Source organism: Leptodactylus fuscus, chromosome 6 (assembly GCF_031893055.1).
Source record: "Leptodactylus fuscus isolate aLepFus1 chromosome 6, aLepFus1.hap2, whole genome shotgun sequence".
NCBI classification, from domain to species: domain Eukaryota; kingdom Metazoa; phylum Chordata; class Amphibia; order Anura; family Leptodactylidae; genus Leptodactylus; species Leptodactylus fuscus.
This window is the reverse complement of record NC_134270.1, coordinates 165,108,175-165,249,136: the sequence shown is the minus strand read 5'-3', so window position 1 is coordinate 165,249,136 and position 140,962 is coordinate 165,108,175. Positions and strand designations below refer to the sequence as shown.

The window sequence follows — 140,962 nt, the reverse complement described above, 5'->3', positions numbered from 1 at the left end:
CATGATCCTGAGGAAGCCAAAGAGAGGTCAAGGAAGGTGAGTATAAGTATTTACTATGTTTCTGCCCCTCCACTCCGGCCTCCGATTATTAAACTCCGGAGTCTGAAGAAACCTCATAACATAATAAAGCTGGGTTTTTTTTTTTAACCGGATTTTGAGGCAGAGGCTGCGTCAGAATCCGGTTCAAAAAATGGCTAGCCGCGACTGGATGCCGGTGCAGTGCCTACAGTGCACTGACATCCAGTCGTGGCATTCTGCTCCGGATTAGGTCTAAATTAATGGGACTACTTGGGAGGGTGTGGAATCCGCCTCAAGAAAGGGCACGTTGCTTTTTACGCGAGCAGAAACAAACCAATCGCGGAAAAAGGAACCCATTGAATTCAATGGGAGGCGTTTTTTGGAGCCGGATTCTGACGCGGATTCCACATCCAAATCCGGAACAGTGTATGAAACTCACAAGTATTCACTAGTATTCACTCTCTCTGAAGCCTTTGCGTTATCTAATGAATATCTCCATGGTGGGACTATTAATGGATTATCTTATGTTATCTTATCTTATCTTATCTTAAAAGAATCCCACAAGGTTCACCCATCTCAAGCAGTGACCCTTTGCCTTCCATCAGTTCTTCTTGGTACTTGCAGGCAGTTTTTGGCAGAACTCAGCAGGGAGGTTGTTCCTGCCGCCATCTTGGAGAACTAATCACAGATCTTCTGTGGATGTAGGCTTGTTCCAAACCATTGGTCTCTTCATGTCATCCCAAACAGACTGGATGATGTTGAGATCAGGGCTATACCTCTTGGGGTCCATTTACATGGAGGAATTTCGCGCCGATTATGGCGCGGAATCCTCATCAGAATCAGCGCTGAAAAAAAGATTCTTATTGACTTTAATGGGTTCCGTTTTCCTGACGGAACCCATTGTAGTCAATGGGAGTCTTTTTTTTCAGTGCTGATTCTGACGCGGATTCAGCACCAGAATCAGCTCCAAATTCCACCGTGTGAATGGACCCTTACTTTACAACATATTTTCCACACGTCTAAAACTTTTGCACGGCACTGTTTATAACAAGGTTGCATATCTGCACCTTGCGGACAGACATTCACTATGCAGACAGACAAAGCTTCTATTGTAGCAGTTACATATCACCTACGAGAGATTATCTGGTTGTTTTCTGCATGAAGCTTTTCACCAGCGCTTAGGGCATTGTCTACACACAGACGGCAGCGCTGACACAATCCAAGGCTGATAACAATTACCTGGTGATTAGAGTTTCCTCAGATTTTCATAAGAAGGCTTTTCTTTGTCTTATAGGTGGAGACTTCTTTTGAACTCCTATGTAAACAGCGGCATACAGAGAGGACGGGGAGGGGGAGGGGCAAAGGAAATATAAAAATACAGGACTTTAAGGAGCTTCTTGACACCAGCACAGTCCTCCAACCACGAGGTCAATCATCCCATGTCATACTTATAGTACATGATTTCCGCATTTAGTCAAATGATGGAAACTTCCTATGAGCAAGTAGTATTCGATCGAGTACCACTCGCTATTCGAATGTAAAAGTTTGATGCAGAACCAGCATTGATTGGCCGAATGCTATACAGTCGACCAATCAACGCTGGTTCTTCTCCTACCTTTAGAAGTCTTCTCCGTGCAGCGTCCCCGCGGTGTCTTCTGGCTCTGAATTCACTCTGCCAGGCATCGGGCCTGGGCAGAGCCGACTGCGCATGTTCGCTTGCAGTGTGGGCATGCGCAGTCGGCTCTGCCCAGGCCCGATGCCTGGCAGAGTGAATTCAGACCCGGAAGATGCCGCGGGGACGCTGCACGGAGAAGACTTCTCGGAGGATCCAGCCCGACCCTCACTCGTGGACTTGGTAAGTATAATTTGATCGAACATTGCCTACCACTGAAACGAGCATTTTCCCCCCATGACTATAATAGGGTTTGATATTCGATTCGAGTAGTCGAATATTGAGGGGCTACTCGAAACGAATATCGAACCTCAAATATTTTACTGTTCACTCATCTCTATTCTACACCGCTATACTGGCTCTCTGAAGCCAGGAAGTAGCTGTATGTTAATGTTATTCACCTCAAAATAAAAGATCCAATAGATCTGAATCTATTTGGGAAATCCGGCGAAGCGGCCAAATCGAATTTTTGCAAACTTTGCTCATCTCTACTCACCAACTATTTTAAAGAGGACACGACTATCCTGAAATGGGTCACCTCTCCTCTAGGGCCCCTTCGTAGGAGATCTGTCAAGAGTTTGTTAACTATTTTTCATTTGCTATGTACACTCATTGACAATACAAAAAAAAAAAACTGCACCCATTTGGAAATGTTGGATTGCTGAAAAACTTGTCTTGCAGTCAGGGGTTCCCCTAACCTCTTTGCTGTCTGAGGTTTACACACTACTATCTTCACACGCTATTATCTTGACGCGCTGATATCGTCGCACAATATACACTTGACACAAAGTTATTAAATGGTTTTTAAGAATTTTTCTTATTGTATTACTTCAGTGTCAGATCAACACCACGGCATTACTGAAAATAACTTCACACAGCTTCTGCTTGGTGGATGGATGAGCCCACGTGGCCCCCATTCTCTTTAAAGGGATCCTACCATTAAAACTCTATTTTTTCTGCCTACCACGTAGGAATAGCCTTAAAAAAGACTATTCTTCTCCTACCTTTAGATGTCTTCTCCGCGCGCCATTTGGTATAAATTCCCGGTTTTTGTCTGTATGCAAATGAGTTCTCTTGCAGCACTGGGGGCGGGTCCCAGCGCTCAAACAGCACTGGGGGCGTCCCCAATGCTGCAAGACAACTCTCCAGTGATGCCTCCATTTTCTTCTGGAACGGGTCTTCTTCTCGTCTTCTTCATGCGGTGGCTTCAAACTTCTTGGGCAAAACCGACTGCGCATGCCTACCGGCCACAAGAAAATGGCCGCTTACAATACCACCCACGATAGCAACCCCTTATCTGGCCCCCACACAGCATAACGCCCCATTTACACACACTATAATGTTCCACAGTGGCCCCTGCACACAGTATTGTCCCCCATAGTGGCCCCTGCACACAGTATTATGACCCATAGTGGCCCCTGCACTCAGTATTATCCCCCACAGTGACCCCTGCACTCAGTATTATCCCCCATAGTGGCCCCTGCACATAGTATTATGTCCCATAGTGGCCCCTGCACATAGTATTATGTCCCATAGTGGCCCCTGCACACAATATTATGCCCCACAGTGACCCCTGCACACAGTATTATCCCCCATATTGGCCCCTGCACACAGTATTATGACCCATAGTGGCCCCTGCACTCAGTATTATCCCCCACAGTGACCCCTGCACTCAGTATTATCCCCCATAGTGGCCCCTGCACACAGTATTATCTCCCATAGTGGCCCCTGCACACAGTATTATGACCCATAGAGGCCCCTGCACACAGTATTATAGCCCACAGTGGCCCCTGAGTACAGTATTTTGCCACACAGCAGCCCATGCACACTCTATTATGCCCCACAGTGAACCCTGCACACTCTATTATACCTTATAGTGGCCCACCCATGAATTTTTCAGAGTATAATGGTCGGAGATCCAGGGAGGTGACAAACATAAAAAACACTGTTACTTACCTATCCTGGTCTCTGGCTCACTCCCTGCAGCTTTCAGATCTCTTCAATTTCAGCACAGACATCACGTGGGCCAGGCTGGTGTTGCAGCTCATAATGATCCTAGTCTGCCATGCTTGATATCTGGAGCGTCACTAAAGAGGTGTGAAGTCTGCTGGGAATAACACCGGATTGCAGGAGTGGTGAGTAAGATTGTTTTTTATGTTTACCTCTGGGTCTCCGATCATTATTCTCTGGGGTCTCCAATTATAGTAGTATTTTATTCTCTGCTCTGGCTAATAGACAAGGGTCCTGCACATGAGACTACCTTTATTGGAGGAGTTACCATTATGCAGGTGCAAATAACCTTCATATTCACCTGAGCCCTGGACAAATATCTTCTGATGTTAGATAAAAGTAAGTGTCCTGTATATTGTGTAACTGGAGGCTGTGCGGCCGGGCTTCATTCCTGCCCCGGGGCACTGACATAGCCGGGCTGTTGATGTATGACACTTCTCTAGTCCTGAGCCGCCCACTTTTCTTCACACTTGATCCTTCTACAAACATCTCAATCAGCCCTGCGGTCATATATTTAGCACGCCAATTTTTTTACACGCACATCTTGTTTTTATTTCGGAACAATTTCACAGGTATAAAGTTACCGATCCCCAAACATGAAGCAGCCAGCAGTCATTGTATCAGCGGCGGCAGGAGCGGAACACAATGTCCTGAGATGGTACGGGGGACAGGTCAAAATATTTTGGTGCCCGGGGTAGTATAGACAAACCTTCATACACACTTTATTATCTGTCATTCTGATCCATCAGATGATCAGATAAATGGAAAAAATGCGTTCCTACGAGACAGATACAATCAGAGGGCTTCCCATTTGTACCCATCAAAAATGACAACCTCCATTCTTTCAGGTGCCTGGTTTTTTGGTGGATAGGGGAATTCCTAGATTGATACATTGTAACAAAGCCTTAGCTGTCAGAAGGATTCAGTCTGTATATTATCTAGAAGGTTCCCTCTTAGTATTTTGCCATTCTAGACAGTTTTCCCCAATCTGCAAGGTAGACCGGTGGGGTATGACTTCGGGGACCCCTGACAATCAGGATAATGGGGGCCCAATGCCCCCGCACCCTCCCTGTGAATGAAGCCTTGCTTCTGTACATGCGTGACTGCTGTTCCATTCAGTTCCATGGAGATTTGTGAGATTGGAGTCAAAACCCATTTAAGGCTGAGGCTCCATATTCCGGAAATGTAGCTTTCCATAACATTGGGCCTCAGCCTAATAGGTTCCCAACTTTGGCAATATCTTTTGTTATAAGTGTCTACTAGAGATGAGCGAACAGTAAAATGTTCGAGGTTCGATATTCGTTTCGAGTAGCCCCTCAATATTCGACTACTCGAATCGAATATCGAACCCTATTATAGTCTATGGGGGGAAAATGCTCGTTTCAGGGGTAGGCAACATTTGATCAAATCATACTTCCCAAGTCCATGAGTGAGGGTCAGGCTGGATCCTCCGAGAAGTCTTCTCCTGGCAGCGTCCCTGCGGCGTCTTCCGGCTCTGAATTCACTCTGCTAGGCATCGGGCCTAGGCAGAGCCAACTGCGCATGCCCGCACTACAAGCAAGCATGCGCAGTCGGCTCTGCCCAGGCCCGATGCCTGGCAGATTGAATTCAGAGCCAGAAGACGCCGTGGGGGAAGCTGCACGGAGAAGACTTCTAAAGGTAGGAGAAGAACCAGTGTTGATTGGCCGACTGTATAGCATTCGGCCAATCAATGCTGGTTCTGCATCGAACTTTTACATTCGAATAGCGAGTGGTACTCGATCGAGTATGAGTATTTCGAATACCGTAGTATTCTATCCAATACCTACTTGATCGAGTACTACTCGCTCATCTCTAGTGTCTACCCACAAAAGATTTCCCCACACCTGGAACCTCCATCGATCATTTCTAATCATTAAGGCCAACTAGCAGCAAGTGTTCAATTTCCCTGCAGTGACACCACAGGTGGAAAAAGGTATTACACAATTCTCATTGAAATCAACAGGCCCTCAGGGGGGAAGAAGATGCCTTTAGTGTCGTCTGTGGTTAGTAAATGGGGGTCATGACTGAGAGACTCCATCCAATCCATTAACCAGAGTTTCGTAACAAGGTTATGTAGCAGGAAAATTCCTTCGAGGAACTGTACACCCTGCGAAGGAAGAAGCCTTAGACTTAATAGTGACAAGATAGAACATAATATCAGGTATTAACAGCCGTCTTATACTTAATCCTCATTCACTAAGTGTTCATTATCCTGAGCTGTCAGTCATGGAGGGTTAGTGACCCTGGTAAATAAGTAATGCTTAGAATACAATGGAGAGTAAATGTAGGATTTGGGGGGAATTTGGAAGGATTCTACACTAAAAACCATAGTTGGCTACTTACTAGTTGTGATCCTTTGTTACCTGCAGATGAACCCAGCCCTGCAGATAGATAGGTTAGGTTACCGAGATATTGGTGTTTTTGTCAGCAATGATGGCATGGCCACATACCTCTTTGGAGCAATGACATTGCCATCGTTGCTCCAAAGAGTTCATTGGTAGGTGCAGTGATATCCTGGGTTCTGGGGATAGAACGACTTTAAGGTGTTGTAAACAAGACATTACAGGTAGTCCTCGACTTACGACATTGATCCGTTCTTACGCGGCATTGTAAACCGAATTTCGACGTAAGTCGGAAACATACCATACGACCCTGCGTAGGAACGGATCAACGTGATTTAGTGTGCAGCGGCACGGAACCGAAGAAGACTGTACCATATACAGTAGAGTACAGTACAGTCTTCCTCGGTTCCGAGCCGCTGCACACTAAATCACATACTGTACAGTGAGAGCTGGCAGCTTGCGTTTATGCGGGAACTTACTTTTTCTCATAGGAAAGCATTGGCCAGCGTTGATTGGCCAGTGTACAGCATTCAGCCAATCAATGCTGGCCAGGAGGCGGGGTCTAATATCGGACCACAATGGAGACTGCTGTGGTCCGATCTTAGACTCCGCCTCCTCACAGACGAGCCTTCGGCAGAACCAGCGTTGATTGGCCGAATGTTGTACACTGGTCAACACTGGTTAATTCATTCCTATGAGAAAAAGTAAGCTCCCTCATAACAGCAAGCTGCCTGCTCTCTTCCGACTAGCATGGATGAGCCTGCTGCAGAACCAGCGTTGATTTGCCGCAGGCTCATCCTTGCTAGTCGGGAGTGCTGGCAGCATTCTGTTACGAGGGAGCTTTACTTTTTAGCTCATCTCTAGTCGTAACCACGAAACGTCGTAACCCAAGGACTACCTGTATATTACTTGCCCCTACTGAGAATAGATGGTCACCCTGTCAATTTTGGTAAAAACCATCAAAGCCAAATACTTACCTGTTCGTCATTGCAGAGTTGGTGGAGGAGTCAGTGACAGTCGTATTACCTAGAGAGGGGGCAAGGGCGGTTTATTACCATCCGTGCCATCCCAATTACAGTATACGTTGTGTATGCAGTGATTTGGTACCGTGTTAGCCAGTGGTTATAAAATATAAAAAACAAAAAAACTTTGCAAGTCTTCAGTAGGTGATACCTTTTTTAATGGCTAACTCATAATGATGACAGAATATAACGTTTCAAAGCTTCCTCTGAGCTTCTTCAGATATAACTAAAAACACTCTGTAGAGGCTGCATATTTATGACTGGACTCAGGGGTAGGATTACAGGAGGGAGGGGGGGAGAGGCTTATTACTATATACTTATAACAACAAACAATCAATTGCCAGATCCCAGTTTATCTTAATGACTGTCTTAATGATTTGTATAAAAAGACATAAACCCACGTGAGATGTTAATTCCATTGTCCAGCGTCTGGAATAGGGTCATGGCCTTGTACTCATAAATCAGTCGCTGTTTCCTTGATTTAAAGTTCCCTTTTAAGATCAAGATTTTCATGTCATTGATGATGTTGTGGTCTTCCTGGCAGAAGTGTTTTGGCACGGGAAGATCAGTTCTCTGTTGTTTGATTGTATGTCGATGTGAATTAATTCTCATTCTGAGTTTCTGTCCAGTCTCTCCAACATACAGATTTTCAGTGGAACATTTGGTGCAAATGATCAAATACACCACATTAGGTGTGTTACAGGTGAACACACCTGGGATTTTATATTCCCTGTTAGAGTTTGGGATCTCTATCCTGTCAGTGGTCAGTATGTGCGGGCAGGTCTTGCACCTCTTCTGTCCACATGGAAATGTTCCTTTGTTAGTTGGAGGTGATAGTGAGCTGCTAATAATCATATTCCTGAGGTTTGGTGGCTGTCTGTAGCACAGGAGAGGGGAGTCTGGAAATATGGATGTTAGACGGTGGTCTTTTTGCAGTAGTGGATGTAATTTGCGTGTAATTCCTCTCAGCGTGTATATATGTGTATACATTCTTGAGGCAGGGTTACCATCCAAGAACAGTTGATAACCAAATCACCAGAGCCACCAGGATACCGAGATCGGAGTTATTAAAATACAATACCAAACAGGAGAACAATCGGGTGCCCCTGGTCGTCACATATAACCCCCACCTGGAGACGCTGAGAGGAATCACACGCAAATTACATCCACTACTGCAAAAACACAACCGTCTAACATCCATATTTTCAGACCCCCCTCTCCTGTGCTACAGACAGCCACCAAACCTCAGGAATATGATTATTAGCAGCTCACTATCACCTCCAACTAACAAAGGAACATTCCCATGTGGACAGAAGAGGTGCAAGACCTGCCCGCACATACTGACCACTGACAGGATAGAGATCCCAAACTCTAACAGGGAATATAAAATCCCAGGTGTGTTCACCTGTAACACACCTAATGTGGTGTATTTGATCATTTGCACCAAATGTTCCACTGAAAATCTGTATGTTGGAGAGACCGGTCAGAAACTCAGAATGAGAATTAATTCACATCGCCATACAATCAAACAACAGAGAACTGATCTTCCCGTGCCAAAACACTTCTGACGTCAAACGTCATCATTCTGTCATCATTATGAGTTAGCCATTAAAAAAGGTATCACCTACTGAAGACTTGCAAAGTTTTTTTGTTTTTTATATGCAGTGATTGGGATTCACTGAGTTCTGTGTATACGACTATGGAAGCCACCAGGATGGGGCTTCCTTCTGGCCCAGTGGTCATGTTATTCACTCGGTGGCAAGAATTGTATAAGCTTCTGGGCCCTTGAGGATCCATATCAGCTCTGCACTGTAGACTAGGAAGCTAATGTAGCAGCTCCAGTCACTAGGGAAGTAAGCAAAACAAAAAAATAAAAACGTAATATTAAAATATCCTCCAAGGTCTATTGTCCTTGTGTTGGATACAATGTATTTAAAAATAAAATAAAATATAAAGAATGACACTAACACACCCACATCACAGTTTCTAGTCCACTCCCGGTGACTCAAAGCTATGCGTCATCTGCAACAAAATTTCCAAAACGGAAATGGAAAAATATTAGAAAAAATAAATTAAAAAAATTAGCAAAATGAGTAAAAAGTTCACAAAAATAAATCCGAAAAAAGACAAAAATATTTTAATAATATGAAAAATGTATTGTTTTTATCCTTCAAAACCACAACCAAAAAAAAAAGGTGTAAGGTCATGAACCCGGGAAAATGGCTACAGGGATATTTGGATTGTATTACTATATGATCAGTGGGGTCCGGCCCAAGCACCAAGGGGCAGAAGTCCTTTTGTTTTCTCCCTACACGGCTATACCGTAGGCTCCGTTCTAATGACTGTGTTATGGCCCTGAGCTGTAAGTCATGCACTCTGTAATAAATTACTTAAATGTACAATAAAATATGTTTTATGGGGTGAGTAATAGAACAAAAGCTGCAGGTAAGTGACTCACTGGTAAGCTATGACAGCAGATATGAGGCCTGAGGGTGGAAGCCCTTGTTTTTCTGGTCCAACCAGTAAGGCCATTAGACCTTTGCAGCCAGTAGATATGAGATTGAGAGTGCCAAGTGTGTCTACAGGCAGGACCTGTCACACTGATAATGACCTGACGGGTCAGAAATGGCTGCAAGGTACATTGTTTAAGTAACGTGAGAGAATCGAAGAAGACCTGCAAGGATAGCAGAAGACCAGAAGGTCAACTCTATTGATGATAAAATAACCTGATATGTCAAAAACTGGGCGGGGGAATGTAATGTCTTTATACTTGCTTCTTTAAGGGTGCCATCACAGTGTTTCCATGTACGGTGCCCACGCAGAGTGCCCTATACTACAGTACCAGAATCCCTTCTAATGGCAGTGCCACAGGAATGACCTATATTGAAAATACCATGGAGTGTCTTCCATTAACTGTAACACCGGACTACCCATCTATAGAATATCACCAGAATGTCCTCTATTAACAGAACCACCAAGGTGCCCTCTATGTATAGTACCACCAGAGTGTCCTCTGTAAACAATACCACCAGAGTCATCTCTATTAATAGTGTCACCAGAATGCCGTCTATAAACAGTGCCACCAAAGTGCCCACTATGAACATTAACATCAGAGTGCCCAATGTAAACAGTAACACAAGAGTGCCCTCTATAAACAGTGCTCCCACTAACAGTACCACCAAAATGACCTATGCTAACAGCACCACCTAAGTTTCTCTTAATTACCACCAAAATGACCTCTAAAAACAGTACCCTCAGAGTGACCTCTGCACTGTGTTCCAAATTAGCATCAACCTGAAAGGTCGATGCAAATAGTAGTCAGTACAACGTTCAGATCTTCAACCATTAGACTTGAATTTTTTTCCAGAATGTCAGAATCACCTGCTAGAGTTGCTTTTCTGATGTGACCTGCCTCCCACCCTCTTAGATCTTTTGTATGAGGACACACCAAGAGTTCCCAATAGGGTTGAGGTCAGGGGAGGATGGTGGCCACACCAGGAGTTTTTCTCCTTTTATGCCCAATGTTCAATGACTCAGAGGTATTCCTCGCTACATGAGATGGATCATTGTCTTACATAAAGATGATTTGGCTACGGAAGGCACGGATTTAAATTTGTGTACCATGGAAGGAAGTGGTCAGTCAGGAAGTTTATTTTCACACCTTCAGGGACCATCTCTCTCCCCATGATTCAAAACATGACTCCACCACCTTTCTGATGACAGTGCCATGAGGAGACATGGTGACCATTCACCAACCATGCACTGCTCCATCTATCTGCACCATCCAGGGTTGCTCGCACTCATCAGTACACAAGACTGTTTCACAATTAGTCTTCATGTATTTCTGAGGTCATTGCTGAAATGAAAGGAGAGTATTTGTCTCAGTCAATTTGTTGAAGTTCAAATCCACTCTCAGTTATTCACAGTGTGTACAATTTCATTCATGGTGTGTATTGCTGTATACTGTGAGTGCACCATTGATCTGTTACCACAAAGACAGAGAATACTCTACAAATTTTATGCAGTGTCTCTAAAAATGACCCAATGTTAGGATGGGTTCCCGCACAGCGCCACCTGCGGGGCCAATCCAACCCTCGCCCTCGACGTCGGATGGTGAGACGACTAGAGGCTAAGTCCTGTTTTGGCCACAATGAGAATGTCCAGTGTGGTCATGGGCGCCGCCCTGCTGGGCGGGGACTTCCCTTTAAAGAGGACCTTTCACCATATCTGGGCACAGGCAGTGTTCTATACTGCCAGAAAGCTGACAGTGCGCTGAATTCAGCGCACTGTCGGCTTTCCCGATCCGTGCCCGGTGTAAAGCGCTATCGGTCCCGGTACCGTAGCGCTTTACAGTCAGAAGGGCGTTTCTGACCATTAGCCAGGAACGTCCTTCTGCCTCGCGGCGCCAATCGCGCTGTGCTGTGGAGCCGGGAGGAACGCCCCCTCCCGCTCCTGATAATGCTAGTCTATGGACAAGCTGTGTGAGCAGAGGGAGGGGGCGTTCCTCCCCGCTCCACAGCACAGCGCGATTGGCGCCGCGAGGCAGAAGGACGTCTCTGGCTAATGGTCAGAAACGCCCTTCTGACCATAGAAGAGCTACGGTACCGGGCCGTAAGCTCTTCACACCGGGCACAGATCGGGAAAGCCGACAGTGCGCTGAATTTAGCGCACTGTCAGCTTTCTGGCAGTATATAGAACTGCCTGTGCCCGGACATGGTGAAAGGTCCTCTTTAAATAGCTTGAGTTTCCGCCGCCCAGCGCTCACACTTAAACTCAAACTGGGGAATGACACTGCAGGGATAGGTTCCAGCAATGCTTGGTGGACAGGTTAGGCCTCTGTGTGGGGATACCTCTGTCTCTAACTCTGGGAACATTTAGGTAGAACCTATAAATCCTGAACTTGCCGCTCCACACTAGGGCTTGGGAGCAGCAGATGCTGTCCCAGCTCGTGGCACTGCAGCAGGTGTGGTTTCACTAGTTAGTCCACTGCTTGTCTCCCGCCACTGCTACTCCTAGTGTTTAAGGAGTCCTGTTTGGTTTCCTGACCAGGGGTAACGTTAACCCCTGGCAGCCTGGGCTGCAGCCTAAGCTCTGGTGCAGTCCCCCAGTAAAGATTACTGGTACACGGCTATTGCAGCTATCCACATTAAGAGCTGTACACACCCAATCACCCAGTGAAGTTAACTGGAGTGAATCCTGCTTGGCGGCTAGTTCACATTAAAGCCGCACCCACACCATTTACCCAGTGAAGTTAACTGGGGTGAATCCTTTTTTGCAGCTAGTTCACATTAAAGCCGTACACACACCATTCACCCAGTGAGATTAACTGGAGTGAATTCCCCTTGCAGCCCTGTTCACATTAGGAGCGGTACCGTCTCTTTTCTCCAGTGAAATTAAGTGGTGTATGTGTGTTGCCCTTGTACACACTAACGCAGTACTGCAGCTTGCTCAGACACACAGCGCCCTAGAGGCTTGTGGACCTCATTGCAGTGGCCTGCAGTCTAGCGGTTCCGTGGTTAAAATACTATTTTTTGTATATTTGTACACAGAACCGTAACACCCATATACAAGATTGTTTATACTTATTGCCGAAACTGCTTTGTGCTCTGTGCTGTACTCATGGACATTCTCCTTGTAACAGCACACCACATGGTAAGGACTGGTATTGTAAATAAGACAAGATCTTTGAGGAGGGTTGTATTTGTTCCATTTGTGTCAGGCAGTTTTCATAAAGCGCTTCTTTTTCTTTTAATTTTGGACAAAATTGATTTCAGCCACCACTAGGGGGAGCTCCCTGCAGACAGATTAATACAATGGCTGTAGATTCAGTAACTAGGGTTGAGCCGATCTTGAGATTTCAGGATCGATTTTAAAATCCGATTTCCAATCATCTTCCAGCCGATCCTGATCGTGAAATTTTCTCGATTGCCGATTGGAATCCGATCTTTTCCGATCCCAATCGCTCAATCCTATCAGTAACCGAAGTATGACTTAATCTGATTTCTGCTCTGACTCTGACTCCTTATAAATGACTGTCAGCCATCATCAGACAGACTCTTACTTATCACAGTGCCATATACTGTATAGTGGCTGTGCTTGGTATTGCAGCTCATCCCCATTCATTTCAATAGGACTGAGCTGCAGCACAACCATGTGACCAATAAACATGTTGTCACCGGTCTCTAAACTCTATAAAGATTTTTTTTTATAAATTTAGTCAGCTCATAATATTCGTTGTAAACCCGTAGTTATGACAATATCTGGATATAATGACAATACACAGATACTGTACATGTTTTCTTTGTAAGGAGCAACTACTAATCCTGCAGTAACAGCTGGTCTACAGGTCACTAGACCATGTGGATATCTTTCTGCCACATGCTCAGGGATCTGATTTTTCTTGGTAAATGTAAATAGTCTTATTCTTGTGTTATAACAGCTGACAGGTTCTCAATGCTAGGTGTGGTGCCGGAAAGCCATACAATATGATAAATGTCAACTGCTCATACAGAATGTATTTCTATCACTAGGTGTCCATACAGAGTATTATCATGGATGAAAGTGCTTTGTCTTCTGTGCTGTATTCATAGACATGTTCCTTGTAACAGCACTCCATGTGTAAAGGAGGGGTATTGCAAGTAAAACGTTATTTTTGGTTTTAACATAAAACAGGTTTTCTATATTCTATATTGCATCAAACATCAATACAAACCCGACATCCACTTTACAGCGGATGCTGGGGAGGGTTAGACGCTGGCACAGGTGCTGGGGCCTGCGGCATAGCTGTCCTGTCCTGCAGGAAGCCAGCAGCGGCAGGAGCGATGCTACTATTCCACTCCTCCGCCCCCACCCTCGCTCCTCAAGTCCACATTCGGACTATAAGATGCACCCTTATTTTCCCCCAAAATTTTTTGGGAAAAAGTGCGTCTTATAGTCCAAAAAATATTTGTTGCTAAGAGTAGTAACTTTGTGCTTCAGATTGGATTCACATCTGTGCTGCAGTCTCCATTGCAGAAACCGCCAAAAATTGGCTGCCTAGAGGTCTTCGGAGTTTCAGTTTGTAAATATACCTGGACCCCATTATAGTCAATGCCCATATGTCCCCGCTGTTGTAGTGGTCCAACTCTCTATCGTTGGATCCCCTGACAGACCAGGACGACGCAGAGTCCGGCTCTAATGTGAAACATATTTACATGGTCACTAACTTTTCCATAAATTTTACATAAATCAATAGTTCAGGTGAACTAAGGCTGCTGCATCTAATATTAAGTTTTATATCCCACCCAAGGACATTATTCGCAGGTCAGTAGTACTTTTCTATAATATCCTATATGATGTTGCCGCAGAGTGAATGTGAGAGACAGTTACGGAGCAGAATCTTCTGTTTTCTCCATGTTTTGTCTATGCGAGTCTAAAATCCACCCACCAGCTTAGGGAAAACTTAGTGATAGAGGCTGCAGATGGGAAAACTGCTAAAAATGCAAGATACAAGTGATATAATTACCATACATAGTGCTATGCACTCTCTTTCTATCATATATACATACATAGCAGCTTATTCTGTAATTTTTGGTCTCAAAGTTTAGGTATAGCTATAAGTGAACTGGTTCATAATGAGACAAGTTTGTTACAAATTCTCCTAAAATCTCATGTTTGGCCGTCTGAGATTTTTGAGGTTCACAATTGACTAATTATTATATATAGTATCAGGGTATATATAGTATCAGGGGTGAACCTACCCCTTTCGCCGCCCGAGGCAAACTACAGAAAGCGCAAAGGGGGCGGGGCTTAACACCGCCCTTGGAGGGGGCGGGGCTTAGCGCCGTTCGCAGGCAGAGAGCAGGCACGGAGAGGACCTGCTCTCTGCCTGAGCGTGAGGGGAGGCTGCTGGAGCAGCGCTGCTCCAGTGGCCTCCCCAATCCACTGCTCGCTGCTAAGCCAGTCCAGGACAGCTTGTCCTGGACTGGCTTAGGTAAGAAAAAATGCCGCCCTCCCTGGGGCCCTGGCATAGCGTCACCTGAAGCGCTCGCTTCAGGTCGCCTCATGGGAGGTGCGGCACTGTATAGTATAATACGGAGAGGTTCTGAGAACTAAGAAAACATCATACTCACCTTACCTCTCTGGACTCTCTCGTAAGGACTGGTGCTTCTTGGTAGGTGTCTACAGTCCTCCTCCGGCCTCCTACATGATGTCAGGTGGGTATGATGATGTCATAATACTTAGAAACAACAGACACCAGAATAGACCCCAGAGTATAGTAATAGCACATTGCGAATATTTGCGAAACAAATCCTTCGAGGTTCGCCAATCTCTAGTTCGATGGTGTAGTCTAAAAAACATCTGTTTCGGCATGGACCGTGGTACCAAAGCCATGGACAAGTGTGACTCTGTTTCCTGTAATGTTTTATGCATGTACAGGCAACTTTTATAAAGGGCTGAACTTTTGATAATTTGTACAAATTTTGCACACCAACTTGCAACGAAAAGTATTAAAATGAGGATTTAATACAATACGAGGCTCCACCTAATAAAATACAAAAATGTTACACCTGGAATATGATTAGTACTGGATGGGGTGCCCTCTACTGGTCCTAGTATTTACTGCAGAAATCTTTGGCTGAACTATTATTTTATTGCGTCTCTTTCCATTGCAAAAGGATTTCCCACCATCTATCAGGCAATATATAGGGTCTAGTCCAGGCAGGTACCCCCATGAAATATTTTTTATCAAAAGACAAAAAAATGGCAAGTTTGCACAATGTGAATGCACTCTGAAAGCTTTACTATTATATTTTTTCCACCAAACTACCTCCACCCAGCACATATTAAAATGTCATCTTTTATCATCACCATGCTCCCCTACTAACCCCTATAAAGTATCATGCTCCTTAGTGGCCCAACACATGGTACATTGTTCCCCAGGGTCCCCCAGATACATAATAACAATGTTCCCACTGGCCCCCAGACACTTCATAATGCTCCTCAGCTTATCTCTCAGCTTTCAAAGACCAGAAAGAGGGACAAAATGTGTAGCATGCTATGCACGCAGTGGCACATTTAGCTCCACCCACTTATATGTTAACTCCGCCCATTTTCATCCATTTTTATTTGTGCCCCCACAGAGTATAATGCTCCTACAGTCACCCTAACATGATATGCAAATTGAGGGGGGAAATTAAACAGTGAGAGTAGTTAGAGAGGGACAATAAATTAATGGCAGCTGGAGCGGGACATTAAGCTGGTGGCAAATAGAGGCAGACATTTTGCCCCCAGTTTAATGTCCTTTTCCAGTTGCCCCCAGTGTAATGTGTCCGTACAGTGACTCCATTGTTTAATGTCTTCCCCTAGCTGTCTCCAGTTTAACGTCCCTTTTGGTCTCCCCAAATTTAATGTCCCCTCCTTCATCTGCCCCCATTTTAGTGCCCCTCTTCATCTGCCACCAGTTTCATGTCCTCCTTGATCTGCCACAAGTTTAATGTCCCCCTTCATCTGCCCTAAGTTTAATGAACCCCCTCTATCTACCCACAGTTTAATGAACCCCCCTCCATTTGCCCCTAGTTTTATCTACCCCTTCATTTGTAACCAGATTAATGTTACCCCCTCATCTGCCCCCAGTTCCATATCCCGCCATCATCTTCCACCAATTTCATATCCCCCTACATCTTCCACCAGCTTCATGTCCCCCTTCATCTGCTCTAGTTTAATGTCCCCCTTTCATCTGCCACCAGTTTAATGTCCCCTGTTCATCTGCCCCTAGTTTCACATTCCCTTTCAATTTGCTCCAAAAGTTTAACATAAAAAAATCACTGATACTAGCCTCTCCTCGCTCCCCTGCAGTCCAAGTGACGGAGTGTGTTGGGAGTAGATGTGATGTGAGTGATGTCATCACATTGCGCCTACAGCTTCAGGACTGGAGTACATGGAGAACACAATGATGAAGCAGGAGCTCCTGCTTCATTCGCTATTGTATTCAACTCACCTGCATCTGGACACAGATGAGTTGAATCCGGAACATATCTTCTGCCAACCGGGAGCATGGGACATGACCTGGAATCTTGGGCTGTCCCACAGAATCCAGGACGGTTGGGAAGTGGTCCCAGGTATCTAATAATTCCCCCCAGTGTTCCACAGGTACCTTAGAATTCTGATCAGTAGTAATAATATTCCCCAGTGGCCAGCTACGCCATATACATAAGAAACAGTAGCTCTTTCCCATCCGAATTTTCCTTCTTCAGGTTAAGCCACTGAACATAAGACTAAACATAATTCACAATCCTCTCTTTATGAGCCCCATAGAAGTCATTGGGGCTATTGTATAAAAACTCTCGTGATCTTTGGAACGTGAAGAAGGGAACATTATGTACAGCTTGTGACAATAGAACATAATATGTATATATAAACATGTCACAGGCTGGCCCCCAGAGCACACATTGGACATGTACAGGGTCGGAAGCCATTGTGTAAGCTTAATGCTATAGCATATGGCACAATACGGTATGAGTCACCGAATGTCTCACTGAATGAATTGTTCCAAGTAATATGGCAAAAAATGTAAAAAATAAATAAATAAAAAATAATTTACAAGCTGACAGAAACTACTTTAAGACACCCTACCCCGGCTACATAAGTGAATAACACTGAACCAATAAGAAGTAATAAAACACAAAACAAATAGTAAAGTGATAGGTCAGATTAATGGCAGCACACGAAGAAATGCCCCAGGCATGTTAAAAGGAAAATCGCACACCCACAATGTACACACAGAAAATCAATACAGAACTTCTGAGGAAGGACCTCACGTGGAATACCATAGTAGAAGAATAATCCACTTCCAAGACTCCAAGTAAGGGATCAAAGTTAGTGTAAGACTACTGGATAAGTGGTCAAATCACAGCCCTAAAGTGCTGCGATCCTTATGTGTCACGTAAAAATATTATATAGGAATAAGAAGATGCAGATGTAGTACTGTGCAGTATAGTGGCGGTAGAGTCTGGAGTTACTTGGCTGCAGTATATAAGCCTAATGCACCGCACAGGAAACACTCAAAAACAGCAAAGTCAACAACTGGTCAAGTGGTCTGTAATACCGCTTTCTTGGCAGCACTCCAGTGAGGAGGAAGTCTCCCTCTCCTCCCACATATATTCTCCCAGAGTTATCTTGGCAGTTTCTGGTACTTGGCGTATAGTCTCTTTGCAGAACATCTTAGCTTTATCCAACAATAGCGACTACGAATAGCCTCGCACAGATTCAGGAACGAGGTCAATAGATGCAGGGACAATAGGGTTAACTCAGAACTCTCAGAATTACTCAGGAAGTTAGTTAGGGATTAGACATGAGCGAGTAGTACTCGATCGAGTAGGTATTTGATCGAAAACTACGGTATTCGAAATACTCGATCGAGTACCACTCGCTGTTCGAATGCAGAACCAGCATTGGTTGGCCGAATGCTATACAGTTGGCCAATCAACGCTGGTTCTTCTCCTACCTTTAGAAGTCTTCTCCGTGCAGTTTCCCCGCAGCGTCTTCCGGGTCTTCATTCACTCTGCCAGGCATCGGGCCTGGGCAGAGCCGACTGCGCATGTTTGCTTGTAGTGCGGGCATGCGCAGTCGACTCTGCCCAGGCCCGATGCCTGGCAGAGTGAATGAAAAGCTGGAAGACGCCGCAGGGACACTGCAAGGAGAAGACTGCTCGGAGGATCCAGCCCGACCCTCACTCGTGGACTTGGTAAGTATAATTTGATTGAACGTTGCCTACCCCTGAAATGAGCATTTTCCCCCCATACAGCAGTGCCGCACCTCCCATGAGGCGACCTGAAGCGAGCGCTTCACTCGGCACTATGCCAGGGCCTCAGGGAGGGCGGCATTTTTTGCTAACCTAAGCTGTCCTGGACTGGCTTATCACCGAGCGGTGGTTTGGGGAGGCCACTGGAGCAGCGCTGCTCCAGCAGCCTCCCCTCACGCTCAGGCAGAGAGCAGGCAGTCTCCGGGCCTACTCTCTGCCGGCGAACTGGGCTAAGCCCCGCCCCTTCACTCGGCCACGCCCCGATCCGCCCAGCCACGCCCCGATCCGCCCGGCCACGCCCCGATCCGCCCGGTCACACCCCCGATCCGCCCCCTCCTTCCGGCGCGGGGGGGGTGGCTTTCTGCAGTTAGCCTCGGGCGGCGAAAGGAGCAGGCTCACCCCTGCCATAGAGTATAATAGGATTCGATATTCGATTCGAGTAGTCGAATATTGAGGGGCTACTCGAAACGAATATCGAACCTCGAACATTTTACTGTTTGCTCATCTCTATTAGGGATGAGTGAACCAGTTGTTTCCTCTCCCCTCCCCTCTCCCCTTGTCACCTCTCCTCCTCTCCCCTCTCCTCACCTCTCTTCTGCCTTCAATGACTTAGGAAGAAAAATTTTTAGGTCCTATTTTTAATTTTTACAGAGATCCTGCAGGGAAACACCTCTAATACACCAGTTATATTTCATTGTTGTAAGAAGGAACTTTTATTAGAACTTGTAAATTTCTTGCCACTACAAACATGTTATGAGAGGGAAGCAAGACACCGTTTCATCATCTCTCAGAAGAGAAAAGAATTCATAAAAAAAGGGTTATATATGTAATTTTATCTGTACTTATTTATGAAAATATATAGTGTTTGTTACACCGGATAAAATACATTCATTTTTCACAAATGTGCGTCCTGTCCACCACCCTCTTGCAAATTGTATCTTCTGGGCATTGGTGTTCTTTGCACACAACACCGCCCACTACTTGACATGTGCAGATCTTCAAGCAATTGTACGTAAGAAAATCTTCATTTAACTGGGAAAACAATAAAAAGTCAAATTATTATAAATTTTAGCCCCATTTTTGCTGCGTTAAACTACATGACAATTACTTACGACTACACAATGACTACGTGTTTTATGATCCACATTGGTCACAACAACCAAGATCATTTTGATGGTTGAACTTAGGTACCATAGAGTACCAATGTACCTCGACATGAAAGTGAATGTATCCATTCCTGATTTGGTGACAATTTTTGGAGCAGATTTAAACCAAAAGTTAAAAATCAACCGTGAAAATTTGCAGAAAATTTCCAAACATTTTCTAGAAATACTAGAAAACCCTTCAATGGCTGCAATACACAACACAACTAGGGTTGAGTGATCGTGTTTGGAAAGGATCGGATTCCGATTGGTGATCGAGAAGATTTCGCGATCGGAATTCTGAACATGTTCTTTTTAGGTGGGATTGAGATCGGTACTATTTCCCACAATGCTTTGGTTAGACTTCACACTGAGTATACGCTCTGCTCATTCTGAGTGGAGTGTATACTCAGTGTGAAGGCTCCGCTGCGGTTCCATAGGAATGAATGGAAGCAGCCCCTTAACCCCCTGCGTGCCGGCTGCCTCCATTCATTCTAATGGGAGACTAAACTAACATCTCTAGTAGCTACTTACCTCCAGAGATGGCTGCTTTGGTCCTGGTGTTCTTCTTCACCTCGCTGCCGCTCTACGCTGCTCTTCTCGCCTCGATGCCGCCGCCTCCCAGGTTAGTGTTTAAAGAGTTAGGAAGGTGGGGCTTGTGGTTTAGGAGAGTGTGGGCGGGTACAGGGCGAGGAGACGTGACGTCTCCCCTCCCAGTACCCGCCCACACTCTCCTAACCCGCCCACACTCTCCTAATCTGGGAGGCAGGGGGCAGCAAGGCAAGAAGAGCAGCGTGGAGCAGCAGCGAAGCAAAGATGAAGGCACCGGAGCAGCCATCTCTGCAGGTAAGTGGACACCAGGGGGGATTAAAAAAAATCCTCTGGCTACTTAGTGATTCACTACACAGTGTGGATTCTAACAATTCTTAGATTCCATGCTGTATAGTGAATAGGATTGCTTTTAAAATCTGATCTCCGATTAACAAAAGAATCCCATTGACTTGCATTGGGATCGGAATTGGGATCGAGATCGGGTTTGAATGAAAAATGATCAGAAATTGGATTTTAAAATTGATTCTGAAAAGTCAAGCTCGGCTCAACTCTAAACACAACCATTGGTTGGTACACATAGACAGTGATGGAGAATATCAAAATCCTATTTTTTTAAAAAAGCTGGTCATCTCGTGCTACAAATCTCTGGGATATATTGATCCAAGGGGAAAGATAACGAAGGACACATCTGTATTTCAGTCTGAGGTTTCGCTAGCTCCTACTTACTGTATAGTATTTTCCTTCGACAACACATCCACATTTGCCAAATGGTACACACTTGTTTATGTCAAGATAATAACCGCCATCACATTGGCATCCTTCTGAATGTGTGCGGGAACAAGTCTTAGGTGCATCAATTCTGCTGCAGGTTGTGCTACAGGCATCTACATAGGCTTCATAGTGACTGTGATCCGGGCAGTCTAAGCCTGAGAACAAAGAATTCCAGAGAGAAACACAGAATTTTTATATTTGACACAATGGGAAGAATTTATTAAGACCATCACATTGTGCACTGGTGACAAATGCAACAAAATGATTAAAACGCCCTGGCTTCTTAAAAATTCTGGATTTTAGTGTTGGATGTCTTCATTTCTACAGTTGACCACATCTGAGAGCAAACCTTGTGCTGATCCACACACCGTTTGCCTGAAGATTTCAGTTATGATTCTCGACAAATTTTTTTGGGCGAGTTACAGTAAATCTGTCAGGCCGAGGTGTTGCTGCCCTGGCCTGCCTTGACCCCCACCCAGCTCTGCCCATAAAGTGCCATATTTTTTTATACAAATGTTCATGAGCCAAAAAACGTACTAATTTTTAACTAGAAAACTGAAAAATTAATTCCCCCCAAAGGACGACTTTTAATGACCAAAAATGACCAAGAATCACATGATCTAAACCAGCTTTAACCCATCTACAGCTGTCATGGAAGGTTTATAGCTTGTAGTCTGGGATATTCTCACTCATTTAAAGGGATCTTATCATTGAGAAAGAATTTTTTGTCCCTATCATGTCGGAATAGCCTTAAGAAAGGCTATTTGTCTCCTACCTTTAGATGTCTTCTCTGCGCCGCCGTTCCGTAGAAATACCAGTTTTCGCTGGTATGCAAATTAGTTCTCTCGCAGCACTGGGAACGGGCCCCAGTGCTCAAACAGCACTGGGGGCATCCCAAATGCTACCACAGAACTCTCCAGTGCTGCCTCCATCTTCTTCAGGAACGTGCTCTTCCTGTGTCTTCTTCTGGCACAGGCGGTGAAACTTGTATGCCTTGGGCAGAGACTACTGCGCATGCCCACGGCCACAAGAAAAATAGCCGCTTACACAGTAAGTAAGCAGCCATTTTCTTGTGGCCTGTGGGCATGCAAAGATGGCTCTGCCCGAGGCCTACAAGTATTACCGCCTGCGCCGGAAGAAGACACAGGAAGAGGATGTTCCTGAAGAAGATGGAGGCGGTGCTGGAGAGTTCTCCAACAGTATTGGGGACGCCCCCAGTGTTGCAAGAAAACTCATTTGCATACTGGCGAAAACCAGTATTTCTACAGAACTGCAGGCAGCATGGAGAAGACAACGAAACGTAGAAGATGAATAGCCTTTCTTGAGGCTATTCCGATGTGTTAGGAACAAAAAACTCATTCTCAATGATAGGATCCCTTTAAAGTGGGTGAAAGATCCAGTCATGTCGTCATTATCAGTAATTCATCCAAAAAGAATTCCAAAAGTTTCCGATTCGCACAAATCAAAAACTTTTGGAAAATTTGGAACAAATTTTGATTCATGACAAACCAATTTCCTCATCTCTACTTATTTGACGTTGGGCTGATATTTTGTTAGGGCATGGAGAGCAACACGTAGGCTTGGCAATAAGTTAGGGAGAGGGGTAGAGCATGTTCCTAGATGTTAGGTACCAATTTTTTTCTTGGCTAGGGTATATATTGTATATATAGTTACTAGTGCTGCTACTACTCTGGTAAATGAAAAGCTTAGCATCATTTTTCAATAAGTCATGACTTTCTCTATATATAGGCCTTCAAACTCACGACATAAGTGTTCACTCCTCCATTCGATTTTGGCAATACCGGAATTTTGGCACATTGTCATATAATTCTGTAGACTGTTGCACAGCACCTTTAAGTCTCCTTTGGCTCGGCACAGGTCTGAAACACATTTATCAAAGTATCCAGTTGGGTCCACATGGTTGTGACAAGCACTGAAAGGGCCTTCTTCAGTAGTCAACAAGCCACAGAAATTCGTTCCTTCATACAAGTCTCTTTCATCACATTTCGGAATAACATCGCCCACATTCGCGCAGGTCATTTCTGTCCAAGCCTCACTGATTGAAGTTTCATCAATGCCCAGAGCTACATTAGGATGTGGGTTATCATCTGTATTGTCACCATTGTAATTTCCACATAATCCACACACTTGCCCATAGAAGCTACTGGGAACCTTTACAATAGTCTGAGTGGCCAGGTCATAAATGACTTCTAGTCCAAACTTGGTGGTCAACAAGAGGTTTACACCGTGCTGCCAAATCCAGATCCCACTCTCTTGCAGATTCAGTGGAAGGTTGAAGGAAACATTATTCACCTACAAGGTATATGTTTAAGAAATAGAAAATTTACATCTTGGTTCTATGATACTTGACAGCCTAAATCCTCAACAAAAACTACAGTTACCCATCTAACAAAATGCCTAACTCTATACACATTGCCATTGTTTTTGTGGGGTTCCTTGGGTCTACCAGAAGAGTTGATTATGAGGACCTCTCGATCTACTGGTTATAGAACATGCCTCCATCCATTTTCTATTGTATCACAATCTTGGTCATGGTTTTTGTACTGTACACTGAGGAAATTTCATCAAAAATATCTAATAGGTTATTGGTTATAGATCCTAGTGAGAAATGAATGGCTTCAAAATGGGGTAGTCATCTGCTGAAATTTTTGGGCCTGTAGTTTCATGAAATCCACTGTATTCTTTTGGGTCAATCACATCCTGCATTGTTACTCTACCTATCTGTATTAAATCCCAGAGCTGAACATTTTTGCACTCCGACACAATATTCTTCATCTACATCTCATGTCAACCTATTCTTCTTGTGATATGACTATAGACAACAGCTCTTCTCCAGAAGGAAGAAAACTATCTCTACGTTGCATCCTATAGCTTGAATTATGATTGGAGTTACCACCCAAAACAGAGGCACCCATCTCAAGACAACACTATATTCTTCTTAGTTTACCTGAATTGTCCCATTGTTGCCTTCCGTCATGACTATCTGAATGCCATTTAGGAAAACAAAAACTTTCTTTAGAATATCTGTTGAGAAAACAACTGAGAAGTTGTCTGGCAGACTTCCATTCTGTAAACAGAGTTTCGTGAGAACATAGGAGCAGTTTCCGTGAAATTGATACTTGCCACCATCAAAGGTATAATAGTCAGAGCCTCCGAACACTGAACACAAGGCTACTTCCATCGAATGACACTTTTTGGTTCCATCTCTTATCTCACAGACCTCATGAGGACCACAGGCAGATGGAAAACACATAACCAAACCGCCATATTGGCATAGACATTTCTTATCACAGTTTGGTGTGGGGTAGAATATTTCATTGTCTTCGTAATATATCCCATCATAGAGACAACCACAATCAGATGCATGGACACAATGGTCACCTTCAAGAAAGTAGCCATCTCCACAAACACAGTTTTCTCTGCAGTAGTCAATACTTATGGATGGATTATTGAAGTGACTGCAGGTCTTCTGGGGTTCGTAGGAGCACAGTGTGTAGATGCTGTTTTCTGGGCACCAGGCCACTGAAATAGGAGTAATAGATATGGCGTTAACAATACAATTTGCCATGTTCTGCTCAACACATTTAATAAGAAACACATAATTCATAGTAAAAGAGAACAGTTTACATTTGATAAATATGGTCCAGTAACTTACGACAGAAGTTATTTCTCCGCCATTCATAGACAATTGCATTAGCTTCATGGCAAGCGGCAGCATATGCTTCAATGACCTTACAGAAGACATCCTGCCGGCCAAAATGATAACAGTAGTCATGGATGCACATCTGAAAGAAGGGCTCAGGATTCACTAGACTATGGCAGTTTCGGAAAGGTCCATTTCTTTTCAGAATAGTCCCACAATCCTTCAGGAGTATCCTTTGGATTTTGTCCGTGAGTTGCAATAGTGCACATGGTGCAGGAACCAGTTCTCTGCACCCTTGAACGTTGTCCATTGTCCTCCAGCTGTTTCCAAATTCCTTGATGTCATTGGTGACTTCTCCATTTTTCAACATTAGCTCGTCTTGCATGTTGCTATTGAAATTTCCACAAAGACCACAAACAGCGCCAGCGTAAGAGTTTGGAAGGGTAACTGTAACTCGACTGTCCCAATCAAATGTCACTTCCATGCCAAATTCTGTCAAGATGACCCCATGGCTCCATTTGGAAAATACCCAAATCTTCTTCAAGTTAATGGGGAGGCTATGTAATACACCATTTACCTTAAGAATAAAAAATGTATGCTTAGAATTTTTGGAGAAAAATCCAATGTGGTTCCTGTTGTTACTCTTATAAAAATAGCCTTTGGAATGTAATAGGAACTAAAGACGGTCACTGAGGTGTCAATGTTGGCAGTTTAGATGGAGGATGAAGAAAGAAGCTATCATGGAGACTAGAAATGAGAGGGGGAGCCAAGCTAGGTTTCAGGAATGTGAGGGATCCATGTTGGGTACCAAGAAATATAGGTGAAGCTATGGTGTGGGAGAAGAGTGAGAGATGGAGCCAAGTTAGGTACCATGCTGTGGACCATTCTGTAGACCATGAAACGTATCAAAACCTACAACAAAAAAAATCTGTGTTTCCGCAACATGGGGCCTAAGCCTTGAAGAGAATTTCTACCTATTGATCTTTCCATTGTCTGGATCAAGATGGGCCAGACATTGATCCAGACTATGGAAAGATCAATAGGTAGAAATTCTCTTCAAGGCTTAGGCCCCATGTTATGGAAACACAGATTTTTTTTGTTGTAGGTTTTGATATGTTTTTTTAAATAAAGACCCTAAGTATTTCTCATGACTTTTGTAGCCATTCCTGGGTTTGGCTCAAAAAAATTTCAATAGGTAGAAATTCTCTTCAAGGCTTAGGCCCCATGTTACGGAAACACAGATTTTTTTTGTTGTAGGTTTTGATATGTTTTTTTAAATAAAGACCCTAAGTATTTCTCATGACTTTTGTAGCCATTCCTGGGTTTGGCTCAAAAAAATGCAGGAAAATTTTCACAAAAAAACAAGCGTTTCTGCAACGTGGGGTCTCAACTTTAAGATGTTGTCTGGAAAGTCCTCCGTTGCAAGACAGACTTTTTGTATCCCCTTTAGGATACAAAAGATCAGATCCAGATCGGCAATCGAGCAAATTTCACGATCGCGATCGGGATTGGCTGGAAAATGATCAGAAATCGGATTTTAAAATCGATCCTGAAATCTCAAGATCGGCTCAACCCCAATTCTCCTTCTACCGTGACCCAGATGAAGATTCCTTAAATTACTTATAGCTTATACTGTATTAAATAAAATAAAAAAAATTAGCTTCCTAAACTAGACAACCCCTTCCAGAAGAATTGCGAGATGTTTGCATCATAATTTTTGGTTTTAGTTTTTACTCCGGCCCTTGGGCCATATAGAGGATTATTATTTTAAAAAATTGCCAAAATTAAACACTTTGACCAATAGTTTCAAAAACAAACCTCTTAAGATGAATAAAGTAGATAAATGCTGACTAGAAATGATGGAATCTTCTAATTCTACCTTCAAGATTGGGGTTGAGCCGATCTTGAGATTTCAGGATCCATTTTAAAATCCAATTTCCGATAATTTTCCAGTTCGTGAAATTTGCTTGATCGCCGATCGGGATCCGAATTTCCTGATCCCGATCGTTCAAGCCTAGTCAATGCTCCTCTATGGGAGAAGTCACTTTTAGGGTTGAGACGATCTTGAGATTTCAAAATCCGATTTCCGATAATTTTCCAGCCGATCCCAATCATGATCGTGAAATTTGCTCGATCGACGATCAGGATCCGATCTTTTCCAATCTTGATCGCTCAACCCTATTCACAATACATTTTTGGTAAGGCCACTACTAAAAGTATCTCGTCCTCAATTCTATAACTGATATACATTCACAAAAAGTTTCCATGAGGTCAAATCCCTTACCAAAGCTTTTCCAGGGTCCTTTCTGTTGAGCAGGATCTCAACACCATAGACTCCCACTAATACAGACCTGGCAAAGGAGATATCACGGACACTTCTTTTCTTGTTGGAAATCTCAATATAAAATTCTGTCAGTCCATGACTCGTATTACACAGTTGTGAGAGCAGGTAAGTACATGAGCTATGGAAGGTATACCACATGTTATCAAATGTAACGTAGTGCAAGTCTCCAAAAACAGTACATTGGCTGTATGTGAGTGGATAGCAATCTTTAATGCCATGTTTTACCGCGCACTCCTCTCCTTGTTGGCACACAACGTTCCAGCACTTGACCTTGTTTGACTCTGGATCACAAGCGCATTTCTGTTTACAGCCATTATCCCCCCAAAATTCTTCTCCGATGGGGTAGTAGCGTCCATTACAAAAGTGGCCACACTCTGCTTTTGGAATGCACTTTCCTTCTTGCAATACAAACCCAAGATTACATTCACAGGTTTCCATGCATGGAAGCTCACAGAAAGATGGTTCTCCCGCACAGGTCTCGGGACAGGGATTCCCACAGGGACTATAGTTACTGTTTTCTGGACATTCAATTTCTGCAAATCAAAGTGAAATAAGTTTAATTATGTTGTGGATGGCCGATTGAAGTCGTAGAGTATAGTCATGCCGCCACCTTGCCCTACTGGGCAACTACAGGATGGGCCATAAGTATGGATACACCCAGATAAAATGGAAGTGGTTGCTGGTATCACTTTACCGTTTGTGGCATATTAGTACATGGCGGGGGGGCAACATTTGAGGCTGGGTGACGCCCATGGCAGCCATCTGCAAAGCCGCCATTTTGGATTCAATTTTAATTTACAATACCCAAGTTTAGTCTTGTGTTTTAACCCAATCAATAAATCTGGGATTCATCTTGGATGAACCAAAAGAGCCATCATGACATACATTGTGGTAAATTATTATATCATGGGGTGTCTTCAGATCCCCGAATATAATAAATTGAGGCCCAGGGGAGGTGACAAAAAGAAAAAAACATTTATACTCACCTTCTGCTTCTTCTTTCGGGCCTTCATGTGGCGTCTGGTGCTCTGTCTCTGCCTTCCTGTGGCATCCATTGTTCTTCTGTGATGTCATGCACCCAGGGTCAGCACTGAGGCCTGTGATTTGGCCTCAATGATGAGATGGGCAGGCCAAACATGAACAAATTTGGATACCCAAACATCTTTGCCCATTTGTTATGATTCTGATAGACATGGCTGGAATCCAGTAGCCAGATGGAATAAGCCAGGTGCAGTCATGAACAGCAAAGTTGTAGTCCGGGGCACAGCTTGAGGTATAAATCGCAAGGAGATAGGTAAGAGAAGAGTAGAACAGTCTGAGAAAGACTGTTCTGAGGAGCAGGAGACTGGAACAAGTCACAATATTAGAGCAAAGGCTGAACCACCTCATGGGTATAAATAGGTCCAAACAGGAAACAAGATGGCTTCACATTGGCACAGATCGGTCATCTTTGATAAAGGCAATTCCAAGATAAAAACAGAAGCCTCCAGTGGTGAGGGGTGGAAGTGCAACACAATAGTTCAGAATGAGAGAAACAGCGGCCACTGGTGGTAGTATAACATACTACACCAGGATTCTGACACCATCACTACTAGACACTAATAGTAATAAAAAATTACTTATATAGCTTCAACTTATTCCTCTGCACATTACAAATTGTAGGGTTCATAGCACAGCATCTAAATATTCTCAGAATCAAGGAACCAAGTAAGATTATGTGGATTGGAAAACAACCCTCAAAAACAGTGAATTTATTTTTGATTTTGTCTAGAAATTTAAGACAAAATCAAGTTTACAAACTATAGACAGTTCTTACCACATCCGACTTTTGTTCTCCATTCCTCCACATAAGTTCCTTGGACATAACATGCCACTAGATAAACTGACACGGCATCACAGAGACTCTTCTTGTAGCCATTATTTCTCACCATATCACTGACACAATTCTTCATGAACATGTCTGGAGGAACAATCTTGTGACACCCACGGAAGGGCCCACTTACCTGGCTGATAAGAAAAAATGTAATTAATATCATTGGTATAACATATAATTAGAGATGAGCAGTGGCGTAACTACCGCCATAGCAGCAGAGGCAGCTGCCACAGGGCCCAGGACATTAGGGGGCCCCGCGACAGCTACCCCTGCTACCCCCGCTCTTATCACAGACAAACTGTTGTAACTGCAATAAGATCGGGGGAAAGCTTGTAGAACCTGTAGATGAAGGACCTTGTGTGACGTCAGCTGTCACATGACTAGGTGGGCGTGTCTTTATAGCCCGTGCAGCCCTGCAAGAGATGAAGAGAAGGAGAGATGTCGTGCTGAAGGTACTGAAGAGGAGGGGGGAAGGGAGATGCAGGATGGAGAGAGAGAGTGTGTGTATATATATATATATATATATATATATATATATATATATATATATATGTGTGTGTGTGTGTGAGTGTGTATGTATGTGTGGTCTGGAGGAGGGGGAGGACAGTGTCCTGATATCTGTGTATTAGGAGGAGGGGGAGGTCATTGTCTGTAGATGGATCAGTACTCTACACATTGTTTGTATTCAGACTTGCCTGCAATTGCTGTTACTAATGACTGTCTAATAGTAGTCAGGGGGCGCTCTGTGTATTGTATTGTACTGAAGTCGAGGGGGATGTGAGATGCAGGATAGAGAGTGTGTGTTTCTGTGTGTGTGTGTGTGTATGTATGTGTGGTGTGGAGCAATTGAGGAACAACAGTAACCTAGGGGTAGAGATGGAGGGGAGGACATGAAAATGGGGGTAGATGGAGGGAGGACATGAAATGTCATGTGACATCCGTGCATTATTAAAGATGGCCAACACCACCAAAGACTGAAGCGGAGCCGGAGACAGGTAAGTAACTTTTTTTTTTTAAGTTTGTATCTCCCCTCGGTCTCCAATTATTATACTCTGGGGTCTGAAAATACCCCAGAGTATAATAATTGTTCATGGGTGTTCATTTTGGGGCATAATCCTGTGTGCAGGGGCCACAATGGGGTATAATACTGTGTGCAGGGCCCACTGAGGGACATAATAGAGCGCGCAGGAATGCAGCGTGGGGGGTGGTCGGTCGGTCAAGGTCTTCAGTGTTGGTCAGGATGGGGGGGCCATGTCAAAAGTTCGCCACGGGGCCCCGCCATTCCTAGTTACGCCACTGGAGATGAGTGATTTGGTTCAAAATGACCTGGGCTCAGACAACATAGTATAATAAGTGAAGGCCCAGGTACATAAAAATAATATATTCCGATACTCACCTGCCCACACCTATCCTGGGCTTCTTCTCGGCTGCTGACTTCCAGGAGACCAGAAGAAGACCGAAGATGCCCTCAAAGGCACCCTAGATGTCAGAAGGGAACCCAAGAGAGGTAAGGGAAGGTAAGTATCAGTGTTTATTATTTTTCCACACCCTGGCCCTTTGCTTATTATACTCAGGGGTTTGAAGAGACCCCACAGAATAATAATAGCACTTAAAGCGTCTGGAAGTAAATTTGTAGATGAACCTTATGAAAATTTGCAATGAATTTTGCAAGGTTTGCCCATCTCTGTATATAATAGATTAGTCATATGTGGGTTTATAAAAATATAGGCATACTTTAACAAAGACAACCCATGTCCAAATGCTCTTTCAGGGAATATGGACTTTATGAGGGTCCTCTGCTGAAGACTCCACTCTATGTGCCAGAACTTCCTATTCTGCTATATCAGTGTATTGCATGGAGAACCATTGATATGAATGGCCAGTGATGTAATGGTTCTTCTCACTGCCAAGCCTATCACCTGGTCACCATACCGATTTATTTTTGAAAATGGTTTGTCAATTCACTTTAAAAATATTGAACCTCAAAATACAGCCCAAGATTTGCTTATTTTCAAAGATTTTAACAGGAAGGACCATTCCACAGGTTGACCATGTACTATCAGAGGCCATCATGAAAGTCAAGCTAAATGAAGTCTCTTACCTTATTATCCCACATGCATTGGGATATGTATATTGTAGTCCATTTTCAGGTTTTATGGAGATGCATGGTCCTTTACAGTCATCCCAACAGGTTGGATATTCATCCTTCACTTTCCAGGTCTTCCCACGTTTCACCACATCAGAATTCTGGAGACCAATGGCCTCCAAGTCATCATCTTTAATGCCATTATAGTTTCCACATAAACCACAGACGTTCTCATAAAAGCTGCTTGGGATTTTTATAAAAAGGAAGACATTCCAATCGTATCGAATCCGAATGAAGCTAGTCTCCAACAAGGCGTGGAAACCGGATGTCGTAATGTGTATCCTCCCATCATCTAAAATTATGGGCAGTGACCACTTCACATTGTTCACCTGAGGAATCAAAAAATCTTGTGTTATTATCGACATCTTTGACCTACGACTGGCCAAAATCTGAGGTCAAATTTATGGATTCACTTACCCTGACAAAGCCAACTTCAGATTGTACCATAGTGATATTGAATCCATAAATACGCATGGACACCATTGCAATGTAAGAACTTTGGTGAGATCCATGGTTAAAATTTTTGGCCTCAATAGTAAATTCTGGTAATGTAAAATCACCTCCGGGTCTGAGATCCATGCATGTTGTGGCAACAATGTAAGTACAGGTTCCTTGAAAATCGTAGGTGAAGCCATCAAATGTTTGGTAATGAGGGTCTCCCCAAATTTGACAGATGGCCTCACCATTGGGTAAACATGTTGGTTTCTCCTGGACCATGTGACAGGATTCTTTTTTCCTACATTGCTTTTTCATACAGGAGTCCAAAGCTGTATTAAAAAATTGGAATTCTCATAAGAAAACAAAAATCATACTTTCTTAAGACCGTAGACAGGATGAGTGTGTTACAATGATAAACTTCAAGGGTGACCGAGAAGGCAGGGATTGTTTATACTGTCCTGGCTTCCCCATAGCTATATATACAGAGCTCAATTATGGCCTTATGGGAACACAACTAGAGATGAGCGAACACTAAAATGTCCGAGGTTCGAAATCCGATTCGAACAGCCGCACACTGTTCGACTTATAGTCTATGGGGGGAAATGCTTGTTTCAGGGGTATGCAAAATTTGATAAAATTATACTTCCCAAGTCCACGAGTGACGGTTGGGCTGGATTCTCCTTGAAGTCTTCTCCCGGCGCAGCGCCCCCGCAGCGTCTTCTGGCTGGAATTCACTCTGCCTAGGCAGAGCCAACTGCGCATGTGCGGTCGGCTCTGCCCGGCCCGACGCCTGAGCAGAGCCGACCGCGCATGCGAGGGCATGCCCGCGCATGTCCGCGCTTGCGCAGTCGGCTCTGCCTAGGCCGGATGCCTAGGCAGAGTGAATTCCAGCCGGAAGACGCCGCGGGGACGCTGCACGGAGAAGACTTCTAAAGGTAAGAGAAAAACCAGCATTGATTGGCAGAATGTATAGCATTCTGCCAATCAACGCTGGTTCTGCATCGAACCTTAAACTTCGAACAGCTAGTAGTGTTCGATCGAGTACGAGTATTTCGAATACCGTAGTATTCGATCGAACACCTACTCGATCGAGTACTACTCGCTCATCTCTAAACACAACGTGAAAAAAAAGTGAAAAATTAAAATTAATGTAAAATAGTACAAAATAAGACGTGACCTTAGATTAATATGGTTACTTACTCTTCAAGCAAACACCAGGCAATCCATAACTGTCTTCCGGTGAGATGCCAACGCTTAACACCGAGAACATAAATGATGGATGACTTATAATATGAGATTTGAATTGGCGTCCATATCGGTACTGACCCCAAGAATATTCTGTGCCGGGAATGGTCCTCCATTTTATACTCTGCAGGCTTAGCCTATTGAATTTAATGGCAGCAATGCTCGACGTCTTGGCCGTTATCAACACAGCATTAATGAATCCTTTAAGACCATGAACTTGATATCTAGAACAATATTTGGAAACATCCGGAATACAGATAAAAAAGGGGTTGAAAGGAATTTTCTCGGCAATTCCACCCGTACAATAAAACATAACTAGGATAGAAACATTGGCAGAAAGTGTCAATGGTGACTTATAGCGGAGGGGAAATTTGGAAATTTGCCCTTTATGGATTTCAACACTTCCATTTGTAATGTTTGAGATATATTCGACTTTAGTGTCTTGGGAAGCCATCACATATACTACATCGGCACCATACTGTAAAGGAAATGGGCCTATATTATAATTTTTCCCCCAGCCAGACACTGGAAAAAGCTGTTCATAGACATGGCCACAATGGTTGTTTTTCCAGGAGCAGACATATCCACTAAGGACAGCCACAATGTTGTTGGACAATATTCTGGTCCCTGATAGTCCTTGAGAACTTTGGAACTGGAAGATTTCATAAGGATCAAGGTCTATGGTGAATGGATTGGTGGACGTGTAGTTTACGCCATTCATTGTAGCCCAATCATTTGGGTAGATTCGGATTTTGGATGGCAAGTCGTAATTTATCACGGCAAACTCTTTTACGTTTCGAACATTTTCCTCATTTGGAGTTATGACGTAGTATTGGTTGTCCAGTTGGTCGACTGGAAGCACCAAGATACGAGCAGTAGAGTTAGTCTTTGAACTCAGAGCCAATACCGAGATGTCACGGTTAGAGGTTACCAAGATGGAGGAATTGAAAGTACCAATGCCGATCATTTCAACATTATTTGGCAGAGTTATGGTATGGGAATCCATGTTATTGAGAGACATTGTCAAACTCATTCTTCTGTCATTCAGAAACACTGTAACTGATGTAAGGTCACTGAATGCTGTTATGATCAGCTGGTGTTGGCCACCAGTCCGGGTAGAGTTTGAGTTTTGAAGGAAAGCTGTTATGAAATCTTGGCCAATATGGAGGGAGACGCTCAATCCTACAAAACAGGCTGAAAATATGCAGTTACTTATATGCTATGTATATGATTCAGTATATAACAATTACTAGATCAAGTATGCAAATCTATTCTCCAGGATGTAATTAGGAGAACAGTGCACTCTGTACGCCGCCCTCTAGAGGGCGCCCTCTAGTGGGTAAGTCTCCGTACTGCCTATGTAGGCACACAGTCTCCCTAATATGTACGATTATCCCCTGACCCTGGTCTATAGTCTCTCACTCTGCCAAATCAGTATCCCTGCGCTATGCTGAGGAGGCCCAATAGACCGAAACAGCGCTGTCCATAACTGGGAATCTGTTCCTTGTGGAATAGAAATACTAATTTGGCAATTAAATCCACATCATGATAATAGACTTTTTAACTGAGTCATGCATGATGATAAGGATGCTGCCCTCTAGAGGGTGGCATAGAGAGTGCACTGTTCTCCTAATTACATCCTGGAGAATAGATTTGCATATTTTTTTTACCCAGAATCCGTACTGTCTATGAACGCACACACTCTCCCTGATGTGTACGATTATCCCTGACCCTAGATCAACTATCACATTGGTGGCCCGATGCCTTCCATACGGTGTGTGTGGAAATAGAGAACAATTAAGAAAATCTCAGAGTAAACTTGGAAATATTTGCTAATGGAGTTCAAAATATGTACACTGCCCACTCCAATACATTCCTCTAGGGTTTCTCGATCATTCTTATTCTCAATATCTCCACTCGGGAGGGCTCGGGCATGTACATATCATAACATTTATGTGATTGAATGGGTTCCATTCATTTCCATCGTCTTTCTCATAGTTACAATATTCCAAATAGAGACTTTTACAAATTTTTCAGAATTTGAGATTCTCTGTAGAAGTCTCCTCACCAATGTAACTCCCAAGTACTGTCCTTCTTGTCTATTCCACTTTCAAATCTAAAGAAGGGAGTTCCTTCGACAGAACCCTATTTAAGGAAATTCGAAGTAAGAGCAGAGTCCCAAATGAAAAAATAGTATGTCCACTAACATAGCTATACAACACTAGAGCTCAGCATTCAACTATACCACAAGGTATTTACAAGAGTCACATAACCAAAAACTTATCGGAGATGGTCCTTCAATCCAACACACCTCCATAATATCTATCAAATCTGCTCTCCTATGTACTGGCATCATTTTGGTAACAGAGGAACACTGTTCCATATTCTGTGGCTCTGACATGAAGAGATTCTTGGAAACTACTTTGTGGAAAGAACTCATTTACCGAACCTCCTCAACAAGCTCTACTGCACAGAGATGTGAATGCATGCCCCAAAACCAACGAACCACGATTGATCGTTTGTTGATGTCAAGAAAGCTTATCATTTCTAGACAACTGAACCAACCACGTGTCCATAGCCGTAATGAACTCTTCTTGTGGTATTGAAAAACTCTTATCATATCAAAGAGGGAAGGGGAATTGTCTCCAGGGATGACTAGTCCATAGTAGGTAGAAGGAGTTTTTCGAAGAGTTGTTCCCTTGCTTTTTGCTCCACCAAGTGTCTCATAACAGTTGGTCCTAGTTATTTGTGGGTCTTGTTAGGCCCTTATTGCCTGAAAAAACGCATCAACCTAACAAAACTAACTACTTAGGCTAAATTCACATCTGTATTGGAGTTTCCCTTGGATACTGCGCTGCAGATTCCATCTAAAATTGGTGGAGATTAAAGTTCTTCATGGAGAAAGAACTTCATGGAGACTCTTCGTCTTTCAGGTCCTCATGCAAACCCAAACAATGGAGAGGAGAATGCTAGTGTGAACCTAGCATTACCTGGTCTTTTCCCAGACATTGTTGGACATTTGGACAGGTACTTTGCAAAGATCTACCCAAGTCATCAATGTCTTACAGGATTGGTTATTTAGCTGAATGGAATCCATGAATTTTCTTCGGTGACCAAGGGAACTAGACATGTGGTGATCTCTTGATCACAGGAGCAGTTACAGTACAATCTAAAATGGATTGTCTCTAACTTGGGAGTTCATACAGACATTGGAACAGGAGGGGGAACTTGGGAGGCAAATATATTGGATGTAAGGAAAATGCTACTTTATAGATATAGAGCAAGGGCAGAAGAAAAAATCTTTGTACTAGGTGAACGGTATCCTAGCTAAGAACCTGAACATGGGCACAAGGACAGGAAGGTGAAAAGTATTTTCACAACAGGAATGGCAGAAGATTGTGAGCAGTATAAATTAAAGGGGGTTTCCATGAACATAACATTTGTAGACAATTATAAGTTCAATATTTTTACAGATTTAAGTATTGTAAAAAATTACAACAGTAAATAAATCACCTACCTGTGATATAAATCAGATATGGAAGGATAGACATGCCGGGAGTCATTGTGAAAATAACATCTAATTGGAAAATAGAAAGGAAACTTGGATGAGCATAGAAAGTAGAAAGGAAGAGGGTTCTTAACAATTTACAGATAGATAGATGATAGATAGATAGATAGATAGATAGATAGATAGATAGACAGACAGACAGACAGACAGACAGATAGATAGATAGATAGATAGATAGATAGACAAATAGATAGATAGATAGATAGATAGATAGATAGATAGATAGACAAATAGATAGATAGATAGATAGATAGATAGATAGATAGATTGATAGATAGATAGATAGATAGATAGATATTAGAAAGAAAGAAAGAAAGAAAGAAAGAAAGAAAGAAAGAAAGAAAGAAAGAAAGAAAGATATGAGAGAGAGATAGAAAGATATGAGAGAGAGAGATAGATAGATAGATAGATAGATAGATAGATAGATAGATAGATAGATAGGAGATAGATAGACAGATAGATAGATAGATAGATAGATAGAAAGAAAGAAAGATATGAGATAGATAGATAGATAGATAGATAGATAGGAGATAGATAGATAGATAGATAGATAGATAGATAGATAGAAGATAGATAGATATCAGGATAGATGATAGATAGATAGATAGATAGATAGATAGATAGGAGATAGATAGATAGATAGATAGATAGATATCAGGATAGATAGACAGACAGACAGACAGACAGACAGATAGATAGATAGATAGATAGATAGACAGACAGACAGACAGACAGACAGACAGACAGACAGACAGATAGATAGATAGATAGATAGATAGATAGATAGATAGATAGGAGATAGATAGATAGATAGATAGGAGATAGATAGATAGATAGATAGATAGATAGATTATACCAGTATGAGTTGTGTTTTCTCCTCTCTTCTCTCTGACACTATTATATATGGAGGTGTTACTCTCTAATGCAGCCAATAGAAATGAGTTACCATTTGTTGCCTAATCTTACTCCATTTACCTCGCACTTTGTGTCATTGTCCATTCTAAGCTGTTTAATGATCTGCTTCATCCATCTCATTGTTAATTGTTCCATGACCCGGGTGGTTTCAGCAGAGCTTGAAGTAAAACATTAATGGTGCCCCACTCTGTGGATATCAGCAGGATATGTTATTTTAATAAAAGACCAGAGGCTGCCATGGTGGGACCAAGTGCCAAGACCCATCCACAACACAGCCCATGAGACCCGGCTGTGGGAAATTCCATCTGAACAGGAACATGGTGAGACTAGAGATGAGCGAACGACCGAGTACATGTTCAATCGGATATCAGGCTGTTTGAGATGTCCGATTCCAGTCGAACATCACGTGGCAAACTCACTAGAAATTTGATTCCCCTCCCACCTTCCCATGCTCTTTTTTTGCACCAATAACTGCGCAGGGGAGGTGGGACAGGAACTACGACAAAGGAGTCATCGAAAAAAAATCGGAAAAAGCCATTGGCTGCTGATATCAGGTGACCTCCACTTTAGACGAATAATGGATTTCAGATCCGGTTCATATGAGACTGTGAACTATGTGACTGTGAGACAGGGATAGCTGTACAGGCAGGGATAGCTAGGGATTACCTTTATTTAGGTAGGAATGTTACTCACCCTGCTCTTTGAAGCTCTATCTCATGGCAGCCCATTATATGCTATTCGGGATCCCTGTCAGCTTGCGTTATGCGGGAACTGACTTTTGCCCATAGGAATGCATTGGGTAGTGTTGATTGGCTGAATGCCGTACAGTTTACAGCATTCGGCCAATCAATGCTGGTTCTGCCGGAGGAGGCGGAGTCTAAGATCGGTCCACAGCAAACTCCATTCTGGTCCGATCTCAGATGTAGCAGAGTTGACACAGCTCTGTACATCTCAGATGTAGCTGCTATGTCTGAGATATGGTCTATCCTGTGGATAGGGCATCAATAAAAGAAAAAAAAATGGTTTCCCATAAAACCCAATTAAGTTACATCTGCATTCCACTACATGTTGTGGTGATAAATAATACACCATTATACTATTAGCAACATGCAAACAATGCATTAGATATATACCCATATCTAGAATATATATATATATACACATAAGAAAATGGGATTCAGAACCGACACAAAAATCAGAAAAGAAATTAGGGAAATTTCAGGGCGCGTTTCTTGGCCGTAACTTGTCCTTAGATCACTTCTCTATGTAATGAGACTCTTTATTCACAGTCAAATTAAGCGAGAAATGATTCCGGCCCTGTGGCAGTATTATATATCTAGCAGGTACAGTAGATAACCTATTTTAATTGTTTTTGCCCGTCCGGCTTAGACTAATAATGTGGCAGCGATCACGGTGATAAACGACTCATTCTTCCACTTCATTTCCAAGATAAACAGTGATCATTGTGACCGGCCTCGGGATAGAGAATGAACCATTGGAGCACAAATGAGAAATTTATCAATTAAAAATTTTGCTTTTTTCACCCAACTATACAGTAGTTTATACAGCAGTGTGTATATAGGCCTGTTCTTGTAACTTGTTAATGGCAGGTGTATCCATCTGTATATATCAGTCATTATTTGTGACCGATATTCAAACTCTGTCTTAAAATTTCTCCTAATTTTTTGATCAGCTTTTTACAATTTTGTGTATTAAAGATACTAAACCTCTGATACATTTAGAAAATCTCATGGACTCTCATGAAAAGTAAACTATTAACCCTTTCATTTGAAAGCATTTGAAAGCTGGTTTAAACCCACAGACATCAGCTAGGTGAGACATGTAACTCATCTGTATAAGAGGCAGGGTCAAAAGTCCCATCGCCATTCCAGTTAGTTAGGTGTCACGGGGTGACTAATGCTATACAGTCTCAGAACACTTCTCACTGACAAGTGTGTGATGTGATAATAGCAGTGGTAAAAGGAGATGTTTCTGTAATGAAAAATTCTATTGTAGTAATTCTTTTTGACCACAAGATGCCGCTGTGTTAGGTAAAGGAAAAACCAGGAAGAGACGAGTTGAGGAAGTGGACTGCTGTAGTGGGGGAGAAGAAGCTGGCTGTGAGCAGTGAGAGAGCTGAGGGACAATCCATTGCCATCCGCTGCCCTGCAACGCTTGTTTCAGGCCAGGGCCAGCTCTGGAGAAGCCCGAACCTGTTGCTGGTTCCCATGTCAGGAGAGTTGGAGACGATTGCTGTGCAGACGCCGCGGAGCGGATGACAAGAAGGACCAGCCCTTGTGACACCGTGTTCCAGTTGCCTGGAGGCAAAGAAATTCCTGTTTCCTTCGGAAAGTCCATCTGACTGTTCGCCCCCTTGCTAACCCGGGTAAGCGGAGCTCCGATTCACCTTTCATAAGGGTGAATAGTGTATACACGCAGTAAATAGTTTTTTTTTTTTTGGCGCCAAAAACCTAGTATAGACTGGTTCCGGCCATTTTGCTTTAAAGCGAGTTCTATCCAAACGGAGATACAGCACGTGTTGTCCTGCTATTCAAAAGAGACACTATATCCTGGATTATAGTACCAGAAGTATGTCATAAGAGGAGTTATTTGTTTCACTAAGACTTGTGCAGCTAAGCACCAACTTCTGATAAAACAAAACCGGTTGCTGAAGTCTTCCCTGCAGGGTTGGGGTAGTGTGTTGAAATGTGGATATTGGGGAGTGGGTAAGTTAAATAGTAAACTGTGATATTGTTAACCCCAGTGTGACACCGCAGGTGATCTTCCTCTGCATACTTACATTGTTTTGTTAGCTTGGTATTAATAGGTAAATTGCAGCTGCTATATATATGTAGCCGCTAGTTAAAGGCATAGTTCACTAGTTCTGACATATTAGGTCACGGTGCAGTGTCACTCAGGGGTCTCAGCCCTCGGCTGAGTGTCTTGTAATTATTGATTTCATCAGGCCTGTTAGCCTGGAGTTCACCCCAAAAGGGTATAGAGTAAAATTTATATTTCTTACTTCGTGTCTGGTGTGGTTGTGCCTGTCCGTGGAACCGCTGTATCCTAAAAGTTCCTGCAAGAGCCCCGGTAGCCAGTCGGCTGCCGTGTCTTTCCCTTCCTCCTCCCCCCTTACATAGGCTTGGTACGGAGAGGCGGCAGCTGGAAGTAGGGACAGTCAGGGCCTTAGCTAAATTTAATAACTGTCCTTTCAAGGCGGTGCAGCTAGGTAGGGAGAGGAGCTGGATAGAGATGAGCGAGTAGTGAAATATTCGAGAATCGATATTCGTTTTGAGTAGAGCCTCAATATTTGACTACTTGATCGAATATCGAATCCCATCACAGTCTATGGGAAAAAATGCTCGTTTCAGGGGAAACCACTATTCGACTAAAGGAGAGTCACCAAGTCCACAAGAAGCAGGAGGAGAGTGTTTAGGAGGAGCACTGTGCAGTTAAAGCGCACGGACCCCATAGATTATAACGGGTCCGTGTGCTTGCCGCGCACTGCCTGCACGAATGATTCGTGCAGGCAGTGCGCGGCAAGCACACGGACCCCATTATAGTCTATGGGGTCCGTGCGCTTTAACTGCATAGTGCTTGCAGTTGCACTGATATTCCATTGGGGGGGGTCCTCCTGCAGACTCCTAATGTGAACCGGCCCTTACTCATCCTGCAGAACGAGCATTGATTGGCCGAATGCTATACACTGTATAGCATTCGGTCAATCAACACTGGTTCTGCAGCAGGCTCGTCTTTGCTAGTCGGGAGAGTTTGCAGTTATGCGGGAGCTGACTTTTTCTCATAGGAATGCATTGACCAGCGTTGATGGGCCGAATGTATACAGTGTGTATACAGTGTACAGCATTAGGCCAATCAACGCTGGTTCTGCCAGAGGCTCGTCTGTGAGGAGGCAGAGTCTAAGATTGGACCACAATGGAGACTGCTGTGGTTCCCATTGATTTCAATTGGATTTGGCTTAGGATCAAGTTCAGGTACCTGAATCAAACTTTTGGGCAGAGTTCAGTCAAACTTGTCAAACCCAAACTTCGACAGATTTGCTCAGCGTTAATCTGTAATCATATCCCCAGTCATTGAATTTTCATATGCAAAAACAGAGAAGGCATTTAATAGCTTAGCTTTCGCTCATCCTCCTCCACCATTACTCCCAGATTATTTCTTAGAGAGCCCACGGTCTCAGTTTTCAGTTTCAGTTTGTTACTTATGTAAATAAAAATTTCCTGTCTCCTGAAGATGAACCATGGGCCATAGACACAATGATGTAGGGCAGACTTCCCAGAGAGTTTGCTAAGTATGCCCTGTAACCTCTGCTGAGATCATTGCACTGACATCTATAGAAAACAGGAAGTCGCAACATATTATTCAGCCTGAAAAGAGCTGCAGAATTTTTTGAATTTTTTTCAATATAGATAATGTGAAAAATTCTAAAAAAAAATTCACCAAAAATTCTTTAAAAATATATTTCATTGCTGTCAATGATCTGCCATAAAAACACAAATTTTACACATTTAATTTTTGAAATTATTTATTGACAAATTCACAGATTCTTTGATGATTTGGTAGCAGTTGGAATGTTACCTCCATAGCCATAGCCACCATCATCAGCATGCATGTCATTGGTTATATTGTCTGTAATATCTGAGTATATGCGTCCACTACATCTAGAAGTTAAAAATGCGGCAACAAAAAGTTTGGCAAATATTCAAAGTGACCCCAGTGACCCATTACTACAAAATGCAGGAATGTGCAATAAGCAGTCTATATATTAGCAGAATCCTTTACACATTGGATGATATGAGACATTCATTCTGTGGCCTTGACTTTTTTCATAGATTGACCATTTGGCATCTACATTGGTACATAACTGATGGTTTACAATTTTGTGGATGTCAATTTCTTTTTCATATCGTTGTATAATACGAAGTTGTTGCAGTAGATTCATTTTGACTTGGATGTAACATCTCACGCCGGACTAAAGAAAAGAGAAAACATTTAAAAAAAAAATTAAAAAGTTGAGTTTTTGAATGGCTGGAAACGATAGATGCTTCATTTGTATACTAGAGGTTTTTTAAAAATGTTTTTTTCCCCCCTGGGTCTCCGATTATTATACTCTGGGGTCTGAAAAGACCCCAGAGTATAATAATTGTTCATGGGTGTCCATAATGGGGCATAATTCTGTGCAGGGGCCACTATGGGGGATAATACTGTGTGCAGGGGTCACTATGGGGTATAATACTGTGTGAAGGGGCCACTATGCAGGATAATAATGTGTGCAGGGGCCACTATGGGGTACAATACTGTGTTCAGGGGCCACTATGGGGTATAATACTGTGTGCAGCGGCCACTATGGGGGATAATACTGTGTGCAGGTCACTATGGGGCATAATAGAGCGGACAGGAATGTGTAGGAGGGGGTTGGTCGAGATCTCCGGTGTCGGTGTCGGTCGGTGGGGGCCCATGTCAAAAATTTGCCATGGGGCCCCGCCATTCCCAGTTACGCCACTGGTAACAGGGCTCCCAACAACCCGCTGTCTACTGATGTGGCAGAGGAGCCTTCAAAGACCTTGGAACATCTACTACATCGACACCCCCTATAGTTATGCTCCTCTCTATGAATTCAGCCTGGCCCTATTTTTACAAATTGACCCACCATATATCTCGGCCTATAATTACCATACATATTTTATTCTGTGTTCACTGATTTTTAACCACTTTTGAAAAATACACTATATTTTACAGCAGATGTTTGGCCTTTGAATATAACACCTGCTCAGGAGCTGAGCGGGCGCCATAGCCACAGGTTTTTTGATGTTGTACAAAGCATAGTCTTTGGGGCAAGGGTCTCTGATCACGGAAAGTTAACGACTCCGATGCTGTGGTCAGATGTGACTACTGCATCTGAATGGAATGGTTACTTTCCCCTTCTTACATATTCTGTACGGAATGGCTCTCCCGTAGAGAAATAAAGGGAACAATTGCCCTGCCATGGCAACTGGGAACCTTATGAATTTTTGAAAAGGTATTAAGACATTAAAAAATATGATATAAAAATTGCCATTGTCATGATTTTAGCGAGCTGAAGAATTATAGATGGTAAACACAGTAAAAATACAATAAAACACGTAAAAAAAATTGCACAATTGTGTTTTTCTCCAATTCCACCCCATTCAGATTTTTCTCTCACTGCATTGTACAGAATAATAAATGGTGCCATTATGAATGATGGTTTTTTGCACCAAACATAGACCCAAAAAGTTTTCAAGCCTCCTCAGAGACTATCGTATCTGTAATTCCTGCACTGGCTCCACTGTCTCTTTATCTGAAGCTCTGCTTGTTCTGTTTGGATACTTTGTGCAAACACAAGCCCAACATAAGTTCAGTAGGAAGTCAGCATGAAGAGCCAAGTTTCAACGTGGTATCAATATGATTATAACTAGAGATGAGTGAACAGTAAAATGTTCGAGATTCGATATTCGTTTCGAGTAGCCCCTCAATATTCAACTACTCGAATCGAATATCGAACCCTATTATAGTCTATGGGGGGAAAATGCTCGTTTCAGGGGTAGGCAACGTTCGATCAAATTATACTTACCTAGTCCACGAGTGAGGGTCGGGCTGCATCCTCCGAGATGTCTTCTCCTTGCATCGTCCCCGCGGCATCTTCTGGCTCTGAATTCACTCTGCCAGACATCGGGCCTGGGCAGAGCCGACTGCGCATGCCGTATTACAAGCCGACATGAGCAGTCGGCTCTGTCCAGGCCCGATGCCTGGCAGAGTGAATTCAGAGCCGGAAGACTCCGTGGGGAAGCTGCACGGAGAAGACTTCTAAAGGTAAGAGAAGAATCAGCGTTGATTGGCCAACTGTATAGCATTCTGCCAATCAATGCTGGTTCTGCATCGAACTTTTCCATTCAAATAGCGAGTGGTACTCGATTGAGTACGAGTATTTCGAAGACCGTAGTATTCGATCGAATACCTACTCGATCGAATACTACTCGCTCATCTCTAATTGAATTGAATTGAAATCACAACCCTGTGAAGTGGAAGCGTGGCTGCTTCAAATAGGCCCTCAGTTGCACTCCACCCTTCTGATTTTGAGGATCTAAAGAATGATCTTAAAGATCTATCTTCCTCTTCAAAATTATAGTAATAACATAAAACATACAAAAAAAACTCTTACCATGAGCTCAAGTGTTTCGCAACCCAAGAGCGGATTGTAAAGGAGATGTCTGATGAGACTTCACCAGTCTTTAGTAGGAGATCATCGGTGGCGTCTCCGTTGAAATTTCCACAAGAACCACATGTCTTTCCAGATACTTGTCCCTTAGCGATTATCTGGATCTCACCAGTCTTGTAAAATACCACGGTTATCTGCTTGTGGAGTTCTACGGTGATTTCTGATTTAGATATCTGGATCTTCACAGAACCATTTCCAAGATCTCTTGAGGCCTGAAGTTCCCAACCATTCAACTATGGAAAATTGAAAAACATAAAACAAAGTTATAGCACACAAAATGTAATTTTTTTTCTTACAACATTTTTGGAGTCCCATTATCTCCACATGAATCATAAATGGATCGTGAACGTTGACCAGATGCAAAAATACTACAAATTTAATCCAGTAGACGTTCAAGAAAATCTCACCCAGATGTTCTGCTCTTCATTCACAGATACGAGTCCTTGGGGTGTGAATATTTGCAGAGACCTTCCTATTTTTGATCTGCTGCATGCTTTCATCTGAACCACCACTATGAAATGGTTTTCTACATCTTCGCTGCAAGACGAGGACACCACATATGGTCCATCCGTTGGGTATGGTCCAGAGACCCCATCGAAAGTAACAAAGTTATTGTTTGTTCTTAAGATACAACGGGATTCCTGAGGCTGACAACCACGCACTCCTTCTCTCACTTGGCATATCTCATTTTTGCTACAGCCTAACTTCACGCAGGACAAAACTCCTGACTGGCATTTGCAGCGCTGTCCACAATTTTCTGTAACCACCCATTCACCGTCCTGGAAAAAAACAAAAATAATAAAAATTGAAAATTAAATAAAAAAAAAAAAAAAAAAGACTCAATAACTGAGATTTGAGTATTTTGTTGTGACATCAATTATCTCTGCTATAAGTATAAAATCCTAAAGGTAATATCATGGCCATTATTACAGCTGTTAGTGTGGATGGTACTCGTTTATTACCAATGCCTAAATAAAAGAGCACTCCCTGTGTTTAGGAATGGTATTGCAAGTTCAAATTTTACAAAACCAAAATGATGGTACAAGCCTGGTTTAAGTGTTATTAAGCCTCCCAGACCTTCGCGATCTTGCCTTTGGCCAGCCTTAGTAGAACCAAACCAGTTGGTAGGAACGAGAGTGCAAAGTAGAAGCCACATTTGGCCCTGGTGCTAACGGGCCCACTTGCACATAAAATCTCAATATATATAATACAATAGCTCGGATACTGTTTCATAGTATACAGTGAAGCTCTGGATCTTCAACGTGTATCTCCCACTAGGGGCATGACCATTTTTAAAAACTGTGATCAAATGACTATCTATCCCTAAAAAGACTGGTTTACGTTTCAATTGGTTCATTAGGATACTCCATAACATTATAATAAAGGTAGAGGAATGACCTCCAATGATCATGAGATTGGAGGAACATGGACCACATCAAGTATTGGGTGGGAACAACAATGAGGTGGAAAGAGTTGCTTGTCTGCCATGATCTTAGCCTACCTTTACATATCTCTCATTAAAGGTACACCCGCATTTGTTCATTGGAACACAATTTTCTCCATCAAACATATATCCAGAGTTACATTCACAACCCTCATAACATCCATTACTACAAGTGCTTGGAGCCAGGAGACTGTAACAGGTGAAACCGCAGCTCTGAGTACATTGCTCGTAACGGCTGTTGGCTGGACATGAAAGGGCTGTCGGGAAATGAAAAGAAAATATTATCACAGGGTCATAATGTATACTATTGAGCAAACATTGATGCATGGACTGCTGCAATATTCTGGACGAAATTGCAGCATAAACAGTTTGTTAACAGTGTAAACATCAATATAAAACTGTAGGGTAGACTTTGTTCATGTTTAGAGATGAGCGAACACTAAAATGTCCGAGGTTTGAAATCCGATTCGAACAGCCGCACACTGTTCGACTGTTCGAACGGATTTCGAACCCCATTATAGTCTATGGGGGGAAATGCTCGTTTCAGGCGTACGCAAAATTCGATAAAATTATACTTACCAAGTCCATGAGTGACGGTCGGGCTGGATTCTTCTTGAAGTCTTCTCCCGGCGCAGCGCCCCCGCAGCATCTTCCGGCTGGAATTCACTCTGCCTAGGCATCGGGGCCTAGGTAGAGCCGACTGCGCATGTGCGGTCGGCTCTGCCCGGCCCAACGCCTGAGCAGAGCCGACTGCGTATGAGAGGGCATGCCCGTGAACACGCAGTCAGCTCTGCCTAGGCCGGATGCCTAGGCAGAGTGAATTCCAGCCGGAAGACGCCGCGGGGACGCTGCACGGAGAAGACTTCTAAAGGTAGGAGAAGAACCAGCGTTGATTGGCAATGTATAGCATTCTGCCAATCAACGCTGGTTTTGCATCGAACCCTAAACTTCGAACAGCTAGTAGTGTTCGATCGAGTACGAGTATTTTGAATACCGTAGTATTCGATCGAACACCTACTCGATCGAACACTACTCGCTCATCTCTATTCATGTTCAAATTTACAGAAATTACAATGATTTGCTAGATCTGACATAAGACATAAACAAAAAAGAGATCCTATTGACTAGAGATGGTCACACTGTCGAAGATTTTTTTTTTTCCATTTTGGGCTCGGGGGTTAGGACCAAAGATTTATTTCAGGCTGAATAAGTTTGTCACAAATCAGAAATGAAATTATTGCACCCTGGGGTTCTCTTCATACCCCAAAATATTATAGATGGAGGCCCAAGGTAGGTGGGAAACATAATAAACAGTTATACTCACCGTCCATCACCTCTCATGGGCATCCTCAGTGTCAGGCACTCCCTCAGGGTCCTCTTCTGTCCTCCTCAGTGGCGTCAAGTGCCCCAGAGTCACCACTGAGGCCTGGCATTGGTCTGCCCCTCAAGTGTGACCCTGGAGTGCATTACCAGAAGAGGTCAGAAGAGGACACCAAGGGAGCTCAGGATGCCAGAAGGATGCCCAGGAGAGTATAAAAAATATATCTTTGTACCGTGTTAGCCAGTGGATATGAAATGAAATTTTTTTTTGAGAGAAGTCCTCAGTAGTTGATACCTTTTTTAATAGCTAACTTAAAAAAATATTGATGACATATTTCGAGCTTTCGGGACTACTAAAGGTCCCTTCATCAGGATGGTATAACACAATTTCTGAAGGTAGGCATATTTATACAGGAATGGAGTGTTAGATGCAAAATAGATGGAAAACAGAACATGCAAATAAACAGTTTTAAAAAAAACATATATATCAGTTCACAGGAAAAGCTCTCTGGGTTTATTGCTTCTTTTGATCAGTGAAGTGGTGTCTAGTTGTTGTAAAACGTCATAAAACCCAGTGCCTGATTTAAACCCCTTTGGAGAGTGTTGAAGGTCATCATGAGTTTAATCTCCCATATGCGGCGATCCTTTCTGTTTTTGAAATTCCCTCTTAGTATCAGGATCTTCATGTCATTGGTGATATTATGATTTTGATTACAGAAGTGTTCTGGCACCGGGAGGTCCATTCTTTGCTCTAATCGTATGTCTGTGTGAGTTCATCCTCATCCTAAGTGACTGTCCTGTCTGACCTACATACAGGCCCTCAGGACACTTAGTACACAATATCAAATACACTACATTAGGTGTGCTGCAGGTGAAGTTACCTGGAATCTTGTAGTGTCGATCAGAGTTCGGGATCTTTATTTTATCCGTGGTCAGTATGTGAGGGAGAGTAGAGGAAAGGTAAATATAAGTGTGCATGATTTTCTCACACCACACATGGGTCTCTACCTATTATACTCTGGGCTTTGAAGATACTGAAGAGTATAGACATTTTACTTTTGGTTCATAGGTTCTGAATAGGGTTGAGCCGATCTTGAGATTTCAGGATCGATTTTAAAATCCAATTTCTGATCATTTTCCAGTCGATCCCGATCGCTCAACCATAGTCAATGCTTCTCTATTAGGGTTGAGTTGATCTTGAGATTTCAAAATCCAATTTCCGATCATTTTCCAGCCTATCCCGATCGTGAAATTTGCTCGATCGCCGATCAGGATCGGAAAAGATCGGATCCCAATTGGCTCAACCCTAGTTCTGAACCGCAAAAGTTTTGAGTTTGTGTCAACCTGAAACTTTTGGAAAATTGGGGTTGAATCTGTTTCTTTTCTACTTTTGACTTATAGTAAGGGCCATCAATTTTGTAATGGTATCAATTGTTTTGACAGGAAGAATTGCGTTGCATCAAGTCTGCTCTTAAGCCTAACCAGAACAGATCTCTAGCTTACTTGGGGTTTTGAATTTTTTTTTACACCATGAAAGAAATGCATCTACCGTGTGTACCATCTCTAGTTTCCATGATCCCCAAGATTTTCCCATCTTTTAGAAGCTAAATATCACAATATATTCACAAAAAAATATTATTACAAGAAGGACAAAAAACGCAAAGAAGTTTGTGGGCCAATGGAATCTTAAGCCCAACAAATATACAATAATAACGATATTTCTACACAACAAGAATAACTTACGATAATTGGCATTATTTCTCCAGGGTACGACTTTGGCTCCTTTTTCTTGGCACAATGCTGTGTAGGCTTGTAGGCTTGCTCCATGACCACCACGTCCAGCACAAGTATCAAATACACAGCTATTGGTGTGTGTTTCTGGAGGTACCAAAGCATGGCAATCCTTAAACGGACCTTGAGGGTCTGCAATCATTCCACATTTGGTGAGAGATTTAGCATCAGTGATTGCTGCTTCACTGCAAGTAGGACATTGACTACCAGAACATCCTTTGCAGGACGAACCATCTCTTGCCACTGTCCAGGACTCAGCAAACAGGGATATATCACTGTCGTTGACAACGGTGCCATTTTGAAGACGGAGGTCATCACTTGGGTTTTTGTTATAATTGCCACAGAGGCCTTCAGTTTTGCCGGAATAGGAGCTGGGTACCCAGACTGAAACAAAGTATTGCTGGTCATATAGCATCTTAAAACCATGTATGGTCTGAATAATCACATTATTTCCTTCTTGGTTTATCCAGTATTCCCGTTTTTGTGATTTACAAGGGGTATTAACCCTTTCTCTGTTGACCTAAAATTAAAGCAAACATAAGATGTGACATCCTGTATTCAACTACTGTAAGTAGGAGACCATTCTTGATCTATAGGTTTATTCATTTACTACTAACCTCAGCGCTCCAGGTTCTACCTTTCTCCAGTTTTATGGTATGGTTTCCTATGGTCATCGTAACAGACTTGGTGGCGGCTACAGTTCCATATGGCTCATTTTGCATGGTCACCATAATGGGGACTCCACCAATAGTAACTTTGACAAGGATGTAGCTACAGGTGCCCTGCATATCATAGTACATGTTATCAAAGGTGACATAATGGTGATTTCCCCAAGCTTTACACTGGCCAAACTCTATAGCATAACAGCCCCGCTTGCCATCCACCACTTTGCATTCTTCATAGGCACCACAGATATGTTTCCTAGGTCTCTGGCAGGTAGTGATGCCATTGTTGCCACATGTACATTTTGTCAGGCACACGTCATCTTTGTAGAACTCTTCACCCAACTGATAGTATGTATTGTCAACAACACAGCCACATTCTTCGGCCGGCACACAGTCTTGCCCGCTGAGAAAGAAGCCATTGTTACAGTAGCAGCCTTCTGTAATGGATTTTTCGCAGGATAAAGGAGGTCCGAGTTTATCGCAGGTCGAAGGACATCCATTACCAAATTGCTCATAGTGGCTGTTACTGGGGCAAGTCCATTCTGTAGAAACAATGTGACAACAGAATCCATGAAATATTCAAGTGTGTATCGATAGATCTCAAACCAACTTTAGTTCTGTTTTAAAGAGGTGAAGGTTCTAAATTAAGCCCTAATAGGGGAATCGTAAATGGCCATATGTTGACTCCCTGCCCAAGATAGGTTATATCCGTTGGGAAGCGGTGTTCACTCAATACTGGGTTGGGTTGCAACTAGAGATGAGCGAACAGTGTTCTATCGAACACATGTTCGATCGGATATCAGGGTGTTCGCCATGTTCGAATCGAATCGAACACCGCGTGGTAAAGTGCGCCAAAATTCGATTCCCCTCCCACCTTCCCTGGCGCCTTTTTTGCACCAATAACAGCGCAGGGGAGGTGGGACAGGAACTACGACACCGGGGGCATTGAAAAAAATTGGAAAAAGTCATTGGCTGCCGAAATCAGGTGACCTCCATTTTAGACGAATAGTGGATTTCAAATCCGGGTCATATGAGAATGTGAACTTTGTGACTATGAGACAGGGATAGCTGTACAGGCAGGGATAGCTAGGGATAACCTTTATTTAGGGGGGAATGTTATTAAAAATAACTTTTTGGGGCTCTATCGGGTGTGTAATTGTGATTTTTGTGAGATAAACTTTTTCCCATAGGGATGCATTGGCCAGCGCTGATTGGCCGAATTCCGTACTCTGGCCAATCAGTGCTGGCCAATGCATTCTATTAGCTTGATGAAGCAGAGTGTGCACAAGGGTTCAAGCGCACCCTCGGCTCTGATGTAGCAGAGCCGAGGCTGCACAAGGGTTCAAGCGCACCCTCGGCTCTGATGCAGCAGAGCCGAGGGTGCACAAGGGTTCAAGTGCACCCTCGGCTCTGCTACATCAGAGCCGAGGGTGCGCTTGAACCCTTGTGCACACTCTGCTTCATCAAGCTAATAGAATGCATTGGCCAGCGCTGATTGGCCAATGCATTCTATTAGCCCGATGAAGTAGAGCTGAATGTGTGTGCTAAGCACACACATTCAGCACTGCTTCATCACGCCAATACAATGCATTAGCCAGTGCTGATTGGCCAGAGTACGGAATTCGGCCAATCAGCGCTGGCTCTGCTGGAGGAGGCGGAGTCTAAGATCGCTCCACACCAGTCTCCATTCAGGTCCGACCTTAGACTCCGCCTCCTCCAGCAGAGCCAGCGCTGATTGGCCGAATTCCGTACTCTGGCCAATCAGCACTGGCTAATGCATTGTATTGGCGTGATGAAGCAGTGCTGAATGAGTGTGCTTAGCACACACATTCAGCTCTACTTCATCGGGCTAATAGAATGCATTGGCCAATCAGCGCTGGCCAATGCATTCTATTAGCGTGAACTGAGTTTGCACAGGGGTTCTAGTGCACCCTCGGCTCTGCTACATCAGATTGCTACATCTGATGTAGCAGTGCCGAGTGTGCATCAGATGTGTAGTTGAGCAAAACTGACTCAGCACTGCTAAGTCTCTGCATTCGCATAGGAATGCATTGGCCAGCCTTCGGCCAATCAGCGCTGGCTCTGCCGGAGGAGGCGGAGTCTAAGGTCGGACCTGAATGGAGACTGGTGTGGAGCGATCTTAGACTCCGCCTCCTCCAGCAGAGCCAGCGCTGATTGGTCGAGTTCCGTACTCTGGCCAATCAGCACTGGCCAATGCATTTCTATGGGGAAAAGTTAGCTTGCGAAAATCGCAAACTGACAGGGATTTTCATGAAATAAAGTGACTTTTATGCCCCCAGACATGCTTCCCCTGCTGTCCCAGTGTCATTCCAGGGTGTTGGTATCATTTCCTGGGGTGTCATAGTGGACTTGGTGACCCTCCAGACACGAATTTGGGTTTCCCCCTTAACGAGTTTATGTTCCCCATAGACTATAATGGGGTTCGAAACCCATTCGAACAGTCGAACAGTGAGCGGCTGTTCGAATCGAATTTCGAACCTCGAACATTTTAGTGTTCGCTCATCTCTAGTTGCAACTGTTTTCTTATGTACTGTGTAACTGTTGGCAATGCAAAGTGTGTAAGGTTGTGTATCAGGAGGGATGCTGATTGCATTAAGATGTTGTAACATGGGAGAAGATCTTAAGCATGTCCTATGTTACAATCAGGCACTGGCTGTAGCTTGATGTTTTTGGGTTATGTGAATGGTCCCTATTAGAAATGGGTGAACCTCACGAGATTCCTTTTTGAGGAATATTAATGAAGTTTGGCTCTTTAGTTCCTTTCAGTCTCAACTTGTTCAGCATGTACTGGAAGCACTATGATTATACTCTGGGGTTGCCTTAGACTGCAAAATATAATAAGGAGGAGGCCCAGAGGCAAATAGTAAAAATAACAAACAGTTATACCCGGTTTGCTTCACCCATCCTATGCATTCTTGAGATGCCCAGCAGTCCCCGTACATCTTCTTCAGGCCTTGCATAGGCTCTGGCTAACATCATGCATCCAGAGGTCAATGTTGAAGCCCAAATGATTGCTAGAGCCCTGGAAGTGTGACATCGGCCAGAGGACAGAAGAGGCCTGAAGGGTAGGCTAGGGAAACATCGGACACCCAAGATAAGTGGGGCAAGGAGGTGTGCATAACTATTTAATATTTTTACTCACCTCCCATAGGTATTTACTTACATGCTCTGGAGTTAGAGGAGACCCCAAGACTATAATAGTATTTCATGGGGGACAAAATCCAAAAATTTTGTTTTCAGGTTGAACTCAAAACTTTACCAAATTTGTGTTGAGTCCAGTACTATCTGAGTTTACTTATCCCTGTTCACTGTAAAAAAGGAAGCCTTAATGTCTTTTTCAGGGGCAGTCAACATGGGGAGTCTGTTCAGTTGATCAGTCTGTGACGCCTCAGGGAGGACCAACCAAGTCACCAGAAGTCTAACATTTGGTCCATGACTTGGCAAGGAGTGTCACCTGTGCAAATAGGAGTGATGCCTTCCAGCTCGTGTGTGTTATTCTCAATCGACTGAAGTTATTGGTTATTAGGGTTGAGCGATCGGGATCGGAAAAGATCGGATTCCGAACGGCGATCGAGTAAATTTCACGATTGCGATTGGAATTCCGATCCCGATCTTTTCCGGCGGGATCAAGCTCGGAGGTTAGTTCCCACAATACTTGGCTACTGGGTGGGAAATTGTGGGATAAGCTAACATTAGAGTTGTTGAGTGATCGGGATCAGGAAAGATCGGACCCCGATCGGCGATCGATCCTGAAATCTCAAGTTCGGCTCAACCCCATTGGTTATCTGGTGCCTTATTCTGTGTGTACTCCTTACTTGTTGTGTGAATTGCTATCAAGAAAAGTATAGTTTTGGTTCCAGTATTAAAGAGTCCCCAGTGGTCACTTCACTACTAGTCTGTGCAGGCGTAATGGTGTAATGCTATGACCAGAAATGACCCCAAATTCAACTTACCACAGAAGGATGGCGTCCTCCATTTGATCATTGTGCCATTTCTTTGACATTCAGAAACATAAGTTGAAATACTGTCACAGACAAAGGTTTGATGTCCCTTGTAAGCACATGCCTCAAATAGACAGTGCTCAAAGAAAGGAGCTGGATTAATAGCACCGTGACATTGACTGAATGGTCCATCCGACTTGATGAGAAGTCCGCAATACTTGTCACTTTTGTACACTTCTTTGTCAGCCTCGCTGCATTTGGGGCAGTCAGGGCAATCAGCGCATCCTTTTTTCCCTCCGACCTTCCAGTGTTCTCCGAATTCTTCTGGACTTTTTGCTATTCTGCCATCACTAGTTGTGAAATCATCAGAGGGGTCTCTATTGTTGTTACCGCACAAACCTTCAACAGATCCTCTGTAAGTGCCGGGCACATCCACACGCAGGTAGTTCCTACCATCATACATAACAGTGAGGTCACAGTCCGTTTTCACGACCACAGCAGCTCCTGTATAGTAGGCCATTATCTGTGCTGTCGAATCCTCGTAGTGATAGAAAGGTAGTTCTGTTAGGCGTCCATCAATCTAAAGAAAAATAAAGGGACTTGTATTAAAATAGGTGGCCTCTTACCTTCTAACATTGTGAGATGTCACTACAACCAATGACCATAAGTGGGACCCAATTTTAGGTGGCTGCGTTCCTGTCCTTATGTTACGTGAGAAGGTCAAAGATTGAGTGGGTCACCCTCAGCGGTGATGTGGCACGACGCGCACTTCTGGACAAACCTCACTTCATACACATGGATACGAATCACTCTTTATTTGAAAACGAGGATCACTACACGTTTCGGGATCGAACGCCCTTTGTCAAATGCATGTATTCATAAAGTACTATGCACATCACTAGTCAGAGCCTGTAGTCAGTAGCTAGTGCTCCGTGTAGTGATCCTTGTTTTCAAATAAAGAGTGACCTACCCTATCTTTGCCTCCAATCTGCCACTTTGTCAGTCTGTCAATCTTTCAATCTCATCAATCTGTCGGTCTGATGGTTTGTCAGTCTGTCAATATGTCCATCTATCAGTCGGTCATTCCATCATTTGAGATAGTTGTATCAGTTGTGTGTTTAGGGCAGTAAACCTCTAGGATTATGGTGTTCTCTCCATTCAGCATGGAATCTGTACCTTGATCTGTTTTGGGTGCTCTTTGCTCATGGTCACTGTCTTGTTGTAGATCTTCAACGTGACGGTTTTGGTGTAGGAGACGCCACTGTTACCTCGGTGGTCCTTCTCTACATCGATTGTGAAATGGGTTGAGTCATTGGATATCACGTTTACCAGCCGGTAACTGCAGGCACCCATGAATGGATATTGCTTTCCATCAAATGTCTTATAATGGGAACATCCAGAAGCTGTACAGGTGGAGTGCTCAGTAGGATAACAACCACGTCTACCATTGACCAACATGCATGCCTCACTATCTTTACAGCTGGTTTCTTGACAGTTCATTATTCCCAGGATCGGGTCACATTTGCAGATCTTGCTACAGTTCTCATTGGACCAGGTCTCTTTAGGTTCATAATATCTCCCATTGTATTGACATCCACAGCTTGAGATAGCAATGCATGCGTTCCCACTGAAGACCATGTTAGCATTGCATTCACATGTTTCTACACAGTGTTTTGTGCATTTTTCTGGAGCTTGTCTATCAGCACAACTGGCTGGGCAAGCATTGCCGCAGGCGTTATAATGGCTGTTCTTATCCTCACACACCTTAGCTGAAATGTAATAAAGAAACATTTTCGTTAAAGGAGAAACGATACTACACAAAAGAATTAAACTGAACACTCCACAATAAACAACTCTATTCCTGGTCCAAGGTTGTGGAGGTGACACATGACTAGAGATGGGCAAACCTTCCAAGATTCGTTTCTGGTTCGGGTGGTATGAGTTTCTGATTCGTTTTGGGTCAAACAAGTTCAGATAGAACCAGAAGTATATACTCTCTATATCAATAGACTGTTACTGTCTCAAGGAAGTTCTGGGGTACAACCCCCTCCCCAGAGAGTGAAAGAGGAGCTGCATACAGAGACTTACAAAATTTGTGTGTTAAGTGTATAGAGCTGTCAAAAAATAATAATTAGCGAATGATAATGAGATGACTCTGCTGACTCAGTTAGCTAATGATACGGAGATGAGTCTGCTGACCCTGTTCACTAAATGACAGGTGACAGCTGACCATACTCTCTTATGATACTGAGATGAGTGTGCTGACCCACTCTCTAATGATCAGGAGATGACTCTTCTGACCCACCCTCTAAAAATAAAAATAATAATAATAATAATAATAATAATAATAATAATAATATGACTTTATTGACCCAGCTTTGTAATGATGAATTGGCTTTGTTGATTCCTCTTCTATTGATAATGAGATGACTCTGCTGACCCAGTTCACGAAATGATTATTAGGTGACTGCTGACCAAACCTTCTAATGATACTGAGATGAGTGTGCTGACCCACTCTCTAATGATCAAGAGATGACTCTTCTGACCCACCCTCTAATAATAATAATAATAATAATAATAATAATAATAATGATAAGATGACTCTATTGACCCAGCTTTCTAATGATGAATTGGCTCTGTTGATTCTGCCTCTATTGATAATGAGATGACTCTGTTGACCTAGTCAATAGGATACATTGGGCCCATCAAATCCTGTAATAATAAGGAGATGACTCTTCTCAAACTTTCTTAGTCTACGGAGCTACAAAAATTAAGTACTTACGACAGCTTAAAGGCGTTCTCCAGTCGTAGATTTTGAGTCCTTGGCTCTGACAAGTACTTGCATAAGTCTCAATGGTCTTGCAAAGGATATATTTAGCTCCGTTATTCTTACAAAGATCAACGAGACAAGCATCAAAGAACTTATTTGGACTGATTTTGGAGATGCATTCTCGGAAAGGTCCGTCTTTTTTGAACAAGATGCCACAATAATCTTCTCCTCCATAAAGTTTCTTCTTGCTTTCTTCACAGGTTGGACATTCGCCTTTACATTCGTGAAAGCAGAATGGATCTTTATCGTAGACTGACCATGAAGCTGCCCAGTCTACAATGGAGCTCATTAGTGTTCCGTTAGGGGATTTTTGATCATCATTTGGATCTTGGTTGAAATTTCCACAGAGACCGGACACTTTATGGTAGTAGCTACTGGGAATGCTTGATTGTACGTACCAGTTCCAGTCATAAGATGCATTCACATGAGATGCAGTCTCAATGACAGCTGTCAGTCCGCTGCGATAAATATTCATTTTCCCATCCAGCAGTTTTAAGGGAAGGTTTGCCAATTCACCATTCACCTGTGTGAAGAAGTAACCAAAAGTGAACAATGAGCTTAACCATCTAGTATTCAAGTTTTGAGCTTTGGTCATCATGATTAGAGATGAGCGAACACTAAAATGTCCGAGGTTTGAAATCCGATTCGAACAGCCGCTCACTGTTCGACTGTTCGAACGGATTTCGAACCCCATTATAGTCTATGGGGGGAAATGCTAGTTTCAGGGGTACGCAAAATTCAATAAAATTATACTTACCAAGTCCACAAGTGATGGTCGGGCTGGATTCTCCTTGAAGTCTTCTCCCGGCGCAGCGTCCCGGCGTCTTCTTCCGGCTGGAATTCACTCTGCCTAGGCATCGGGGCCTAGGCAGAGCTGACAGCGTGTTCATGCGCGGTCATGCGCAGTCGGCTCTGCCTGGCCCGACGCCTGAGCAGAACCGACTGCACATGCGAGGGCATGCCTGCGCATGCACAGTCGGTTCTGCCTAGGCCGGATGCCTAGGCAGAGTGAAGTCCAGCCGGAAGACGCCGTGGGGACGCTGCACGGAGAAGACTTCTAAAGGTAAGAGAAGAATCAGCGTTGATTGGCAGAGTGTATAGCATTCTGCCAATGAACGCTGGTTCTGCATCGAACTTTAAACTTCGAACAGCTAGTAGTAGAACGAGTATTTCGAATACCGTAGTATTCGATTGAACACCTACTTGATCGAACACTACTCGCTCATCTCTAATCAAGATGCCATTGACACCATAGATAAAATTCTACCTGAAACTGCTCCTGTTAGGAAACTACAACTTCCAGAAATTCCTTCGGAGCCACAGAATGAAGCCAAATAATCTACAGTTTCCTAACAACACAACTTGTGTACAGTATATACCTCCAAAGCTTTAGTGACCTATGGAGACTAGTATACTCTGCTTGGGTTGACCTTGTGTCTCCATGGTTTGAGACTACAAAAATCCTTTGTGCAGTCAACTCCTAAATAGGGTTGAGCCGATCTTGAAATTTCAGGATCGTTTTTAAAATCCGACTTTTGATCATTTTCCAGCCGATCCCGATCGTGAACTTTGCTTGATCACCGATCGGGATCCAATCTTTCCCGATCCCGATCGCTCAACCCTATTAATGATATATACATGAATAGGGTTGAGCTGATCTTGAGATAACCTCTGACCTTGATCCCGCTGGAAAAGATCGGGATTGGAATTCCGATCGCGATCGTGAAATTTACACAGATCGCCAATGGGAATCCGATCTTTTCCAATCCCGATCACTCAACCCTACTCCTAAAGTCATCAGCTTGTAAGATATCCAAAAAAGAAGTCAGATGGAATGGAGTAACAAAACCAGCACATAGGTAAATATGAGACGAAAATCATAAAAGTTAAAGAGAATGAACAGGATGAACTTTTTGTTTTATATATGAGGACATGGAAGGTGATAGAAATTTTTTTTAAAAAAACACACCAGTCCTTCGTGTTCCATCGTCTCCAAGCTCGTTCTGGCCCTGCTGCTCTGGTGATGTTTTGCAGTAGAAGACCCGATGATTGGAAACACCAGAGAAGCAGGATCAGACCTAACTGGGAGGCATCGGTGCACAGGGGCAGGTTAATACCATATTTTTAGGACTTAAAGGTGTACTTTCTTCCCCCAAAATTTGCAAGGAAAATGTGGTTGAGTCTTACAGTATAGTCCAAGGTGGACTCTGGGGGCGGAGAGAAGTGGGGCCGCAGCATATCCCCCCTCCTGCTATCGCCAGCTTCCTGTAGCAAGGCCTCCGGCAGCAGTGTGCAGGCCCTGAGATTGGAGGAGCGTGCGTCGCACTGAACCCATCCCGGGATGCTGGTTCTGTAAAGATGATGGCAGCCGCTCTGCTGTAGATCAGTCGCCATAACTACCGGGTCTCCACTGTACATTACAGTCCACTCTGATCGTGGCATTACTACTTCAAAGTCCCCCCTAAAGTGTAAAAGTAGCCCCTGGGGCCGGTCCCCACTGACCCTATACCTTTCAAATTTTAGGCCTGCTCATGTGCGGCGAGATCGTTGGAGCCGATCTGTTCCTGTGACAGCCGGGAGCCTAATAAAGGCTCCCAGACCTGTCATAGGAATATTACTATTGCAGCTGGTCTATGATCAGCCTCAATAGTAATGTACAGAATATCCCATAGACTGCAAAACAGTTATATTGCAGTCTATGAGACTTGCATTCAAATGATTGCAGGGTGAAGCCCCCAAGGGGAGGGGGGCTAATAAAATAGTAAAATAAAAAAATATAAATAAATAAATAAAAAACTGAAAAAAAGAATAGACATCTGACGGAAAGCGACGGACCCCATTATAGTCAATCAGGTCCTTCGAGCTCTGTTGTTTGCTATTTTAGCAGTCCGTTTGTCCCCTTTTCTGGTCCTTTGTTGGGGACACCCCAAACTAATGTGAATCTATTGTTAACATGTATATGTTGAGCAGTTTCTAGCATATACGCCAAGCACTTAGACAATAGATGATTCCTTAACTTACTGGATAAGGAGCAATATTCTAGACATATAAGAAGGAAACATTTTTAGAACTCTTACTCGGACTTTAGGGAATTCTTGAACTTCGACACTGATTGTAGTGTCATACATAGTAAACGCCATCTTCCTGACAAATGAAGCTGCTTGGCTTCCTCTGTTGTCATTCTTTATGGTGATGTGGAATGGTTCCAGGGTGGGATCATTACCGGTATATTTAACAAGGGTGTAGCTGCAAGTGCCTTCGAAGCTGAAGTCTTTCCCATCTAGCATGTAGAAATGAGGATCTCCCCATACCCGACACACACCATTGTAATCTGGTTCACACACTGCTTTGTCATCTTGAACTCTACAAGTCTCCATGGAACGACATGTCTTAAACTTGCAAGGATCTGCAATTATACACCAAAAGAGAGGGTTAACATTAGATGATTTTAGTTCTCATCCCATAGCTGGATACAGTGACATAACTAGGAATGGCGGGGCCACGTGGCAAACTTTTGACATGCCCCCCCCCCCCCCCGATCGACTGACGCCAAAGACCTCGACCAACCGACCCCCCCCTGCATTTCTGCACACAGTATCATGCCCCATAGTGGCCCCAGTACACAGTATTATGCCCCATAGTGGCCCCTGCACACAGTATTATCCCCCATAGTGACCCCAGTACACAGTATTATGCCCCATAGTGGCCCCAGTACACAGTATTATGCCCCATAGTGGCCCCAGTACACAGTATTATGCCCCATAGTGGCCCCAGTACACAGTATTATGCCCCATAGTGGCCCCTGCACACAGTATTATGCCCCATAGTGGCCCCTGCACACAGTATTATGCCCCATAGTGGCCCCTGCACACAGTATTATCCCCCCACTGTGGACCACGCATGAACACTTATTATACTCTGGGGTCTTTTCAGACCCCAAAGTATAATAATTGGAGACCCAAGGGGGGATAAAAACATAAAAAAACCACTGTTACTTACCTATCCCCAGCTCCGCTTCACTCTCTGCCGCTATTGGCCATCTTCAATGACATCCAGGATGTCATGTGACGGTGGGGCCTGCGTCACGACGCATATGGACACAGGTCCCGGTCATGTGACGCAAGAAGTACTGAAGACTGCCGGAGAGGTAACACTGTTTTTTGTTTCTTACCTCTCCTGGGACACCGATCATTATATTTGGATTGGTAAGTATGTAGGATCGGTAAGCAAGTAGGGCCTGTTACCGTTTGGAGTAACGGCCTATTAATTAAGATTAAAAAACTGTAGCGGTAGCGGCTGTCGCCGGGACCCTAATGTCCCGTGCCCTGTGGCAGCCACTACCGTGGCTACCCCAGTAATTACGCCCCTGGCTGGATATTACTGTACATCTGACAGCAGTGATGCAGTCACTTTGAGTCACAATTCCTTCTCTTACCCTATCATCACTTTTTTACTAAAGAAACAGGAACCTTTTATATGACTGTCCTTTATCCAGAATACAGGATAATCCATCATGTCTCACGTTAATCTACTATAGATTCCATGTAGTCCCTTAATGCCCTTACCTGTGCTGACACAAGATCTCACACCATCTAGGAGTTGACACTTCTCATCTTTGGCACAAGTCCGTTTATGGCAAGTAAGCCCCAGATTGTGGTCACAAGTACATTCTTGGCTACAGTTCTCATTCAGAACACTTTCATTTGCCTAGAAAATAATATAACACTATAATTTATACCATATAACTGTATAATTTTTACTAAAGTAGAGTATGCAATGTTATCCTCTTGGTTCACCAACCATAGAATGAAGTATACTGTATTAGTAATATAACTTTGTATCTCACCTTCAGATATCTTCCCTCATGTAGGCATCCACAATGGTCCATTGTGATACAGCTGTTCCCATCAAACACATATCCATGGTCACACTGACATCCCTCAGAACATTTTTTGGTACAAGGCATTGAAGTTAGAAGGCCATAGCAGGTGGAACTACAGGTCCGGGTACATAGAGAGTATTTACTGTTGTCTGGACATGAGAAGGCTAAAAACAGAAGACAAGTTATGAAGCTGGAGAAGTTCTAAAACATACTAAAGACTGAACACTATAGGAAGATAATGAAACCATATCCCCTTGGAATCGTGATCATCTCTATACACATTGAAGACCATTATGTGGAAAGAAATGGAATGGACCAAAGTGAAGAGTGAAGCGGTGGAAAGTTCAGAATCAAGTCCTTTATAATACATCTCAAGAATATTCCTTCAAAATAGGCAACACCAACAATGTAATATAATATTTCTGATAGTATGTACCACTATACATCCCCCATGAACTACTCAATCAAATATAAGGAAAGAGGAGAAACTTTAAGTACCAAAATATGTCATTGGTGATGTAAGGTCTAAGTCCCAGGGTTAAACTCTTGGGATCACAATAGGAATATATGCGAATTAGACCACCTTATAAAGAGACTTCACCTAAAAGGAATGGAAAATAACTTACGGCAACCGGTAACATCTCTCCAAGGTAGAACTTTAGCTCCTTTTTCTTGACACAATGCTGTGTAGGCTTGTAGGCTGGCACACAGAGCATCCTGACCACCACGTCCGGCACAAATATCATATACACAGCTATCGGTATATCTTTCTGGAGGCACCAAGGAATGGCAATTCCTAAATGGACCTTGAGGGTCTGAAATCATTCCACATTTGGTGGAAGACTTTGCTTCAGTGGTGGCATCTTTACTACAAGTAGGACATTGACTACCGACACATCCTTTGCAGGTTGATCCACCTCTACCCACTGTCCAGGACTCAGCTAACAGTGATACATCAGTGACAATGGTGCCATTTTGAAGACGGAGGTCATCTCTCGGGTTCTTGTTGTAGTTGCCACATAGGCCTTCAGTGAGGCCAGCATACGAGCTGGGTACCCAGACTGAAACAAAGTAATACTGGTCCAACAATACTGTAAACTCATGCTTGGTCCTAATAATTATATTATTTCCTTCTTGGTATATCCAGAATTCCTGTTTTTGTGATTTGCAAGGGATGTTGTACCTCTCACCATTGACCTAAAATTCAAGGCATAAACAAAAAATATTGGTTTTGGACAGTTTTTAAGAGTTGGTGATGGTAGCAGTGCAATTGTTATACTAACCTTAATGCTCCAAGGTCTTCCTCTCTCTAGGTGTACGCTGTAGATTCCTATGGTTACTTTGACTGATTTGGTGACTGCTACATCTCCATATGGCTCATTTTCCACCTCGACGATGAAGGTGATTTGATGGTACTTAACTTTGACAAGGATGTAACTGCAGGTACCCTGCATAACATAGTACAAATAATCGAAGGTTTTATAATGGGGATCTCCCCAAACTATACATTGGCCAAATTCTTTAGCATGACAGCCCAGGATGCCATCCACCACTTTGCATTCATCATTGGTTCCACAAGTATGGTCTTGGCAGGTGGTGATGCCGTTTTTCCCACATGTACATTTCTTCTGGCATCGGTTGTCTTTGAAGAATTCTTCACCCAACTTATAGTACATATTTTCAAAGACACAACCGCACTCCGAAATAGGAACACAGTCGTCTCCACTCAGTACAAAGCCATTATTACAGTAACACCCTTCAGTAGAGGACTTAACGCAGGTTCTTGGAGATCTAAGGTCAAAACAGGTTACGGGACAGCCATCACCAAGAAGTTTGTAGTGACTGTTGAGGGGGCAGACGAGTTCTGTAAACATAAAGGGGGCTCTTATAATTACAGCATATTCAAGGCAGACAAAATAGATATATACACTGTAATTTGAACCTATTAGTGATATATTCTAAAAGAAATCTTACCACAAAAAGATGGAGTCCTCCATTCCTTGACCAAAGAACCATTTCTTTGACATTCAGAAACATAAGATGCAATGCTGGCACAGACATAAGATTGACGCCCCTTGTATGCGCACACATCATATAGACAGTTATTGAAGAAAGGCATTGGATCAATAATATTGTAGCATTGACTGAAGGGTCCATCAGGCTTGGTAAGAAGTCCACAATACTGGTCACTCTTGTAGACATTCTTATCGTTCTCACTGCACTTGCTGCACTCTGGACATACGTCTTCACATTCTTCTACGTCTTCCACCTTCCAGTACTTTCCAAATTCTTCTGGAGTTTTGGCCTTTACTCCCCCTGGTAAGATTACATCATCTTCGGCATCTCCATTGTTGTCTCCACACAAACCACCGACGGCCCCTTTGTATGTATTTGGAAGCTCTACAGTAACATGGCTCCAATCATTACAACTCAAGGTCAGGCCGAAATCTGTCTTGACTACTGTATGGGCTCCAGATGTGAATACAATGAGCTTTGTAGACTCAAAATAGTATGGTAGATTCACAAAACACCCATCAACCTATTTAAAATATGGTAAATGGTTAGATAGGTGTCACAAAAAATTCCTTCCTATAATTGTAAACAGCGTTGGGTGAGTATCCTCATGAATACCAGCTGACATCTTCGGGATACGAACCACAAAGTACCGTAGATTCCAAAGCCAAGGTATGAATCCAAAGAAATTGCAAAGTCTTGGAAAATGCCTACTGTTTCTTTGGCTTGCATTTGAATCTATTTTGTGGATTTGTGTTGAGAAGACATCAACCATGGGTTATGCATGAGTATACTCACCCAACATTTTTGGTGGTTTCTATATCACATTGGCAACTGATGGCCACCAGGTAGTGAGGAACTCAATGTCAGCTATCCATAGTCCTACCAACCTGCCATCCTGCCGACCTTTACGCAACCATCTAAGGGTAACCTCCTACCATTCACGATTTTATATTTAGTTACTGTGATGAACTTAGTCTTCCTTTAAGACCCTTTTGTTCTTATAGCTACCTACTCTGTTGAATTACATTTCCATCAAGTCACCTTTAAGCTCCTACAACCTCACCATTCCCAATCACCTATAAAATCTAAATCTGCAACCAAAGATTTTAGCAAATTTTTATGCCTGCCAGATCATTTGAGTTTTTGGGGCACTGGTCAAAAATGGTGTCAACCAACTATTTCAATCTTTGTCACTAAGTAGTAGCACCAAGGAAAAATAAGCCAAATAAGAAGATCACCACTAAAGGCTCCTCTATGATACTGTCATATATTACAGGAAATCTAGTACGATAAACTTTACAATTTGACTCACAATGTCAATAAAATTTAGCTTTACCTTGATCTGATGTGGGTGATCTTTACTGATGGTTATCATTTTATTGTAGGCCTTTAATATCACCTCTTTGGTGAAGGACAAGTCTTTGGTACCATGGTGGTCTTTCTGAACCAAGATCGAGAAATGGGTTATTGATGGGTCATTTGACGTTACATTGACCAGCTCATATGTACAAGTGCCCGTGAAGTCTACATGCATTCCGTCAAATGTGGTGTAATGAGGACCACCGTAGACTGTACAGGTGGAATACTCTGTAGGATAACAACCTCGTATCCCATTGACAATCTGGCATGTCTCACTGTCTTTGCATCTGGTTGACTGGCAGACCACTTGGGCTAGTTTTGGGTCACATTTACATTGCACATTACATTTCTCATTGTACCAGTTCTGGAGAGGTTCATAATATCTGCCATTATATTGACATCCGCAACTTGTGGGGGGAACACATTTGTCACCGCTAAGGACCATGTTCTCATTGCATTCACATATTTCTACACAGGATTTTGTGCATTTTACTGGTGCATCTTTGTCGGCACAACTGGCTGGACAAGCATTTCCACAGGCGTTATAGTGACTGTTCGGATCTTCACATGTTTTTGCTGTAATGGACAAAAAAAAAATGGTGGGATCAGCATACCAGATAATACCAAATTTATGCCCATTCCTATAGAGTTGACTGGTTCATTTATTACTCTGCTACTGTTGACTATCCATGTCAGTTTATAAAGCTTTTTTCATATGCCATGTTTTGGAAAAGATTGGTATCTTCTCAGACTGAAGCCATCACATCATTCAGATGATCACCATGGGTCAACCTACTCTAACCCCCAACTATTAGCTGTCTTCTGTGTGGTAAGCTGCAGACAGCTACTCATTTTACCTGCAAAGACTGTTGTAGAATTGGGTAGTGTCAGAAAATTCCAACATAGAACTAGAGCATACTCTAGAGCCATGATGGTGAACCTATGGCACATGCGCCATCGCCATGATCGGTCACTAATGGGGAGTGGGCACAGTCGACCATTTTGCTGTGGCCGAACAGGAGAGAGGAGGCGGAGGCAGAGAACAAGAAGAAGGCAGCACCACCAGTGCTGTTTGAGCCCTGGGAAAACTCATTACCAAAATGAAGAAAGCAGGAATACCTTTGCAATAATTTACTGGGTTTTGGGTTAAAGTTTGGGCACTCGATCTCAAAAAGATTTGCCATCACTACTCTAGAGGGTCCAAGTTCAAACACAATAATGGCTCCCTAGAAGACAACCACATTTGATGGCCTATTTCCTAGCGGTTCTTGAAGAATAGGCCTCCAGAATCATTTTATCTGGTGGGCCCAAATAACACTGCCCATGAGTGACCATGTAAGATACAATTTTGCTGGGACTCTGCACTACAACATCATTCTACCTTAATTCAACATATGGACAGGAGGTGTCCTACTACGGTTGAGCGATCGGGCTAACAACATTGTTTGCTTTTCCCACAATGATTGGCCAGTAGCCAAGCATTGTGGGAACTAATGTGAGACCTCGATCCCGCCAATAAAGATCGGGATCCGATCCTTTCCGATCCCGATCCCTCAACCCCATGTCCTACATTATCAAAAGCTTTTTTTCCCCTCAAAATAAGCCCCAACATAATAGCAATAGAGATGAGTGAGTAGTGTTCGATCAAGTAGGTGTTCGATCGAATACTATGGTACTCGAAATACTCGTACTCGATCGAACACTACTAGCGGTTCGAAGTTTAAGGTTCGATGCAGAACCAGCGTTGATTGGCAGAATGCTATACATTCTGCCAATCAACGCTGGTTCTTCTTTTACCTTTAGAAGTCTTCTCCGTGCAGCGTCCCCGTGGCGTCTTCTGGGTGGAATTCACTCTGCCTAGGCATCCGGCCTAGGCAGAGCTGACTGCGCATGCGCGGGCATGCCCTCGCATGCGCAGTCGGCTCTGCTCAGGCGTCGGGTCAGGCAGAGACGACCGCGCATGTGCAGTCGGATCTGCCTAGGCCCTGATGCCTAGGCAGAGTGAATTCCAGCCGGAAGAAGATGCCGGGACGCTGCGCCGGGAGAAGACTTCAAGGAGAATCCAGCCCGACCATCACTCGTGGACTTGGTAAGTATAATGTTATCGAATTTTGCATACCCCTGAAACGAGCATTTCCCCCCATAGACTATTATGGGGTTTGAAATCCGTTCGAAAAGTCGAACAGCGTGCGGCTGGTCGAATTGGATTTCAAACCTCGGACAGTTTAGTGTTCACTCATCTCTAAATAGCAACTCTTCCTAACAAATCCAGAGATCCAAAATCTACTGCTATTCTCTTAAAATATACTTATGGTACTTACGGCAACCAGAAGGTGTTCTCCAGTCATAGATCTTTATTCCTTGACTCATGCATGTCCTTGCATAGGACTCCAAAGCTTGACAAAGCATGACTTTAGCACCGTCATTTATGCAAACATCATAGAGACAACCATCGAAGAACTTATTTGGACTGACTTTGGAGCTACATTCCCGAAAAGGTCCGTCTTTTTTGAACAAGATACCACAATTTTCATCTCCTCCATAAAGTTTCTTCTTGCTTTCTTCGCAGGTTGGGCATTGGCCTGGACAAGAGTGAAAGCAGAATGGATCTCGATCGTAGACTGTCCATGAAGCTGCCCAGTCTACAGTGGAGTTTGTTAATTTTCCGTTAGGAGATTTCTGATCATCATTTGGATTCTGGTTGAAATTTCCACAGAGACCAGACACAGAATTGTAGTAGCTACTGGGAATGGATAAGGTGACAAGCGAATTCCAGTCAAAGGTAACTGTAACATTGGCTAGGGTCTCTACGACTGCAGTCAGTCCACTGCGATGCATGCGGATTTTCCCTTCAGCTAGACTTGCAGGTAAATTTATTAGTTCATTATTAACCTGAAAAAAACATCAAACAGAAAATAAAATTAATTTACACAAATTTATAAACAAATCTCCCCATATGGAGTCCTTCCCACTGGGAAACCTCTTATATGATGAGCAGAGAGATATTGGCTCGTATGGATTATTAATATCTCCTTTATTGACTTCGGCCTACTGGTGGCTCTTCTACTCAAGATTAGGGTTGAGCCGATCTTGAGATTTCAAGATCGATTTTAAAATCCGATTTCCGATCATTTTACAGCCGATCTCGATCGTGAAATTTGCTCGATCGCCGATCGGAATCTGATCTTTTCCGATCCCGATCCTCAACCCTAGTCATTGCTTTTCTATGGGAAAAGTCACTTTTGGGGTTGAGCCGATCTTGAGATAACCTCCGATCTCGATCCCGCTGGAAAAGATCGGGTCGGAATTCCGATCGCGATCGTGAAATTTACTCGATCGCCGATCGGAATCCGATCTTTTCCGATCCCGATCGCTCAACCCTACTCAAGATGTTGAATATTTGACATCCATTCCTATATGGATGTAGAATCAGATTACTGGGATCCCTGCCTATGAGGGATTGGGGTCTAGCAGCCCTCATGCATCTGCTATGGGGTGAACATGAGATGGACATGCCCAGAAGAACACACTATCTCCATTTATAACCATAAATAAGCATCGCTTCCTAATTCCTGCATTCTCATTTATACAACTTACTCGCATTTGAGGAAATTCTCCAACTTCGTTGCTGATTTTCAGGCCGTACATGTTGAGTTCCATCCTTCTGATGAAGGAGCCATCTTCAGTTCCCCTGTTATCATTCTTTGTGATTATCTGGAATTTTTCCAGGGAAGGGTCACCACCATTATATTGTGCAAATACGTAGCTGCAGGTGCCTTGGAAGTCGAAGTCCATCCCATCTAAGTTTTGATAATGAGGATCTCCCCATCCCCAGCACTGACCATAGAAATCTGGTACACACGCCGCCTTCTCATCTTGGACCTGACAGGTCTCCATCGAGCGACATGGTGTCCTCTTACAAGGATCTAAAAGTTTTCAATAAAAATACATCTAGATATCGTGCACAGTAATAGACAAAACGAGTAATGTCAATCAGCAGCTGCTAAAGCCAACAGGATTTTGTCATGTCATAAAACCATCATGGCCTCCCCTATAGTCACCACCATTCTATTCTGAAGGTCACCAAAAGGTGTACAAGCATAATCTAATGGAGGAGGTTTACTAAAATATGTCATTCACAGTAATCCACTCCAATGGACACTCCAATATATTCTGGAAACAGTTTAATTAATTGAATAAATAATTAATTAACCAAATCGTTAAAGGAGTTTCCCAAGATAACTTTCAGATTGGTGGGGGTTGACTCCCAAAACCCCACATATCAGCTGATTGAAGGGGCTGTGGCATCTGGACAAGAGCTGTGGCCTATACGTTGCTTACCAGGAACAGCGCCATCAATTGTATAGTGGTTGTGCTTGGTATTGGGGCTCAACACCAGTTATTGGAATGAGACAAAGCTTCCGCATGGCCATGTGACTGATGGATCTGATGTCACTGGTCTCATCCAAGCACTGCAAGCTCTTCAAACAGATGAGTCCCTGATATCAGAGATCTCTTTGCACTCACCTTTCTTGACACAAGTCCTAACACCATCAAGAACATCACATTTCTCGTCCGCCGCACACCTCATAGATTGCCATGTCATCCTCCCTCCAGGATTACAGGTATATTTACGACTGCAGTCATCAGTTATCACACTTTCATTGGTCTGCAAAATTACAGAAAGTTTTTGCGTTAAGTGATAAGATTATCCATCCATCTATCCATCCCTTATATGAATACGTACAAAAGCTTTAAATATGTAATATAATATTTTCTTACACTTAGATATCGTCCATCCAGGTTACATCCACAAGCACTGAGTGGCACACAATTCTTTCCATCGAACATATATCCATCGTTACATTGACAACCCTCGCGGCATTTTTTACCACAAGTACTTGAATCCAGGAGACTGTTACAGGTGAATTTGCAGGTGTGGGTACATGGTTCATAATGACTGTTGGCTGGACATACAAGGGCTGTCGGGAAATAAAACACCACAAATTACAGATTATCTATCTATCTATCTCTCTCCTATCTATCTATCTCTCTCCTATCTATCTATCTATCTATCTATCTATCTATCTCCTATCTATCTATCTATCTATCTATCTCCTATCTATCTATCTATCTATCTATCTATCTATCTATCTATCTCCTATCTATCTATCTATCTATCTATCTATCTATCTCCTATCTATCTATCTCCTATCTATCTATCTATCTATCTATCTATCTATCTATCTATCTATCTCTCTCCTATCTATCTATCTATCTATCTATCTATCTATCTATCTCCTATCTATCTATCTATCTATCTATCTATCTATCTATCTATCTATCTCTCTCCTATCTATCTATCTATCTATCTATCTATCTATCTATCTATTTATCTATCTATCTCCTATCTATCTATCTATCTATCTATCTATCTATCTATTTATCTATCTATCTCCTATCTATCTATCTATCTATCTATCTATCTATCTATCTATCTATCTCCTATCCTATCTATCTATCTATCTATCTATCTATCTATCTATCTATCTATCTATCTATCTGAATGATTCATGCGGGCAGTGCGCGGCAAGCACACAGAGCCCATTATATGCTATGGAGTCCGTGTGCTTAACTGTCCAGCGCTTGCAGTTGCGCTGATATTTTGTTCAGGGATTGTCCTCCTGCAGACTCCTTCCGGACGGGAGGCAAACGCTAATGTGACCTGGCCCATAGTCTATGGGGTCCGTGCGCTTTAACTGCACAGCACTCCTCCTAAACACTCTCCTCCTGCTACTCGTGGACTTGGTGACTCTCCTTTAGTCGAATAGTCGTTTTCCCTGAAACGAGCATTTTTTCCCATCGACTATAACGGGATTCGATATTCGATCGAGTAGTCGAATATTGAGGCTCTACTCAAAACGAATATTGAATCTCAAATATTTCACTACTCGCTGATCTCTATTCTTTAACCATTGGTTCCAATTTATCCCAGTGTGTCTTCTCAACCAGATAAAAATATAGAACAAGTCCTAAGAATAGGGTTGAGCCGATCTTGAAATTTCTGGATCAATTTTAAAATCTGATTTCCGATCATTTTCCAGCCGATCACGATCGTGAAATTTGCTCGATCACCAATCGTAATCTGATCTTTTCCGATCCCGATCACTCAACCCTAGTCAATGCTTCTCTATGGGAGAAATCACTTTTAGGGTTGAGCCAATCTTGAGATAACCTCTGACCTCAATCATGCTGGAAGAGATCGGGATTGGAATTCTGATCGCGATCGTGAAATTTAGTCGATCACCGATCGGAATCCGATCTTTTCCGATCCTGATTACTCAACCCTACCTAAGAACCTTCTCTTTCCTTCACCTTACATTATCAGCTGCCTGACATATAGTTTTATGGGATTTCTGACTCTCTCAATAACAGACATTGGGTGCAAGAATGCGCACAACTGAGTGTAGAGTCCGAGGCTCCGTTCCAATCCAATAACTATAGAGTAGGTCCCATCCTCCTCTATAGTATCGAATCGGAACAGGACGGAACCCCCCAATAGAAGTTAATGAGTGATGAAAAGCACTGGATGTCATCTGAGTGCCTTCTATTAAAAAAAAAAAAATCGGCATACACTTGACCGGCAGACTTGGCCTTGTGCATAAAGCCTCAGTAAGGGGAATATAACCTAGTTACTTACGGCAGCCAGCAATATTTCTCCAGGTTCCGATTTTGGCGTTTTTATCTTGGCACATTGACGCGTATGTTTGTAGACTGGCACATAGTGCATCCTTCCCTTCAGCACTGGCACAAACATCAAATACGCAACTTTTGGCAAAATTCTCTGGAGGCACCAAAGTGTGGCAATCCTTAAAGGGCCCTTGAGGGTCTGTTATTAATCCACACTTGGTGGGTGCCTTAGCCTCAGCAGTTGCTACTTGGTCACAGGTAAAACAATGATCTCCTGTACAACCATGACAGTCTGTCCTCGTCCCATCCATTGCCCAGGACTTTGCAAACACTGCCAGGTCAGTAACTACGGTGCCATTTGGAAGGCGGAATTCATCATTGGTGTTTTTGTTGAAATTTCCGCAGAGGCCTTGAGTGAGTCCGGCATAGGAGCTGGGTGCCCAGATTGAAACAAAGGACTGTCGGTCATACAGCAGAGTAATGCCGTATTTACTGTAAACAATGACGTTATTTCCTTCTTCGCTGATCCAGAATGGATATTTTCGAGTCCGGCAGGGAAGGTTGTATCTTTCATTGTTGAGCTATGAGAATGAGAAAGAAAATTTTGTTAGAGATCAATATAGGAAGGCATCAATAGTCAGTTCTGAGTATGTTAACAATGAGTTAGGAAACAACCCTATAGCTAAAAAGTGTCAAAAATTGATAAAATTATTGCCCAATCTAAAACTATCATGTAGTAGAGCCTCCTACAGTGTCAAAAATTTGTCAATAAAAAGTCATCACCCTACTGACTGAGCCACAGGTACTTCCAGAAATGCTAGAAGAACCGGTGGCTCAGTCAGTAGGGTGATGTCTTTGTATGTCTGTTCACACCAGGTCATGAGTTCGATCCCCGCATCGTCCTCAAACTGATTAAAAAAACAGCATTTGTCAATAAAAATCAAGTTATGACCCAGTATAATGATTAAAAAATGTACTACCAACCTCAACAGTCCAGGTTTTTCCTCTCTCCAAATATATAGTGTAACCTCCTATGGTCACCATAACAGATTTGGTGGCGGCTACATGTCCATATGGCTCATTTTCCACAGTCACCGAATAGTCGATTTTATCTGTTTTTATCTTGAAAAGGGTATATCTGCAGGTGCCCTGCATATCATAGTACACCTTATCAAAGGTGATATAATGGCGATTTCCCCAAACAATGCATTGGCCAATCTCTTTAGCATGGCAGCCCAGGAATCCATCCACCACTTTGCATTCTTCATTGACGCCACAGGAATGGTCTCGGCAGGTGGTAATGCCATCTTTCCCACATGTACATTTCTTCTGGCACTGGTTCCCTGGGAAGAATTCTTGACCGAACTTATAATACGTGTTTTGAAAGACACAGCCACACTGGGAAATAGGCACGCACTCATCTCCACTCCTTACAAAGCCATCATTACAGTAACAACCTTCAGTGAAGGACTTAACACATGACCGTGGAGATGTAAGACCAAAGCAGGTGACGGGGCACCCATCTCCAAGGAGCTTGTGGTGACTATTCATGGGGCAGGTGAGTTCTGTAAACATAAAGAAGGACTCTTATAAATACAACATTGGCAACCTGGAAGGCAAACTATGTATTTGATACTACATTTTAAGACGGTTAACTACAGAAGTTTTCTTCCTTGCCTATCCCCTTGGATGGACATGCCCAGATATGTTTGTCAAGAGATGAGCAGCTTTTCTTGATGTGATATACAATCTATCCTATTCTGGTTCAGCTTTAATCCCAGATCATGTCTCTACGTTCTTTGAAAACCATAGGTGATGCTATATCAGGTTTTCTTTTTTTCCATCAAGGACAACTTATTGCCTAGAGATAAGCAGCTTTTCGTGATGCGATACGCTATTGGCTGTTGGCTATCTACCATGTATGAAATCTTACCGCAGAAAGATGGCGTCCTCCATTCCTTGATCTGAGAACCATTTCTTTGACAATCAGAAGCATAAGATGCCATTCGGGTACAGACAACGGATAGATGACCCTTGGAAGCACACACTTCGGATACGCAGTCATCAAGATAAGGCATTGGGTCAATAGAAGCATGGCATTGACTGAAGGGTCCATTGGACTTACTAAGAAGTCCACAATATTGGTCACTTTTATAACGTTGCTTATCGGCCTCATTGCACTTGGCACATTTTGAACATGTTCCTTCACATCCTTCCACTTCTCCCACCTTCCAATGGCTTCCAAATTCATCTTCATTTGCTGCTGTCACTCCATCTTTTATGTTCAGGTCATCACTAGGGTCTCCATTGTTGTTTCCACACAAGCCATTGACTGCCGCCTTGTAGGTGCTGGGTAAGATGGCACGAGCACAACTGCTGCTATCATAAATCAAAGTCAAGTCAAACCCTGTCTGGACAACTGTGCTAGCTCCAGAACTGTAGGCTGTGAGCTTCGGGAACTCAGAATAGAAGGGGAGATTCACAATGTGCTCATTGACCTGCAGAAAGATAGTAAATGATGACTATAATGATAAATTATTGAGAGTATAAACCGTATGCAGTGAAGTCTGAACCACAGTATTTGGGAACCCTAAAATTACGGAGGATGGGGGTTACCTGGCTAATACAGAACACAACATAATACATTCACAATTATCCTTTAATAAGACGTGGACCGTCTCGAAATAATCTGGGTGGCGGAGGATGAGGAAAAGTCTAATCTATTACATGTCTTCTTGTCTACTGTTTTAACACAGAAAAAATCACTAGAGTATACAGGCATGGCCAAAAGTTTTGAGAATGATACAAATATAAATTTTTACAAAGTCTACTGCTTCAGTTGTTCTAATGGCAATTTGCATATACTCCAGAATGTTATAAAGAGTGATCAGCTTAACAGCAATTATTTGCAAAGTCAATATTTGCCTAGAAAATTAACTTTATCCCCCAAAACACATTTCAACATCATTGCAGCCCTGCCTTAAAAGGACCAGCTAACATCTTTTCAGTGATTGCTCCATTAACATAGGTGTGGGTGTTGATGAGGACAGAGCTGGAGATCAATCTGTCATGATTAAGTAAGAATGACACCACTGGACACTGTAAAAGGAGGCTGGTGCTTGGCATCATTGTTTCTCTTCTGTTAACCATGGTTATCTCTAAAGAAACACGTGCAGTCATCATTGCACTGCACAAAAATGGCCTAACAGGGAAGAGTATCGCAGCTAGAGAGATTGCACCTCAGTCAACAATCTATTGCATCATCAAGAACTTCAAGGAGAGAGGTTCCATTGTTGGCAAAAAGGCTCCAGGGTGCCCAAAAAAGACCAGCAAGCGCCAGGACCGTCTCTTAAAAGTGTTTCAGCTGCGGTATTGGGCTACCAGCAGTGCAGAGCTTGCTCAGGAATGGCAGCAGGCAGGTGTGAGTGCATCTGCACGCACTGTGAGGCGGAGACTCTTGGAGCAAGGCCTGGTCACAAGGAGGGCAGCTAAGAAGCCACTTCTCTCCAGAAAAAAACATCAGGGACAGACTGATATTCTGCAAAAGGTACAGGGAGTGGCCTGCTGAGGACTGGGGTAAAGTCATTTTCTCTGATGAATCCCCCTTTTCGATTGTTTGGGACATCTGGAAAACAGCTTATTCGGAGAAGACGAGGTGAGCGCTACCACCAGTCTTGTCTCATGCCAACTGTAAAGCCTCCTGAAACCATTCATGTGTGGGGTTGCTTCTCAGCCAAGGGAATCGGCTCTCTCACAGTCTTGCCTAAAAACACAGCCATGAATAAAGAATGGTACCAGAATGTCCTCCAAGATCAACTTCTCCCAACCGTCCAAGAGCAGTTTGGCGATCAACAATGCCTTTTCCAGCATGATGGAGCACCTTGCCATAAAGCAAAGGTGATAACTAAATGGCTCAGGGAACAAAACATAGAGATTTTGGGTCCATGGCCTGGAAACTCCCCAGATCTTAATCCCATTGAGAACTTGTGGTCAATCATCAAGAGACGGGTGGACAAACAAAAACCTACAAATTCTGACAAAATGCAAGCATTGATTGTGCAAGAATGGACGGCTATCAGTCAGGATTTGGTCCAGAAGTTGATTGAGAGCATGCCAGGGAGAATTGCAGAGTCCTGAAGAAGAAGGGTCAACACTGCAAATATTGCAACGCTGCATTAACTCATTCTAACTGTCAATATAAGCTTTTGTTACTCATAATATGATTGCAATTCTATTTCTGTATGTGATAAAAACATCTGACAAACACACAGAAAAACCAGAGGGAAGCAGATCATGTGAAAATAGAAGATTTGTGTCATTCTCAAAACCTTTGGCCATGACTGTAGAAAAATTCTAAGTTATTTACCAACTGCTTAACCCTTAAGTACAGGGGCATCTTAAAAACACTAAAATAGGAATACTACCTGCCCTGATGGTATTCACCCCCAGATTCTGAAGTAATGTAATAATCTACTGTAATATTTCTGGACTGTCTAGACACAGAGTATATTCCACAAGACGGATGCATAGCAAATGTTGTACAAAAAGGGTCAAAAAGTAATCCCGAAAAATATAGACCAGTATATATAACCTCAGTGAGAAATAAAATATTTGAAGGTTTTCTAAGAGATGTTATCTTGGAATATCTCAATGAAAATAATCTTATAACAACCATCAGCACGGGTTTATGAGGAATCGGTCAAGGACATGGGTCATGCGGTAGATGTAGTATATCTGGATTGGACATGGGTCATGCGGTAGATTTAGTATACAGTATATGGATTGGGCATGGGTCATGCGGTAGATTTAGTATATATGGATTGGGCATAGGTCATGCACTAGATATAGTATATCTGGACTGACTGGGCATAGGTCATGCACTAGATATAGTATATCTGAACTGGACATGGGTCATGCGGTAGATGTAGTATATCTGGACTGGACATGGGTCATGCGGTAGATTTAGTATACTGTATATGGATTGGGCATAGGTCATGCACTAGATATAGTATATCTGGACTGGACATGGGAAATACCATAGATTTAATATATCTGGGTTTTTCAAAGGCTTTTGATACCTTCCACATAAAAGGTTGTTATACAAAATGAAAATTTTGGGTCTGGGGGAAAACACACGCATTTTGGTTCACAACTAACTGAGTGACAGGAAACAGAGGCTGCTCATTAAAGGGAAATACTCAGATTGGGTCACAGTTACTTGTGGGGTGCCAAAGAGGACTGTATTGGGGCCTCTCCTATATAGATATATGTTTATTAATGACCCGGTAGAGGGTTTACAGAGCAGGGTGTCCATATTTGAAGATGATACTAAAAACTTACTTTAAAGTAATCCCCAACCGAGGAGGATAGTAGAATCTTACAGGGGGGTCTAGGAAAGCTTTAAGCATGGGTGGAGACTTGGCAAATGAAGTTTAATTTGACAAATGCAAGGCTATGGATTTTGGTCAAAAAATATAATGTATTATGTACTTAATAATAAATTACTGGGTAAGACTGCCACTGATAAAGGCTTGGAGATGTTGGTGGACAGTAAGCTTACCTTTAGTGACCAGTGTCAGGCAGCTGCAGCCAAGGCAAATTAAATTATGGGATGCATCAAAAGAGGCCGAGATGCTCATAACAAAAACACAGTTATGTCTCTATACAAGTCACTAGTACAGACACAGATAGACTGGATTTTGTACCCCAATATACAAGAAGGACATAAGTGAACTAAAGAGAAGACAGAGAACCATTGCCTCGCAACACTTGGGTCTTGGCTTCAAATCTGATCTAAATACCCATAGAATGTCATACCTTGATCTGCTGTGGATAATCTTTACTCATAGTCAGCGTTACGTTGTGGATCTTCAACGTGATGTCTTTGGTGGAGGACACTCCATTACCAAGGCGGTCATTCTTAACAGTGACTGAGAAATCAGTCAGCGATGGATCCTTTGATATTACTTTGACCAACTGGTAGATACATGTGCCCTTAAAGTCAATCTTCTTATTATCAAATGTGGTATAATAATTTCCAGAAGCTTTACAGGTGGAGTACTTCTTGGGGTAACAGCCTCGTATGCCATTGGACATCTTGCATGTTTCACTGTCTTTGCATTTTGTTTCTTCACAAACCACAATTCCAAGAACGGAGTCACATTTACAATGAATGCTGCATTTTTCATTGTACCAAGATTGGTCTGGTTCATAATATCGTCCATTGTATTGACACCCGCAGCTGGAGATGGGCACGCATTTGCCACTACTGAGGACCATGCCTTTGTTACATTCACATATCTCAATACAGGGCTTTGTGCATTTCATTGGGGCATCTCTGTCAAAACAACTGGCTGGGCAAGCATTTCCACAGGCGTTATAGTGGCTGTTAGTATCCTCACACGACTTGGCTGAAATGGATAAAAGAAAAAAAAAATGTATATTTTATTAGTTTTTCTCTGTGGGAATATTGGTTCTCCTTAGTAAGATCCATCTAGTATAACCAGTCTTACAAGAAGTGTTCCTTGAGAAAGTAAATATAAGGCCCGGTTTGCATCTGCAGTCGGTAATCCATTCGGGGAGTCCAAAAATGGACTACCCAATGCATTGGCAAGCAGTGTGCAGTGAAAGCACATGGACCCCATAGACTATAATGGGGTCCGTGTGGTTTCCGTGCAGTCTCCACACGAATCATGCAGACAGGAAAGTAGATTGTGACGTACTATTCCGCTTGCCAATGCGTTCGGTAGTTCGTTTGGGGGGTTCCCCATGCAAAACGGATTACCGAACGCAGATGTGAACCGGGCCTTAGATATAAAGCTTAAAATAGGTCTGTGCTTAGGGTAGGTCATCAATATCCAAACGGTTGGGGTCTGATACCCATCACTACCAATGAAACTACACCCAGAACCATCCACTGTCACTTACATCACATCCACCATCCATTCAGTTGTCCCACGAACATACCCATATACCCACGAACATACCCATATCATTGCTAAAAGGCTATTCTACTGCTACCTTTCCTTCTTCTATTCCATCACGAAGCACCAGGGGCATTCCCCCAGGACTCCGAGCACCCCTCGTGTCATGCCTTGTACTCTGTCTCTCCTCCTCCTTTCCAGAAATTAGGTCAAACATTGCCCACGTCGTGCTGTTCAAGTTAAAATCTCGGGCATGTGCAGTACTGCTCCAAGCAGAGCAGTCTGCGCATGTCTGAGCAGCCATTATGGTGTGGTCAATGCAGTACTCTCGTGTAGTTGACCACACCAAAATGTCCGCTCAGACATAGACAATCGGCTCTGTCCAGAGCGGTATTGCGCATGCCCGAGATTGTAGCTTGAACAGCACGACATCAACGGGCAGTGCTTGGCCATATTTCCGGAAAGGAGGAGGAGAGGCGGAGCACTAGCATCCAAGGAGTGGTGTACAACGCCAATAGTACTCCGTGATGCTCATTCCTTAAGAAAGAAAGTGGTTTTAGAAGAAACGATGGGGAGAATCCAAGAGGGTAAAATGAGTGTTTAGGTAAAAATGAATTTTGGCAATGGCAGACTCCCTTTAAAGCCATAGACAATTAAAAAGCAAAAACACTTTTGCAAATATAAATAATTACAATTTTTGTATAGTTTTAAAAATTTTCTCTAACCATTTTAGCGGTGACATCTTTTGACTTTATAAGTTGCCAATGGATATGACCATTAATACAGGAACTTTCTATGGTCTGGCACTTGTTAGAAGCTCAGATAAGATTTTTTATTGTGGCAGGTTTTTACATAACTCAGTCACAATAAGGAAATTATACCTGGTGTAAGCCGATGACTGGTCAGGTAATAGAGGGGTGTACATCTCACCCAGACTACCAAGGTGAGTGAGATGAGAAAACTGCAGAACATTTCTCAGCAGATAACTATTGTCTGCTGAGGATTATTTCAGAGTTCCAGTTACTGGGCTGGATTTTTAGGAATGGCAGGTAGGTTGGTAGAGGGACCTATCATTCCACCCCCCTCCAGTCCACACTTTGGGGATGTTCCGGCAGCGAATCAGCTGTTAAGAATCTCCTCGTCAAGGAGGCTTAAGAAGTTGCTCCAGCAGACTGTGGGCAGAGTTTGGCTGGAGAACCAACAGAGAGGTCATATTTTTGGAGCTGTGTCCTGAATGACTCAACTGGCTTTTTGGATTTCTGTTATTCTAGGTGAGGTAACCTATTCTATGTTTAGTTAGCGCCTAGACGGGCAGGTATTTATTTTTGTATTGTTTCCTTTTGTTGCTGCACTATATTTTTGAGTAAAAATAAAACTCCACCTTTGTTTTGGACTAAAGAAACTGCACTTGTGTGTCTATGCCACCCCACCTAGCAACCCCCGACCCCGACACTGGCCTGAATCCCAGATCACAGAAAGTTCTTGTATTCATGGTCGTATCTATTGGTAACTGGTCAAGACAAAAGATGTCACCATAAAGATGGTTAGAATTTTTTTTTTTTTTAAATGTTGCAATAATTTAAAATAATTCTATTTTAAAATTTATAAATTTAAATGTGTCTGTTTGAAAAAAAAACCTTTACATGGGAGATTCAAGAGCCAGAAGCTCTTGGTCAGTCTAGGCCACATGCAATTTCTGCGTTGCTTGATGGGTAACACCACTTCTGCATATTGTACGTTTATTTTAAGTCCAGTAATATCATCAAGTTCCTCACGTGTTACATATGCTATGAAGAGGTAACGATATATGGTATATAGATATATTCTACTTACGACAATTGGACGGTGTTCGCCAGTCAAGAAGCTTGACTCCTTCGCTCTGGCAAGCACTTGCATAAGTTTCGAGTGACTGGCAAAGAATGTTTTTAGCCCCATCAGACATACAAACATCCAAGAGGCAACCGTTGAAGAACTCTTTTGGGTTGACTTTTGAGACACATGCTTGGAATGGTCCATTCTCTTTCGAGATGAGTCCACAGTTGTCGTCATTGCTATATTTTTTCTTTTTGGCATCATCACAGGTTGGACAATTGCCTGGACACTCGTCAAAACAGAATGGATCTGGATCATGGACTTTCCATGATACTGCCCACTCTACGATGGAAGTGACCAAGGTTCCATTACTAGATTTACGATCATCATTTAAATCTTGGTTGAAGTTCCCACAGAGACCAGACACATCGTTGTGATAGCTACTGGGAAGAGTTATTGCGCATACCCAGTTCCAATCATATATAACTTCTATACCACTTTCTGTTGTCACTATGGCAGTCAGTCCACTTTGAGTTACGTTCATTTTTCCATCAGCTAAAATGACCGGCAAATTGGTCATCTCATTATTGACCTGTACAAAGACATGGAGTCAATTGAGCACAAAAGTGATCAAAGGGATTGTTTTTTGGTAAAAATCACTTGTAGAAACAAGAGCTCATAGGTTTCATTAAATACTTACTCTTATTTGGGGGAATTCTCCATTTGATATTGCTATGGTTATGTTGTAGATAGTAGCTACAACCATCTTGATGTATGAAACAGCTGGATCTCCTCTGTTTTCATTTTTTATGGTCACCTGGAAAGGTTCCAAGGTAGGGTCGCCACCATCATATTTAGAGAGAACATAACTGCAGGTTCCTTGAAAGTCATAGCTATAGCCATCAAAAGTAACAGTATGGGGATCTCCCCATGCATAGCAAACACCTGTGTAATCCGGTCTGCAACGTGCTAAGCCATCTTGAACATGACAGCTCTCCTGTCTCCGACATGTTGTAGACTTGCAGGGGTCTGAAATACAGTAAATGCAAGAGCATTTTGTAATATAGTTAAATGGAAATAGCATCCTAAATGTATACACCATTTGGTGAACTGGGACCTTTGGTCATATTGGGAAAAACTTAGATGAGAAATAGGACAATCAACTGGTGGACCCTAAGGTGTACGCCAACTTTACAGGACCTCTCTTGCTCCATGTAATGTCATCTATTATGCTAATATGGGCATAGACTCACCAGAGTTGACACAAGATCTCACACCATTCACAGTTTGGCATTTATCTCCTGCAGCACAGCTTGTATTGCGGCAGCTCATCCCTGAGATTGGGTTGCAGGTACACTCCAGACTGCAGTCCTCACTGAGCGTAATTTCATTAGCCTTTGGAAACAAAGTAGGACATTTCAAAATGTGTTCCCTTCTAGACCCGTGAATTCAATGCCATGGTACCGTTTAGTATGGGGCAAACCTCACGAGATTTGGTTCTCGAGAAGATTTGTGCTCAAGCTTTGTTATTTTTATACTCTACATTCTTTTCAGACCTTAGAAACCATAAAAAGCAGTGGCCCAGGGTCGGTACAGTAAAAAAAAACAACAACAAAAAAAAAAAAAACACTGCTCCTCACCTGGATTTTTAGTCTTCTTTTTTGGATTCTGGTCTTCACTTGCAGGCTCTTCTGACCTCATTGGGCATCTTCTCCAACATCTTATACTCTGGGGTCACAGCTGAGGCCTGTGTTTGGGTCTCAGCAGTCATGTGGGGTGCATCAATGGCATTATGACTCTGAATGAAATCATAGGCTTTATCAGTGACTCCAGGGTATGTGATATCAGAAAATAAGCTATAAGGGTAAGTTCAGATGAGATTTTTTTGGACTGGAACCTGAGGTGGAGGCCGCCTCAGGTTCTGGTCCAAAAGCCAGGTAGCTACGACTGAAAGCCAGTGCACTGCAACGGCATCCAGCCACACACTCTGCTCCGGAGGTCCAATGAATGGGCCTAGTCCGGAAGAGGGAGAGTCTTCAGGCCGAATCGCAAGGCGACTAGGAATCCGGAAAAAAATATTTCAATGGGATCCGTCTTTTTGGTCAAAATCCTGACCAAAAAACTCCACGTGAGGTCACAAGAACCTGCAGACAGTGAGGAAGAAGAATGGACACCCAGGAGAGTTGAGGAAAGGTGACCATCAGTGTTTTTTTATTGTTTTCCATACCTCTTCCAGAGTATTTTAGGGTGGTGAATCCTAAAAATTTTGGTTTGACTGAGACCAAAGTCTTGGGACAATTCGTAAGGAACTAATCCACTCATCTCTAGTACCTTTTATAGCCTCCAATGTTCTCTCTGCCTTAACTGCAATTTATTACTATTCCTTACCTGGTAGTAACAACCATTGTAAAAGCATCCACATTGGTCTAGGGGCACACAGTTTTCCCCATCAAATACATAGTCCTCATCACACTCGCAGCCTTCATCACACAGGACTGAACACTCATAAGTATCGTAGATGGAAGCACATGTGGTGGAACACATATCAGCACAGGTTGTGTAATGGCTGTGAGGGCCACACTTCATAGCTGTAACATAATCAATCAAGACAGAATTAGAATGTGAATTAAAAGTTGCTGTTTTGTTCTTAAATTATAATAGTAAAATAATAACATTGTAGCACTGAACTAACATTGACATCTATGGGATTTAGTTGTAGGAAACATCAAGAGTTGGTGATCAAAGTTGGACTTATCCACCACTAGAGAACAAATACCAACTCGTCTCAAAAGAACTGAAAAGGGAAATCATGACATGTATCGACAAGGAATTACAGAAGAATCACTTGTCTGTGAGTCATTGTGTGACTTTTGGACCCCACTGATGGAACAATTTCAATTTTCAAGAAAGGTCAATGAAAAGACAACCTCATTTCCAAGTGACTTAGAAGCCAATGGCACTAGGTCTATTTCATACGAGATGACTTACATATGGAAGGAGGACTTCAGAGAGAATTTAGTGATGGCCCTAAGAAGCTCCAGATTACCATTACAAGTGTCTTACACTACAATACCGGTGTACAGTTGGGTTGCATAACTCATTGAAATTTGGATATTCCTTTGATACTTTGCAGTGGAAAATGGTTACAAAGTGGAATTATGGTATGATAAGTTGCCCACAGATTGTATTGCATGTCCAAGGTGACAGAATTCCTTTAATGGGATTTCGGGACTAGGATATGTCATGAAGGTGACCCACCGATCAGCTGTTTGAAGAGGCTGCAACTTCCCTTCCATGTCCAATGACTCAGTTCAGTACCATTCAAGTGAATAGGGCCAAGCTGAAATATTAAATACTGCCCGTATGATATGTATGATGTTGTGCTTGGTATTCACCCGAAGGTTGTGACCTGTTCAACCCCCTGATCTATGTGTGTTCCAGGGTATTGCCATTAACTATCCAAATATAAGTCCCGGATAATTTTATTGACTATATACTCACGGCAAAAATCGTCTGTCCTCCAAGCAATATCTGTGACCCCTTCATATTTGCAAATATCGGCATAAACAGCAACACTGTCGCACAACACACTGCTGTCTTCTCCGTTGGTCTGGCACAGGTCAGAAACACAATCATTTACAAAGGGTTCAGGGTCGACCTTGGCGTGACACTTTGCAAATGGACCAGAGGGATCACTGATGATACCGCAGTTAATTTTCTTTAAAAATATCTTCTTCTTTTCTTCTTTGCAAGATGGACAAGGGTTGTCGGCACTGCCACATCCATCACATGACTCTTCTGTGTCTCCATGTCTCCACTTATTTCCAAAGGCATTAATTTCTGCCGGTGTTGTGCCAGCATCATCTTTAGCAACTCCATTGTAGTTGCCGCACAGACCACACACGGTGTCCATATAGTTACTAGGCACAGTGACGGAAGCGAGAGACTGGTAGTTGTATCTCAAAGAGAAGCCGAAATTTGTCGTAATGCTGACACCTTGACCATAACACTCAGCTCTGATATTCCCAGACTGTAGTGTAACTGGAAGTCTGGATGTTACTCCATTAACCTAAAAGTAATCCAAAAATATCAATAAGACGTTAAATTACAACCAACAGAGAGACCAACCCAACAACTCGTCTGTATAATCCCCCGTTTCCTTGAAGCCATCCAAAAAGGAATCTGCTCTAGGCTTTGAGACGTGATGTAATTTAGGAGCATTGCAAGCAAAGATTTTGCAAAATAACCACCTCGGACCCGTTGGGTTGTGTGGCAAAGTACAGAAGTTTCAAGTGTCTCATTACCTGAATGACGCCTCTTTTCCCATGGTTCACAGTCAGGGTTACTTGATGGACTTCTACAGTGATGCTTCTGATTGCTCCTGGACCGGAACCTTTCTTCTCGTGTGTTACAGTTACCTGGAACTTTGTCAGATTTCTTCCTGATGTCTTTTCTTCGCAACTCTTAGCCAGCACATAAGAGCACAGGCCACCAAAGTCATAATGGTGATTGTCAAATGTCCGATAGTGGGAAAACCCTGAGGCTGTACAAGTGGCCGAGCCTCTGGGGAAGCATCCAAGAACTCCATTTTGCACCTGGCATTCTTCATTGGAGGAACAGTGTGATGGGGCACAAGTCATGATGCCGCCTTCAGAGCAGGAACATTTCTGGGAACATTTGTTATCATCGTACATGCTCTCACCAACAGAATAGTAGACATCATTGTAATTGCATCCACAATCGGCGATAGGGACACACTGTCCTCCACTGAGTATGAATCCATTATTACACACACAACCTTCTGTGCATTTTCCATCACAACCTTCTGGGACGGAGAGACCATTGCAGGTGGCAGGACAAGGATCAGCACAGACCTCATAACTGCTATGAGCAGGACAGGAGAATGCTGCAAAAATAAGTACAAAATATATGTCATCGTTTATCCATCCATTTATCCAACCATTATTTTCTTATTTGCTCCATTGGCAGCACTGTTACACTGAGCCACCACTAACGACCTGTGACATTGCGGGACCTATGAGGTCCACTATGAAAAAAACTACCTTTTACTTATGTTGCTGACTTATCTTGGCTGGTTGTGCTATGGATGGGCACAACAGTGTGGTAGACTTATATAATCTACTTGGTGGCTTATGATCACGATACTAGGGAGTGTATCCCATCCGAGGGTTGAGCTGATCTCGAGAGTTCAGGATCGATTTTAAAATCCGATTTCCGATCATTTTCCAGCCGATTCCGATCATGATCGTGAAATTTGCTTCATCACCGATCGGGATCCGATCTTTCCCGATCCCTCAACCCTAGTCAATGCTTCTCTATGGGAAAATTCACTTTTAGGGTTGAGCCGATCTTGAGATTTCAAAATACGATTTCCAATCATTTTCTAGCCAATTGTGATCGTGAAATTTACTCGATCGCTGATCGAGATCCAATCTTTTCCGATCCCGACCGCTCAACCCTAATATAGACTTAAATGGTTCCCCAAGGCCATAAAAGAGAAGAGAGGACTTGATGCAACACCAGAAGTCTCCTGATGTTTCCATAAACAGAATCAGCAGCATGAAGTCCATGTACAGAAAGAAGATGTGACTTAATTCAATGGATTACGTGTTTCAAGGGTGGACTGCCCTTTGACAATAGAGTGGCTCATTATTGAAACGCATACTCTATTGATCAAAGATAAAGTCACATCTTCTTAGTTGAACTTTATGCAGTTGTTTTTGTGTTTGGAAGTATCAGGAGTCCTCTGGTGGTGCATTAACCCATCTGGTTTAACCCCAAAAAACTTAATGTAGTACAAATTGATGAAAAAACTTGGCTATGATAGAAAGCCATTGGAACACACTAAATTTCAGGGCTGCATAGCTGCAGACCCATCAGAGGTCTTTTGCTGACTTCTGTCCACTTCCAAAAATGTCTACAATGGGCATAAGAACATCAGAATTGGACTATAGAACATGACAAAGAATGTAAGGTGTTGACTTGGCTACAAATTTTGCTGAAATCTAGACTGATCCATAGAAGCATCACCTTACAACTTATAGGACTGAAATGGCCTACTACTAATGTCTTGGTATCAGATACTAGGTCTTGTGAAGTTGTGTTTCAATGGATATGAGCTGCTTTGGCATACACAAGATGTGTCTATGTCACTGTAGCTTGGGTCCATGGTAACATGGTGATCCGTGGCAGCAAGGTCAAAGACAATCAGAAGACTTCCCCCTTTTTGCTCAACATATAAATTTCAAAAATAACAAAAAATGTGACTTACGACAGAAGTTTTGACTCCGCCAAGGATATACAGTCGCTCCTGCTTCTTGGCATGCCATAACATATGCTGATATAGCAGAGCAGAAAACGGCCTGCCGCTTCTGTAGGATGCAATAATCGTAAACACAATCCTTAAAGAAAGGTTCAGGATTCACTCGTGCGTGACAATCACGGAACGGCCCCTTAGAGCTCATCAAGACACCACATTCGCTGGCTCCATCTTTTTGACGTTTCTCTTCGGTTGATAACTTAGCACAGACAGCACTCCCCTCATCTTTACATTTGGGTACTTCCTTAACCTTCCAGCTCTTACCAAATGTTGTGGGGTCGGTAGGCTTTACTCCCCCTTTGGGTGTCAAGTCATCATTGGGGACTCCGTTAAAATTGCCACAAAGACCACATACAGCATTGGCATAAGTGCTGGGAACAATCACCCTGACAATGCTGTTGTAGTCAAATATGACCTTCATTACAGAGCCAAAACTGAAGACGGCCGAGCAAGGGTTGCGATAGAAGGAAAATTGGCCATCGTTGGATCTAAATGGCAGATTTATAAGTATGTTGTTAACCTGCAAAAAATTAAAATTAGAGAATAATTACATTTGGCAACAATGGGGAATCAATCAAATTTCATGATTATTTATGAATTTCAGTCACCTTTTTATTGGTCATTATTAGAGATGAGCGAACACTGAAATGTTCGGGGTTTGAAATCCGATTCGAACAGACGCACACTGTTTGACTGTTCGAACGGGTTTCGAACCCTATTATAGTCTATGGGGGAAATGCTCGTTTCAGGGGTACGCAACATTCGATCAAATTCTACTTACCAAGTCCATTAGTGAGGGTCGGGCTGGATTCTTCTCCCTGCACAGCGTCCCCGCGTCCTCTTCCGGCCTTGAATTCACTCTGCCAGGCATCGGGCCTGGGCAGAGCCGACTGCGCATGCCCGCACTACAAGTGTACATGCGCAGTCGGCTCTGCCCAGGCCCGATGCCTGGCAGAGTGAATTCAGAGCCGGAAGACGCCGCGGGGAAGCTGCGCTGGGAGAAGACTTCTAAAGGTAAGAGAAGAACCAGCGTTGATTGGCAATGTATAGCATTCTGCCAATCAATGCTGGTTCTGCATCGAATCTTAACTTCGAACAGCTAGTAGTACTCGATCGAGTACGAGTATTTCAAATACCGTAGTATTCGATCGAACACCTACTCAATTGAACACTACTCGCTCATCTCTAGTCATTATCATCTTTTATAAAATTTATGATATTTTGGAAAAAAACAAACAAACACAATTGTAGATCTGGTTATAAAACCCCCAAAATAGATCAATCTAAGGCTGGGTTCACATGGGTTTTTTTAGTCCGGAACCTGAGGTGGAGGCTGCCTCAGCTTCCGTATCGGGATCGGGAAAGATCGGATCCTGATCGGTGATCAATCAAATTTCATGATCGTATCGGCTGGAAAATGATTGAAAATCGCATTATAAAAAGTTAAAAACGATTCTGAAATCTCAAGATCGGCTCAACCCTAGTTCTGGACCAAAAAACGGATAACCGCGACTGAATGCCGGTGCACTGCATCGGCATCCAGTCGTGCACTCTGCTCTGGATTAGGCCCAATGAATGGGCCTAGTCGGGAGGAGGAAGAGTCTTCAGGCCGAATCACAAGGCGAATCGGCCTGAAGAATGAGCATGTCTCTTCTTTTTTCCGGGAGCCGGAAGAAACTGCTCCCGTAAGAAAGAACTAACCGGCCCCCATTGATTTCAACGGGAGCCATCTTTTTTTGTCAGGATTTTGAGGTGGATACGGCCTCAAAATCCTGACCAAAAAACCCCGCGTGAACTTACCCTAAGGAACTTCTCACAACCTTTAGGAGAATTTGTAATAGTTTTCAGGCTCCCAGTTGCAATTGTGTTGCACTTTTTCATCTTGTATATTTTTTCAAATGTATTTATGTCAAATGGCTTTACTTACCATAATTTTATTTGGATACTGTGTACTGGCCGTGAATTCCAGGCCAAAGATTTTTATGGTCACCACCGATGCGTAGGAGACTTTCAGGTTCCCTCGATGTTTATTTTGAACCCAGACCTCGAAATCTGTTAGCCCGCGACTCTTGTCACACAGGGAGGCAAGTTGGTAGACACAGGTACCGTGAAAATCATACTTGGTTCCATCAAAGGCAATTAAATGGGGGTCACCATAGGCAGTACATACACCATAAGATAGGGGATAGCAATTCTGAATCCCATTCCTCACGGCGCATTCTTCTTGTGCCCCACATGGTTTGTTGACGCATTCGACCTTCCCGGTTTTCTCACTGCACACACATCTTTGCTGGCATTTGGTATCATTCCAGAATGACTGATTGGGGCTGTAGGTGAACCCATTATAAGAGCAGCCACAGCTTCCTTTAGGTATACACTTGCCTTCACTTAAAACAAAGCCTGAGTTACATTGACACATTTCAATGCATGACTCTACACAGACAGATTTGCCTTCAGGATCTTCACACGTGGCTGGGCAGGCCCTTCCACATAGCTGGTAAGAACTGTCCTTACGACACTGCATCGCTAAAGTCAAATAAAAATAAGTCAGTTTGATAAATTCACCCTTATATTGATCTATTATATCGGTGAGGTCTGTACTTACGACATCCAGAAGCGTTTCTCCAGTCCTTAATAGGCGCTCCCGCGCGTTGGCAAGTTTCAGCATAAGATTGGACGGCATCACAGGAAATCTTTTTGTAGCCACCATTGACACATACATCAAAGACACAATTTTCATGGAACATCTTGGGATCTACAATGGCATGGCACTCGCTGAAAGGACCATTCGCTTTGTTGATGAGGCCGCAGTAGTCATCACTTAAGTACTTATTGGCAGTATCTGGTGGACAACTCAAGCAAGGTCCACGGCAGTCATGCCAACAGATTGTGTTGTCTTCCATCTACAAGTATGAAGAAGAACAGTTTTTTTGGTATACCGTATATCGTAATTGTGGCTAAGGGTGACAGAAAGATTTTGTGTTCCACAATTTATCTTCTAGTGATAGTATCATTGATCTAGAGCCATTTGGAGATCTAGCTCTGGATTACAAGAACTACATTCTATGTTATTCCTCCTTGTGGGGTTGCTCAGCAAATGCAAACAGCTAAATCGAAAAAGTTCTTCATTGGCGAGGAACCCATCCAGCGCCGCACCTCCCATGGGGCAACCTGAAGCAAGCGCTTCAGGCGGCACTATGTCAGGGCCCTAGGGAGGGCAGCATTTTTGATTACCTAAGCCAGTCCAGGACAAGCTGTCCTGGACTAGCTTAGCACCGAGCGGTGGTTTGGGGAGGCCACTGGAGCACTCCGTGCCTGCTCTCTGCCTGCGAACTGTGCTAAGCCCCGCCCCCTTCGATCGACCATGCCCCCTTCACTCGGCCACGCCCCTTCGCTCCGCCCCTCCTCCGGGGGGGGGGCAGCTTTCTGTAGTTCGCCTCGGGCGGCGAAAGGGGTAGGTTCACCCCTGAACCCATCTCAAAGGAGACATCTCATTGGCCTAGAGAATGTCCTGGCTCCATATTTAATTTGTGTCAATGGTTTTGGATCAATGGTTGGAAAAACGCAAACAAGAAAAGAAAAAGGAACAAAGGATATTGATAGTTTACTCAATTGTGATCTGTGAATCCCCTGGTATTACCTAAGGAATCTATGAAACTGATTGACTGGCCACTGGTTCCCCAGTCAGTATAGTGGCAGCCATACTCACTTTCCAGCTCTCCTGAAACGTCCAGAAGGTTACTGCAAAAAAGTGTGACCTCCCAGAGTCTGTAAAGAGTGGGTAACCCACGACTAACCAAATGCTCCTCCTTCTTCCAGGTTCTCAGCTATGTTATATGTGACATGGGCACTTTATGGGTTGGTCCTGTCTCTCGAATCAGGCATGATTGGCGTATTTTGCCACTATTGCCTGGATACACTTCTACTAATCCATTAGAAGCAATGTAAGTACATGTATAACCCAAAGTTAGTGGTACATGTTTGTGACTGGGAGCAGAGTGAGTAGGGCAGTGTCATACTATGTACCTGGATGCTACATCCAGTCCCTGGCCACCTGTACCTTCACTTTTCTGTAAGTGAAGCGTGGATTAATTTCAGCCGCTTTAATTCCTGGCAGTAACAGCAAAACCATCGCCAGGAATTAATGGGTTTCACACTTACACCAAAGTGAAAGAACTGGTTCCCAGGGACTGGATTTTGCTATAGCCGCATATTGGTACATAGTGTCACCACCTGAAAAGAAACACCCTAAGGCTGAGGCACCATGTTGTCAAAACGCAGCTTTTTTTGTTGCAGATTTTGCTGCAATTTTCTGAGCCAAAGCCAAAAGTGGATTGAGCAAAAGGGAGAAGTATAAGAAGCGTCCTAGACCTGCTCCATAATTTGCAGCTCTTCAATTTGGCCCGGACACACAGCCGCAAAAACAATGTCTGTGTGTATGGACCCACTGAAATATAAAGTTATGTACTTTTATCCACAACTGCAGATAAATAGTATGGCCATGTGCATTACACTTTAGTAACTCCATGTGCCTCAAATAATAGAAGTTAACCCCATCATGTCCCTCACATTAACCCCTGTGCTCATCCCATAAGGGTTACTGATACGTGAGACATGGAGGTAATAATTAAGCATCTTCTTCATTGAGGTCCTTTATTAGTACCTCCATGTGTCTCACATATTAGTAACTCTTATGTGATGAACACAGGAGTTAATGTGAGGGACATGTTGGGGTTAATTACTATTAATGTGAAGCACATGGAGTTACTAAAAATAAACTAATAATCCGAAATTCTAGACATTAATAGGAATAGTAATTCAGCAGGTACCTGGTGTTTTGTTTTTTTTTTACTTTAACTTTGCACATCGAGCATTTCTCTTCCTCCACATGGCAGGAGCTCATCAGTGTAGCAGGCAGGGCCCTTGTGCTGTAGAGTGATGAGCTCTGCCCCTGAGCTTTCCTCACCCCTCTCATTGGTGGGAAGAGAGTGCAGCAGGAGAAGGAGGAGTGTTCTAGACCAGTCTCTTCTTTTACTGTACTGTACTGGCTGCCGGGCCAGAAATATATGCTTTCATTGCCACTCTTGGCACATGTACCAGAGGTTGCCAAGCCTGATGTAGGGAGTCATCTCCAAAAACCATTGGATTTTTTTTTTTTAAACAAAACTGTAAAACATCTCATATGCAGAACATCATAAACATGTATCTTACCGCCCAGCTAGCTCCAAAATCGACAGCATTTTTTACTAAAGCTCCCGTAGGTGTTTGGAAGTCATCCTTCGGATCTTGGTTGTAGTTTCCACACATACCGCTCATTTTCCCAGCATAACGTCGAGTAATTTCCAACATTAAGACATGATTCCAGTCGTATAGAACCTGCACGTCGTTCCCCAACTGCAACACAGCTGAATTTCCACTCTGGAAAATTTTCAATGTCCCATTCATGAGCGAAACGGGGAGTTGTGTAACAGCATTATCCACCTGAGGGAAAAAAAATAGATACAAAATTTGGAACAACAATTATGTATTATTTTTGTCTCGTTTTACTACATTTTTAAGTTTTATAACACAGAGTTGGAATTATAGTCTGTAAGAAAAGGCACAACATGATACATAGACAAAGAATACCCCGGGGTATGACACTCACATTAGCTGATGGTATCACCGATGCAAATCACAGGAGGAACGTTCCTGGTCACGAAAAAGAATGAACCCCAAAAATATACAGGTCAAGTTTAAATGGATTTTACTATAAAAGACACTTGTCCACTATACACAGGATAGGGGCTAAGGGTTCGATCACTGGGGCACTGACTACAGAGACCCCTAACAATCAGGAGAATAGGAGCCCAAAAGTCTGCCATGCATGCCTTTCATTTGTGAATAGAGTGATCGGGATCGGAAAAGATTGGATCCCGATCGGCGATTGAGTAAATTTCACGATCGCGATCGGGTTCCGATCCCGCCTAAAAAAGATGGGGAACGGAATTCCGATCCCGATCGCTTAACCCTAATTACCTGCACAGAACCGCTGCCGCTCCCCGGAGCTCCAGGCCGTTGTTCTCTGTCCTCTTCTCTCTCATTCAGATGCCGACAGAGCGCCGTGTGTGCCCCGCCTCCCTAGGCATAACAAGCCCCGCCTACTTCATGCATCAGTAACACTAGTCTAGGGAGGCGGGGGTACTCATGTCTCCCCGTCCTGTACTCACCCACACTTTCCTAAGCCACAACAAGCACCGCCTACTTCCAGCATCAGTAACACTAGCCTAGGGAGGCGGGGGCATGCACGGCACTCTGCCAGCTTCTCAATGAGAGAGGAGAGGACAGAGAACAATGGCCCAGAGCTCAGGGATGCGGCAGCGGTTCTGTGCAGGTAACTGGACAGCAGATTTTTAGTAGCTGGCAGATTTTTTAATCACTACACAGCGTGGAGTCCAAAAATTGAAGCCTTCCATTTTTGGACTTCATGCTGTGTAGTGAATAGGATCGTTTTTAAAATCCGATTTTCAATCATTAAAAAATCCCATTGAATTGCATTAGGATTGGAATTGGGATCAGACTCGGGTTTGGATGGAAAATGATCGGAAGTTGGATTTTAAAACAATCCTGAAATCTCAAGAGCCGCTCAACCCTATTTGTGAATGGAATGCAACTGCGTTCCACAACCTGTGCTCCATTAGCTGACATAGGGCTATCCGACCGGACCGGAAGTCCCATAGCAATGAATTGAGTTCATATTGTGGAACACACTTGCATTAGATCTAATCCCTCAAAGGGTATGAACTGAGCATTGGGAATTATTAATAAAATTTATAAAAATTAATTTAAAAATCTGATTTATTGTTTCTTTTTTGCTTTGTGCCTCCTTCCGCACCTGTAAAATTGAATATTATATATGGAGAGCAAGGGGACAGGAACATTCATGCCTGAGGAGGGCTCAAAAGCTAAGAAGACACCAATGTTAGATAGGTTGGCAAGGTTGGCACTGTTGCTTTGCTTGGGGTGCTGGGTTCAATTTCAATGAAGGGCAGCGCCTGCATTGGCCACGTGATGGAAAATGTGGCCAAGTCACCGTGTTACCCTAGTCTTAATGTTATCTGCTCTGCTGCTCCTAACATGTTGCAAATTGAGCATTTTTCTTGATGCTCACTCTGGCCATGGAGTAAACTTTAGGAAAAAAGCATATTCTGAACGACACTTAAGACTAAATATCAATCAGCACTGACCCTTATGTGTCCATATTCTCCTTTCCTGATGACGATTCTGTGGGGTCCTGTTAGCATGTAGACCTCACCCACATAGGAAACCCGTACGTTGCCTCGATTTTCTTGCTTCATTTGAATCGTAAACTTAGGAAGGTCTCCGACATCTCCAGACACGGTGGCAAAGGTATATGTACAGGTGCCCATGAAGTCATAGTATACTTTATCCAAAGTAAAAAGATGTGGATCTCCTGCTGCCCAGCACAAGTCCACCTCTGGTTTGGTACATGCTGTTATTCCATTTTTCATGACACAAACCTGGCGAGAAGGACAGACAGTAGTTCGACAGGATGGTGGTGGAGGACCTGGATCTAAATGGACAAAAAAAGTAAACATAAGATATCTATCTATCTATCTATCTATCTATCTATCTATCTATCTATCTACTAGTTAATTTCACCTTTCACACATGTTCCGGGAGAACCACAACTAAAGGATGACCCAATGCCTTCAATTTGTACACCAATTTTTTTACTGGGATGTTCAAATTTGTGAGATGTCAGCCTGTTTCCAAAGTTGAATTCATACCAACTGTAGCGAGTTCCAGCAATTTCAGTCCATTGTGGTCTATAGAGGGGTCTTCCATCAAATCTAATGTCCGCTGTTGAAGTAGTCTCTGCTATAATAGTTGCATAGTTATCAATGTCACGTTGACCGTATATGTAGTAGGCACTGCAGTAGCTCTCAATAGGCATAATATTCATCAAAAATGGGCTATACGCAAACCTCTTGCTTCTTCCACCAACGTTGAAGTAGGTGACTTGCACACCATCACCTGATTCAATTCTCAATGGTATAGTCGTTGACATTCCTATTTCCAGCACCTGGCCGGCCACCATGTCTTCTTTTTTGTGAGTTGTATTGAAAAAGTAGTTGACTTCGGTTTTACCTGCGGCAATGACATAGACCAAGTCTACATCGTTCTGGAAAGTTAGAGGGGCAACAAGATAACTTTTTCCCCAGTGTGAGACAGGTAGAAGCTGCTCATAGGCATGATTACAGTTGGTCAACTTCTTGGCACAAGTGTGTCCACTAAATACAGCCACAATAGTTGTAGAAACTATATGAGAACCTGACAAATCATCAGCACTCAACACTTGCATCCCTTGGTAAGGTGGAAGAGTTATGGTGACGTCACTGTTGGATGCGTACCTCTGGCCGTTGACTTGAATAGAACCTTTGGTGTGAAGTTTAATGTTAGCCTCTTTCGACATTGCTATGATTGAAAACACCTTAGAAGAACCTGAAGCCCCAGTTTTTGGTGTGATTAGGTAATATTCTGTTCCTAGTGCAGTATCTGGGTACACAACTGATGTCTCTGCACATTTGAATCTGTGGTTTAGAGCAAGGACAGTGATAGGTTTGTTAGAAAAGACGGAGACCGAATTTTTGAAAAACACGTTCCCCCTATTCTCAACGGACTCTGGTAGAGTCATAGAGATAGTTGTTTTACTTCCTAAAGTTATGGATTTGTTGTAAGATCCTCCTCCATTGACTGTAACAATGATGGTTGTGTTATCTTCGGTGGCACTTATTCGGAGATCCTTCTTTGGACTACTTAAATTTGGAGTCCCCTCCTCCATAAAGGTTGTGATGAATTCAGTTCCGATCATATTTGCCCATCCGATATCTAGAAAACACAAAAAATGACAAGATTTGACAAGATAGAGTATGAAGATTGAAAATGGATTGGTTATAATCTACGACTGTGTTCAGACTTTGGTAGCTACGTTGAGTGTACAGTATACTAGAAAAGCTCCCGATCCATACAGCAAACAAATCCATACCATGTTCACCCACCCTAAAGATGATCTTTTTGGCACATCACTTTTTGCTGTGGGACGTGCACTGCACAATGGAGTTTGAAGGGTCCCATCTTCTGTTAGAGGTTTCCTCAAGGAATACCACCGACAAAAGGTTTAAGCATGGTGTACCTTCATGTTGTCCTCAGCTATCTAGAGTAGATGTAAAATAGAAAGCCCGGGTAGCTTTTCAGACAATGCTTTACCCCATATAACCCTTAAAGTATTTGTGTCCGGTGTCTAGAAGAATGAAAAGAGAATTCTCCAAGGGTCCAGGATAGGACTGGCTTCCAAGGTCCTGCAGAAGATAATTCCCTCTCAATGTAACTTGGGCAAGAGGACAAGAACATTTTCTACATAGAGGAAGGGTGGTCCTCAGGATCTTGGTGGGACCAAGGAACCGACTCTGAAGAGAGTGGTAATGGTGGTTGCAGGGACACGTGGGAGGGGGGCGCACTGGAGGAAGCATGGGAGGGGGGTCTGGGGTGCGGGGGAAGGGGCATGGGCACGGGGGGCGAGGGCAAGGAGGGGAAGGGGGAATGGGCGAAGGGGAGCTTGGATGAGGGGGGTTGGGGCAGGGGCACGGGGGGACAGGGAGCAGAGGGACAGGGGGGAAAGTGGTAGGTAGGGGGCCCCTAGGGGCAAGCGGGGGAAAAAGGGGGCGGGGGCGCATGACGCAAAGCATACACAAAAGCAATTGGGTAACCATACACAGCTCAGCGCCCCCCCACACCAACCCGCAGACAAAGTCGGGGGCAGATGCTAGATAGTCTATAAGTCTATTACACTTTGACAAAAACGGCGATATCGCCGCAAAGGAGACACCGATTCACAAGGAGAAAACACAGGCCTGGGTTGATATGCTGGCCTCTGATGGCAGACTCCCTTTAAACTCTCTGATGTTTGCCTAGAAGACAGGTCACTTCTTACATAGAAGTTCCATGTTGGGAAGATCCCGACAATTGTGCTAAGTCCCAATAAACTGCAAACTAAGACTGCAGTCACACTAGCGTTCGGGGACTCAAGCAGGACCTTTCTATCTCCCGATTTAAGGCGGAAACCCAGCAGGCCCTATTATAGTCTATAAGTCTATTATAAGGAATTATTATGTCCGCAGGTAATGACTTTTTAAGTGGGTACAGTTTCTGTTTTTGGGGTCCCAAAGTGGAACCAAACAATGGGAACCCAAACGCTAAAGTGAACCTAGAGTAAGAGTGATGGTGGATCATGATGAAACCTAATGTCTATAGGCAGTTTAATGGAAGACAAGATGATCTAGTGCTTGGAAATATCGAACATTCTTCTGTTTATGTTACATAGGAGTAGTACAGTTATAGGAGAATTTAATATTTCTTTGTGGGTGAATGTGAGAAGAGGACAGAAATATTTTATTCTGCCCTGACTTGGGTTATTAAACACTGAGTAACAGCACAGCATTACACAATTTACATAATAATGGCCTGTAATACCACTCCTAACCTCATGGTGTGCTGAAGAGAATAAGTCTTAAAGTAGTAAAGCGCACAAAGAACTTACAATTAGGGTTGAGCGATCGGGATAGGAAAATATTGGATTCCGATCGGCGATCGAGTAAATTTAATGATCGCGATCGGAATTCCAATCCCGATCTTTTTAGGCGGGTTCGAGGTCGGAGGTTATTTCCCACAATGCTTTGCTACTGGCCAAGCAATGTGGGAAAAGCTAACAATGTGAGCTACTAGAGATGAGCGAATACTATTCGAAACTGCCATATTGAATAGCACACTCCCATAGGAATGAATGGATGTAGCTGGCACACAGCCTGTGTCGGTGTCCGGCCGCTTAACCCCCTGCACGCCAGGTGCGTCCATTCATTCCTACGGCATAGCAGGGAGGAAACAAAAGTATACTGGACTCTGCTACATCTACATTACTGTACATTGACTTGTCTATCTACTCTTCTGCTTCGTCCCCGCTTTACCATATACTCTACATCTCAGATGTAGCAGAGATGAAAATACGGTAAAGCAGCGATTAAGCAGAAGAGTAGATAGACAAGTCAATGTACAGTAATGCAGATTTAGCAGAGTCCAGTATACGGCACAGCAGAGAGAAAACAGAATAGTACACTTACCTGCACAGATCTGCTGCCGCTGTCGCTCCCCGTTCTTGTTGATCCATGCGCGCCCCTAGCTCCCAGGTTAGTGTTACAGACCTAGGAAGAAGGCGGGGCTTGTGGCTTAGGAGAGTGTGGGCGGGTACTGAGAGGGTAGATGTGAGTGATGCACTCACGTCTCCCTGCCCTATACCCGCCCACACTCTCCTTAGTCACAACAAGCCCCGCCTTCTCCCATCATCAGCTACACCAGCCTAGGGAGGTGGGGACGCCCGGAACTCCGGGGAGTGGCGTACACATCGGGAGAGGAGGCAGCAGCGGTTCTGTGCAGGTAGGTGGGGGGAACTAAGTTGCCGGCTGACTTTTTACTCACTGCACAGTGTGGAGTCCAAAATTTTTGGACTCCATGTTGAGTAGTGAACAGGATTGTTTTTAAAATCCGATTTTCAATAAATAAAAAAATCCCATTGACTTACATTAGGATCGGAATTGGGGTTGGGTTCGAATGGAAAATGATCGGAAATCGGATTTTAAAATCGATCCTGAAATCTCAAGATCGGCTCAACCCTACTTACAGTGCCATCTAGTGATAGACACAGTCATTACATTACATTTGCTGACTAGAGCTAGTGAATGAAGTATATATAATGTAGATTCATAAAATATATGATATTATATATAATATACAATATAGCAAATGCTGTCAATTCTGGCTGTTTTGCTATTTTGCAGAGAATGCATTTATTGCCGTTTTAGATCTTACCACAAAATAATGCAGCCCATAAACATAACTGCACAATCCGGAGGGCCCCCATCTCTGAAAATAAATAGAAAAAAAGGATTATACAATATGGAAGACAAGAATCAGCAATGATATAGCAGGTTTATATCATGACCTGCCCAGTAACCCTAAATGTCAGTCTGTCCCTTTCTTCTCCGGAAGTGTCAGTGTGTCATTGTCCTGTACCCCAAGTGTCAGTATGTCCTCCTCCTATACCCCAAGTGTCAGTATGCCATCCTCCTGTACCCCAAGTGTCAGTATGTCATCCTCCTGTACCCCAAGTGTCAGTATGTCCTCCTCCTATACCCCAAGTGTCAGTATGCCATCCTCCTGTACCCCAAGTGTCAGTATGTCATCCTCCTGTACCCCAAGTGTCAGTATGTCATCCTCCTGTACCCCAAGTGTCAGTATGTCATCCTCCTGTACCCCAAGTGTCAGTATGTCATCCTCCTGTACCTCAAGTGTCAGTATGTCATCCTCCTGTACCCCAAGTGTCAGTATGTCATCCTCCTGTACCCCAAGTGTCAGTATGTCATCCTCCTGTACCCCAAGTGTCAGTATGTCATCCTCCTGTACCCCAAGTGTCAGTATGTCATCCTCCTGTACCCCAAGTGTCAGTATGTCATCCTCCTGTACCCCAAGTGTCAGTATGTCATCCTCCTGTACCTCAAGTGTCAGTATGTCATCCTCCTGTACCCCAAGTGTCAGTATGTCATCCTCCTGTACCCCAAGTGTCAGTATGTCATCCTCCTGTACCCCAAGTGTCAGTATGTCATCCTCCTGTACCCCAAGTGTCAGTATGTCATCCTCCTGTACCCCAAGTGTCAGTATGTCATCCTCCTGTACCCCAAGTGTCAGTATGTCATCCTCCTGTACCCCAAGTGTCAGTATGTCATCCTCCTGTACCTCAAGTGTCAGTGTGTCATCCTCCTATACCCCAAGTGTCAGTGTGTCCTCCTCCTGTACCCCAAGTGTCAGTATGTCATCCTCCTGTACCCCAAGTGTCAGTATGTCATCCTCCTATACCCCAAGTATCAGTATGTCATCCTCCTGTACCCCAAGTGTCAGTGTGTCATTGTCCTGTACCCCAAGTGTCAGTGTGTCATTGTCCTGCACCCCAAGTGTCAGCATATCATTGTATTGTACCCCAAGTGTCAGAGTGTCATTGTCCTGTACCCCAAGTGTCAGTATGTCATCCTCCTGTACCCCAAGTGTCAGTATGTCATCCTCCTGTACCCCAAGTGTCAGTGTGTCATCCTCCTGTACCCCAAGTGTCAGTGTGCCATTGTCCTGTACCCCAAGTGTCAGTGTGTCATTGTCCTGTACCCCAAGTGTCAGCATATCATTGTCCTGTACCCCAAGTGTCAATGTGCCTTGCGGGCACCTGAGGATCAGAACAATAGCACACTGATGCTGGGTGACTAGAGATGAGTGAACCAGTCCATAATGAATGAGGTTTGAAACAATAACAACTTTGGGTTTAAATAAATCTTTTGCATTGTGATTTGCATAAACTGAAGAAAGTCAGAATAGGATATATAGGAAATAATACACAGATAATACTTTGCGGGGGTTCTGGCAGGGTAGCACCACTAATGAGGTGGAATGAGGTAGTTGCCTCAGGCGGCACTATTGCAGGGGTGGCAATATTAACATTATTTTAAACTTTTTTGTCCTACACTAGCCTAAGACAGGCCACTCTGAAAACAAAACTGAGCGGCCCTGTACTGGGCTGTCTTAGACCTCTGTATCTCAGTGCAGGCGGCGATGCTAAGACATAATCATGCCTCCTGTGCTGAGATGCTGACGTCTTATGTGCGGCCGGGTGCAGAGGAGGCAGCAGCAGCTCCATCAAGGGATTGAAGGTAGGTGAGTGAGAATACTTAGTTTTTTTTTACAATAGGCCACTACCTGCCGGAGTATCCCCAGCAGATAGCGGCCTATCCCCATACCTATCCCCAGTCCTGCTCATGGCCGCTCCTCATTTGCCCTTCTGTGAGCAAGAGCTGGTCTGTGAACCTCAAGTACTACCACTATTATTATACTCTGGGGTCTTTTCAGACCCCCACTTATGATAATTGGAGACTCAGGGGAGGTGAAGAATCATAAAAAACACTGTTACTCACCTCTCCTTGGATCCAGTGTTACTCCTAGCAGGCTTCAGGCCTCTATGGTAATCTCCCAGACATCACGTGGACAGTCCATGTGACGTCTGGGACATTATTATAAAGGCCTGAAGCCTGCCAGGAGTAACACCCGTTGCAGAAGAGGTGAATTAGTAAAAGTGTTTTTTATGTTTCGTCACCACACCTCTGAAAAGACCCCAGAGTATAATAATAGTTCATGTGTGAGCGACTATGGGGAATAATAGAAGTTGATTGGGCAACTGTGAGGCATAATAAAGAATGGGTGGGCAACTGTGGGCAAAATAGAGGTTGCAGGGGCCACTGTCTGTTATGCCCCACAGCGGCCCCTGCAACCTCTATAATTTCGCATGCAAGGGACATTTATAACAGCATTCATTAGGTTCTGGGGAAGGGAATTGTACATGGGTCTGGTGGAGGAGACTTTGATTTTACTGTGTCACTTTGTATATCCATCTGTCACACTCTTAGATCAGCAGCACAGGTTGTCTATGTCAGTGAGGTAATGCATCAGGGCTACTGTGCTGCAGCAGTTGCATCAACTTCAATCTTAGTTCTCAGAGACAAAATATTCATAGTCCGTCTTTACTGTGTCCAAGACCAAGAATAGACAATTTACTCACTCCACTTAACACTCTGTTTGCCTGTATCTGGCGTTATTTCGCTAATTTTTCCCTTCTCAAGTGTCAAAAACCTACATAAGTTATAAAAACCATATTGTCTATTTCATTTATTTTTTTCTCTCGGAGTGGTACAGTAAGATTTGCCCATTTTCTGTACCAACAAAACAAACCTATGCACTACTATAACTTTTTTTTATTATTTTTAATTGAGTTTTTGCTGCATAGAAGTGATTCAGTACAATGTGGTCCATTTTCCGAACACACATACACACAAAAAGTGTGTCATTAAACCAGCTCCCATCCATCTACCCATAGCCATAGTTGTGGAAACACAACTACAGATGAGCGAATACCGTTTATTCGATTGAATATTAAGGTATTCGAGATATTAGATTCTAATTGAATACCATGCGGTAAACGTAGTAAAAATTCGTATCCCCTCCCACCTTCCCTGGCGCTTTTTTTGCACCAATAATTGTGCAGGGGAGGTGGGACAGGAAGGAGGAAAACGGAGACATAAAAAAAAAATAAGGAAAAAGTCATCGAAATCAGGTGACCTCGGAATTATAAGAATAGTATCAGCCATATTTGTCTCAGATGCAGTTTGGAGAGCTAGGGAAAGACATTGTGAGCAGGGTGAGGGAGAAAGTTTAGCTTATGCTAGGCAGGAAAAGTGAAAAACAACAGCTGTTTTCAGAGGTGCACTGCAGGAAGAGTGTACACATACAGTGAACCTGCCAAAGATGCGTCAGGGTAGCATCAAGGGACGGGGGGTGAGGACGTGGATGTGGAAATTCAACTGGGGATCCAGTCCACAGTCCAGGTACTGGAGAGGGGCTGTCAGCAGTGCCCCTCGTCAGTAGCACAAGGGTACGAGGACGGGGACGAGGAAATCCAGCTGGGGATTCAGTCCACAGTCCAGGTACTGGAAAGGGGCTCCCAACAGTGCCCCTCGTCAGTAGCACAAGGGGGCGAGGATGAAGAAATCCAGGCCGCAGTAGCTCGACTCCAATTATATACTGGAAAGGGGCAGCCAGCAGTGCCACAACATCAAGCAGGGTGCAGGGTGTAGTGCTGACGAGGCCCGAGCACCAGGAGCCTATACTAGAGTGGAAAGCAGATATTGTGGACCCACAACCAGCACGTCTCATTCACAGTACTGACAAGACACAGTTCCATGTGTCTGTGACAGCACACAAGTTCCTCGTCCTCCTCCTCGTCCTCCTTCTCCAACACCACCACCTTCACCACAAATAAATAGTTAAAAAGCCCCATTAATATTTTAGGGCTCCGACCAAAGGCCTGAAATCTAATTTTTTAGGGGTCACCCCAAAAACTAAAACTCTGCTGGATAAGGGCTCAATTCACCCAAAGGGCCTAAAACAATGCTGGTGCAAGGCTCTAGTCAGCCCAAGGGCCAAAAAATAAAACACTGCGGGTTAAAGGCTCAACTCAGCTCAAGGGCCAAAATCTCTGCTGGTGCAAGGCTGTACTAAGTTAAAGGGCCTAAAACTCTGCAGGTAGAGGCTGAAGTCACCTGAAGGGCCTCAATCTCTGCTGGGAGCTCAGCTTAATAGTGGGGATGGGTTACATTGTTGCTAAGCATATATAGACAATGGCCAGTTATCACACCTCACTGTCAGCAGGAGTGCTTATCAGCAGGGATTGTTTATGCTAAACTCTGCTGTACCTCTTTTAGTGTTATCATGAGCTATAATGACCCAGTTCACTATTACCTTTAATGAATTGAAGGAAGTGCTTGCAGCTTTTTAGACTGTCTTGCGTTTATGATAAAGACGGATCAGGCATCAGTAGTGCAATAGAGCTGTATTGATCAGTAAATAGTTCAATGTCTAGTTTACATCACAAATAGGACTATTCACAAGGAGCCCCTACAACAGATTACCCTAAATTACACGCCCTGAACATAAAGAAGTGGGGGATTGTAAGGGCGTGGGTGAACTAGCACTTAGATTACATGATTGTACTGTTTGTGAACTGGGCCTTTTTGAAATTTAACTGAAGCGTCTTCTATTAGTCTCTTCATCGTATGCATTGCGCTGGAGGACATGTTAAGGCGTATTTACCCATAGGTCTCTATATATACGAAGATAGGGGCAAAAAAATTAATAGGGTGAATAGCAGACCACTATTTCATCACTATATGTCTGTGTCTTTTTAAATTTTTCTAATAAAGTTTGGAAGTTTTAATCACACATTTTTGCCAGAAACCGGATTTAAGTTAAATTACCCATTGAGTTGAATTGCATACTATTGTGGAGGAAAGAAGTTTTCCAGGTATTTTTCCACTTTCATAGAGGTTCTATTGAGTTTGGAAAGTGTGTAGTTGATAGACTGTTATAGTGGGGTAATAGAGGGACTTGGGCATGTTAGATGCCCCCGGACATGCTTCCCCTGCTGTCCCAGTGTCATTCTAGAGGTGTTGGAATCACTTCCTGGGGTGTCAATGTGGACTCGGTGACTCTCCTTAGTTGAATTTGGGTTTCCCCTGAAATGAGCATTTTTTCTCCATAGACTATAATGGGATTCGATATTCGGTCGAATAGTCCAATATTGAGGGGCTACTCGAAACGAATATCGAGTATTTCACTACCTGCTCATCTCTAAACACAACTTTTTTGTTACAGATTTTGTTGCGGTTTTTTTTGGTTTTTTTGAGGCAAAGCCAAGAATGGCTACAAAAAGAATGGGATATTTATAGGAAGTTCTACCTTCTGCTCAATCCATTCTTGGCTTTGGTTAAAAAAAAAAAAAACACAGCAAAACCTGCAAAAACAAAAAAAAGCTGTGTTTCGCAACATGGGACCCCAGCCTAAGGCAAACACAGCCGAAGTTCCGGCAATGTGAAAGTGACATATATGTCTATGGAAAAACAGATGGTAAGAAATGGACACAAACTCTGAGTTTAGCCATAAAAAAGGACATTGACAGCGCCATGTGAATAGATTCATTGACATTCATGGGTTCTATAATGGTCATGTGACCAATGTTTCAAACACTGCCTTCCCATGGTCATTATTCACCATGTGACTATTCGCCATCTTTACACCTGCACGGACACGCACGGCCATTTTTCATGGACATTCTGTCTGTGGAAACCAGCACTGTCGTCTGTATAAGGCCTAATTTAATATCATGTATTAGTTGAATTTCTTTGGCTCAATTGGAACACACATCGTTGAGGCCATTTCCATTTCATGCGCTCCCACACAGTATAATCCTCCTACAGTCACCCGTACATTATATGTCCCCCCGCTATCTCTTCCCCAGTTTCATATAACCTCTTCATCTGCCCCCAGTTTCATGTCCCCCATCTCTTCCCCAGTTTCATGTCCCCCATCTCTGCCCAGAGCTTCATGTCCCTCCATCTCTGCCCCCAGTGTCATGCCGCCCCCCCCTTCATCTGCCCACAGTTTCAAGTCCCCCATCTCTTCCCCCAGTTTCATGTCCCCATCTGTTCCCTGGTTTCATGTTCCCCCATCTCTACCCAGAGCTTCATGTCCCTCCATCTCTTCCCCCAGTGTCATGCCGTCCCCGCCCTTCATCTGCCCACAGTTTCCTGTCCCTCCATCTCTGCCCCCAGTGTCATGTCGCCCCCCCTTCATCTGCCCACAGTTTCATGTCCCTCCATCTCTGTCCCCAGTGTCATGCCATCCCCCCCTTCATCTGCCCACAGTTTCATGTCCCTCCATCTCTGTCCCCAGTGTCATGCTGTCTCCCCCCTTCATCTGCCCCAGTGTCATGCCATCCCCCCCTTCATCTGCCCCAGTGTCATGCCATCCCCCCCTTCATCTGCCCCTTCATTATATTCCACCTTAATGTTTAAAACGAAAAAAAAAACACACTCACCTTCCAACACTCCCCCGCCGCCCACTCAGTCTCGCTCACTCATATAGTTGTAGCCGCGATGTTACATCATCACATCGTGGCTACACATACAGAAGCCGCAGCACAGCGTTAAAGCAGGAGCTGGCTGTGACCCACAGGTTGAGAACCGCTGATCTAAACCATGTCCCCATGCCAAAGAAAGTCAGAAAAAATGGGCAAAAACTATAAGTGGCATTGGCATTGGATCATGGTATAAACTTTGTGTATCTTTGCTTGACATGTGGGTGGGCATTCTCATTAAAAGGGGTGTGGCTTAAATGCACCACGGTGAGCAAGAAATGCGCCAAAATAGTGTCGCACAAAGTAAGCCAACTGAAAGGCGATATAAACTTAGACAAGACAGTGTAAAGATACGTCAGAATTATCATCCAGCTTCAGTCACTGTGATAAACCTGGTGTAGTTTTAGACTTCCTCTCTAAGTTTCTACCATTGTGTGCCTAAAATATGCATTTTACACCCGAACGCAGTTACCATAGTGATCAAATTATTTCTATTTTTATGTTTTCTCCTGTATATCTTTGATTTATAATATGACAATAATAATTCCGATGTTCTTCAGATCAGAGCAGCAGGTTTTATAACAGTCACTGACAAGCAGGAAGCGAGACCCAGCATGCAGTCTGGACTCCTGCCACCAGAGAGAACACTTGTCTTTTCCAAACTCGTCCGACCGCTGCTAGGCGGAACGCGGAGTAATGAGATGTAATAACCCAGGAGCCAAATAATTAATGGAACTGACAGGTAATTTGTTTCCCAATACGTCCCGACTTATCTGCTGTCACTAAACACTGCTCCTACTATTGGGGCCACAGGGTCAATAGGAGGTGATTAAATCAAGAATATTAATGAATTGGAGCGGACAAAAGAAGGTTAAAAAGAAAAAACTATTATTTTCAGACACTGACATCTTGGAACGTTCGGTTGTGGTGAGTAAATTGAAGTAAACAGGGAAAAACATGCTCAAGATGCCACAAGAGAGCCCAACAAAGAAGGTGAGGAGGTGACGGGTTATTCTTCTACACCTGCCCTGGGACTCCGATTATTATACTCTGAGATCTGACGACACCCTAGAGTATAATAATAATCCCCAAATAAATTTCACGTTGGCCAGATTCGAGATTTTTCAAATTTTGTAAAGATTCCAGCAGTTTGCTTATTTCTATTTGTTACATTGTTACAAATTTATTATTTGTGCAAATTTTTTAAATAAATTTTTAGAATTTTCCCGAAGAATGGAAATAATTTCTGATTGTATTAAAGGGATAATTAAATCTGTAGACAATTAAAAGTTAAACATTTTAGTAAAGATTTTCTCTAACCATCTGGATACAACCATGAATACGGGAATAGGGTTGAACAATCAGAAAGATCGGGATCTCGATCGGCGATCGAGCAAATTTCACGATCGGGATCGGCTGGAAAATGATCGGAAATCGGATTTTAAAATCGATTCTGAAATCTCAAGATCGGCTCAACCCTATACAGGAACTTTCTATGGTCAGATGATCAGCAATAATTCCCTTATGGTGACTAGTCTAGCTTTTCATGTATGTAGTGTCCCCGTCTGACAATTCATCCACAATATGGACATCATGGCTGGGGTGTCTGATAAGTTCCTTCTTTCATGTTCATCCTATCTATTGGCAACCGATCAAGACAAAAGATGTCGCCACTAAGAAGGTTAGAAAACATCTCTAAAAATATTTACAATAAAATTTAACTTGCTCCCATTTTTTATATGGATATTCTCAAGGAAAAAACCCTTTAAGTAACAGAATGATATGTGTCAAGTATTGAGACTGACACAAGGCTCGTCGCAGTGGGCCCCTCCCCCCCCCCCGACCGACACCGACGCCGAAGACCTCGACCGCCCCCCTCCTACGCATTCCAGCGCGTTCTATTATCCCCCATAGTGGCCCCTGCACACAGGATTATGCCCCATAGTGGCTCCTGCACACAGTATTATCCCCTATAGTGGCCCCTGCACACAGTATTATCCCCCATAGTGACCCCTGCACACAGTATTATGCCCCATAGTGGCCCCTGCACACAGGATTATGCCCCATAGTGGCTCCTGCACACAGTATTATCCCCTATAGTGGCCCCTGCACACAGTATTATCCCCCATAGTGGTCTCTGCACACAGTATTATCCCCCATAGTGGCCCCTGCACACAGGATTATGCCCCATAGTGGCCCCTGCACACAGGATTATGCCCCATAGTGGCTCCTGCACACAGTATTATCCCCTATAGTGGCCCCTGCACACAGTATTATCCCCCATAGTGGTCTCTGCACACAGTATTATCCCCCATAGTGGCCCCTGCACACAGTATTATCCCCCATAGTGACCCCTGCACACAGTATTATGCCCCATAGTGCCCCCTGCACACAGGATTATGCCACATAGTGGCTCCTGCACACAGTATTATCCCCTATAGTGGCCCCTGCACACAGTATTATCCCCCATAGTGGTCTCTGCACACAGTATTATCCCCCATAGTGGCTCCTGCACACAGCATTATCTCACACAGCATTATCTCCCATAGTGGCCCCTTTTCAGACCCCAGAGTATAATAATCGGAGACCCGGGGGAATAAAAACAGAAAAACTACTGTTTCTTACCTGTCCCCGGCTCCTACGCTGTCTTCTCTGCTGCCGTCCTTCTGCAATGACGTCGGACATCACATGACCCGAGACGCAGGCCAGGTTCATGTGACGTCAGACAACAAGGAAGGAGACCTGGCAGGATCATGGAGAGGTAAGTAACAGTGTTTTTTATGTTTCTTACCTTTCCCAGTCCGCCGATCATTATACTCAGGGATTCGAAAAGACCCAAAAAGTATAATGATAGCAGAGGTAGCGGCTGTCACCGGGCCCCTAATGTCCCAGGCCCTGTGGCAGCTGCCTCTGCTGCTATGGCGGTAGTTACGCCACTGGCTCTTCGCTATAAAAGTCCATAGAAAGGAGAGGGAAGAGCGAGGAAGTGCAGGACATTGGAGGAGAAAAGAAAAGCTTAGGCTGATGATGGAACTGAATAGAAGCATTTTAACAGATCCAAAGCACTTTCCTCACATCATTACAGGTCAGGACTTCTCTATTTATGTCCTGCATGGTCTTAGTTGAGTTCTTAAGTGAGAGAAACAGTTATAGAGCAGATTCTCCTGTACTTACTGTGTGCCGTGTATGGCGGCTAGTCTCCACCACAGCTCACAGGGAATGAAGACTCCAGACACACCATGCAAAGGGAGAACTGCTAAAGAATATAGAATATGAGTTATAAAATGGATGGATACATGCACATATAGCAACTTATCCTGAACAGTTAAATAAAATGACAGGTTCGCTTTAAGTGACAAGAAGCATCCGACATTGTGATTTATCTAGTTCAGGTCCTGATGGGCTGGACATGATGGACTTATTCCTTTTCGTTCTTTTAACCCATGGAGCTAGGTGGACCCCATAGCAGCAGAACTCGGCTGTATTAAAAAGAAGCCATGCCCATGATCAGTCTCCATTCTGATCGTCATCATTAACCTTTCAGATCCCTTGAAATACACAAATATAAACATAGGGCATACAAAATGGAGGTAGACACTAAGAAAGTGAATACATTTGCCAAAAAAAACAGGCAAGACTACCCAAACACAATTTATGAAAAATATAACAAAGTTTATTAATAATTAGAGATGAGCGAACAGTGAAATATTTGAGATTCGAGATTCGTTTCGAGTAGAGCCTCAATATTTGACTACTCGATTGAATATCGAGTCCCATTATAGTCTATGGGAAAAAATGCTCATTTCAGGGGAAAGCACTATTCGATTAAAGGAGAGTCACCAAGTCCACGAGTAGCAGGAGGAGAGTGTTTAGGAGGAGCGCTGTGCAGTTAAAGCACATGGACCCCATTATAGTCTATGGGGTCCGTGCGCTTTAACTGCACAGCGTTTGCAGTTGCGTTGATAAAAAGTAAGCTCCCTCGTAACCGCAAGCTGCCAGCTCTCCCGACTAGCAAGGACAAGCAAGCAGCAAATCAATGCTGGTTCTGCTGCAGGCTCGTCCTTGCTAGTCGGGAGAGCTGGCAGCTTGCTGTCACAAGGGAACGGACTTTTTCTCATAGGAATGCATTGACCAGCATTGATTGGCCAGTGTACAGCATTCGGCCAATCAACGCTGGTTCTGCTGGAGGCTTGTTTGTAAGGAGGCGGAGTCTAAGATCGGACCACAATGGAGACTGCTGTCGTCCGATCTTAGACTCCGCCTCCTCACAGACGAGCCCCTGGCAGAACCAGCGTTGTTTGGCCAAATGCTGTACACTGGCCAATCAACACTGGTCAATGCATTCCTATGAGAAAAAGTAAGCTCCCTCGTAACAGCAAGCTGCTAGCTCTCCCGATTAGCAAGGACGAGCCTGCTGCAGAACCAGCATTGATTTGCCGCAGGCTCGTCTTTCCTACTCGGGAGAGCTGGCAGCTTGCGGCTACGAGGGAGCTTACTTTTATCAGTGCAACTGCAAACGCCCCAACACATGTTTTGCCTGACCTAGCTTGATACCCCCCTGAGGAAGCCAGATCAGGCGAAACACGTGTTGGGGCGTTGTCCATGCATCACTTGGTAAGATCTGGTATTAGCATTCTATTTGTATAAGGAGTGTCCTACGTAGCCTTGTAACATTGTAACAATGTTACATTCAATCTGGCTACCATGGTTTAGCTATTGGACCACTATTATGTATTGTACATAAGATATTGGTGCTTGTATATACTACGGGCGCTATGTCTTCAGTCCCTCCCTTTTTACAGTGATTGTTCATATCATTTACCCCACCTACCTGTATGCTGGATTATTTTGGATGTGTTCTCCTTTTTCCCTTTTTCTATTTTTTTATTTACTTGTGTTTTTATGAATTCATTATTAATAAAATTGGTTGTATTTTTTTATAAACTGTGTTTGGGTAGTCTTGCCTGGTTTTTTTTTGGCAAATGTATTCACTTTCAGATGCCTTGGTCAAATGCGATCCGGGCTGCTGAGGCCCAGCAGTATGTGGGCAGCCTGTAATATGAGTGGATGGATTTATCAATATACTGCAACACAATTGTATTGTGATGTTATTACATTGGTGATCTGACCCTGTCTAGGGTTCAAGTCCTCTAAAGGGTCTTAAATTTTTTTATTTTTTTTTCTAATTCCACCCATTCTGAATTTTTTCAGCTTCCCAGTACATCATATGATATATTAAATGGTAACATTGTAAAGTACTGGTTGTCCTGCAAAAAATAAGCCCTCATATAGCTGTGTTGTTGGAGAAATTTTAAAAAATTATGGTTTTTGTAAAGAGAAAAAAAAATGGCTGCAGTATGAAGGGGTTAATCCCTGTATAACACTGCGCCCCATTATGCCCAGTGTATCCTTGTAGTCTGGTTGTTGCTTTAGCAGTGCTTCGTTCCTTGTCTGCAGTTTATACGTCTGTAGTTGTCTAGTACTTGCTCATTCGTTTTTGGCCTCGTCACAGTACTGAGAGCTTCTGGGTCACCCATTATATATATTAATATCGTTCCCTGTTTCCTCCTTTTCTTGGCATAAACTCATAATCCATGATTAAGAACATTCCTTTCCAAGAAGTCACATGAGTCAGCGTACAAGTGTATGTCAGTCTAGATTTACTTGTTTGCCACATTATGCAACATTTACTTTTCATGACCGAAGACCTGTCTTCCATGGTACATAATGTTACAGGACATTGGCCATACTCCATTGGCCACCAAACCATCACATGACTTTATATCGGTGGCCCCCATCTTATTATAACTGAATCCACATCCAATAAGAGACATATAGGGAAGACATTACACTAGGACAAGTTGGCCAATCCTTGTTTGATCATGGGGGTCCGGCCGCTGGAATCCACAACAGTGAAGGGGCCATGGCCTTTGTATTAATGAAGCCCAGCCATTCATACCACAAGTCAATGAGACATACCTGTCTTAACATGGTGGACACTGGTGGCAGATGCAACAGAATTAGTAAAAGGCCCCAAACTCTTAATAATTTTGGAAGTCCATTTTGCCAGAATTGACATCTGCACCAGTCAGCAATGGATGTAAATTGTCAGTCTGACTAGGGGTGGGATTGACCATAACACAACCCATGCAGTTGCATGGGGTCCCGGAGATCAATTGTGTCATGTAGCACTGGGTTGCATTATGGTCTTTTGGTTCTTTTTCTTAAATCGGTTGCAACCTATTGGATTATTCTAGCATCTATTATTTTACTCAGCCATCCTCATTCCTGTCCAGACCTTCTCCATTTATATCCTCCAGGAGGCGCTGTATACTACTTTCTGATACTAAACAGTATCTGGACATCACGTCCTGACATTGTTCAGTGTCTGGACATGGTGTAGGGTGTTCCCTGGAGGCTAAAGTGGAGGTGACCCTGAATAGGAGCAGTGATGGATAAGTCAATATTGGCATCACCTGCTTGAATAATCCACCACTTAGCAGCGATAAAAGGGGGGCAAGGCATTGTATAGGGCTATATATTGTGTAGGGGCCATAAAATGGGCCATGTTCCATCTGGAGGCCATAAAAGGGGACATTGTACAGTGTGGGGGCCTGTTAAGAGGGTAAATATACTGCATGTAGGTGTGTTAAGTGGACAATATTCTACATTATGCTGTGTGGAGGCCAATAAAGAGGGATTTTATGACCTGTAACTAGGTGGACAGCTCCTGTAAAGATGGGGCATCACCTAAAATGTTTAATAAGAGGGTCCTCAGAGATGAATTGGGGGCCCCCGAAATGACAAGTCCCCCTCTGAGTATTATCAAGGTAGACCTATAGGTTTTTCCACCACCATTCAAGCTTTGATGACCTAGTGTAACGATGGTGGTCTACATTCGCCATCATACTGTTACTCCCAGCAAGCATCACCCCCTGGTTTACATTGGTTTCTTCCAGTGCAGTCTATATTTCTCCATCTAGCCATCCTCCTGCTGCTTATGCACCTAGCTCAGCCTATAGGTCGGGCACGTCCTCGCATCCAGTTACTTGAGGGTTTAACAAATAAACCAGTGAGCCCTGCCCAGCCAATCCCTGGCAGCTCATTTCTATTTAAACCTATCCAGCCCTCTGAATTATTCCTGACCAAGAAAAGTCCTTGGATTCCAGTTCCTGCAAGGGGGTGTCTTGATCATTCATGGTTGAGCTTCAGTTTTGTGACTACAGCTTGGTTCCTGAATTTTTTTTTTGGTACTGTCCTAATATGCTGTTCTTCCATGTATGACATTTGGCTTCCCAAGACTCTACTTTTCTACTGTCTGCCCTTGACCTTTGGACCAGACTTGATTAGATTTTTGTCTGACCATCTGGTGCTGCCTCCTAGAGGTAGCGACCTGGTGGTCTCCTGCAATGAAGACCAGATCACTTTATAGGGGTTAACAAATAAAAACCAGGGGACAACACTCTTAAGAGTAGCCCAAAGTCAAACCAGTTAAGTGGCACATAGTCCATGATCATATTAGCCTACAAGGATATACCATCAAAGGTAACTTTCTATTGAACACTTTGCAAACACTGCTGAAATCCCAGGACGGACAGGTGGTGGATTAGATTAAAATAAAGAAGAAGTGATTTTCATATAACCCTGGTTCTCCATTCTGGCACTGGGCCCCGGGTCCGTTTCAGGACTGGGCTAGGAGTGAAGCAGCTCAGGCAACCTCTGTGGTCAATCACTGTTGCCAGCACCCACATGTTGGGTACATGGTGACACCACAATTAATACGTCACCAGTAACCAACCTGTTACCACTGAGGCCAATGTTTAGACACAGAGGTAAATTCATCTGCTTCACTTCCTGCTTCACTTCTTGCCCAAGCCAAGCCAACATGGAATGGATTTGGGAACCCAATGCCAGAAAAGAGGTACCGGGAGTAGGTGGGTATCACCTCTTCTTCATTTTACAATAGTACATGAGATTAGAAGGACTTTTCTGGGAGAAATACTAGTTATTGTACTTTTAAAATGGAGATGGCTATAACTACAGTCACTTCCAACTAATATGGTGCTGCTCTTCTATGACTCTCCCATACAAGTGAATGGGGTGGTGGTCAGTTGTGCTCACCAATGCTTTATTCATGAAGGGGTCTCAGGAACCCGTGTTCCCAGAAGTTGAACATCTAGAAATAATAATTATTCAACTACACTGGGAAAAGATGATAAATGTTGTCCGTGGCCCAATATCCTTAAATGGAAAATCACTATGGTCACCATTGTGGTTACATAAATATATGGAAATATTAGACCTGGACTAGATTGATCCATCTTCCTTCAAGCATGAAAGGGATTTTCCAGGGAAAACGTAATGATGAGTATAGCATAGGAAAATAAGAGTGATACCCAACCTTACTATCCCCTACTGTCTGCTTCTTAGTCCTGCTCTATAAGAAGGAGATGCCTGAAGATACCTACCTCATATGATTGACTGAGCCAGGCATTTTTTGTGTGCATGGCTGTAGCTAAATACTCATGGGCACCATGACCTTGCACAACCTCTTGCATTTAAGAACCATGGCCAACCCATGCATTTTAGCAGAATTTACAATTCTTAAGCACCCAACACATGATCAAATACAGTCTGGAAAATCTAGACCTTAATTTTCTGGACTGAATCTGGAAACCAGGACTCCCTGCAGAGACTGAAGATGCTCGGAGTGTATTTCTTCCTGCAAACTATCCCATACTGTATACATTATATAGGAGTATACAGTGACATTATAGGGAAGCAGTGACTCAGCATCTTGAAAGGAGTCCTGGATTCTGGACCATATTCAGATCTGGAAATTTGAGTAGTATAGAGAATGGATTTTCCATACCATATTTGCTCATAACCCTATACAGCATTGACCCATCAATGGAGCACCATCAGCCATACTTGTTTCTAGATTAGGGGCACAAGCCCTGAGACATATGCCCTTGTCCTCCAAAAATTTACATATTGGAGACAGAATATTTCTAAGCCAACTTAGATGCCGATGGTGATGGAACAAAAACTTATAGATTCATAGATGCAGATGGAAGATGGATGAAGATGGAGCACCCACCATTTGTGTCCATCACCCTTCATTCTAAATGTTAATACCAAGATGATAGCCTTCTACCATCTTATTTCTTAAGTTTTCTAATGGAGAAAGTCCTTTGTAGAGAACTCCTTCCCTTAGAAAAAATAACAAATAAGATGGTAGAGGGTTCCATCTTGTTATTCCCATTAGAATGAAGGAGGATGGACACAAGTGGAGGCTCCTCCATCTTCCTCCATCTAATTTTTTAATTTAAATATTATTTATTTCCCTTTTACCTCAATTCTAAAAAAAATTCTATTTAAATTTGTAAAAAAAAATTTGCAAGAATTATTTTTGAGATTTCTCCAGAAAAATTCTTATTCTGCCTAGTGAGTGTGCAAACCTATCTGATGGCTTACCTGCTCCTCTTCTGCACTGGACTGTGACTACCTTGCTTAGCATGGGGCAGTGGTTATATAGGTTACCGGATCATAACCGCTCACTTCAAGAGACAATTTGCATATCTTAAAAAAAAAAAGTAATCACGTCCAGCGCACCGCCCTTCACCATTGTGCAAGATGTATTCAGCTCAGTACGAGGAGACTGGCAGGGAACCAACCTGAAGATTTATAGCAAGTGACAGGGAAAACTGCTTATGATAATTCATATAGTCTTGCGGCACCTCTGCAGGACTGGATGTGACAGGGTTTCAAAAGTCTTCACACCCTATGTGAAAGTATGTGGATAGGTCCTTATCTACATACCTAAGGTGGAAGGCAATTATACGATATTTAGGTGCCAATAATGCTAACAAGGACCTCTACCTGTGCAGCAACATGGTGGCTCAGTGGTTAGCACTGTGGTCTTGCAGTGCTGGAGTCCTGAGTACAAATCCTGCCAAGGACAACATCTGCAAGGAGTTTGAATGTTCGTCCTGTGTTTGCGTGGATTTTCTCCCATACTCCAAAGACATACTCATTGTAGGGCTCACAATCTTCATTGAAACAAGAGGCCCCCTGCCTTCTTCAATCCCCAGTTTCTGAGCATTTCAGTGCAACCTCTAAGACCCTTATAGATGTGCAAGTGCAAGGTATTACGGTCACATGATCATCTGGTGGGACATGGTGCTGACATAGGAATGGGGCATAGGCCATACTCACCAAAATTTGTTCCAAGTGGAACTTAGGGTTGAGGGTGGCCATTCCCCCTACATGACCATGACCAAGACCATGCCCATTATTGTGATACAAGTGCAGAAATGTGACAACTACATCCATTTTGGGAATTAAATTAGCATGTCCCACGTGTCCACGTCCTATATAAAATAGGTATCCCCCCAGGTGTGGGAGACTTTCCTGCTCCTCTGGGAGTCTGGGAGGTTTCCCCTTATTTTGGGAGAGCTGGCATGTATGGTGTAGGGACAATAGGGCCATAATTTAAAGCAAAAGCCAATCCTGTTGGAGTTTTCCCAATGCAACATTGTAGCTTCCATAACCTCTACTCTCTAATGATAGAGATGGGGAAAGCAGCTGCAGGGAAAGTCATGTCCCTGTAGCTGATTTCATCTATTGTCTGAATCATCCTCAGCAACAAGGAACTGATATGAGTAAGAAGGCGATAAGTGGTATTACTGATAATACCATTGTAATACCCTGATGTGAAAGTCAAGGTTCATCCAAAGTGCACCTATTCATGAAGGTCCTTCACATTAATGCTGGGAGTAGTAGTGATGGGAGTTGTAGTTCTCTTCCTCTTGGTCAGAGTTCTTTAGAGGTTTGTTAGATGACTCACTTACTATATATTGCTGACCCAGTAAACACTTGGGAGTGTAAGAATCACCACAGATATTAAGGTGGAGTTAGCTTATACCTTCGCATTGTCTTGAAGAACAATTACTACATCATAATACAATAGGACATATATATATATATATATATATATATATACAGACGTAGGGGGTGTCACATTGTTGTTCTACTCTTAGGGGTTACTGTACATTGTACATGATGGTCTTCTATAGTAGGTGCACCTGCAGTCCTTTGGAAAACATAGTACTGTGCAAAGGTTGTAGGCAGAAGTGGAAGAAATGCTGCAAAATAAGAATATTTTCAGGAATAGAAGGGTTAATGGTTTATTTTTGACAATGGCAAGTATGGCGTAGGGACAATAGGGCCATATTTTTACGCAAAAGTCAATCCTATTGGGGTTTTCCCAATGCAACATTGTAGCTTCCATAAGAAAATGAGAATGGAGAAAAGAGAAATGTAAATCCCATCAGTGTTTGGTGTGACCTTTGTCCTTTGGAGGAGGAGTTCTGGAAGTGATGAGACGGCCCCCACAGATATAGCCCTGATCCCAATATCATCCAGTCTGTCTGGGATGACAGGAAGAGACAGAAGGATTGGAGCAAGCAACATTCACAGAAGATCTGTGATTAGTTCTCCAAGATGGCGGCAGGACCAACCTCCCTGCAGAGATCTGCCAAAAACTCTGCAAGTACCAAGAAGAACTGATGGAAGGCAAAAGGCAAAGCTCATTTTGTTCACACCCTAGGGTCACTGAGCTTATCAGCAGCAAGGGAAACACATTATGTACAGGAGAAACACTATGACACCCCGAAAATAGCTACCACCCTAACAAAGGCGGTCTTAAGACTGACCCTAGAAGCTCTATAAGCCCTATTTATGCCTCCTTCCCTTGGGTGGTCCCAAGACTGACCCTAAAAGCCCTATTTATGTCTCCTTCCGTTGGGCGGGCCTAAGACTGACCCTAAAAGCCCTATAAACCCTATTTATGTCTCCTTCCCTTGGGCAGTCCTAAGACTGACCCTGAAAGCCCTATAAGCCCTATTTATGTCTCCTTCCCTTGGGTGGTCCTAAGACTGACCTTAAAAGCCCTATTTATGTCTCCTTCCCTTGGGTGGTCCTAAGACTGACCCTAAAAGCCCTATAAGCCCTATTTATGTCTCCTTCACTTGGGCAGTCTTAAGACTGACCCTAAAAGCCCTATTTATGTCTCCTTCCCTTGGGCAGTCCTAAGACTGACTCTAAAAGCCTTATAAGCCCTATTTATGTCTACTTCCCATGGGCAGTCCTATTACTGACCCTAAAAGCCCTATAAGCCCTATTTATGTCTCCTTCCCATGGGCAGTCCTATTACTGACCCTAAAAGCCCTATAAGCCCTATTTATGTCTCCTTCCCATGGGCAGTCCTATTACTGACCCTAAAAGCTCTATAAGTCCTATTTATGTCTCCTTTCCTTGGGCAGTCCTAAGACTGAGCCTAAAAGCCCTATAATATACATAATAATAGGGTGTTAGGGTCAATTTTAGGACCACCATTTAGTATATTACAATAAACAAATGAGCTGGTATCAGATAAGTACCAGGTAATACATGGGTGGCCATGAGCAGTTTATGATTATGGGGGTCCCTGGTGGGGTACTACCCTCTCCTATGTCTCTACAATTACCAGTAGCACATGTCGATACAACCTGATCTTTATTCTATCTACATAATGGGCAGCTTTGATGCTGCCATATTGATATAGTGTTGTCAATGAAAAGTGTGATACTTTATTAAAAACCTCCTTGGCGGCTTGTAAGCCTTGCTTGCACAACTTTTAACAATAGTCCGGTTTTTATTGCTGCATTTCTTCAGGCACTTAGTATGGCTCGCCAATGGCCGTCCTCCAGAAAGCAGGGCTGTCTGTTTACGTCTTTGTCAGAATTATTTCCTCATTCTCCGCTCTGGGATTTCCCTGAATCAGAACTGAATAAACCTGGGTTTTCACCACCTTGGCGCCAGCATGGAGAGATCAATGGCTTATTCTTCTCTTTTTGGTTTTGATTCCTAGATCGAAAACAATGGTGTGAAGAACGATATACAGCTGTATAGTAAGAGACACCAATTGTTCAATCCTGTCTTATAAGTACCCAGTGTCATGGGCGTCCTTGGGGTCTATGGATTGTCTTCCAGTGGGCCCAGGTTCTGACCCAATCATGGACATTAACCTTGTGAATAAAGGGTTACTTGACACACGTTTCTTTGATGCCATGTTAAGTCTCTTCCAGTTGACCCATACAGGTCACTTCCATGGCCTAAACCATTAAAAAAAAAAATTGTAATTGGTATGACTCACTCATTCCCCAATTATATAAAAATTGGAATACACCATTATGTCTTAGAATGAGGGGTGAGGTGGATTAACCAAGCAGTAGAGTTCAAGGTGGACTGAATGGGAGCGAGAGCAACCCCAGGCACCGGTACGAGGTCAGATGCCTGGCACTTCTCTACTATCTGTCTTGGTCTTTGGGCTTTCTGCCATGTAGGTATCTCTTCAATCTGTTCTGATGTTATATCATGGATTCCTGTCTGAGATCTGGATTCTGCCATCTGGATGTCCCAACCTGTTCCTGATTCATTGTCCACCACCGGGTATTCCCACCGGGGATCAGTTATTTGAAACATCAATGGCACTCTATCTGAACCACTTGTACTTCACAAGTTATGGGATGTCACGTTAATTCATCAAATGATCACTCAAGGAATGGGTCTAATCTGAAAAAGCAAGCACAGCATTACTGTATATAATGGACAGAGCTGTGTTTGGTTTTCGATGAAGAGGATGCAGCATTTCTCTGAACACTGTGGTCTCTTTATATAGCTGATCAGCGGGAGTCCCAGGTGTCAGACTGATCCCCATCAATCTTTGTTGGATGACTTATCCTAATAAGTGACATCAATTAGTGGCATAACTAGCAAAGACTGGGCCCCCCCAGAAAACTTTTGACTTGGTGCCCACCAAGGCATAAGCACCCACTTTCCTGACCCCCCACACAGTATAACACCCCATTTACACACAATATAATGTCCCAAAGTGGCCTACAGACAGTATAATGTCCCATAGCGAACCCTTCAAATAGTATAATGTGTCATAGCAGCCCCTCCACACAGCAAAACGTCTCACTATGGCCCTTGCACACAGTATGATGCCCCATAGTGGCCCCTGCATACAGTATTATGCCCCATAGTGGCCCCTATGTGCAGTATTATGTACCATAGTGGCCCCTGCACACATAATGCACATAATGTCCAAGAATGGCCCCTGCACACATAGTATTATCCCCCATAGTGGCCCCTGCACACAGTATGATGTCCCATAGTGGCCCCTGCACACAGTATTATGTCCCATAGTGGCCCCTACACACAGTATTATGCCCCATAGTGGCCCCTGCACACAGTATTATGCCCCATAGTGGCTCCTGTGGACAGTACTATGCCCCATAGTGGCCCCTGCACACAGTATTATGCCCCATAGTGGCCCCTGCACACAGTATTATGCCCCATAGTGGCCCCTGTACACAGTATTATGCCCCATAGTGGCCCCTGCACACAGTATTATGCCCCATAGTGGCCCCTGCACACAGTATTATCCCCCATAGTGGCCCCTGCACACAGTATTATCCCCCATAGTGGCCCCTGCACACAGTATTATGCCCCATAGTGGCCCCTGCACACAGTATTATCCCCCATAGTGGTCCCTGCACACAGTATTATCCCCCATAGTGGTCCCTGCACACAGTATTATCCCCCATAGTGGTCCCTGCACACAGTATTATCCCCCATAGTGGCCCCTGCACACAGTATTATCCCCCATAGTGGCCCCTGTACACAGTATTATACCCCATATTGGCCCCTACACACACTATGTAGACTGTGGTTTAGGATCTTTTTTCATTTTACAAACCAATGGTAGATGGTTGAAATAGTCCAGGGTGAGGTAAGGATTTAAGAAACACTCATACTCATTTTCCTCAACTCTTCTGGGTATCTTTTCAGTGTCTGACAGTCCCTGGCATCCTCTTCTGGCCTCTTCTGGCCTCCGGCTGGTGTCACTATGCTGAGACCCAGCACTGAGATGTTGATGCACCAGACATGACCCCCGGGTATGTGATGTCACCTGGAAGCCAGAAGACGCCTGAAGATGCTGAAAAGATGCCAAGGAGAAGTGAGGTAAGGTGAGTATAACTGTTTATTATTATTATCCCTGTCCTCCCATTATTATACTTATTGAGGAGACTCCTATATCATGTGTGATGAACCCCTAAAGTTTTGTATTCAGCCAAAGATTAAACTTTTGGATGTTCTGAGTTGAATCCATTTCCAAACAAATCAGTTCCCTCATTCTTATTCATCTGATATACCCAAACCAAAAGTGCTGCCAAACTGGACTTGACGTATTGAACCAAGCCCAATATTCACGTACCTCATACCTGTCACAAATCTTAAGATCTCTGATTGCAAAATCTGATCTTCCATGAGAAATGTAAACATTGGATTAGTGGTAAGATACAAGATGATATGACATTACATCAATCTAACCAACCATTAAGCCAGTGTATACCTGAATAACCAGATTTGGTCCCAATTGATTGGGTAATTGTAAGGAAATGTGCCTAACCTACATTGTTGTTGACCCATTCATTGATCTTTGCATCACTTTGGTCACTAGTTTGGTTTGGTAGCCTTTGCAGTTTTCTTATCTCCCACTATATTGGTTACAGTTCATTGGTTGGGTTATGTTCACTGTGGTTGATCAATAACATAAGGTACAATACTGTATACAGAATGCTACAAATAAATGGCCACCAGTGGTGAAAAGACTCAAGAAAAATCATCCTAAGTGGACATTAAGATGGAACAAAATGGCATTACAAAAAAACATATAAAAAATTTCCTAATAATCCAAAGGGCATCGTTGTATATACGATGATGTTCTTATGTGACACTGATTATCTCTAAGGTCATCATAGTGATAGAACCATAAAACATACATTCTTGTATTTCCATGTTGACGTGCCGTAACTTCCTTGCCAAAATAGAGGCACCCACAACACAAGCGGACCATTCACTCAGGGACTTGGCTTCAACCCGGATCTCATAACAATTGACACCATATATCATATTAGTTGTCATATAAATGAAAACCTTCTGCAGATGTAAACAATGGGGTAAATTATTTTTCTGGCTTCAATACTAATTAAATTGGTTCTTCCTCGTGCTGGTGCCCAATATTGGGTGACATAAAGAGGTCAATGTGAACTTTAACTTGTATGAAGGATTTTAGACTTGGATTCAAATGTTTTTATGGGAGTCTGGAAGACCGTATAGGGGGACAAAACCCTGTATATCAACCCAGACTGCAGATAAATAGGTTGGAGTCACCTGAGTCAAACAGTGTTTTCCCCTTGTGAATCGATGTCTCCAATGCCGAAATATTCCTGGTATTGTCAATACTAGTGACCTATTTGAAGCAACACTTTTTGATCCAGGTGACCCTAACCTATCTATCTCCTGGGCTGAATTGATATGGTGGGTTCTGGTGACCCTAAACTATTTATCTCCTTTGCTGAGTTGATATTGTTAATTCTAGTGACCCTAAACTATCTCTCTTCTGGGCTGGGTTGATATGGTGGGTTTTGGTGACACCAAACTATCTATTTGCTGTAGCTGGTTAGATATGCTGGGTTCTGATGGCCCTAAACTATCTATCACCTGGGCTGGGTTAATATGGTGGGTTCTGGTGACCCTAAACTATCTATCTCCTGGACTGGGTTAATATGGTGGGTTCTGGTGACCCTAAACTATCTATCTTCTGGGCTGGGTTGATATGGTGGGTTTTGGTGACGCTAAACTATCTATTTCCTGAAGCTGGTTAGATATGCTGGGTTCTGTTGACCCTAAACTATTTATCTCCTGGGCTGGGTTGATATGCTTGGGTTCTGGTGACCCTAAACTATCCATCTTCTGGCCTGGGCTGATATGGTGGGTTCCGGTGACCCTGAACTATCTCTCTCCTGGGCTCGCTTGATACGCTGGGTTCTGGTGACCCTAAATTATCTATCTCCTGGGCTGGGTTGATTTGGTGGGTTCTGGTGACACTACACTATCTATCTCCTGGGCTGGATTGATAGGCTTGGGTTTTGGTGACCCTAAACTATCTATATCCTGGGCTGGGTTCATATGGTGTGTTCTGGTGACCCTAAAATATGTATCACCTGGGCTGTGTTGATATGGTGGGTTCTGGTGACACTAAACTATCTATCTCCTGGGCTGGGTTGATATGCTTGGGTTCTGGTGAAAGGCTCCCTTCAAATGGGTCAACCTGCCATTGTTCACAACCATCCAAACTCAGCCCTTCTACTTTCCATCCAGTATTGCACTGCAATCTTTTATTAAAAATACGTTTTACACAAAATCGTGTCAATATTCTAATTTTAAGGAAATATCTTTGTAGTCATTTACAATGAATATAGTAAAATAAAGGTCAATGGGGAAATCAATTGATCGATTGATTTCTTCGGTATTTATCTGAAGCTTTATTAAACCGCACGGTGAGGAGTTTGTTGAAAAACTGGATATTCTGGAAAGAGATCATCCGATAAGCTACAAGGAAAACAAATCATTCAATGTAAAAAACGCTTTAAGCAGATGACAGGTAGGTCAGTGAATGTCCCCTGTCATGGTGCACACCAAGCAGCTAATCTCCTGTCCACGTCTATGGGGATGTAGTAGATTAGCAGGACATGCTCCAATTAATAAGCCTAAAATATTATACATTCTAAAATATTATTGCATCTCCTACTTAGCCTTGAGTATTGGGGCTTGTACTTGTACCCCGAATTCACAGTCCTTTCCTTAGTATCCAATGTTGTATACCATCCATTTCACTAGTGTGAAGACAGTTGAGGTTAGGAACCAATATACACAAGCTCAAATTCTTGAAAATTGTGCTTTAAGACGTCTTCCATTTTTTAGGATCCCATGGACCAACATGATCCATTTTTTCGAGGTTAGCCCACAAGCACAACCTATCCCTTAGCTACGGGATCATGGATCTTTTGCATATTGGATTCACCCATTGGGACCGCACTGATCATAAGCAGGGATACCCCAGTCGGAATGGAGCAAGTCTCAAACGTGCATGCTACCATTGCATCCATCTCTATTGCTTGGATGAGGGATATAGATCAGGTTTGGACCCCAGTGATCTACAACTTATCCCTGAGATAGGTTGACTTTTTGACCTGTTTGATGGGTTCCTCAAGTCTTTTTACTGGAATATTACTCATTAGGCCAAGTTCACACTGTGTCTGGACGCTACATGTGTTGTATACTTATACAGTAGCAAGAATTTGCCATTGATTCCAAGTGAGATGTTTTGGCAAATTAAGTTACCTTTTCTACGGTTGACTATACAGATGTACACCAGCCAAACATGCCAAGAGGGCAACCTTCCCAGATATAATCGGCCAATGAAAGTTATTGGTCAAGATAGAAACTTAAAGTATATAAGCACATATACAGTTGGAACTATATAATCAGGTGAGATATCTGAAACCAAGATGGGAGCTGTACAAGGTGATGCCCTCTCCGTCATCTGTAGGACCAGCTAGGCAAGATTCTCAGTATGTTCTTTTCAGAGAATGTACGTAAATGAACCAGGATTACCCAATGGCTGAACATTAATCAAGCTTACTCATTATAATGTTATCACATATCATGAGAACGTGGGCATCAATCAAGATTGCATTGTTCTACCATCAAACAAACTGGGGAACCAGGTATCAATTACTATTACTCACGTCTCGAGGTTGGATCAGTATACACCATGCATCAAGGTCATGATTAATACCATGCATATGTTTCCATTCCAAAGAAGGTCTACAATTCATTGTAAAAATGTAATTCTTGGACACACTGCCATGGTTCGACCACGGTGAGGACCACCTCACGACTAGGATCAAAAGTCATTGACAATACGACGCTGGTAAAATTTACCAAATCTCTTGAGCCTATGGATGTTGGGGTTCTCTTCAATAGATCACCAAAAGGTCCACCAACAAGAAGGTAAACCTTTCTATATACTGTGTGATCATCTACCACCTTCAAGAAAGTTTGTCTCCACTTCCAATTTTGACTCAGTGAAAGTAACAGACAATGGAAATATTATAATAGATGGACCTGATATAAAAGAAGAGCGTATTACATTGTGTTTACAAGGTATCATATAGTCTATAGTTAGTCATCTGTGAGTTGTACAAAAACAGCGCCCATTGTATATGGTTGATTCATGTTGTTTATTTTGCAAGTATTTCATGTCCCTTATCAAGTTCTACAAAAGGAAAAGTAAAAGAAAATTAATCCTGGAATCAAGGAGCCTTAGCAGCGAGCCATTACTAGGATTGTATAACCTCCTTAGTGTCAACACTTCCACCATACCACTAACCTAATCTCGACTCTCAGCCTGCACTGTGAACAAGCAGACACCGGGGATCCCTGGCGGCATCCCGCGATCGACCCATACGTCCTTTGCGATCGACCAGTAGATCGCAATCGACGTATTGGGCACCCCTGCTCTATACTGTCTCTATATTTCGCAAAACCTGCGACATTGCAACAGAGCTCTGGTCCATCCATATCTGCGTTCGGGTTTCTGTGCAGGAGTCCACTTGGGGACCGCCGAACAGAAACCTATATGCATTAAAACAGTTACCTGGAAAACCCATGGACCACATGCACTATAATGGGGTCCATGTGGTCCAAGCAGCACTTTTCTCTCCGCGTGTTTCGTACGGAAACCACACGGAACCCATTAAAGGGATTCTACCATTAAACTACCTTTTTTTCTAATGAACACGTCGGAATAGCCTTAAGAAAGGCTATTCGTCTACTACCTTTAGACGTGGTCTCCGCCGCGCCGTTCCATAGAAATACCGGTTTTAATCGGTATGCAAATGAGCTCTCCGCAGCAATGAGGGCGGGCCCCAGCACTAAAAGGCCGATGAGCGCATCCCCATTGCTGCCCAGAGCTCTTTCCTGCACCACCTCCTTCTTCTGCAGCAACTCCGCCTCTTCTGGCTTCTCTTGCTCTTGTAGTTCTATACAGGAGCATAGAGAGGCCACCCCAAAATGGCCACCAGCTGACTCCTGTATTGAACTGCAAGAGCGGCTACCCAAAAATGGCCGCCACCTGGCAGCCATTTTTGGGTAGCCGCTCTTGCAGTTCAATAAAGGACCCGGCCGGCGGGCATTTTTGGGTAGCCGCTCTTGCAGTTCAATACAGGAGCTGGCCGGCGGCCATTTTGGGGTGGTCTCTCTATGCTCCTGTATAGAACTACAAGAGCAAGAGAAGCCAGAAGAGGCGGAGTTGCTGCAGAAGAAGGAGGCGGCGCAGGAAAGAGCTCTGGGCAGCAATGGGGACACGCTCATTGGTGTTTCAGCGCTGGGGCCTGCCCAAATTGCTGCGGAGAGCTCATTTGCATACCGATTAAAACCGATATTTCTACGGAACAGCGCAGCGGAGACCACGTCTAAAGGTAGGAGACGAATAGCCTTTCTTAAGGCTACTCCGACGTGTTCATTAGAAAAAAAGGTAGTTTAATGGTAGAATCCCTTTAAGTCTATGGCGTCCGTGGGTTTCCTTTAGGTAACCGCTTTTTAATGTGTGTAGGTTTCTGTTCAGGGGGTCCCCAAGTAGACAACCAGACGCAGATGTGAGCCAAGCCTTAGGCTGATTTGTCCTAGAAGTTTGGAAATCTTTTGTGATAACTTTTACGGAGCAGCAATGGATGCCATATTGGTTGTTATCAAGTTTTTCCGTAATATAATAACCTATAACAAGGAGATGTCAGTCACTTTACATCAAAGAACTTCAATTTGAATGGCGTTTTTAGTAGTAAAAGTTCTTCAATCACATGTATAGCAAAAAGATTTCATAGTAAGGGTGCATGCACACTACGTAACGCCGGGCGTGTATGAGAGCCGCACACGCCGGCATTACAGTGACTGCCGAACACTTCCCATTCACTTCAAAGGGAGCGCTCGTAAACGCCGCTGTTACGAGCGCTCCCATTGAAGTGAATGGGAAGTGTTCGGCAGTCTGCTGTAATGCCGGCGTGTACGGCTCTCATACACGCCCGGCGTTACTCAGTGTGCATGCACCCTAAGAGTGGACGAGGGTTTGACGGTCTACTACACTTGTCCATGGATTGTGTCTGATATTTCATTTCAACTCTGCAAAGTATTTCGTATCCCAGTTCATTTTTATAGACAATCTAATCTCAGAATAAGACCAGGAACCCACGCTGATCAGCTGTGTGATTACCACACGGCAAATGTAAGAGCACCGTGACCTCTTCATTGTTTATATCACATACTGTCTGTCTCATAATGGTTGTGTGATGTATTATCAGCCCGGTCCCATATAGCAGTGAATGGAACAAGGTTGTAATTACATTATATGTCAACTATGAAACAAATGTCTTGCCACATAAACAGTGAAGGGGTGGCTCAGTGGTTATCAGCGCTGGAGTCCTGGGTTTGAATCCTGCCAAGGACAACATCTGCAAGGAGTTTGTATATTCTCCCTGTGTTTGTGTGGATTTTCTCCTGTACTCCATAGATATATGAATAGGGAAAAAATGTACATTGTGAGCCCTATATGTGAAGAGGTCACAGCACTTGCAAAACCAGTCCCTTTAAACAGCTGATCAGCGAGGGTCCTATGTGTTATTGATCTTGAAAACAAGCCATCAATAAAAATTGACTGGAATACCTCTTTAAATGGGGGTAAGTTGCAATGCAAAACATACCCTGTTGTACAACCAGCCCCTTTAAACAGCTGATCAGCCGGGGTCCTTTGTGTTATTGATCTTGAAAATAAGTCATCAATAAAAATTGACTGGGACACCTCTTTAAATGGGGGCAAGTTGCAATGCAAGACATACCGTGTTGTACAACCAGCCCCTTTAAACAGCTGATCAGCGGGGGTCCTTTGTGTTATTGATTTTGAATATAAGTCATCAATAAAAATTGACTGGGACACCTCTTTAAATAGGGACAAGTTTCAATGCAAGACATACCCTGTTGCGAAGTAGGATGCTATACTTTGTTTAGATCCATGAACAATAACAGGACCATTCACCTCATTGCTGTTTTGAAAAGGGGCCCTGGAACCCCGAAATGCATTGTCTATGCGCAGTGACGCCATCCATTGGTGACCTAAGTGCACCGTGTTCTTTGATCCAAGCACCGCCCATTGTCTTTGCATCCTGCATGAATTCTACCTGCACAATACATTGATCATTATGGTGTTACATAACACTAAGCCAGCTACTAATTTACAAATTAGGTATGTTAATAGGCTTCATTACTATTATATATAGATTTCAATTATTGTCATTGAAGCCAAGGGTGGAATTACAAATGATACCTCTGGCAAATTCGGAGGAAAAAATTACCGCCTTACCTATGTAAATGAGCTATGATATGAAAGACCAGTTATGATAACATGTCGGCACAGCCCTTAGTGGTGTATGTCAGGTGTCATGTCACTTCTACAACCCTACAATAGTCAGATCACAGGCTAAAAATAGCCAAAAAGTTTCATTGACCTCCAGGCAGGCACAGCAGCTCCTGCTCTTAGCGACAAACCTTATACATTTGTTAACCGTCCTCTATGGGAGGTCTCTCTGTTTACTGTGTAGTAGTAGGACTGGGAAGTAGTGGTGCACTCACTTGGCCAAAGAACTTATACTCACTTTCAGAAGGGAGCCTGCACTTTGGAAGACGTAACCACTATATCTAAGTGATCTCATGAACCAGTGCATTGACCCTCAGTTAACACATAGACAACTGTACCACCTCAAACCACCAGTGAGGATCTGGATGAAGATATTTGACACAGTCACCGCCCCGATCCTTCTCTATGGCAGTGAGATTTGGGGCCCAGCCACCTACCCAGACCAGCCAAAATGGGACTCTAGAGACCTTCCACCTGGAGTTCTGCAAATACCTGCTCCATGTCCATCGCAACACCTCCAACATGTCCTGCAGGGCAGAGCTAGGCAGACTCCCCCTATGGCTCACCATACAGAAGAGGGCGCTAGCTTTCCAGGCACACATCCAGGGGAGCAAGCCCGACTCCTACCACCACCAAGCCTGGCTAAGCCACCTGAGCAAACCAGACACTCACCAACCAAACAACAGCCAACCACCAAACCAAAAACACCAACAGATGATAACCAAGGCCGAAATAAAGGCGACCACAGAGGCAAACAGAGAGCGGTACATTGAAGAATGGAGAAACGAAATAAATAACTCCAAGAAACTCACCGTGTACCAATCCCTACAAAGGGACTACACCATGGCCACCTACCTGGAGAAAATAGGCCACCCCAAGCACAGACAGACCCTGAGCCGGTACAGACTGAGCGCCCACAACCTAGAGATAGAGACGGGGCGATACAGGCAGACGTACAAGCCACGGGAGAACAGACTGTGCCAGCACTGTGACCAGGGGGCCCTAGAAGACGAGACCCACTTCCTGCTACACTGCACCAAATACTCAGCTGTGAGGGCCGTCTACTACCAAAGACTCTCTGCCCACATCCCAGACTTCATATCTGCAGACGAGAAGAGGAAACTCTACATCCTACTGGGAGAAGAAGAGGCCACTGTGGAGATCGCTGCCCAATACGTGTCCAGCTGTCACCAAACAAGAGGAAGATGAGACTCCACGGACTGTTATACCCCAAACCACCCACCCCCCCATATAGCGGCCACCAACTAAGAGGAAGATGAGACTCCACAGACTTTTATACCCCAAATCAATCCCCCCACCCCCCCCCATACCCACCACTCACCCCCTGACTTCAACTCCCCCCCCACACACACACTTTACTAGCTTTGGCAATGCCAAATATCTATTCAGACGTGCCAATAAAGCTTGTTTGATTTGATTTGATTTGAGTTAGCCCGAAAACTTGACCACTCCACTAGGTGGCATCCATGAGCTCTGCTCCACCAGACACTCTACTCACCAGACCAGACTCAGTATGCAGAAAGTCCACCAAGTACCAGATAGTGGCTTGAATTACCATAACCAATGATCCCTTGCATAGGACCATCATTTTCTGTAAGCTGGCTATTGTCCAGGGAGCCATAATGACAAGCCAGGGCATATAGCCAACACTTACTCATACTAACATTTAGGCTTCTTACATTTGGCCTCCTTCTGAGTTACTCACTCACTAAGGTAACTCCGTTTGTCACTCTCCCATCAAACACAAACTATTGGGTGACCTGAAAAATACACAATATCAGCATACAATACACCATAAATAAAGCAACATATGACAACTGAATCAAACTGAAGATCATTATTTGGGCACGGCATCATTCTCTTCTACTGGGCACCGCCCTGATACAGACTTCCTCCGGGCTAAACGCAGCACAAACAATGGAACGGCACCAAGGGCCATGCTCAGGGAACACCTTCCACTGGGCTTCTTCATCTGCTGAGTGTACTTGGTGGACTTCTCTCCACCGTTACCTTCTCCTGCTTATGAGAATAGATGGGGAGATAGTCACTGCACCCCTGGTCATACTGGAGAAAAACAAGGCTGACCCAGTATGGCAAGCACTGTGCATTGCTCTGCTTTGTCTCTAAAGCAGGTCAGATAGGTCTCCTCCTGGGACGTCTCCTGACCTCTCCAATGTGGCTCTCTCCCAGTAGACTCCAACAGCTTGTCCTGAGGTCAAACTGGTTGTGCACATGATCTGCTGTAATCCTCATAAATAAATGGTGGTGGTCCATGTCTCTATGACTGCTGCCTACTATTCCCATGGACCTGCAGCAAAGATATAGTTGATCTGGGAACCAACTTCCAAATTGTACACACTAGTTGTCAGGCCAGGTCTTCCTGGTAGTATCTCCATTCTGTAGTGCACCAAGTGCCATGTTATCTTGAACAAGACCAAATCATCTCTCTTTAGTCTCCAGTTGATCATCAACTTTCAAGCTTCTTCTCCATATCAAGCAACTATCATCATGATCATGTTCCGATCTGGACGTGCGCTCTTCCTATTACACTCTTGTACCAAGCAGACTCCGATGTCGTCTTCCTACTATTTCACTGTAGCAAAGGCAGCCTATACATTGCCAAAATTTTATTTTTTTGGATTTTTTTGTAATGGTAGATTTTATTATATATTGTGTATTCTATACAAATCTTTACTGTTCTTTATGGCTTAATACTTCTGTAGAATTTAGTCATTTGGGTTTCACACCATATGTAATACCTTATGATAACAAGCCCGATTGTATTGATTGGCAGTCTGGTGCCATAGTGTAGTCATGTCATAACCAAACTAAAAACTTTACTTTTGTTGATGGCAGTTGTCAAGACAAGTAATGAGCACGCACAGGATAAGTAAGTTATATTAACCAGTAACTTCAGTCAATTTGGACTCCCATGAACCATTGGGCCTCCTAGGCAATGCGTCCTTTCCACGCTCATGAGCTAGACCTCGAAACTCTTGTGATCCAAACCAACTAAACAGACCCCATCATTTCAGCTGCCCATAAGACCACTCTTACAATGTGCATTTTCCCCTGCATAACCCAAAAACATCAAACAAATATATTTTCTCTGATATGCTAACCAGTCTTGGGTGAGTTGACCACTTATGGCCAGTTATGGTTCCTCACTTTGGGTTGTTGCCCTATCTGCACAGTCCTGCCAATTAGAAATGTATGGGCAAGTCTGGACCTGGGTCAGAGAGCCAAAGGAAAGTCAGACAAAGTTAGGATTACGGATTAGCCAAGCAGGGCAGAAACGGATGCCAGTGTGAAAAGTAGGTCTCAAGCTGCCAATTTCAAGGGACTCAATGCCACCAAAGATGGTAATTTATTGACTGACCAGTCAAACCATCTCCCACGTCATTGCCACTGGCTATTATTTTACATGGCTTGTCTGGCAAATAAAAATGACAAGGGGACACATGGTGGCTCAGTGGTTAGCACTGCATTCTTGCAGCGCTGGGTCCTGGTGTTCAAATCCCGCCAAGGGCAAAAACCATCTGCAAGGAGTTTATATGTTCTCCCCGTGTTTGCATGGATTTTCATCCCATATTCCAAAAAGACATACTGATAGGGGAAAAAATGTACATTGTAAGTTCTATGTGGGGCTCACAATCTACATTTAAAAAAATAAATAAATAAAAATGACAAAACAGCTCACAATTAGGGTTGAGCGATTGGGATCGGAAAAGATCGGATTCCAATCAGCAATTGAGTAAATTTCACGATCTCGATCGGAATTCCGAACCGATCTTTTCCAGCGGGATCGAGGTCGGAGATTATTTCAAGATCGGCTCAACCCTCAAGTGACTTTTCCCATAGAGAAGCATTGACTAGGGTTGAGGATCGGTATCGGAAAAGATCGGATCGAGCAAATTTCACGAGCTGGAAAATGATTGGAAATTGGATTTTGAAATCGATCCTGAAATCTCAAGATCGGCTCAACCCTACTCTCAATCATACAAAAATAAAGGCCTACTCAACATATTGACTCCACCGCTCTGGTTCTAACCTTGGCTAGGTCTTTTGCCAGTATCCGCTTCCCGGTCCCTCTTAGGGATTGGGATAATCACCCTGAATATTATTATTAGGAAGTCTTTATGTATAAACTATATTTGACTTTTATGGATTATTATCATTGTGCAGTAATGAGCCTATAGACGTTGTAAACATCCAGCTGCCATAAGTAACACCAGGGCACATCACTACATAGGTCATTATATGCTGAATCAGCGATTGTTCTAATGAGCTTGATGACTTTACATAAATGATAATTCCCATTGTTTTCAAATGAGGCCTTTTTACAGGATGGCTTCCTCCCTGTTGTATTGTCTAGGTCGCCTTTCACACCTTTCTCGGTGACCCAGAAATATTCTTTATAATTCTATCCTCCATGTTATAAATTGTTCTTCTAGTTCACACCTTGGCACTTTGTTACTATCACATGTAGGCTTCCAAGTGGACAACTCAACTGGACGTGTACAGCACCTATATACTATGTACTATGAAATAGACAGGTACTATAGCTTACCTAAAAGAGTTGGACAAAATAACGTGTCCACTCCTATTCTTACGGTCAGGTTTTGCTGTTATTTATTTACTTTAAAGGGGTAATGGGTCAGGCTTTTGTGTGCCTACTAGAGGATCTGAGACCTGAGTTGTTGAGTTGACTCTACCGGTTCCATGATCACATCTCAATATGCAATACATCTGCAGCAGACAGAAATAGCTGTGGTCGAAAATCAAAGCTTGACTTTGGTTTTTCTATTGCAGCACTGTCAGGAATATCTTCTTTCTGTACTGCACACTAATATCGGTGTCCTTACACTTGCATTGTACACTGCAGAAATTTGAGGGACCTTAGTTTAGTGTTTCGGCTACAAAGTCAGTGTTCTCCCATCTCTTATGTCAAGCTTTGACTTAAATCCATACTTTGACTGTGTAAATATAGAGGTGTTTTAGCTATTTTGTCCAACCCATGTATTTACACAGAGACTATACATTTCTATGATGTGTACTACATGGCGAGAATGTATTACAATCAGAGGGAGTGGGGCTTTGAAAACCTAAATCGGGGACTACAAGTGGCAACACTGCTGTATGGACACTCCATTTCATTGTGAAACTGATGTATGGGTTGGACAAATGCTGACATTCTGGTATGGACACTATGATAGTGGAGACTGTTGTATGCATGTCACAATAGCTGACACTGCTGTATGGGTTGGACAATCACTGTCACTGCTGTATGGACACGATCATAGCTGACACTGTTATATGGGCCCCACAATGGCTGACACTGCTACTGTATAGGAACTACAATAACTAGACCTACTGTATGAGCACTACAATGACTAGAGCTTCTGTATGGGCACTACAAGGACTAGCCCTACTTTTTGGGCACTACAAGGACTAGCGCTACTGTATGGGCACTACAAGGATAAGCCCTACTGTATGGGCAGTACAAAGACTAGCCCTACTGTATGGACACTGCAAGGACTAGCCCACTGTATGGACACTACAAGGACTAGCCCACTGTATGGACACTACAAGGACTAGACCTACTGTATGGCCACTACAAGTATTGACACTGCTGTCTGAACAGCATGAGGGCTGATAATGCCATATGGGCAGTAGGAGAGGTGACAATGCTGTATAGATATTGGAAGGACAAGGTATGACACTGAAGTTTGGGATCTACAAGGACTGACAATGCGGAATGAGCTTTACAAAGACTGACACTGATGTGTAGGGGCTAGGACAACTGTCAAAACTGTATGGCCATTGATATATGATAGCTACAAGGACTCACACTGCTATAAGGGATCTACTAGAGCTGATGTCGATGTATGGGCTTAAGAAGGCATTGCACCCATGTATAGAAACTACAAGGACTGACACTGATATATGAGCACAACAAGGTATTACACTGACGTATAGGAACTACAAGAGCTGTCACTAATACATGGACACAACAAGGTGCGATACTGATATGTAAGGACAACAAGGTCTGACACTGATGTGTGGTAATGGCAAGGTATTACACTGATGTATAGGAGCTACAAGAACTGACACTGATGTATGGGCACAACAATGTTTGGCACTGATGTATGGTCATAGCAAGCTATTACACTGATGTATAGAAACTAGGTAAAACATATTGCTAACTAATATATGAGTCATCAATGAGGTTAGCCCATTATGGAATTATGCACGTATAGTACACATGATGGGAGTTTGCACTGAGAGTACAATAGATATCGGTGCATACATTCTCTGCTCATTTGCATTTATATAATTAAGATTGGAATATATTATATTTAGTTCTATGATATAGGTCATACACCTCTGTGTGCATAGCAACTAGTGTTATGGAAGATACACTTCTAAAATGTCATACCTTGATGCTCCCAACCCCCCCAGAACCCCAATATCAGTAAAATAATCTCAACATTCACTGGGACTAAACCATGGTACCAGCCCCAGTCACATGTGCCTAGGAAAGCAATGACCACCGTATTTACTGGATGGGTTCCTCACTAGCGTTTGGTATTCCATTCTTTGGGTCTGCTTGGGGAACCTAATCCACTTAAAAAGTCAATGTCAATTACTTAAAGAGGGATTCTCAATCTTATTCCATGGCTGAGATGGCTGAGAGTCCTGACCATAAATCCAGGAGTTAAAAACAGGCGAATGTGGCTGCACTTCTCTGTGCCTACAGGTTTAATAGAAGAACATCCCAGGGCTCATGAGAAATGGAAGACTGAATGTAGTAGCTTTGTGGCTGGGTTATTCTCACACTAGTAACAATGATTGCATGTTTTTAGCCAAAAAATACGGCATACCCAAGGCTAGGTTCAAATCTGCACATGGGACCCTGTAGTTTGGGCCCCCCTCTGGAGGATGTCAGACAGGTGTCCGCCATTTTTCTGCTGGATCTAGTGGAGATCAAAGCCTTGGTGCAGGACTTTACTTTACAATGATTTTTGGGAGTTTCTGCAGTGGAGTCTTCAACACAGATGTAAACCAAGCCTAAAGTGGCACAGTCAGGGCTGGTTTTAGACAAACTGGGGCCCTGGGCAAAATTAAAAGTGGGGCCCCAAATGCTGATATACAAACATATCCAGAGGTACCCCATCAATAACGTCCCCTTTATGTCCTCAAAACTGTTACAACCACCCCCTTGTGACCACACACAATTGAAATAACCACCTTTGTACCACCTAATAGATTTTCTCATTCCCTCATCAGTTATTATAGAAGCTCCTTATAAATAATAGTCCCTGCTTATAAACTGCGCCCCATATCAGTAATAGCCTCCTTATCAGTAATAGCCCCCATATCAGTAATAAACACCTGTTTATATATAATAGTTACTCCCTTATACATAATAGCCCCCTTATAATGCCCCCCTCAAATATAATAGTTTTCCTCCTATAACAGCCCACCTTATGTATGGCAGTCTCCCTTTTATAATAGCGCCCCCTTATATATAATTCCTCTCTTATAATAGCAATTTTTATTAGAGATGAGCGAGTAGTATTCGATTGAGTAGGTATTCAATAGAATTCTAGGGAATTCGCAATACTCATACTCGTTCGAATACTACTCACTATTCGAAGTAAAGATTCGATTCAGAACCAGTGTTGATTGGCCGAATGCTGTACAGTGTATTGCATTTGGCCAATCAATGCTGGTTCTGCAGCAGGCTCGTCCTTGCTAGTCGGGAGAGCTGGCAGCTTGCGGTTATGCGCGAGCTGACTTTTTCCCATAGGAATGCATTGACCAGCGTTGATTGGCCGAATGCTATACAGTGTACAGCATTTGGCCAATCAACGCTGGTTCTGTTGGAGGCTCGTCTAAGATCGGATCACAATGGAGACTGCTGTGGCCCTATTTTAGACTCTTCCTCCTCACAGACGAGCCTCCGGCAGAACCAGTACAATCCTGTACACCATTCGGCGTATAGCATTCGGCCAACCAACTCTGGTCAATGCGTTCCTTTGAAAAAAAAAAGTCTATTGGGCTACTAAAAAAATTGTCAAACCCAATATCCATCTATATGAGTAGGTCCAGGTGGGCCATCGTCTAATTCACACAAGGTATACATCTCCACAATCCATGCCACTTATTGACAATAGTATAAAAATATAGTTTCATCTTACCAGGGATGGATGAGGGATAATATCAGATACGTCTAGGGTCCACTATGTAGTCTTCATTAGTCATTCAATAACATCGGACCTACAAATTCCTATACTTGCCCTCCAGTCCTTATATAGCTCGCTTTCTTACAAGGATGGTCCCACAACTTGCCCTGGTAAAGTTCACCCTACCACTATCTTACATTCCTGTTATTTTCCCTCCAGTGTACTCTTGAGTTCTTCACGGGCTCCCTACACAGGTAAGATAAGATGTCCACACTGTATAAGAAAGTCAGTTCCCAATGGAGTTGGCGCGGATGTTGTGTCTATGACGCCTTCTCCATCTGATTCAGTCGGAGTGTGCCTTAGTTCCAATAAGACCGGGGGATGTAGTGCTGGTGCATGGCAGGTATTCAACACATGATAGCAGGGCAGCTTACAGGGTCTACTGTTCTTGGTCCCTGTCCCGTGAAGTCATATCCCAGTAACAATTTGCCGTAACAATTCATCAAACATTAACCTAAGCCACGGAACAATGTGGTCCAGTGAGCACAGCTTTGTCTATAACATCTATGGGGGTCAGGGAAAAAGCAGAGAACTGCTGCGATCACCTGTGTTTGTAATCCTAACTATCCCAAATGGATGGAGCCATGTGTATTCTCATATCAGTCATGTAAGGGTGAGATAAGAACACCACTTTAAAAATCTAGAATATGGAAAGAATGTTGTTGTAAACAAAAGTTATTAAAATTCTAATGAGATAATCTGAAAGTTCTGATCTATGATTCTCCACCTCCGGTAGGCATACCATAGAGGGGTACATGTAGCTCTCCCCAGGAGTAGTTCATGTTTCATGTGGGGCACTTTTTGGGCCATTGGGTTACACGTGAGGGCACTATGAGGGTCATTTTATTATATGTAGGGGTACACTGTGGGGGTCATTATATTACATGCGGGGGAGCACTGTAGGGGCCATTATGCTACATGAAGGAGAAACACTGTAGGGGCCATTATGTTAGATGTGAAGGCCATTATCTTATACATGAGGACACTATGGGGGCCATTATTTTACATGTGAGGGTACACTGTGGGGGCCATTCTGTTAGATGTGGGGGGCCATTACCTTATACATGGGGGGACTATGGAGGCCATTAGACTACACATGGGCACTGTGGGAGCCATTATATTACATGTGGGAGTACACTGTGGGGGCCATTATGCTACATGCGGGAGTACACTGTGGGGGCCATTATGTTACATGCGGGAGTACTCTATGGGGGCCATTATGTTACATGTGGGAGTACACTGTAGGGGCCATTATGTTACATGTGGTAGTACACTATGGGGGCCATTATGTTACATGCGGGAGTACTCTATGGGGGCCATTATGTTACATGTGGGAGTACACTGTGGGGACCATTATGTTACATGCAGGAGTACACTGTGGGGGCCATTATGTTACATGCGGGAGTACACTGTGGGGGCCATTATGTTACATGCGGGAGTACTCTATGGGGGCCATTATGTTACATGCGGGAGTACACTGTGGAGCCATTATGTTACATGTGGGAGTACACTGTAGGGGCCATTATGTTACATGCGGGAGTACACTGTGGGGGCCATTATGTTACATGCGGGAGTACTCTATGGGGGTCATTATGTTACATGCGGGAGCACTCTATGGGGGCCATTATGTTACATGCGAGAGTACACTATGGGGGCCATTATGTTACATGTGGGAGTACTCTATGGGGGCCATTATGTTACATGTGGGAGTACTCTATGGGGGCCATTATGTTACATGTGGGAGTACACTGTGGGGGCCATTATGTTACATGCGGGAGTACACTGTAGGGGCCATTATGTTACATGCGGGAGTACTCTATGGGGGCCATTATGTTACATGTGGGAGTACACTGTGGGGGCCATTATGTTACATGCGGGAGTACTCTATGGGGGCCATTATGTTACATGCGGGAGTAAACTGTGGGGGCCATTATGTTACATGCGGGAGTACACTGTGGGGGCCATTATGTTACATGCGGGAGTACACTGTGGGGGCCATTATGTTACATGCGGGAGTACACTATGGGGGCCATTATGTTACATGCGGGAGTACTCTATGGGGGCCATTATGTTACATGTGGGAGTACACTGTGGGGGCCATTATGTTACATGTGGGAGTACACTGTAGGGGCCATTATGTTACATGCGGGAGTACACTGTGGGGGCCATTATGTTACATGCGGGAGTACTCTATGGGGGTCATTATGTTACATGCGGGAGTACACTGTGGGGGCCATTATGTTACATGCGGGAGCACTCTATGGGGGCCATTATGTTACATGCAAGAGTACACTATGGGGGCCATTATGTTACATGTGGGAGTACTCTATGGGGGCCATTATGTTACATGTGGGAGTACTCTATGGGGGCCATTATGTTACATGTGGGAGTACACTGTGGGGGCCATTATGTTACATGCGGGAGTACACTGTGGGGGCCATTATGTTACATGCGGGAGTACTCTATGGGGGCCATTATGTTACATGCGGGAGTACACTGTGGGGGCCATTATGTTACATGCGGGAGTACACTGTGGGGGCCATTATGTTACATGCGGGAGTACACTGTGGGGGCCATTATGTTACATGCGGGAGTACACTATGGGGGCCATTATGTTACATGCGGGAGTACACTGTGGGGGCCATTATGTTACATGCGGGAGTACACTATGGGGGCCATTATGTTACATGCGGGAGTACTCTATGGGGGCCATTATGTTACATGTGGGAGTACACTGTGGGGGCCATTATGTTACATGTGGGAGTACACTATGGGGGCCATTATGTTACATGTGGGAGTACACTGTGGGGGCCATTGTGTTAGATGTGAAGGCCATTATCTTATACATTTGGGCATTATGGGGGCCATTTTGTTACATGTGGGAGTACACTGTGGGGGCCATTATGTTACATGTGGGAGTACACTTTGGGGGCCATTATGTTACATGCGAGAGTACACTATGGGGGCCATTATGTTACATGTGGGAGTACACTGTGGGGGCCATTGTGTTAGATGTGAAGGCCATTATCTTATACATTTGGGCATTATGGGGGCCATTTTGTTACATGTGGGAGTACACTGTGGGGGCCATTATGTTAGATGCGGGGCCCATTATGTTATACATGGGGGTGCTATGGGGGCTATTATGTTACATGTGGGAGTACACTATGGGGGCCATTATGTTACATGTGGGAGTATACTGTGGGAGCCATTAAGTTACATGTGGGGCCATTGTTATAAATGGGGGGACTATGGAGGCCATTGTGTTACACATGGGGCACTGGGGGGCTATTACATAACTGCTGTAAGTCCTTTATATGAGATGACTATTTTGGGGGTTCTCACTAGGGGCTACTACTACTACAGCTTACAAGCAGGGCCATCACTTCTGTCTAAATTGTTGCGCTTTTCATCCTGCCTCATACATAGGACTAAATCAGACAATGAATTAGTTCCTCTTAGTCGGGCGTCCTGAGTCGTCGGCCAAGTAAAAGTTCAGCTTAATTAAAATAAACAAGTTGATGAACTTTATTAAATTTCTCAGTAAAGCCATGAACCAGAACAATAGTCAGTAAGTCGTTCTTATGTTCCACCGCACTTACAGTAACTTCCTGGTAAAGGGGTCTCTATGCAAATCTGGTAAAAGGAAGAAAACATCACATAATGCAAAGTAAATTAAATCTCTCACCCCTGGGGCTCCATATTGTAAAGCATTGCTGTATTAAAGGGCTGGCACACATTCTTCTATTGACAAGTTGATTACAAGCTGTCCTGCTCAAGAACCGAAGAAATCAGCTGTAATCTATGGACAAACCCTCCGCAAAGTCTTCAAGTCTCCTGTAGCTTAAAATCCAATAGAAATTAAGAATTAGACATTTCCTAATAAAATCAATGGGTTGTCCTTGTAATGAATGGATGGCTGGGTTCTTTATATATAAGTCAGAATTATCATTTCATATGTGTCTGTCCTTTCTCACCTTTCCCCTTGGTCTATCAAACCCCATGATGTGTGTCACAAGATGACCAGCTTTGGAATTTTTGGAAACTCTGTTATTAGATGTTTATTCCATATGTATCTATGTGTAGCCATCCAATTGTTACATTCTGAGTTGTAGATTGTTCAGGGTTTTATTAGCAGCTCATGACATTGTATTAAATTGGCTTTATGAGAAGGCAATTTCGGGAGTCGGGAAGGAAATTTTTCCCCTGAAATGGGACAATTGGCAGGAGCCTCATGGGGTTTTTTGCCTTCCCCTGGATCAACACTGTAGGGATTGTAGGGTTATAGGTTGGACTTGATGGTCTTCATCCAACCTCATCTGCTATGTAACTGTGTAACTATGTAGAAATTAGAATTTCTAACCAAATCCCAGCTAATGTATGAGTGGATATACTGTATCGCTATGATGTATGCTATATGGTAATATCCTCCAGTGACATTTAAGGATTATTGACTCAGTTGCCGTTAACTTTCACGCCTTCAGTGCGGTTCAGTTCATACGGGGTAAGCGCCTGTATTGTGCTGCTCCACCGCCTCAGGTCACAACATGATTGCAGAGAGAAAATGAGTGTTTGCTTATTCTACTCAAAGTTGGAAGGTGCTCAAAGGATCTTGAATAATATTATTTCCACCAAAGAAATTTAGGTCAAACACTGAACAGGGAAGCAAAACATGGCAGCTGACAATGGATAACCTGTCCTAGATAGTGATGGCAGTATAGTTGTTGCAAAAATACCACAACTTCTAACTCTATTTAGGTTAAATATACAGAAGGTCATGTACTCTATCTATCTATCTATCTATCTATCTATCTATCTATCTATCTATCTATCTCCTAT

At 43.4% G+C, this 140,962-nt stretch overlaps 2 protein-coding genes across 2 annotated transcripts; both read right to left on the bottom strand.

The window, feature by feature from the left end:
- Nucleotides 1-19,717: 19,717 nt before the first annotated feature.
- LOC142210122 (IgGFc-binding protein-like) lies at nt 19,718-34,048 on the bottom strand. The gene is made up of 10 exons (XM_075279149.1): nt 32,998-34,048; nt 31,777-32,126; nt 31,315-31,688; nt 29,157-29,347; nt 27,281-27,873; nt 25,009-25,573; nt 24,301-24,875; nt 23,096-23,645; nt 21,288-21,487; nt 19,718-19,899 (listed from the first exon to the last, which is right to left on the bottom strand). The coding sequence occupies exons 1-10, from the start codon at nt 34,046-34,048 to the stop codon at nt 19,756-19,758; spliced, it is 4,593 nt and encodes a 1,530-aa protein (XP_075135250.1). The 3' UTR covers nt 19,718-19,755.
- Nucleotides 34,049-42,467: 8,419 nt separating this feature from the next.
- Nucleotides 42,468-108,679, bottom strand: LOC142209001 (IgGFc-binding protein-like). The gene is made up of 38 exons (XM_075277929.1): nt 108,605-108,679; nt 98,737-98,790; nt 94,477-95,706; nt 94,041-94,387; nt 92,026-92,295; nt 89,420-89,717; nt 88,742-89,340; nt 86,767-87,334; nt 84,779-85,380; nt 83,976-84,543; nt 82,863-83,062; nt 81,728-81,869; nt 81,175-81,503; nt 80,496-81,066; nt 77,557-78,149; nt 73,673-74,237; nt 72,724-73,304; nt 71,750-72,320; nt 69,832-70,031; nt 69,577-69,718; nt 68,647-68,975; nt 67,371-67,941; nt 65,027-65,625; nt 63,649-64,213; nt 62,958-63,538; nt 62,301-62,871; nt 61,639-61,838; nt 61,358-61,499; nt 59,870-60,198; nt 56,745-57,315; nt 55,139-55,731; nt 53,975-54,542; nt 49,953-50,542; nt 49,288-49,855; nt 46,282-46,481; nt 45,188-45,559; nt 44,724-45,013; nt 42,468-42,515 (listed from the first exon to the last, which is right to left on the bottom strand). The coding sequence occupies exons 2-38, from the start codon at nt 98,786-98,788 to the stop codon at nt 42,506-42,508; spliced, it is 16,077 nt and encodes a 5,358-aa protein (XP_075134030.1). The 5' UTR covers nt 98,789-98,790; nt 108,605-108,679; the 3' UTR covers nt 42,468-42,505.
- Nucleotides 108,680-140,962: the final 32,283 nt, after the last annotated feature.

Coding starts and splice junctions, on each gene's coding strand:
- LOC142209001 (XM_075277929.1), bottom strand. CDS start 98,788: ATGGGGGCCCTCCGGATTGTGCAGTTATGTTTATGGGCTGCATTATTT. Junction 84,544..84,778: donor GGAAAAGAGGCGTCATTCAG/GTAATGAGACAC, acceptor GATTACTTTTAG/GTTAATGGAGTAACATCCAG. Junction 62,872..62,957: donor GAAGACCTTGGAGCATTAAG/GTTAGTATAACA, acceptor CTTGAATTTTAG/GTCAATGGTGAGAGGTACAA.
- LOC142210122 (XM_075279149.1), bottom strand. CDS start 34,048: ATGGATTCCCATACCATAACTCTGCCAAATAATGTTGAAATGATCGGC. Junction 25,574..27,280: donor AGGACCCTGGAAAAGCTTTG/GTAAGGGATTTG, acceptor TTTATTCTTAAG/GTAAATGGTGTATTACATAG. Junction 21,488..23,095: donor GAGGAGTGAACACTTATGTC/GTGAGTTTGAAG, acceptor CTTTGTTCTCAG/GCTTAGACTGCCCGGATCAC.